This window comes from Palaemon carinicauda, chromosome 8 (assembly GCF_036898095.1).
Source record: "Palaemon carinicauda isolate YSFRI2023 chromosome 8, ASM3689809v2, whole genome shotgun sequence".
NCBI lineage: Eukaryota > Metazoa > Arthropoda > Malacostraca > Decapoda > Palaemonidae > Palaemon > Palaemon carinicauda.
This window is the reverse complement of record NC_090732.1, coordinates 164,736,594-164,840,002: the sequence shown is the minus strand read 5'-3', so window position 1 is coordinate 164,840,002 and position 103,409 is coordinate 164,736,594. Positions and strand designations below refer to the sequence as shown.

Genomic DNA, 103,409 nt, shown 5'->3' with positions numbered 1-103,409 from the left:
CTCCCTCTCTCTCTTTTTCTCTGTTGTACATGCCAAAGACTCTCTCTCTCTCTCTCTCTCTCTCTCTCTCAGTTGTACATGCAAGACTCAATGGTGAAACACTCTCTCTTTCTCCCTCTCTCTCTTTCTCCCTCTCTCTCTCTCTCTCTCTCTGTTGTACATGCAAGACTCAGTTGTGAAACTCTCTCTCTCCCTCTCTCTCTGTTGTACATGCCAAAGTCTCTCTCTCTCTCTCTCTCTCTCTCTCTCTCTCTCTCAGTTGTATATGCAAAAGACTCTCTCTCTCTCTCTCTCTCTCTCTCTCTCTCTCTCTCTCAGTTGTACATGCAAGACTCAATGGTGAAACTCACTATCTCTCACAGTTGTACATGCAAAAGACTCAGTTGTGAAACTAACTCTCTCTCTCTCTCTCTCTCTCTCTCTGTTGTACATGCAAAACACTCTCTCTCTCTCTCTCTCTCTCTCTCTCTCTCTCTCTCAGTTGTACATGCAAGACTCAATGGTGAAACTCACTCTCTCTCACAGTTGTACATGCAAAAGACTCAGTTGTGAAACTCTCTCTCTCTCTGTTGTACATGCAAAAGACTCTCTCTCTCTCTCTCTCTCTCTCTCTCTCTCTCTCTCTCATAAGAATTTATTATTCCAATCCTAATCCATGGAGATATTTAATAGATAAATTAATAATAAAAGTCTTGTCTCAAAAGTATCAGCATAGGTGTGATTAAATGAATTTTTAAATCTTTGAAATATTGGAAAATTCCAATTTAGCAATGAGGTAAATTAATTGGATCTTAAAATGTAGCCTTCAGCTCATAGAAATAAATGGAGGACCTTCGTGGAAGGTCTCAAGATTAATGAGCCTAACAGTTTTGATGAATATGAAGGCAAGATTATTCCAAATACTGTACTACTGAAGTGGGCCGTGGTAAATTAAATTAAACAGTGAGACAACCCCTTATTCAGTAATAACTGCCATAATAAAGATATTTGATATGGCCGGGGAAAACAAAGAAAACATGGAAATTTTTAAATGAAATAAGAATGACATCATAAATCTGATGACGTCATCAGACAAGTGACGTCAAAGTTATTATTACGTCATTAGTTTGTCCAGTCAAAATTCTGATGACGTCATCATTAAACTTGCTGTTGTGACGTCATTCGAATAATGACTACATACGTCACCATATTTGACGTCATTACTAACTAGTTTCCTCAAATGACGTCATGGGCGTAATATGACTACCTTAAGTCCGAGTAATGTGACATTATTATCCAAGTTTTGTTGCAATTGTATTGTATTATTGGTGATGTCGGTGACGTCATCGTTAGGTTAAGAATAAATAAAAATGTAATTGAACCGGACACCCTTTTATTTAAAAATCCTAAATTCATTTTTCAAGGACAGATTAGTTACCTATTAAACTTTCAAAGAAAATGGTGAATGAAAATATATATATTTTTTTCTTTCCCTTGAAGCCAGCATTGCAATGACCCAAGGCAGTGTTCTCGGCAGGGAGTAAACCAGCCAGTTACTTCGAAGCAGATTCAATTGCCTGTTACTAAGCTGACAGCCGATTGCCGAGATGGTAAAATACCTAACCTCCCTTGTGCTCTACCAGGTGCACACCCGTTTTCTATGCCAATGTTGAAAACTCATAGTACCTTTCTAATGTAAGGGAAAACTGCTTTACACAGAAGTTCAAGTGAGGTAGTAGGGGGACCCCTGAGTAGAGCCAGAGCTTACGTTCTCTCTCATGGCTGTGATTTTGTACACAGGCAAACTCTAGAGTCTACACTGACATGTAATGTTCAATGGAAATTAGTGTGGAAATCCGTAGAGTTTTGCAATCAGAATTTCGTACCAATGCCGAAGAGGAATACAACCAAAAAATCCCAAGCACAATTCTTCAATGAATACCTCATAAGGAAATCTACGGGGTGTAAACATATCCTTCGACATCCTACTTTCAAGTTTTCCTTGAGAAATACACAGGAATTTACCCGTTTTATTATAGAAAATGGGCGTTCCTATAGTAAACCCTCATAGAAAATTAGGACGCTAACGCAAACATAAATAAATCTAGACTGAATACATTAACGAGTATGATATCGACTTACTAACCAATAGAATTCAAGACTTAGCAGCAAATAATGATTTAATCGTAAATATTTACTTTCATTTCTCGATATAAACGACTCACTGATATCACTTAGCAGGTTTAGAGGACTTCACACAAGCCATTTTCCAGCAATATACCGTCAAACTTGACATCAAGATGCAAATGAAAATGACGAAACAAAATAGTTTCCATGATCATGCGTTATAACCACGAAAGACTTTAATTTTGCCACCGCCATTTACTACTTGATGTTGAATCTAACGGCAAAAGGACAAATTATATCAGGAAATGTTCCTGCACGACTTTCTCGTACAGAAATTATTCTATTCAAGTGGCTGGAAATTATTTTAGTTAACGACAAATTACCAGTTTACTTTACCATTACAGATCTCGTTCTTTCACATTTTCGCGAAACTTTCAGTGGATTTGATTATCTACTTTTATTAATTACTTGAAAAACACAAAGTTTAATCATTCGAAAGTTTTTCTAACGAATTTTATCAAGTAGATCAGAAGATATAAGCAAGTATCGACTTGACATCTTACTGTACTTTTTATTGATCAGAATAATTGTACTAAAGTTATCGCTTGCTTGATGTATCTAATGTTACTTTACTTTTATTTATATAAAACTACTTCAGCCGCATCTTTAATAAATCTAGTTGAATTTTTCTTAGATTTTAACTAGTATTTAGTTGATTTTTCATACTTGCGATGAATCTTTAATTAATCCAATTGGAATCTTAATTTTACCAATTTTAGTTTACTTTAATAACTATAGCATCTTTAATTTAATCTTTTTACAATTTAACGGATTTAACTTTAATAACTTAAAATTTACTTTATCCGGGTAATATAATGCTAATAATCGGCAATCTTGCTAGAATTTAACGTGAAAAATTAACATTTATCTAGGCACTTGGGTTTTTCAAGCTGAGAATGCCCTACTTAAATGCATATTCAGTACTGATTTTTTTTTAGTGTTTATTGTATTACAGATAGCACCTTGTTATTTTCTTCACTTAGGGTTTAAGTTTTAGTCAATTTGGATCTTAATTTTGAACTAAATTTGAAGACTTGGAAATCTTAGATTTCACCCAGAAGTCATATGGAACTTATTTTAAATTGGGTCAATTTCAACACTTTTCGGCAATAAATTACACGAAAAAACGTTTTGGGTATGAACTGTATCGTAAAGCCTTTACAAATTCTGGGGAAGAATAAACTACTTTACTTGCTTCAATTTTTTAAAGGATAAATCAAGTTATTTCATTAAATTGCACAAAGGCTTAGCCATTTACAGTAGTACCGTAGGCATACTTGGACCTTTTCCCCATTTAACTTTAACGACTTAATATTTTTAATAGTTATACAATTTACTTAATCAAAAGGCTGATTATTCTGGGGGACAGTTTCACACTCATTTTCAGATTATGAATTTCAGTGATTAGCCAACAAGATATTTTTCAATTTCATTAACTTATAAAATTCTTTAGATTGATGCTATGTCATTGCATATTCACTTATACCATGAAGATTAATTGTATACTTTAATTTGGTGCTATCTTCATAAAGCTTACATGACTGTCTACAAACATTGCTAAGTATGGAATACATTTTTACATATTCCTTTTGGGAATTTCACAAGTAAACCAAACTTCAATCAACTATCTTTTTATTACAAATTACAAGTCATCCTTCAGTTTACAATAAAACAATACAATTAGTTAGACACATACTGGTTCAACAGCAGACAAGTGACCTAAATAGCTAAGTTATCTCGTGGCAATGCAACTTAGTGATCGGAGACTCAATAGCCCTTCACCTACACGTGAACCACAAGGCCATTCTAAGGTCCATGGGATAGGCCTTTCAAATATTTTTCCGATATTCCTTTTACAGTAATACCCTTATTTTTACAAGGCTAAGATGCCATTTCAGATTGATCACTGGAACTATAAATGCAGCGGTTATTTAGTTAATTGCGGGCAGGATTTGACCAGTTTCAATCACCCTGCTGGTAAATCTTAGTCTGACTAATCACAGCCAACCAACTTAGTATGGGTGTCTCAGACTAGTAGTTTTGCCGATCATGGCGATACACGTATCCCTTCACCAAGTTAAGGTCTCCGCGCTCAATAGTTAATACAAAACAGAACAGGAGTACTGTACACGTATTTATCTATAGGTGCATTATAGAGGACTATAAATATCAAGGTTCAATATTTCCTGACATTGGAAGATTACCAACACGTTTCGCCCTTATCAAAAGAACATGACAGCATCATGAACATTCTTTTTTTTTATATTGCTGATTAAGGTAGAGCTATTGCTGTTAGGATCACGACCAGCTAGCAAAGATTTGGAATTTTTCTTTGAAAATTTACCTATATTTACACATCTCAAGACCTTCCATTGAAATGTTACCAATCTACTGATAAAATTGAAGTTACAACAGTTATTTGATGTTGAACTGAATATTTCTAAAACCTTGAAAATAAGGACAATCTTAATACGTTACAAACAGTGTTGTAATGCATTGTTATTATAAGGCTCATTTAATCAATTCTTGTTTATTACTCAAACTAAACTCAGATTCTTATCTCTATTATTAATCTAATTTGCCTTGGTTATCGAGCCACATCTTGACAAAACAGCCACCTTTTGTATACGAAATGTCCAAACCACTGTTATGAGACTAAATGAACTTTCTTAGACTGAAAGACTTTCAGTACGATTTAGAAAAGTCTCTCGAACCGACAGACTTCTAAGAAGAAGAAAAAATGTTACAGACCTCATGAACAAAAACAAACTGAAAAGCTTTCTCGGCAAAAAAATTCGCCTCAACCCGATATACTTTGAAAGCAAAATAGCAGAAAACGACTTGTCTTTGGAAAACAATAACTTTCAACTTTCTATGAACCAAATAACCTAACAGTAACATATTTCCACAATGGTTTTCCTGGCACAACACTGCAATTTCAGACTTATGAAAGCCTTAATGAAATAGACCTGATTATCATTTTTTTTTTTTTTTTTTTTTTTTTTTTAACAGGACAGACATTCCTGGGACAAAAAATAATACTTCTTGGCTAAATGCTCTCCAAAATTCACCCAAACAAAGTCTCCAAAAGCAAGAGAGTTTTTAAAGTAAACAATATTAAGTAATACAAATTTCCCAAAATAAAACAATGAAGGAAAAAAAAAGCCAACTTCTAGAACGAAAAAAAAAAAAAAAAAAACTACACAATCATATAGGAGAAAGTCAACTATTGGGCAAAATAATCAAATTCCAAAACACACTTTCTATGAACAAAGCTCTCACTTATCTAGTAGAAAATATCAGGTATCAGATAGAATTTTTTTTTTTCATATAAAAATTCTCTCTACTTTCTGGGAAACTCCCAATCACCTTGTTAAAGATCTCTTATTTCCTAGGCTAAATAACTCATTAGGAAAAATCTCTTAAACTTTCACACAACTAGTCTTTTTGGCAAAATCTTCTCAATTTTATTTATAAAAGAAACAACTTTGTTTTGTAAGCAGAAAAAAAAATCTTCCCTTTCTAGGTAGGACAATTCTCCACTTTTCAGCAAAAGCTTCTCCAAAATCAAAGTAACTTGGTGAAAAACAAACTTCCTTAAACAACAAACCATTTTTTTTTTTTACCATAAACAAATTTCTATGTAATGGAATAAAAATCTTGCAAATCGACAGTTTCTAGAGAGGGCCAATCTCAAATCCCCTTACAAGCTAGACAAGGAAAACCTAGAATAAAAATCTTAATATTTTCTGATAACTAATACATTTTAGCTACAACAATTCTCTATAAAAGAGTACCTTCGAAGTTAAAATATCATAAATACTACCATCTAACCTATCACAATTTATAAAAGAAAAGTAATTAATGAACATTCTCCGAAAACATTCCAACACCTTATGACATTTATTTAAAAACTGGCCTTTTAGGCAAATTTTTAGAGTAAGCTTAAAGAAAAAGTTATCAACTAACATACTTTCAAGGGGAAGACTTGAAGGGAATTATAGACTTCCAAGCTGGATACTGTCTCAGCAAAACAATGGAATCAAAGATGAAACTCACAAACCCAGACATTCTTCAGAAAAAATATTAAGCTTGCACTTTGAGATATATCTCTTGGGAAAAGTAGATACAAAGAGCCTTCCTATGTCAAGAATTGAACTAACTGTTTATGATTGTTAGCTAAAGAACAAAAAAATTCTACACAAAAGAGTTGTAAAAAAAAAACATGCTTTCCTAATGGAAGTGTGGCAAAGTTTCATGAATGTGTGTGGGGCAGAAAGTTCATGAATGTAAAAGGGGCAAAAAACTTAATGAATGCATGCAGCAAAATACTTCATGAACACAGATTTGCTAAATAGATTCATGAATGCTAAAGTGTGGCAAATAACTTCACGAATGGAAACTGTAAGGAAACAAACCATAAATCCAAGTGACAATAGACTTCATGAATGCCAAAGTTGCAAAATATTCATGAATACCAAGCATGACATTACCTGGAATGCATAGGTATCATAACAGACTGGCTACTTGACCAATTTCAAAACATAATTGATATCCAGAAATGTAGCATCTTTTGCAAACTAACAGAAGTTCTTAAATCCACCGACTACTAAAGTCTACCTCAGCTTTTGGAAGCCAAACCAAAAAGCTATACATAAAAACTTTCTGTATCAGCCTTAAAAACGTTAGAAGTATTTTGGGACTAACGTGAAGGAAAACAAAATCAAACTATGAATGTTTTCTGAGCCATATCTTCTTGCAGATACCAAGTAACAAAAGCTGACATCTAAAGTGAAGATGAGTATAAATTGTGAAATTTACCAATAATCCAATACTAGAGCCAAAATTAATTTCATCCAGTAGATCTATCTCAAACTCCATATCATAAGCTTAACTGTTAAAAACTAATATTAAATCACAGTCCACTTTTAGGTATTAGATTTTGTACACCAAAGTCCATTTCCACAAATCAATTTCTGATAAACCTCCAGTTGAATTCTAAATCTGCTGTCACCACCTATTTACTGAATATCAAATACTTTGTCATCAACCACCACCTGCGTGTAAACTATTGCAAAACAAAGATTTGACAAGGTTGTCTTGCATAAAGATTTCAATGCTCATGTTGAGAAAAAGCAGGCACAAGCAATATAAACACTAATGGCCTCTGATTATATGAGCTGAACACAATCTTCTCATACTAACAATATTCGAGCTCAAGGAAAAGCCCTAATACACAGGGATGTTTCCTGCATACAAGCACATACTAGACTACACCATCACCATACCAATTCTAACTAATAATGTAAGCATAACCAAGATCAACACAACAAACTTTGGTATACAAAATTTCAAAACCACTGTTTTGAGACTAAATGAACTTTCTTAAACTGAAAGACTTTCCATATGATTTAGAAAAAAGTAATGAACTGACTGACTTCCTATGTAAAAAATTCCAAACTGATAGGCTTTCTTTGCAAACCAAATGCAAAATTTTAATGAAAAAACTCCCACCAACCACTTTCTTAAGAGACATGAAATGACCCAAAATGAGACTTCAAATAAAAAACTTTCAAACTAACCATCTTAGCAAAACACTAGCTTTTGAGACTTCCTACAAAAACCTCTCAAAACTGACAGACCTCATGGGCAAAACACTTCAAATTCCTATTAAGAACCAAAAAAAACAATACTTGGGAAGCAAAATTGCAGGACCTGGCTTTTCTTTAGAAAACATTCCAACTTTCAATTTCCTTTGAAGAACCAAAAACCTAATAGTAGACTCTTGTCACATGACAGGTTTCCTGGAAAAATTCCTTTAAAATTTCACAATTTCATGAAAACCTTATTTAAATGGATTTCAAGTCCAATTTTTTCCAACAGACGTACATTCTAGTAAATGCCTATCTCGAACTTGAGTGGGTTTCTTAACAAAAAAATCTAACATTGATTCCAGAGATGAGAAAAAAAAATAAACATGACATGATACTACTTAGACAAAAGCTCTCCAAAATGTTTTCCAAGCAAAATTCACTAAAAAAGCAGAAGAGCTTTCTGAAGTAAACAATGTAAGTAGTACCAATCTCTCATACTAATACAAATACGGACAAATTTTAAAAATAAAAAGTTCACTTTCTAGAAAAGCACACCACTATAGGAGAAAGAAAAATAAAGTGCTGGGCAAAATTATCTACTTACAAGACAAAATCCTCTCCTAATTCTAGACAAAACCTTCCAACTTTCTATAAAAAATACTTTACACTTATCAAGTAGAAATAATCAGGTACTAGGCATATTTTGCAGGACAATTGTTCTCTTTCCAGCAAAAGCTTCTCCAAAATCAATCTAACTTTTGGGAAAAAAACCTAAACAAGACCTTTTTTTTTTTTTACCCAAAAACAAATATCCATGTAATAGAATAGAAATCATACAAAGCAATAGTTTCTATAAAGGGACAATCTCAAAGCACCTTATAAGCTAGTTAAGGAAAAAAATAAAATAAAAATGTCAAAATTTTCTGATAAATACATTTTAGCCACAACAGTAATCTGAAGCAGTGTACCTTCCATGTTAAAATCTCCCAAAATATCTTAAATACCATCCAATAAGAATATCTAAACTATCAAATCTAATAAAACACAATAAACATTCTCTTAGAACATTCCTACACCTTAAAGAAAAAGTGACAAACATACTTTCAGAGTAAAGACTAAGAGCATTATAGACTTCCAGGCTGGATACAAAGTCTTGGCAAAGCAATGGAAACAAGAAAAAACTCGAGAAATTCTTCAAAGAAAAAATAAAGCTTTCACTTTGAGACATATCTCTTGGGGAAAATAGATACAAAGACAGACTTCCTATGTCCAGGATCTGAACTGTATATGATTCTTGGCTAAAGAACAACAGATACCTTTTACACTTAAAAGCAAGTTGTACACAAAGTACGCTTTCTGAATATAAGTGTGGCAAAAAGTTTCACGAATGTAAATGTGGCAACAAGCTCATGAATGCAAAATGGACAAAAAACTTCATGAATGCATGTGTGGAATAATACTTCACGAACACAAAAGTGGTAAACTTCATGAAAACAAAAGTGTGGCAAATTACTTCATGAATGCAAATGTAAGAAAACAAAAGCATAAATGCAAAGGTGGCAAAAAACATCATGAATGCCAAGTATGACATGATCTAGAATGCCTAAGTATCACAACAGAAACTTGCTACTCGACAAAATAGACGTCCAGAAAAGTGGAATCTATTGCAAACTAATAGAAATTCTTAAATCCAAAGACTACTAAAGTCTACCTCAGCTTTCAGAGGCCAAACCCCAGAAAAAAATTTCTGTATCAGCCTCACAGACATGTTGAAGTATTATGGGACAAACCTGATGGAAAACAAAAATCTTAAACACTAAATATTTCCTGAGCCCTATCTTCTTGCAAATACCAACATAAGTCGACATCTGAAGAATATAAACAGACATTTACCAACATTTCAATACTAGAGCAAAAAATTAATTTGATCAAAAACAAATAGCGGTATATCGAGTCAAGCTGCGTATCAAACTTAACTATGATACAAACTAAAATACAATCCCAATTAATTTTAGGTATTACATTTTGTAAACTAAACTCCATTTTCACCAATCAATTTCTGATAACAGTTGAATTCTAAATTTGCTGTCACAACCTAACTTCTGAACATCAAATCCTTTAGTGTCTTCAAACACCACCTGCATATACTCTCACAAAACAAACAGATTTGACAAGGTTGTCTTGCATAGATTTCAATGCTCAGGTCCAGGAAAAGCAGGCACAGGTAAATAAACACTGGTGGCCTTCGATTACAGTCCGTAGAGCTGAGCACGATAGTCATGCTAAATATTCCAGATCGAGGAAAAGCTCTCAAACACAGGAATGCATCCGAGATCCACGCACTAGCACAGGCTAGACTACACCGTCGCCATGCAGAGCCACACTAATAATGTAAGCATAACTAGAAACAGGTGTGGGGTAGAATGTTGGACACCGAAATTTGTGAGCTTCAAACTAGATAAGAAAACATTACATCGAAAGCTGTTCTATAAAGAATGGCAAACAACGCTAGTTCTCAACGAACTTCGAGCGAAAAGGAAAGACCAGTGTACAACAAAGAGTGCTTTTAGTGTCATGATACTGTAAAAAAGATTAGGATTTTTATATTTTAATCATATTCGATCTTTTGTACTTAAAAATGTTGAGAAATATAAAGATGATGTAATGTTAACACATGCCAAAAAGTTATTTTTTCTAGGGGGATTTTATAAACACCCGACAGTTGATGTAAATAAAGCTGTGTATAACTTTTCAGATAGGCTCTTCAGTAGGAGGGAGAAAGAATTACTATCCTTAGGGTTAGAACAATTTTGTTTCTTACGTTAAGAGTTCCATTGGCAATTGTCTTTTGAATTGTTTGTTGATAAACTTCAAGTTAGACCACATAAACAAGGCGAGACGAAAGAAGTACTTTATAGTCAAATGAGATAATTACAGTATATGGTAATGTCAAACAAACAAAGATCTGAGAACAGAACGAGATTCTTTCATAAAAACGACATACAAATCTTAAAGTTGGGAAAAGATGAAAATTTGATCATATGTAAACCGAATAAAGGGAAAGGAGCAGTTATAATGATCAGACTATTTAAAAAAGGTAAAGGGGGTACTTGAAAAGGATAATACTTTTGAAAAGGTAAATGTAGATGACCCAAACACGATATTGCTCGAAGAGACTTAACAGAACTCTAAGAAAATTGCAATCAAAGGGAATTTTAACAGAAAAAGTCATTGACTAGTTATATCCAACTGCATGTTAAATGCTCAACGCAAAATCTGCAAGTTGGCTTTTGTCTAAATTATTGAATCATGATGCATTGAAGAAGGATGAGAGAGATCCTTTTCATATTCAATTTACAAAGGGCCTCTCTTCATTAACCGACATCTATGAGGAAGGCTCTGACACTGAGCGGCCTAATTTCTGCAAATTGATATATGCTGCGGAAGCAATTTGTCTTCACTAAGCTCTTTCATGCAGACTGGTGTGATGAAAAAAACTGACACTATAAACTAATTACAGTGCAATACTTGAACAATGGAGAACACATGTTTATTTTGCCCATATGCTGAGCAGAGGTTGGAGGCATAACGTCTAACACTTTGGATGCAATTCTGTTGGTGGGTAGAAAGTGCTAAAAAAACCTCAAAGCCTTTACCAACCAAAAATAACACGAAAGGCTTATATATGGCCGTCACGTACATTTGTGGGCCTCAGAAAAACACTCAAGCCCCCAATACCTGACGGCACGATTATATGAAAGAAATTCTAAACTACTGGGATGAGCTTTTCAATGCTACGCTGTACCCTCTTTAACACTTAATGAGTTTGTTATTGATGCTCTGCCTAACTTAGGACTCATCCATGACCTGAAGAAGTTTCCAGTATTGAATGAAGTTTTGACTGCAAACTTTAAATAATCATATTTGCTTCTTTGTTAAAGAAAATAAAATTTTTATACCCATAGGCTCACCCAAAAACCCATCTTTATCAAACAAGGATGACGAGGTTGCAAGGAACTACTGAGCTTGAGGAGGTCTCAAACATCAGCCAATATGCTAATCCATTATAAGAAAATTTCTGACAACCGAACTCTACATACCGAAAGTTGAATATTAAATATGCTGTCACCACCAAATCTTAGCATATGTCATTAAACAACACCTAAATACAAAACAACTGAACTGACAAGGTCATCTTACATGGAGATTCAAGAAATTGCGTTAGGGAAAAGCAGGCACAGGCAATATGATATCTAAAGGAAACAGAGTCAAGTTATTGAAGACCTGCATAACTTTTAACCCCTCCAGGACCTTGACAAATGCCCAGGATTGCAAAATGTTCTAAGCACAATCAAAAAGCATTAAAAGCAAAACATAGGGTGCTGACAGCCCTACAGGTGAAATTTCTAGATATATAATGAAGTATGTATTCCCACTCCTCTATTTCTTTCTATTCAAGCTACAATTGTAGTTAAAAAAGGAGCAGAAATACACCAGGAAGATGTCATTGTTGTCCAAAATCCTAATCTGATGTGTAAAACATTTGCCAGGGTTTACAAACCCAGGATTCATCTGGTGAGCCCTAGCAATGCACACTGACCAAGGAAGCAATAGTATTACATTTAAGGACTCATCATAGAACGATAGCATCAGTCAGTGGATAAATATTATATTAGATTAGACAAACAAATGCCACCTAAAGCCAATTCTTTCAGAATTCTTTACTCCACCGTTTTGACTAGAGAAAATCCTAATGGATACAGTACCACACAAAACATTATTTCTATCAAAATGTCCTCATAATTTACCTATTACAATCCTATCCATCATAATTTATTGATATGAAATAGAGAAAAATAACCACTATCTTGATCATTTCTTCATCCAAAAGACTAATTTATTCTATACAGACCCAAGTTTTAAAATATAAAAAGTCAAGACAATACTGTCACCTGATGTTCTTTTTTGTAAAAGGACACTTTCAATCCATTACCAAAAAAGATTTTTTCATATCCCTAAAACTAGAAAGGTAACCTGAATATGATGTCGGTTTCCATGTAACCATTCAAGGACAGGATAATCGATTATTCTAAAAATCAGTTTTGCATTCAGTGAACACAGCATCTGTCAGTCATTAAGCTTCCAACTAAAGACACTTTATAAGGTATTCAGTGATAGTAAGACTTTCAAGTTTATGAAAGAGAGATATACTTGTCTCACAGTTGGTTGTTTTACCATCAAATTACCTGCAAGTTTAGTAACCAAAACACTGTCTAATTTCTGACTTATGAATTTAGACGATTTCTTTCACAGACTTCTAAAAGTGGCCATTGTATTACTTATCGCTCCTTCATGTTAAGTACATTTAATGGATATAAAGACCAAGAAAAAATGGTACTTGAGCCTCAAGCTATTACCCCCTTTCAAAATGGCAGTATGTGTCAAAATGTTTATAGTATTGCATATTTTTAACCAAAGGATTAACTTGACTAATTAAATACCTCACTATAACTAATTTGTACCTTTTGAGACATCTGACAGGATATGAAAATATATCAATACTTACACAATTTTGTAAAATACAGTTCATGTAGCTTAAACTTCTGTAAAAATCAGTATGTGATCCAAGTCTATCGAATTCACACTATGCAAAATTACAAGATTTAATTTATGAAAATATGCTTTAAACAGAAAAAAAGGCTCGAATAAATTGTTTTTCGCTATAAATCGCCAAATTTCATGAAATGGCACGGGAATTCGTAGTTCTAAGATTTGAATTAAGATTCAGCAATAAAATTTTTCCAATATTTACCGACATGAAAAAGTCCCTAAAAAATCCTAGGTTTTCTATGAGGTTTTGCAATAGACAACAAATTTTCTATAACAACACGACCTGTAAAAAATCTCAAGAAAAACTCAAAAGTAGAATATCGAAGAGTACGCTTAAACCCAGTAGAGTTCCTCATGAGTTATTCATTGAGAAATTGTACAAAGGACACTCAGTGGTAATCACTCTTCGACATTACTAAAGAGAAATTTGATTGTTAAAACTCTACACATTTCTACATAACGTTTCAAAAAACATTTACATGTGAGACATAAGTATTTGCCTACATACTAAATCTCAGACATTGGTGAGAGAAAGTAAGCAGATGGCTCATCTCAGAGGTAACCTTACCACCTCCCTTGATTTTCTGTGCGTAGCAGTTTTCTCTTACATAGGAAAGGGACTAAACAGCCTCCCACACTGACAGAGAAAAAGGGTATGCAACTGGGAGAGCACAAGGTTAGTGAGGGACTTTACCACTTCAGCAATCAGCTGTCAGCTTAGAAAACAGGTCTTTGAATCTGCTTCGAAGCTGATAACTGGCTGGTTACTCCCTGCCGAGAACACTCCCTTGGGTCATTGCAATGCTGACTCCAAGGAGTTCTCTTTATTTTCAAGTCTTTACAATTTTTCTAACTACATTCTTTTGGATTTTGTCTAACTACACATTTCATATCTGTGAACTTCTGTACTTCAACTTACTCGTGGAATTAAGCCACAATAATCTGTAGCGTATTTTATAGTAGTGTTTATAGAAATTGCTAAAGTTTTAAGTTTGTCTTTAACTAAAAGAAAAACTGCTTTTGTTCTCTGTCCCTAACTCAAAAAGTTATTCCATATTAAAGCTTAGAACAAAACTGAATTTAACACAAAGCATTAACTGTTCCAAATACAATAAATTAGTTTATTAAAAACCTCTTAAATAAAAATAGCTTAAACACACTATCCAGCAAAGTTAAGATCAGAATGTAGAGAATAAGAAATCCGAAAGGAACAATATTCAACAGGATGACACGAGCCCAAGTGCCAAGAGTGCTGTGATATTTCAGAGCATGTGAAATGAACAAAGCAAACAACAGTGAGAAATGATGCTTTGCGCGCGTGCGCGCACACACACCGAGAGAGAGAGAGAGAGAGAGAGAGAGAGAGAGAGAGAGAGAGAGAGAGAGAGAGAGAGAGAGAGAGAGATCTCTAACAAAGAATGGCTAGAAGAGCCTCTTATCTGTTGTCTATAGCAAACACTACTGAAAAGATTAACAATAATTCAAATACCTAAAACCTAGATTATAGGGGGACACTGCATGGTATACATATGGAGACAGCTATAATTAATCACACTACATCTAGTGACTAGGTGAGAACTGAGCAGTTGAAATTCAGAAGTCCTTATACAATAAAATTATGATACAAATTGGTATTACAGAATATTCCCATTACAGTTCGTGAATGTGTAAATTTCAACTTTTCAACTTAATAAACAATTAACTTTTCAACTTAATAATCAATTAAAGTTTGATGGGAATTATGTGAAACATGAACATTGATAAAGAAATGATTTATACCTTAACCTAAAAAAATCCTCCATATGTCAAGACACTGTCACTTTAGAAACTAAAATCTTCAAGAACTATAAATCAGAAACACTGAAATAATCTTCCCAAGACCTTAAGTCTATACATTTTAAAAAATTTAGATTTTCTTGTTAAGTCTAACTCCAAATAATGCCTGATGACTTTATTCCCAAGATGAAATATAAATCTTCATACAAAATTTTACTTCTGTTATCTGCTTAAAAGGTCACTTTACATCTAATCGTGAAATTACCTACACTTCATTTGACCACTTAAATAGCTACTTTATAAGGTATTAATACAGGTACTTAAATAGAAATTACCTAAATAGCTTGACAATCTTGATGGAATGTTTTCTTTTTTCAGTAAAAATCTGTCAAATACTTCTCTGGTAAAAGATACTAAGCTCTTTTGATAATCTTCAAGAAACCAGACCTGCGAGTCATATTAACCAAAAACTATCATAACTGACGCTATTCACCAATATTTATGGTTAGGTCTTAATTTGATCTTGCTTACAAACAAATGCCCAAGACTATTGACAATAATGGAAAACTACCCAAGATTATGCAATTCTAAACCAAGTGTACTTATCAATTCATGTGTAATATTTTAATACGATATCAAACACCTAACTAATAGCACTTTTAATCAAATAAAGATTAACTCAAATTAGAAAACTATCAAACTACCCTCTACACAGTACTTTCATTTTGAATCTATAAAGTAATTCAAATACAAAATCTAAATTTGTTAAGAGAAACATCTAAAATTCACTTTTTCAAACATTTCAAAGCATTATCATCATACAAAACTCATGAAATCTGAGCTTGCTAATTTATACCTTGTATACCAAACACTACTTTGTTAAGTATTTTTAATTAGGGCTGCTTATAAATTCATAGACATTACACTTTAAGTACCATTACCAAACCCTAATTCCCTTGAAAATATAATTTTGTTTGCAACATCCACATGCCGACAGTGTCTTGAAATATGCAGAGGCGCCATGATAATAATGATCTTGATAAGGTAATAAACGGTATCTAAAACTTTAGTTTTTAATGAATTTGTCTAAGTTTATCAAGATGCATTATTTTCATGGTAAACTTAATACTAACCTATGAAACTATTGAATATTAAAAATTATGGCAATTCCTCTGTCAATATATTCTATACCTGTGTATTTCCTATTATAGATTGTACTAATACTTATGTAACTTGGAGGCTATTAAGAAAATCATTCTTAACTTTGCCATACTTGAATACCGTATGTACTCGTGTAACATGCGAGTTTTCAAGAGTAATTTTAAAGCTAAATTCTAGGGGGTTGCATCCTACTCGCTATTTAAATTAGCATGTGCACTCTTGGACTAAGCTAAATCGTTGCCCAAACCATATAACCATTTTTACATAGGTAAAATTACGGCAATATTCGACACGTACGCAAAAAAAAAAAATCATAATTTTGATTAAACTGGTTTCAATTAACTATACCCAATATTCACATTGTAGTGTATTTAATCTCTTCCATTGTTTACATTTATAAGTTGATCAACACTACAATCTATGCTTTCCAAATCAGCTGAAGAAGGCAAACTACCAAAGGTTATATAATTTTTCCTACAAGAAACAGTTATTACTTTATTTTCCAATAGCAAACTAATTTCAATAGTTTTATTTATTATTTTTTCTTTTATTTACCCTCGAGTTGAATCACATATAGAAGTTATCCAGAGATTTATTAATGTTGCCGATGAACGATAACGTAGTTTATAGCTGTGGTGCTCGATTATAAAGCTTAGGAAATTATTTATATCATTATATGACTAAACTATATTCTCAGTTTTCACACTTACATTATATTTGAAATGTAGCATTACTTTTAATTACGCGATTTACACATTCCTAGGTTCCCACTAATTTTTCTTTCATCATCGGACACGGCTTTCGCCCGATTCCAAACAGAATATTGGCAATGAATATGGTTTGCTTTCTCACCTTTATGTACAGCGTGCTATTTATATTTGGCAGTATATTTACTTGATCTTTTCTCCATAGCAAATACGGTTGTAAATTAAAAACAGTCTTATGCTACTTTGTTACAACTACTGTACAGGAACTGTCTACAATCATATGATAATTGTAATACAAGCAAAACAGCTGCCATCCGATTCGATTGTTGATAATAAAACAGCTGATTTGTGTTTACTCATGATTATAATGTTACTAAAAGTACTTTAATCATTCTCTTTTTTTTTTTAAACTGCTGAAATAGAATATGAGAAATAAATGGAGTAAAGGAAGTTAGTCTACTGTACTGTAATTTGGTTTCTCAAAAAAGTAACTCACATGATACAAGAGATATGATAAAGTCACATTTTATAGGTAAAAATTTGGGGGTCGCACAATACGCAAGAAAGGCTGTTACACAAGTATATACGGTAATTACAATAAATACCTTAACTACTAACACCTAACGAATGGAAGCTTGTTCAATTATATGAAACATTGTAAAACTACTTGCAACAATTCTTTGTTTTGCCAAAAATTACTCAGCTAGTTCAGATTTTGTCCAACAGGATATAGGTAACACAATAATTCCTAACTACCATACTGGGATCTTGATAAAACAAATTCTAATCTTCGTAACTAATTGCAATTAAACACCTTAACTTCAGGAATATTAGTGTGAATCACATTAAACACCTCACTGATCTAACAAATATGGATTAATTACTGAATTTGGGGTTGAAACTATATGCTGACCTCTGAGCTACCTAATTCCCTCAACATATTTTTAGTACTATCTTGGAATAGAAAATTGACCTGATATTTAATAAACTAATTATGGATAGATGTACTGTATTACTAATTAAGACTGATGCCTGATATTACGGTATTGAAGTACCATATAGTGAAGCCTAATGAACTTGCCCATGTTAAAGTAAGAGGTTTCTCCTTTGCAATGACAATAAGTAATTTGGAACTGGGCATATCACTGGTTAACTAATACATTAACAATTCGAAAATCTTAACCATAAATCAAGTCCTATTAGTGAAAAACAGAAAATTATACTGTAGGAACTAAATTGCTTATCAAGACTACAGTATTTCAAAAGCTAAATGGGCAATGGTTTTGCAAAGAAACAACACATTCTTTTCCACTGCCTCTAAAGAAGGAGTTAGGTGTCTTCTTATGTAGTAGAATCTTGAAGATTTCTTTTGAGGAAAGTTTTCTTGAATAAATTTGCTGGTTTTTGAAGGTGGTTATCTGCGAAGTAAAGAGACAATTTAATCATGTCATGTTACGCCAAGATAAAAAAGGCTTCTAAAATGTTTGAAATTTAAGCATGAAGTTATAACCAAGCCTGAAGCATAGTAATTCCAAGGCTCTTTTTACTCTAAGGGTTACAGAATGGTCATGGGCTTTTGATCTGTATCGACCGACATGAGTGAATTATCATTATAATCATGTTTACTTGTGTCAGGTTATACCTTCATAAGACCATATTTAATTTTGGCCCACATCTCTTTAACTTACAAATCAAGTTCCCTAAATTAACCCCATTATCTAACACCAAAATCTAAGCTTTTTTTAGTTCAAGTATTGAAAAAATATAACTGTTTGGGTTTCAAGTGCGTTTATTACATAAAGGCCATTGGATAAAACTGGTATCAACTCCCATTAAAAAAAAAAAAAAAAAAACAGGGATCTAACAAATCATGCTGAACATATACTTCAAATGTATATTTTGCAATCTTTTAAAACTAGTACATCATCTACTAATAGCGATATTGCAATTTTTCATCCTTAACTTCGATTTCTCTCAATGCATTTTTTTTTCAACAGATTTTCTATAAAAAAAAATTTCATTTACTATTTTATTATAAAAATAGTTCATACAATATCCCACAAACTTCATAAACAAAAACTCTGTCCCAATCTCTAAGGTGCATTACACTGCATCAATTACACAAGACATTTGCATAAGAAATCTCCTAAATATTTGCAAGAGACAAAACCACTCTACGGCATCTTTACATCAAGTACTGATAATGGCCAAAGTGTTAATTTTCATGATAAGCATGTTCAGAGATACTAAGATCCCTAAAAATGTTCCTCGCCAAAACACTTCAATCCATAAATCTTTACTACAAAATAATCATAAGGCCAACACTATATCCAGCTCCAGATATCTTCAAGGCCATTTAACTCTTTTAGCAATAAATAACAGTACTTCTGGCAGCACTATCTGTGTTTGATTTTTATTTGGCATTGTGGTAACTTTACTGTTAATACTGTTATTTCTTTTATTGCTTTATGAAGTATTTGCTTTCCTTTTGACTATTTCCCCTTATTCTGTTTCCTTTTGCAGCTAATGAGTACAACATTAAGAATTATTAACTTTAACCCAAGTAAATGGCTATTTTTAATATTGTTGCCTCTAATTTTGACCTTATGTTAAAAGACCTATTTCAAGGCATTTTACGTTTATGGTGAAGAATTGATAGAATATGGGGCAGAGATTTATTTGGAGAAAAACGCTAATTTATCATCAAGTGAACTAAATGATGAGTTCACTAATAAAGGAAAGCTTCAGATGCTAAACTGGATACTGACCACTGCATGTGGAGTTGTACAGCTGAGTAAACAGGGTTTTTAGTGTAATATACCGTATAGTTTTATATGCTTGTGTCATTTTGAATACATTAAATCTGGTGAAATGAGTGCACAGACCACCGTTAAGTATAGAGATGTCATTTGAGAAATGAGTCATATGTCAGTGTAATGAAGATTCTTAGAGAATGAAAGAGTCTGGTGCTGACATATGATATTGCTGTACTATGTTCTAGTGAATGTTGTCTCATTTACAAATCAAACTTATTATTAATATAGAGATTAAAGACTGGACTGAGGATTGAATAAAAGTAACTTATTAATTCAAGTTAAAATTAATTGTACAAGAAACTAATGTAAAAAACTGGGGATACTGTTTTATAGTTAATTCTAAAGATGAAATTACTATTGTACGGAAGTGAATTAATGGGATTTCAGTGTATAAATATACAAATAAAGCACATAAGAAATAAAAGTTTCATTCTGGTCCAGAGTGACCCCTGGGGTTTTTAGAAAACAAAAGAATTCAATGCCAAGCATGACCATTTTACGTTACTATCAATCAAAAGCAAACTCCTGTCTTATACTGCATAGCATTTACTTTTATTAGTCTCACCTCTACGAGTTACAAATCTCCATGACAAATAGGCCATATGACGAACAAGCAGCCTCAACAGACATTTACCGTAACTTCTTATATGACTATCTCAAAGTCAAAAGATGATCCACCTGAAAGAGAACCACACCATTAGATCTTGATGAACCATAGGTACGTAAAATGGCATAAAATTCTTGCATAATACATCCTAAATGAACCTCTCTACTTGGTGTTATCTTCATAAATGTCAAATTATGGAAACAAATTTCATTACTGTAAACATAACTTCCCTTCACAGAATCATCCTGGGTTATCCTTCAACTTCCGAATATTCTTGAACTGTCGGAAAGTATCGGGCAATGAAGATTAATATTGCAAAACCTATGTGACTAAAATCCTTATCACCTAAGATATATAACTTATAAAGTTCACAGTTGTTACATGAACTTCTTTATTCCTGTTTACAATGGTCATCTGTGCCATGTTGACTGTATATACCTGTATAGATCTTTTATATCTAGGCTCCAGGGAGTATAAAATGACAAATTTTCAAGATTTGTATTTTGCCTAACTATTCAAACCTGAATCCTTTGCTATAGGGGATGGATAAAAGGGATGGCTGGAATAAAGTAGTTGAAACTTTTAATGAGGTTTGAATAAGCACGTAATTACCCCGTCGGCAGCGGGGAGGCAACCACCCCTCCTGTAGCTCACTGTAATCTCACTTGGATTACAAATTATCTTAAAAATTTGTGATTTGTTCCAACACATGCAAACCATCGTCCATTACTATAAGAGACTTGTCCTTAGGCGGGAGGAAGTCCCCATTCCAACTGACTGGGAACCAGATTTAGCATTGAGCCAATGCCTATGCCTGGGCTCCTTCACTTCATGATCATGAGAAGCATCAGGAGTCACGGCCCGAGCAACGAAGGGTTGTGCTGAGCTAAGGCCAGAAACACTGTGGCGACTCAGACCTGAGATTGAGATGAAGTTATGGTCAATTAAAGTAAAATGAGTTCCCCTATCTTTAGATTAAGTACAGCTTGTGAGGTTTTCAAAGAGAGGGTTAAAAATTTTAAAAGAAAAGAAGGCCAGTCACTCGCACCTTTCATTCCAGACTTACTGGTAACCTTAGCCCTTGATCTACAGATACTGGTCCTGTTAAGGAATCAAAGCAGCTAAATCACCTGCTGAGCAGCAATCACAGGTCCCAGGGTGAAAGTACCCATGGGACTGCAAGTCACATTCGCACGTAATGGGTAGTGAACGTGGTCTTTCTTCCCCCAGCCCTGCCCTAAGAACCTGCACCACAAAAAGGTTCTTCTTGAAAGCTAGGGAGGCACCAATACCTCCATCATCATAAGCCTTCACGGAACATCTCCCTTTACCGGAGACTTTCACAGAACGGGAGATTACTTCGAGCCAAAAAGAATTGGGTCTTCTTGGGAGATTTTCTTTTTAGTTCTTGCTGTGGTGATGAGAAAGTTCTGCAAGTGAGGCCTAGATAGCCTAGATGCTTTAGGTAGCACCTCGAAGCCCTAACAAGACAGGAGTAGTTGATCCGGGTTCTCAGTTACCCCAAGAAAGCTTGAAATCTGAAATATAAAGTATGGATTCCATGTCAATGGGTTCCTAGTCTTAGCTACAAAATTGGGGAAGCCCAGAGAAACTTGCCTCCACCCCCTTGAATGGGCGACATCAAACAAGAGCCCATGAAGCTCGCTCACTTGCTTGGCAGAGGCCCCAGCTATTTGATACATTCTTTAGGTTCAGGTTCCTATTAGACGCATCAACTGTTTGAACAGAGCCTTCTTCGAGGAGGTTTGAACCTTGACCTCATTCCAAGCAGGAGGGCAAGACTGCTCAAAGTTTCATATGAGCAACCAAAGAAATGTCTACTACGTTACATTTAAAAACTTTGAAAAAAAAATTGGCTCAAAGCTGAGTGATAGCCTTTTAACCTCAAATTGAGTAGTGTTCCTCCTTATGGAGGTAATACAAGAAATTGGCTATCACTAGAGGAGATGCCCTACCATGACACTAAACACAGAACATAGCCTACTTGGACTGGTAGTCTGCTGTCAATGACTTTTGAGGGCATCCAGCCATCTCCTGCATAAACCATCTTAAAGAGGAGATGCTGGATAACCTTCACTCGTGAAGCAGTAAGGATGTCACCGAGCTGTGAAAGTTCCTAACGTGGGGCTGCTGCAGAAGACATGGAAGGTGTGGGAGTTCCCTTGGGATTTCTGAGAGAAGCTGTAAAAGGTCCGGGTATATACCCATTCGTGGTGTGGCCACAATAGAGCTATCAAGGTTTCTCATCCCGATTTACTATCCTTAGAGAGTAAAATGGAAGAAACGTTATGTATCGAGTTTGTTCCACGGTTGTTGAAACTTATCCTTAACGCAGCTCCCGATCTGGTATTGAAGCGCAAGAGACAGGTAACAAACAGGTCGATCATTGGAAAACCCTAAAAGGTTATCGCTTGTCGCTATCTGAGAACTCAAAGACCTTTCTCCAACAACTACTTGCGTTCTACTCAGTTGGTCTGCTAGGCCATTCCTCTAGCCCAGAATGAAGCGTGCTTAGAGAATGTGTCGTTTCCTATCGATTTCAGATGTGACTTTTGTCACCCCTCCTTTTGTAGATGTAGGACACCACAGTGGTGTTGTTACTCGTCAACACTAGCGATGGCAAAACTGTTGTAGGGAAAACATGGCTGCCTCAAATTTCAACAATTTCCAACCATCTGAAGATGACCACATGCCCAAGGCCATGTGCTACTCCAGATGAGCTCCCCACCCATTAGGCAACTTGTTTGTGAAGAGTGATCTAAGCAGAAGACGACGACAGAGGACAGACTTTCCCGAGATTGATAGGGTCGGTCCACCACAGGAGGCCATCCTTGGAGCCTGATCTCATGGGAACTAAGAACTGTGGATTGTCTCGATGCTGGAACCATGATAACGTTAGGTCCCAATAAGTTACTAATGCACATCCTTCCTTCAAGAACTAGTTGCTCTAAGGATGCCAGATGGCCTAGCAACCTTTGCCACCAAGCCAGGAGATGAGGTTTATGCAGGAACGGAAGGACCACTTGTAGAAGGTGAGAGATCCTGTTGTCTTAGAGAAAATCCTTTTCTGGAGTGTCAATCTTCATGCCCAGATAGACCAGACTCTGGATTGGGAAGAGTGCGAACTCTCCCAGTTTATCAGGACAAGTTCCTGACCAAACTTGAGAAGCACATCCCAGCGTGTAAGAATAACCTTCCAAGATTCCGCCAGAATAAGCCAGGAGAAAAGAGACGCAGGATTAGGAATGGCAGAAAGTGGTTTCTTTCAAGTAGCATCAGCCTTGCACTTTATCCAAACTCCTCCAGACACCTACAAGAAAGACTTAGAGTGAAGAAGCCAGGAGACATGTCCTCTACCTCCTGCAGAATGTCCTCGTCAATCATTCCCTTAACTTCTTGCAACAGGGCCTGATGCTTCTGGGGCCCCTGACGATAGGATGGCGACATCATCAGCTGAGAAATTATGGGTGGGGAGAGCTGGTGAACAGGTGGTGATTACCTAGATTGGGGGACATCAACAGTCTAGTACTCTGCCCTATGGAACCACCACCACCTCCAATACCTTGACAATCTGATGCTGTCGAGATGTGCCCAAGATGACACCAGTTTGGAGATCCTCATGAACATGCGAGGAGCTGTTGATGGCTGAAACAGAGGACCTTGAACTGGTACACCTTTCCATTTCCTATTACCAGAAGGTATTTTCTGGATACTGGATAAACTGGAACCTGAAAACAAGCTTCATTTAGGTCTAATGCGAGCATAAAATCCTCTGCTCTGATGACTTGAAAGGCTAAAGCCGTTGTCTTCATCTTCCATGTTTGCCCAACGTAGGTCCAGGGTTGAGAGGTCTATGATGGGTCTTCATCCTCCAGACGCCTTCTTTATATTAAGAGTCGACTGCAGAAGTCGTGAAACATGTTCTCTATATCCTGCAGGAGGCACTTGTCAATCATTCCCTTGACTTCCTGCAGCAGAGCCTGATGCTTCTGGACCCAATAATAAGATGGTGACATCATCAGCAGAGAAATTAGAAAAGGGGGGAAAGCTGGTGAAGGAGAGGTGGTTACCTAGATTAGGAGACGACGACAGTCTAGCATCTAACCCTGTTTAACCACCACCACCACCAATTTCTCTGTAGACATCTACCCATTGGTGGTCAGGCAGGAGGGATGCCTATCCTAGCGGAGAATTCTTCCTCTTCCTTTCCCTCTACCTCTGGCGCAACCTTGAATCTGGCAGGATGGAAAGGACAAAGAGGGTTTAAAGATGGACAGAGTCAGAGTTGGACCTCGCTGAACTGGTCTCCTTGACTGAAGTGCAAGGCTGGTGTTGCTTAACCCTGGATAGGTACGCTCCTCGGACACCCCTTTAAGGGTATACTCGGACGCGCACGACCCCGACGCCAAAAACAATTCTTGAAAAATCAGTTTTTGCAGTAACCTCCTTTATTCTTTTGCCAAAAAAACTTCAATGAATGCTTAAAACAACTGTAATGATAAATACTACTCATCTGCAGAAAAACTATTTATTATAAATATTTTGAAAAATTAAGTAGAAAAAAAAGACCTTACCTAAAAATTCATAAAAAAAAGTTTATACATATATACACAAATCCTTTTAGGAATTGACTCTTGAATGTTTAGGACACATCTTGATGTATTTTGGATGAAGTCAGACCCATGGAGGTGAAGATCTGAAATGAGAAAAAAAGGGTAACTTTTTTTGGCCAAAAAAATGTCCAAATTTCATGAATTTTTTTGGGTACCCAAATGAAATAGGAAGTGGCTAATTTTTTTAGGGAATGAACATATGTTATCCTAAAATAGAAATATGTAAAAAAATATTCATTATTTTGTAAATTACATTTATATCAGGGGCCATATCTAAAGGTAATTTTTTGAGTACTTGAAAATTTCGTAAAAAAATACATATATTTAATATATATGATATTTATGCAGGTAAAAATATACCAAAATATCACAAATTCTATAGGGAACAAGAATATATATAGATAGGGCAACTTACGCTTCGGATATGTTCACAAAATGGCCGCCAACCACACTGACTCAGACTCCCTAATCTGCCACTTGAAATGTAGGAAGGGTATGTCAATTTCAAGGTGTTATTTACTAATCTAATTATTCTTGGATATGCATAAAAATTGTATGGTGGGTTGCTGGATAATTGTCGATTATTTTACGACTATAAAATTAAAATTCTGACCCAAAAAAATTTTTTTGAAGGGAAATAAAATCGAAAAAAAAAAAAAAAAATGTAAAACAATATAATATTTTAGCTAAAAAAATTTGACATTCAATCAAAAAAGAAGTAAACAAAATTTTCCGACAAATAAACATCTAGAGGAATCATTACTCTGTGATAGTTCCTTAGTACGTAGTAATTTTGAAAGAAATGGGAAAAAACGAAAAAGTGGCAATCGCAGGAAAATCGAACACATACCCATATATACGCCATATCTGGCTAAAAAAAAGATAGGCATGGGTAGCCAGATCATCTAGAAACACTTTCCAACACTATAAAATTATAAGTTTTGCGACACTACTTGCCAATTCCTTACGGTAACATGACTAAGCAAAAAAATGAAAAACAAATAAAAAGGGGCACTCGCGGAAAAATGGCCAACATTTTATTATACGCATTTCAGAAAAAAAATTTCAGCCACGTGCTAGGCAAACCATCAAGGCACATTTTCCGACAAATAAACATCTAAATAAATCATTACTCTGTGATAGTTCCTTAGTACGTAGTAATTTTGAAAGAAATGGGAAAAAACGAAAAAATGGCAATCACAGGAAAATCGAACACATACCTATATATACGCTATATCTGGCTAAAAAAAAATAGGCATGGGTAGCCAGATCATCTAGAAACACTTTCCAACACTATAAAAATATAAGTTTTGCGACACTACTTGCCAATTCCTTACGGTAACATGACTAAGCAAAAAAATGCAAAACAAATAAAAAGGGGCACTCGCGGAAAAATGCCCAACATTCTAATATACGGCATCTCAGATAAAAAAAAAGACATGCACGTGTTAGCCCAACCATCAAGGCACACTTTCTAACACAAACATGAAAAAAAAATCAATAATATACGGCAATTCCTTACTACGTAGTAAATTTTTACAAATATTGAAAAAAAAAACAGAATTTGGCAACCGCAATTAAATACCCAATATACCAATAACTACGTCGTATCTCACAAAAACAAAGTCACGCATGGGTAGCCAGATCATCTAGACATACTTTCCAACACTAAAAAAGCAAAAGTTTTACGACACTATTTGGCAATATCTTACGGAAAAATGACTTGGCAAAAAAATGAAAAAAAATGAAAAAGGGGCACTCGCGGTAAAAGGCCCAACATTCTAATATACGGCATCTCAGATAAAAAAAAAGACATGCACGTGTTAGCCCAACCATCAAGGCACACTTTCTAACACATAAACATGAAAAAAAATCAATAATATACAGCAATTCCTTAATACATAGTAAATTTTTACCAATATTGAAAAAAAAAAACAGAAATTGGCAACCGCAGTTAAATACCCAATATACCAATAACTACGTCGTATCTCACAAAAACAAAGTCACGCATGGGTAGCCAGATCATCTAGACACACTTTCCAACACTAAAAAAGCAAAAGTTTTACGACACTATTTGGCAATATCTTACGGAAAAATTACTTGGCAAAAAAATGAAAAAGGGGCACTCGCGGTAAAATGGTCCTCGTGGTGATGAATGACATTTTAACTAAAAAAAAAAATCATGCATATGGTAGCCAAACAATCCACCAAGACTTTCCACAACTGATAACCTATACAAGTTGCACCATTCTACGACAATTTCATAATACGTAATAACTTTGATAATTATGCAAATTACCTTAGAAGGGTAAACTCGGTCGCGCTCGACCCCGATGCGTCTCAGAAATCGGGGAAGGAGTACAGCTACAGCTATGCACATCTGGACACTACTAGAGCGTGTAGGCGAGACACCTACTGCAGGTCGATCACCCACAAATTCAGTCACGGGGGTGAGTCACGTGAGAAAAACCTCTTTTTTTTTACATTCGGGGTCGCGGACGACCCACCGTACCGTTCCAGGGTTAAAAGGAAACTCACTTTGCAATACCGAATCCTGTCTCTCTCTTCCCCAGTTTTCCATGGCCATGGCAACAGCTTCTGAAGGGTAAAGAGAAGACTGATATACAGGGGCATTTCAAAGATCAATTCACGCCTGCTTGCCAATCCTCTTATGCAGCCTCGATGTAATGCCCGAACAACGCTTGAGGACCCAGTTAGTCCACTAGCCAGTCACCTGAAACACCAGGTATTCTGGTCCATGTCAAAACAATATTCTCAAGGGCTTTCCTCTTCTTTGGGTTGGGCAAATTTTCGGTATTAGCCAGATAGTCAACTGTGCCCGACCAGTTGCCTATCCAGGAGGCAGTCTGCATGGAGTTCATTGCAGTGGCCTCTATATTAGAGGCTTATGCCTGGGGAAAGGAGACAGGAAAGGACAAACTGTCTGAAGAACCTCCTGGAGAGAGTAAAGTGACTGCTGGATCCAGTACAAGAGATATGTGTGCTTGAATTTTATAGTATTTCCTGTTTTGGGAGAGGAATGGGAACCAGACTTCAGGGTCCTTTTCCCCAGAGACCGGATCCTCGATTACCTGAAATACGTCCTTGCCCATCAAGGTAAGGGAAGCTCCAACTTTTGCTTTGCCCTGGGAGGAGTGGCACAATTGGAGATAGCTTCTCCAATTATTATTATTAATTGCTAAGCTACAATCCTGGTTGGAAAAGCAGGATGCTGTAAGCCCAGGGGCTCCAACAGGGAAAATAGCCCAGTGAAGAAAGGAAACAAGGAAAAAAATTTAAGCACCTGTAACATCATTAAAATAAATATTTCCTTTATAAAGTATAAAAACTTTAACAAAAGATAAAGAAAAATAATATAGAAGTGTGCCCGAGTGTACTCTCAAGCAAGAGAACTAACCCAAGACAGTGGAAGAACATGGTACAGAGGCTATGGCACTATCCAAGACTCTTGAACAATGGTTTGATTTTGGAGTGTCCTCCTAGAAGAGCTGCTTACCAAAGCTAGTGTGTCTCTTCTACCCTTACCAAGAGGAATGTGGCCACTGAAAAATTACAGTGCAGTAGTTGACCCCTTGGGTGAGGAAGGATTGTTTGATAATCTCAGTGTTGTCAGGTATATGAGGACAGAGGACGATATGTAAAGAATAGGCCAGACTATTTGGTGTATGTGTAGGCAAAGTGAAAATGAACCGTAAACAGAGAGGATCCAATGTAGTATTATCTGGCCAGTCAAAGGGCCCCATAACTCTCTAGTGGCAGTATCTCAACCTTTCACATAATGAATTGTATTGATGAATCTTACAAACGTATGTTTAGAAATGCCTAATCATCTGCTTCCTCGAAGGTCTTGGAATTCCAGTCCGAGATGAGGATCGAGTTACCAAGACGGAAGACTTATCCTGTAGCATTTTGTGGGTCGATAAAGAACTTTTCCTGACTAAGTGTCTTTTTGTTCCTTCTTCTGGGCACCCGCCAAGAATAGCGACAGCGGAACAATACAGTAGATATGACGTGATGGTCCCTAATTTTTCTCCTGGGTGTTAGTTTGAAGTTTTCGTCTGAAAAGGTAAGTGGCACCAACTTCTAATTCTCCATGTATTATCTCTCTTGGAGATAAGGAGCCTCTATGATACCTAGGTCTTGTATCTCCTCAAGGAGGCATGACCTGTCTCTTGCTTCTATGGTGACTTCTGGCAGAAACGACCTTCCTAGAAACATTCGGGGATGTCCACAGCAACAATGGGTTGCTTGTGGCTGGGAAAAAGGGTCTTGCAACCTCTCTGACAGAGCGAGTACCTATGATGTTTGCGTCTTGCACGCGGATCGTTCTTTCGGGGTAGATGTACCAACTTCTGTGACCTCCTTGAAGCATAGGTCTGTTCACCTCCTGGAGAGGTTGGTCCTGAAAAAGCCCTATCTTCAGAAGTTTCTCCTCTTGTTGGAGAAGTGTTGGCTTACAACACATGGCAAACTCTCCTACCATTCCTTCCGGTCAAAGCATGAAACCAGTGCTCTGTCACTGTGAGGAGAAGGAGAATGTCTTCTCTTTTGCTGTTGATCTATCTTGGAAGCAATGGGATTCGGTGCACTGAGAAGCGTGTTTTGATGCAGAGGGTGCGGAAGATGCAAGACTAGAGGTTGAAGGTAAAACGCGATAACGCAGTTCTGGGGAAATACAATTGCAAATGGCACCCGGAGCACAAAAACGAGGTCTGATAAGAGCGTGAAAGCGATAAAAATTATAAAATGATGAAGGATAGCACAAAGCCCTCTAAGTGTGCCTGGGGCACACTTCAAGCATGCCCGAGATGCGAGCGGGGGGCCTCGTCCTGAAGTAGAAGATTGCCTGGAGCGCAATCGTGGGGAGTGTTCGGAGTGTGAAGGCAATTGATTGATTGATTTGAAGTTTTCTGGCATCCTGACATCTGTCATTGACATTTATTATAAACAAAGAATAAAAGAATATTCAATTAAAACTATATAAAAGCAAAGAAGTCGTAATCGTTGAATAGCTTTCATAAGACCTACTTCAGAAATAAATCTAAAAATACCGCTGGCATAGTACTACACATGTCCAAGAATCTTGGCAAGGATGAACCTGCCATCCTCACCTTGAGCCTCAAACGTATCAATTTCTTTCAGTACTATAAGGTGATGGATGTCTGTAACAACTACTGCGAGGAGTTGGGCGATCTCTTGAAGGCGGCGAGGAGTTGGGCGATCTCTTGAAGGCGGCGAGGAGTCTGGCAATGCCTCAAGCATGGCAAGGACCTCTCTGGGGGAAGACCGGAAGTATTTGCGTGGCGAGCGAGGCAAAAGTGCAGTGTACTTAGCCGACTATCTCCAAGGTGGCGATGACAAGGCAAGCTCACAAGAAGAGGATAATCCGACTCCGGAATGATCGTACCTCCTTTAAGGGAGAGTGCTTCTTGCACAAAGGCGAGAAGCATCAACCCGAAGGTGTTTTTTATCCGAAGAGACACCAGCAAGAGCAGAAGGTCTAGTAACGGTAGGTCTTGAAAGCAAAGGTTTAGCTGAAGAGTCTGCAACAGAGGGTCTAAACCAACTACTCGAGGAGTGGCCAGGCTCTACCTCTGAAGAAGAGAGATTATGAATGCAACGAGACACTGCCTGACGAGCAGGTTCCAGAGAGCTGCGAGGTTCCCTTACCGATGATCTCAATGGAGGATGAGCAGCAACTGAAGTAGTCTTCCAGCAAGGAAAAGATTGCAGAAGCACCTCGAGGATAAATCTGCGGAGGCATCAGCAGTAAAAGGAGAAGCATATCAAGAGAGACACCACCAAAGCATCAGCTTGAGGACAATGTTTCTCTCCCAGGAACTGCTGAAGCTTTCTTAAGACTTTTGAAGACCCCGAATGCAAAGAATGCCTTTTGGCCTTCGTATTCCTCCTGCCAAACAGCACCCACTGGGAGGATGGCCCCTCACTATACGGAGAGGGTTCATAGCATAGGTGTCCTCTTCATGTCTGATACAGCCTGTGAAGATACGACTTCCTTACGGCTCGAAAATGTTCTGCAAGTCTTAGGTGGCACACCTGGACATGTCCATATTAACAACATGCACACAAAGAGACAAAGCTGGAAAGAAAAAGAAAGTTAATTTAAGTTCTAGTAAAAAAAGAAACTGTCAAAAAAAATTTGAGTAACAAGTTCATTTACTGACAGCTGAAATTCAAGTGGGGTTACAGCAAGCTACAAGGGGAGAGGTTGCCTTCCCACTGGCAACAGGGTAATTTACCTCCAGTTGTTTACATTTCATTAAAAGTTTGAACTGCCGTATTTCAGCCTTCGCTATTATCTATCTATAGTAACGGATGATGGTTTGTATTAGTGTTGGAACAAGTAACCTTTAAGAAGTACCCATACCATAGTTACTTGAACTATATACAACAGCCATGTTTATTATTTCATACTGTAGTTCCCTTAATGTGAAATTTAGTGTATAAATTTTCCCTATCTGATTTGACACCAAAGTTCTCCCTATTTTATATATGTGTCATTTCGATAAAAATCAAACTTATTTCCTAATAATTCCAATATTCTGGATATTTGACCATCCACATGCGAGATAATTAAATCCAGGAACTCTGCTTAATCTAGAATGCAAAATTTACTCAACTCAGAATACCTAGATATTTCATCAATTACTATCAACTCATGTTGTAACCAATCATTTAGTGGTTAAAACTGTATACCTTACAGTACAGTACTGTATATCCAAAAACAGAATCCCTCAATAATCTTATATTGGTAAATTTATTTTTCTTGAAGACCATTAGTATCTACAATAAAATTTTTCAGAAACCCTTCATACTTTAAAATTTATTATACAATAAATGCTATATTGAATATACAGTACCGATTCCTTTCTTTTGAAGCATATTCAAGAGGTAAATGTTTGAGGATACAATATTTGGATTCAGTCATAAGATATTAAAACATGGCATTACTAAATATTTCAAACTCACCCATGAAGGAAGATTCCGATAGTCTACAAGCCTGGCTCCTTCAAGGCTCTTGGTAGTTCAGCTCTCAAGTGTGTCTCTAGTGGTCACAAGCTCTCTAGACATCAATTACTTGTGTGATTGGTCTCTGGGTTGTAGTAGTTCCCTCCAAACACACTTGCCTTTCTGATGATCAGGAGCAGAGTGCTTAGGATGTGGACGATGTATTCCAACAATTGGTTCTCTCTCTCGTCTCTTGATTTTCTCCTTTTCATCAATGACTCCTGCCCTGCTAACTTATAAAAATGTCCTTTACTGTATTGAAAGACACGTTCCGTTGACACCTCTCTCTAGTGATTTGTCAAGTTCCTTTTTAAAGCTCCTATCTTTGTCTTCCTTCCCAAGAGTTGACAAACGTCTATTTGTTGAATGATTTCACCGTTATTTCTCAACTTGTGAAGTGCTATCATTTCCGTTTCTCTTCATTTGTCCGATTCTTTGTTGATTACTCCTAAGAGCAAATTTGAGGACTTCATCACTTCACTAATAGATGAATAGCTTATTGGCCTATAATTATTGTACCGTAACTGCAAGTGACATTAATAATCATCGTGCATTTTACTTTTACCATTTTCTACTGTATACTAGTTACAATAATTGGCCCTGTAGACTCCTTTTCAGTTTCAAGCCCTGCCTTATGATAGCTGCTCTCTGCTAGGATTCTTTTCTGTCTGTATATTTCTGTTATTCCTTCTATGACCCTTCCTAATGAACCGCTCATTAGATTTTCTCAATTTACTTTGATAAGGTTCATATTGGTCTAACTCGGGGCATTGTTAGAGTACTATTTTTTAAAATTCAGTTATGTAAAATGTTCTTGATAAACTCGACAGCCAGTCTACCTTTGAATGACAACATTCTCCCCGGTATCTGTATAACTTTATCCATGTTTTTCTCTTACTGTTGCTTCCTCTATATATGTACTGATCTAGTCATAAAACTAGCCCTCAGTGACAGTACAATTGGGCCTTAGGTGACCCTGCAATAAGCCCTTATCTGGATTTGCAATCGGTCTCCGTTATGGCTGTACAATTGTTCCTCATCCGGCATACTAACGGCCGTCATTTAACTTCATAAGAGGTCCTCATCCACATCTAAAATTAGCCCTCCAATCATCCCTCATCTCACCAAATAACTGGTCTTCATCTACTTCTGCAATTCGCCTTCAACTGGCAATACGAACTTCATCTGGCACTACTATCAGCTTTCTTGTGACTAACCATTCAAATACTCTCTTCCAGTCAGATCTAGTTTGCAATTTTTTTGTAAACCTAGTTCTGCCATGTCATAATTTCAATTAGTAGTTTTCTTAATCTGGGAAAAACTACTACGACCAAGTCCAGGCATAAAACTTCTCAAAGATTCTTTTCAGGCTTGTTTCATCAATTCATATTCAACTATGCTGCTATGGCCAGATGTACTTATAATATACTCAAATACATTTTACTTCTGAATTTTTTTTTCAGGAATTAGCACTCCATAAAAATGATTACCATATATTTCCGTGTACAAGACGACTTTTCGACAAGGTGAGTTAGAGAAATAAGGCAAATTTTTATGAATTTAGGCTACATCTGGTGTATAAGACTGATGAATTACAAAACCAATAGTGTATAGGCTAGCTTTTGCTGTATCCTTAGAAATCCAAAATAAATAAAGGCAATTCTATATCATGCTATTCCTAAACGGTACCTAAATAAAAAAAAAAAATTAGTTTTGTTTACAGCTCATCACTAATCATACTAACGCATTTATCGGTTAGCTTTAGCAGCAACAGATATCTTAAGTATTGGTTATGTAATGATATTAATATTGTTCAACTTAGTTTGTCCTTAGAAATTCAAAATCAATGAAATAAGCAATTTTTTTTTTATCATGTTTTTCCTAGATATGCCCCTAAAACAGAAAACATTGTTTGTTTCTTAGTCGATCATAAACAAATTCATTTACACATACGAGTGATAACTAACGATGCCAAAAGCTTTTAATAGAGATATTAAAAATATTTTACTTGTCGTATCCCTAGAAATTCCTACACGTCGCATAACAGGAGAACCATTTTGTTTGCATTTATTCAACAAAAACAAATTACTGCTGATGACAGTATAACAACTTTATGGTCTTATGATTGTCCTAAATAGCTGCAAATGAGAATTTAACATGCCATTCCAGTTGTTCAGTTAATTTTTTGAAAACTTGTACCCACATCAATTATGTAACCACCAGTAAAACAAGAAAGTACAAGGATAGTTTTAAATTAACAGTCATCATTAATGCTACCACTACAGTTATCAAAAATTTGAAGGTGGCTGAGAACACAACCATAACTCGACATTTAAATTTTGATTTCTTTGTTGATATGGAATATTTCCTCAAATAGAATATTTATCATGAACTTATGCCAATAACATGTAAGGTAACCATTATTTGGTTACCTTTATTTCAAGTATCATAACAGGGCCTAGGCTAGCATACCAATAAGCATCACTTAAAATTCAAAGAGTGATTTTCATGTCAGTTGTATAAGAAAGCCGACAATTTTCAGAGGTGAATTTTTGGACTTAAGGGTCGTCTTATACGCGGAAATGTACGGCATCTTTCTTGATTATCCTTTCAACGTTTAGTTTGCTCTCGAGTTTAGCAAATTGTTGTTCTTACTGATTTCATGTTCAGAAAGCTTAAATCTAATTTACAGTTGTCCACATGATCATTTGTACAGTATGTCTATTTCTTTTTCATTTGATCTCAAGTGTCATATTTCCTCTTCAGTAAGTTGGGGTCTTTTCCCCCATTTTGGCCAAGGACGTTTTCTAGTAGATTAACTTTGCTTTGGTGTGTAATTCCATAATTTAAATAAAAGCAAATTCTCTCTTTTGTGGGTACAGTACATTCAGCGGTTTGTCCCCATGGTGTTCCGATGAAATGAAGCGATTACAATTTATCTGTGTAGCAGAGATTTTCTGTAATGTGATTGAGACTTTCTTGATTGGCAGATACTTTTTTCAGTAAGCGTACTTATGAACCTGTAAAAAATTGATATCCATTTAGAAATAAAAACATGAATACCAGAGCTTAAAGCCTAATGTTTCTTTTCAAATTTACTTTTTACCTGTTCTTACATAGTAATCATGAAAAATATATGAAAAATTTTTTTATACCAATAATTAAGGTAATGTACTAAAGATATATACTATAGGTACTCTCAGCTATCATATGCTGTAATAGTAAAGATATTACAGATAAATGTTTAATTCTTAAAGGCTCAAGAGGGGGCAGCAAATTGAAGAAATAATAAAGCGTAGGCCTATATCTTATTTCTGTACAGCATAAGACATTCTGAATGAGTTGTCAAACCTACAACACCTGTAATAGTTTTATGTAATAGTTTTAACCAATAATTACTCTATTCACAAATTAGTTTCTTGAATGTTAGTTGCTAATAATAAACTAGGACCCAGATTATTTACTGAAAAAAGTGGCTATTGCATATTTGTTCCGTAACCGAAATACAAACCACGCTATTTACATTGGGTTTACCTTTTAGCGCAGATGAAATGGCGAGCCATTAGAATTTAACGAGGGTGTATTACCCCGCGCTAGTTAGCGCGGGGAGGGGGGGGAGTGGTAGCTAGCTACCCCTCCCCCCCTCACACACAGGTGAATACTCACTTTCACTTTTGGCTCGGACTGGGACAGACGTCTCTGTCTTGGTCCTCTCTTGGCAGCCATTGTTTGTTTTGTCTTTACTTATTCGCTTACTTTTCTTTTACTCAATATATATGTAAACATGTTTTCATGTTTGTATATATATTTGAGTATAAAAATCAGTAAGTTTCCTTTTCAGAGTTGTGTGTGTAGTGTACGATATTTCCGTGGAGTCCTCGGCAGTTAGGCCACCACGGCGTAATTTTATGGGTTGCGATCGAGTTTGACTTCGGTCTTTCTCTCTCTCTCTCTCTCTCGAGATCGTTCACCATTTTACTACGTTTTACTACGCCCTTGTAGCTTCCTTCCCGTATGGGGGGGTTGCTATGCCGTACATTTTGTCTCAATTAGTTTATGAATCTAATTGTAGTTAATTTTTCAGCTTGAAGAACGATTCCTTTCGGGGTTTTCGTTCTTTCTTTAGTGTTCATTCATTTTTAAATTACATAATTACATAGTTTCATAATTATAATTGTTGTAATTCTGTTTTGGTTACAGCTCTCCTTCCGTGAGTGTAAGTGGTTGTGAGGGCACGTGCCTGTTGTGTAATTCTTTTCCTTTCCCTCGGGATTCCTCTTCGGAGCCTTCCCGGGGGAATGAATGTGTACTAATGATTTTTGTTTTATTTTTTTACAGTTACCGATCTAGTTCGTTTCTGTAATACGGCAACGGGGTGAGCTGTCTTGTTGAGGCCTGGGGATTCGGTTGTTGCTGCCTCCCCTTTGGATTTTCGTCAGGGGCGTGTCCCCTTCTACTGGAAGTACTCCCGTGACGATTGACAGCTCTCCAGTTCATTTTAGAACTCTCAGGAGGCTTGCCTCCTTGGGTGGGTAACTTTCCTTCCGAGGGAAGTTTTTCCTGTCCAGGCTTGAGTTTTTCCCCTTTCGGGGGTTCTTCTCTTGCCTTTTTTTCGTGCGACTATGCTCTTGGTGATGAGCGGTCACACCTGCAGTTTCGCTCAAGGGGCTGGGCAACTGCAGGAGCCCCTCTTCGGAGGATTGCTCCTTTTAGGTCACTGGCTGACCAGTCTCTTCTACGAAGTGTTTCTCTTTCGTTCGCGAGAGAGTACTCTCATAGAGACTCCTCTTCGGAGGATTCTTCTGCTGCTGTTGCTGTTGGCCCCCTTCGCCGTAAGGCTCACCGTCCGCCTCGTCGTATGGGCCTCTAATCTCCCTATAAGGGTGCTAAGAGGCGCCTTTTTTGAATCTCCGTTTGCAGCCTACAACTCCTTCTTGATCTTCCGCCCGGGTGCAGATGGACAGCAGTCTGACCTCGTCTTCCGACGGGCAACGGTCCCTTCGGGGCAAAGGGTGGCCTCCCACGGGGGTTCTTCCCTTGCGTGTCAGGGTTCCCCTGCGCGCCCTTCTGCTGTGTTCTCTCCTGCTCCTGCTCAGTGTTAGCGCACAGGTGCTCTCCTGTTCGCCAGCGCTCTCCTGTTCGCCAGCGCTCTCCTGTTCGCCAGCGCTCTCCTGTTCGCCAGCGCTCTCCTGTTCGCCAGCGCTCTCCTGTTCGCCAGCGCTCTCCTGTTTGCCAGCGCTCTCCTGTTCGCCAGCGCTCTCCTGTTCGTCAGCGCTCTCCTGTTCGTCAGCGCTTGCATGATGATCGTCTCTGCTGTTCCTGTTGGTTCCTGTTACGCGCCCTGTGCGCCCACGTTCGCCCTCGCGATCTAGAACTTCGGTTCAGGTCTGGGTCAAGGACTCTTCTTCTGCGCAGGCTTCCACGCGTTGCCTTCTGCTCATCAGCGATCATCAGCTCGCCAGCGACCTTAGACGCGTCAACGTTCCCCTGCTCGCCAGCGATCTCCTACGCGTCAACGATCGCCATCGATCTGCCACGCGTGTCAGTTCCCCTGACCACCATCAGTAGCGTTCTAGCGCTCGCCTGCTGTGGACCACGATCTCCGGTAGCTGAGTCTCGCCGTAGATCTTCCTCGTGCTCGCCAGCGCTCACCTTGCTTCTGTCCTTCTGTGCTCCAGCTTTCTTCATTTGCCAGCGCACATCTGCGCGCCCTTCTTTGTCACGCACCAATGGGCGCCAAAGGTTTTCTGACCGTCTAGGATCGCCTAATTAACAGCTGGCTTCGGCGCTCACCTTCCTGATGCACCTGCGCGCCTTCTGTTAGCGCGATGCACACTAACCATCACTAGTCTCTCTCGCGTTGGCAACCGCCTTGCACCCGCGCGATTCTTCATCTGCTCGCTAGCGTTTTGTTAACGCACCACCGCTCGCCAACGCGCTGTCGCGCCATCGCTTGCCAACTTTCCGTCACTCTCCTGCGGGCTATCGCCTTGCGGAACACACCATCACCTCGCGGAACGCGCCATCGCTCGTCAACGCGCCATCAGTCTCCCGACCGCCTGTGCTCACCCGCACGGCCACGTTCCTGCGCGACCGCACGCCCACGTTCCTGCGCGACAGCACGCCCACGTTCCTGCGCGACCGCACGCCCACGTTCCTGCGCGACCGCACGCCCACGTTCCTGCGCGACCGCACGCCCACGTTCCTGCGCGACCGCACGCCCACGCTCATGTGCGTCCGCGCACGTGCTCTCCAATGTTCGCCCGCGCGCGGTCCGGCGGGGTTCCGTCGCGCGCACCGGCGGGGTTCCGTCGCGCGAACCGGCGGGGTTCCGTCGCGCGAACCGGCGGGGTTCCGTCGCGCGAACGTCGGCTTAATTCTTGCAGTATCCATTGCTCGTCTATGGGTTATCGCTCGCCGACCACCAGCTCTCACCCTTCCTACCACACTCGCCGTCCTTCTGCGCTCCTTCGCTCACCTTCGTTTGCGTTCCTGCGTGACCGCGCATGGGCGCTTCCACGTTCGCCCACGCGCAAATCATTGATTTACCATCGCGCGAGCTACAGGGCAATTGCGACCACGATTCCCATTGGGGTTTTCGCAGCATGGCCAGCCTGGCGAGTTCTTCTGGAGCGTATTTCCAGAACACGGCCTCACCCCATAAACGCAGAGCATGACACATGCAAGAATAAGAGGAATCTTCAGGGAGGTCTGAGCAACACTCTTCTTTCCTGAACCTGGGTTAGCCCTTCCCCATCATTCCCTGGAGGGATTTTTGGCGGGGGGCTTTCCGTTCGAGATTTCTCCATCGGCCAAGGGGTGACTGCTTACCCCTTCCTCTTCTTCATCTCGTGTAAGGGGCTTACCAGGTCCTTTCCCTCCTCGGTCACGGCCCGAGGTTTGGTTCAAGGAAGCTACAGGAAGGTCATGGGTACTTTCCTCCTCTCGGGCTCAGGCACCTTGGCGTTTCGTCGTTAAGTATCTAACTTGCGGGCAAGCTCGATGTTGGACGATCTGGACGCACTGACCGAGGGTTTCCTTTCGGATGTGTCTCATCCGTGGATGTCGACAACCTCAGACACCCTTCCATCCTTGAGAAAAGTTTGTTTGTGCCCAAGGACAGAGACATAGACAGCGGCTGTGCGGAGGAAGTCTACTTCCGTTTTCACTCCTCCAAGGCGCTTTCTTCCAGACTCTGCAGGGCTCCAGCGCCTTTTTTCTTTCAACCATGTCGGCCTAAGTTATCGGCTACCACAACTGAGACAAGGTGTCCAATTGCAGTTTCCTCCTGTCAGGGAGGCTCCCCCCCCCCCGGGGGGGGGGCATGGTCCTAGGGGGAGCGACCGAGTTCACGAACACCAGGATTGGCACCCCCCCCCTTTGCAGGTTTCAAGCGAGAGGATGCCTAAGGTTATTCATCCGGATGACAGCTTCCCGATGACCATTCCCGCATGATCTCTGTGATCAGCCAAGGATATCACGCCTGCCGTCTCTGTCAGCGGATTCAGTGTCTCTGAACCTCTATGCCATAGGGTCGGCAAGAGTTTGCCCGTTTGGGCAGAATGATCCATACCTTAGAAGGTGGTCCTCCATAGGATCATCGACGGCTTCACCCCCGGCTTCTTCAGTCGATCCTTTCTTGTAAGGAAGTATCTGAGACGGGAGTTCCGTAGTCGACCTCTCAGCCCTGATCAAGTTTGTCGAACAAACTTCGTCCAGCGTGGAACAGCAGAATCGGTCAGACTGGTAACGAGGCAACAGGACTCCATAAACCCTGGATCGGAAGGACGAGTACTTTCTGTTTCCATTCCATCCACCTTCCAGGAAGCTCGTGGAATTCAGCCTAGACTGCAGGTATTCCTGCTTAAGATGCAGTGTGGCGATCCCGCCGTGGCATCGCATGATTTTTTCCCCAGAGAACTCTCCCTGCTTTCCTCATGGCCGCTAAGGGGCAGGCTTCCGCCTCCTTCGCTTTCGGAGGTCTGGTCAACTCCGGTAGGCTCAGGTTCAACCTTCTTCAGCGCCGGGACAAGCTTCCGGATGCTTACCATTAGTGGGGGTTCATGGTATTTTGCTAGGAGCCTTCTCTTCTTCTGCCTCAACACCTGGAGTATCTGGCCATGATATTGAGTCAACGGCCTTACCACGTTGGAATCCCCGCTTCTCGTCCGTCCAGCGAGGTTAAGCAACGTCGGTTCTGGTCGGTACTTAGATGGGTGACCACCTGGGGACGCCAGATTCTGTTGCCACCTCCTCCGAGCCTTCCCTTCAGTTGACTGTGGCAAGGCTGAGGAGAGTCGCAGTACCTGTTCTCAGTCAAGCAGAGCTTTCAACCCTACCTTGGAACGTTCCTAGTTCTCCTTTCCTCATTGACCCTTCTATAGTTCCGAACGGTCGCCTCAGGATAAGTTCCATGTGGGGCGGTCCAAGTTCCGGTGGTTTCAGGCAACGATTAACCGGACTTTCTGGCCCCTATGGGACCAGCGGAACTATTAGACCTGCAATGGGTGTTGACCTATGGAACCTCTTGATGGGAGTGGATATCCTCGTCCTTTTCCCACATTCTTGATGCTGTTCTCGGACTCGTCAAAGAAAAGGGGGGAGGGGGGCATGTTCCGGTTCAGGCCTATGGTCAGGATCTGAAGGATACTTCTCCATCATTCAGGCAGGCTTAGGGGCCGTAGTCTGGCCCCTCTACAGATCCTACAGTTCCTGTCGAGTCGCTCCGTGCACGTCGACTTCATGATTCTGGCGTGTTCTAACCAGCAGGGTACGCATTTTCACACCTTCACATCTTGCAGTAGAGATACCTAGATGGTTGAGATATTCTCAATACCACCATCGGCTCTCTCATTCCAGGCAGAGGAATGTTCTCTCCAACTATCCGAGCAGAGCCTCGTAGAGAGAGTGTACCTGGGGGTCTTTGGCCTTAAGTAACCAGCAAGTCCTGTTCTGGGGGACCTGATCGCGACAGCTTGGAACCTCAAGCTTCCGCTGTTCTTCCCCCCAGTCTCAGACCCCGAGACTCTGGCAAGATGCATTCTGGTGATGGTGGGACAACTTCGACGCCTGCGTCTTCCCTCTTTTTTGTCTTTGGAGAATGGGTCTCAACAAGACCAGGTTGTCTGTCAACCTTTCATGGGAGAACTCCACTAGGACTATGCGCAGAACGGTTTCTGGACCCTCTGCTTCCCCTGACGGAACTCCCGGGAGAGCTTCTCCCATGGCACAGACTACTCAAATAACCACACTGCAATATCTTTCACGAGCCGGGGCGTCGCTTCGGCTTCATGCCTGGAGACACTACGCCTCCTCCTCAAGAAGAGACAACCCTCTACAGTCGCGGGACGGAGGTCGCGTCATCTGCGATAGTCATCCGCAGGGGTCTTCCAGGTGAAGTGAAGAGTCTTCGGTGGTTGGTGCCGTGGGAGATATACCTCTTCCCTTGAGGCCTCTTCTCCAGCAATAACGATCTTATTGCCTTTCGGCGGGAGGAAACGCCTTTCCGCTCTCGGCAATGAAGCCTGTCGCTCAGCCTTTCCCTGACCTTCAGGCTTAAAGGAATAACTTTTTCCTTCCCGCTGGATCTTTCCTCACTCATGCGAAGCTACAAACGTTCCTGCCCTAGTCGGAGTGAGACCTCCAACTTGGAGCATGGCTCGGACTTTTTAGTCCCTTAAGAGTTCTTCTCAAGACCCTTTACGACAGGCTTCTGATTGTATTCCGTCTTGGGTCTCCTTCTCACTCTGGCCGCGGCCAGTGTGTAAGCAATCTTCTTGGTCTCGTACGACTCCGCCCCTTCTAAGGAAGGGGGGAAGGCAACATTCAGGTTCGCTCCTGTGTTGTTGGCTAGACTCAGAATCTTGGGGTCCCGGCCCTTCGGTCCAATTCCTTCATTTCGAGTCTCCATTCTGTATCTGATGTCCCAAAACCTTCTCCTTCTTGCCAGTAAAGGAATCGAGGGGTTAGCTTTGGGAACAGCTGCAGTTTGTCCTCAGTTGCAGCCGATTTGGGAGCACAAGGAGGACACGGGGGAGAGTCACCAGTATACCTCCTCAGCTCGGACTCTAGGACATTCATCTCGACCTGTCTCCAGACTCTCCCCCGTCACGTCGCCCTACAGTACAATGTTGGATACATCGCAACGTCCCTCGCCTTCAAGTAATACTACTCTGTGACGCAGGTGCTACAAGCTGGAGTCTGGAAGCGTCTAATGACCTTCGCAGCCCGCTTCCTGCAGGGCGTGACCCACAGGAGATTCGATACGTTTTCTATGGCTCTGTGGTGGCTACACAACAGCTGGTCTAACCTCAGGCTCCTTTTTGGACAGGTAGCAGAAGGTTGAGGGCATTGTTATCAGGTTTTAGTCTGCATGAACGAAAGAAGTATGTCTGGCCCTTACTTCTTTCTTCATCATCCCCTCTACGGGGAAGCAGCATCCTGGTCTCTGCATAGCTGACCTCGAACTTCTGCAGGTAAACCATGCTTCCTTGTGTTCCGAGTATTGAGTCAATACTGTCGCGTCCCCCATACCCTGACGAGGTGGTATGGGGAACGTCCTAAACCAGAGTTCCTTCTGGAACTCCAGGTCAACTGCCTAGGACGGGTCACACTTCTTCCTTCACACACAAGCTTATGTAGGCCACACGGTTCCTTGCGGAGCAAGGAACTTGTGAGGTGCAGGGACTCCTTTTCTCGAGTGCGACTCACTCGGATTCTGAGTCCCCGGGTAAAGCCAAAGCCAGTATGGCTGGGGACTTTCCACCCTACCTAAGGGGTAAGTCACCCAATGTAAATAGCGTGGTATTTCGGTTACGGAACAAATGACAAATTCGAAGATAATTTGTATTTTTCCTAACCATACAAACCTTAGCTATTTACACATAATTGCCCGCCAGCCCTGTCCCCCAAGACAAGTCCTACCTCTAAGTGAAAGTGAGTATTGACCTGTGTGTGAGGGGGGGGGAGGGGTAGCTAGCTACCACTCCCCTACCCCCCCGCTAACTAGCGCGGGGGTAATACACCCTCGCTAAATTCTCATGGCTCGCCATTTCAGCTGCGCTAAAAGGTAAACCCAATGTAAATAGCTAAGGTTTGTACGGTTAGGAAAAGTACAAATTATCTTCGAATGTCATATTTTATCAATAAATTAGAAATGAGAACCCAAAATCATGAGTAATACAAAGTTTTAAAGCTTAACCATATGACATTTGGCTGTAAGTAATTTTTGTTCAGTGAATTTTAAAGAAACACCTTCCCTAAATAATCGAGATCAAAATTTACTTGTACCAAACCCATGATATCTTCATCCTGTGTACAAGGTACCAGTTTTCCATTTGAATGTTAATTATATCTACAAACTAAATCTAATGGTATTAGTCCAAATCATCCTAAATGCTTCTCCACCCTTAAAAACGTCAAGAAAGTAAGTGATATTCCATTTCAAATTCCTTACCATTCACTCTGCAGCAACAGATTCTATTCTGAGAATGTGGCAGGAAAATAGATTTGTTAGATTTGAAGGTTCAAACAAGCCAGACCTGAGAAAGAGATTGTTACATTAGTTAGTTTAAACCCTAATATAGACTTATTTGGAAGCTAATATTCTCAACAAAAATAAACACTAGAGAGTGTTATTTCGAAGACATCTGGTAATTCAATTAAACTTAACTTAAGGTTAGAAGCTGTTTTGATCATTAATGATTTAGACCCAACACATTTATTGCCTCTTGTAAAAGGGACAAGTGTGTTGGGTTTACATTACTCATAATCATTATCATCATAAAGCGAGAGCATACCATTCAGTAAAAAGGAAAGATTATACCGCAACAAATACAACTATTGAAATGCAGAACTAAACCTTGCTAACAAAACGTGCATGTACAAAGGGATAGTTTGTTAGGTTGCAACAGTAGTAGTCCAGTTGAAAAAGGGGTACACTTCATCAAGAGTGTCTGTACTGTTTTAAGGATGTTCTGTGTATATACAAATAGTAAAACAGAAAATAGAGGCCCCTGAGAAACACACACTGCTCTTGGAGCACTTCAAGAAATGATAACTAAGCAAATGAGTAAAAAATTTCATGTGTAGTACAGTAGTTACATACAGCAGGCAATATCCGCCGAGTCACCTAAGGGATAAACTATAAAATTGTAGCCACAAATATCTGTCCTGTTTTGGCAATCTATAGGACGTAAACAAAACACCAGAACCCAGGTCTGCCCTGTTTGAAAGCGATACACTTTGTATGTGCCCTATTTTCTTATGCCTTGTGTAGGGTATATCATTACTGCAATTATTGAAGGAGTGCTTGTCCTCATTGGTTCTTGTGGCAATATTATTCATCCTTAAAATGGGTCCCTCATTCAGAAATGAAAGAACCAGGGTAGACTACATGATCTGGCTATAAGGAGATTCAATCATGCATGGGGGGGGGGAAATAAGAAATATATATGCTTATAAATAATCAATTCAATGAGACTGATGACCTAATAGATAGTTGAGATGTATAAACTACCATCTGTTATAAAATAGCACCAACTTGGAGCCAATTTAACCAAGCTTTCAGGCTAAGGTATTCCTACTCTATTAAAAGAATCTGACCACCTACAACTCGCATTGCTTCCATTTCTTTGGCATTTGGGAATTATTTTCTTATAAAAAGCCATTTCATTTTTGAAAGAAGCCTTCCTTCATTGCCTTTGCATAAAATCTCCAACCAAAGTGGTTTCCAATGTTGAATACATGACCTCTAATAAAAAGCATGCATGAACTAAAGGGGCTCTCAGAGCGCAAACCTTCACCGCGGCAGCTTATTTCTCGAGCTTATTTCTCAACCTTGACCTTGACCTAAACATGTATTAATTGGCGTGGATTTTCATACATTTAAATATGAACAAAGCTTGAAGTCTGTGACAACGATGTCTAAACTTATGGCCGATTACATGAATTGGACATTTTGCCTGACCGTGACCTTGACCTTTTAAAATTTTAATAATTTCCAGCTTCTTACATAACAGTTAATCCCTGCAAGTTTCATTACTCTGCAATTAAAATTGTGACTAGGAAGCTGTTCACAAACGAACAAGCAACCTCCTTCCAACTTCATTGGCGGAGGTAATGAATGTTTTCCCTTTCAACCAACATGTATCAAAATTAGCCATAAAATTATTGTACATAAAATAAACTTCATTTTATCTTTGTTGAGTCTTTACCTTGCTTGGAATAGTAATATCAACTAAGAGAGTCATCTGCCTTTAAGTATGAAAAAGTTTCAAAGAAAATAAAATGGTATTTTGTCATCAGTGCCTGACCTATAAAGTAAATTTATGAATGACACACTACCAACAAAAGCAGTTCATTTGCTTTAAATGGCACATTCTGGGGCTTAAAGACAAGAGTTAATACAAAATAACAGTAATGACATGAAAAAATTTCAGTGTCTTCACAGTAGGCTTCAGCTTTTTAAATTACTACCATACCATTGAATATTCGCTCCAAGAGACTTTCTTTCAAATTTTTAGAACAACAGTTTATATATGTTTGGGTAGTAAAGATATATGATTAAATTCATACTGGTGAAGATTGATTGGAATGTAGGTGCTTGTATTTGTTCTCGTCATACGCGGTAAATGATACTTAAAAAAATACTTTAAATTGTGAACTATAATAGAATTACTCAGATCTGTATTATAAGCAAACACCTTTGTACATATTTGCCATTTGGCTCAAATTTAATCATAAATAAAATATTTTAATACCTTCTTGAAATGAACAAAAATCAAGTGACTGAAAAACATTAAGTTAGAAATGGATCTTTTCAGTAGTTTAAATATTCTTCTAAAAATTCTAATGCTAAATTCAAAGTACAGCATTTTGTGCATTAACTAAATTTAGTTTGCTACTTAAAGGCCTTGAAGATACTTTGGTTCTGAAGGCTACATATAAATACATGTTTTGAGAAAGAGTTGGGGGGGGGGGAGTCCTCTCTTCATTTTGTTCTCCCATATGCTCAACCTGGAGCTACTTTTATTTCCCATTAACTGGAAACTATTACTTTCCAAATAACAAAAACAGCTCTCTCAATGCAGTGGGTCAAAGTCAAGATGGCACTTTACAGAAACTAAATGTAGCCTTGTCATCATAGCCTTGAAAGTGATAAGTTATTTGTTGTGAATATCTGCCGCTAAATAGTAATCAAGAGCCGATTTTGAATATAAATTCTTTTTCACTCCAAATGAAGTTATATTATATTTACCCGTAGTTTCAATAAAAAAATTATTGCCTCAACTGAGTATAGCATTAAAAGCTAGAGATTTTCTCATTGCAATATAATCTTGATTACGTAACACTGACATCTTAAATATAAAAAATAAAAGTTTAGTAAACCCCAATGCCATGCAACAGTTTATATACTGATTGCAGTCCTTATGTAACTAAAACAAAAAATTACCTTTATTCTTCTGTTACAAATAGAAATTTCTAATCATCATACGGCACTGATTACCATACTGCACTGGGATACTTCTTTCTATAGGAAAATTAAAGTTTTACAGCCTCTTTTCCATAAACTGCAACCACTATACCAATTTAGGAAAAAAATAAAGTTTCCTAAACATTTGGTACAGTACTGCCAAATACACCCATAAAATTACTTAACAGTATTTCCGACTTCCCTTATGTTTTGTGCGTTAAGAGGTCCAAATAAAGACTGTTTACACTAATGTAGTTGGGTCCAATTGTAGAGGGGATTCACATGTAGTGGGGTGGTTTCTAGGGTCTTGTAGAGATGTCTGTAAAAGTTCAATAGAGTTCTTAATTTTTTCCTGAAATTGGAAAATTTTTATTGTGTGCTTATTACACATAAAATTACTTATCAATTTTCTTTGAACAACTCAGTCAAAAGACAATCATTTACTTGCAATGAATCATCCAACTGGACTAGTTACTCAACACCAATACTTGATGCCTGAATATTGGCTAATATGATTACTGCTCTGCTAAAACATTAAAGTGCCTTCAACTGTCTTAAAATAAAAAAATTGGAAACTAGAAAAACCTGAATCCTTTAATAGAATAAGTATATTACTGCGTAGGTACTTCTTTGCACGTAGCAAGTATGGCACAACCCCACCTTCTGGCTCACTAATTAACCACTTTGACCTTCACCTAGGGCTTGCAAGTGGGATAAACCAGGAAATTTAAAGACACTCAGGTTTGTATACTTCGGAAAAATACAAATTACTTCAAAAATTGGATGCAAATCCTTATCCTTTCCAAGGAGACTTATTTTTAGGTGGGAGGAAGTTCCTGTAACCAAACTGGCTGGTTTTAAATCCCGGGGATATCATACTATCAACATCCTATGACCTAGAAATCAGGCGACAGCTAGGATTCTGTCATTATGAAGGACCCTATACACTAGGAATGTGTTGTTTCAACAAAGGACTAAATTAAGTCATGGGTTTACCTTATGTTCATCATTCCTTTTATCAAGAGGATTGGTGAAAGCACTTTCATCTTAATCTAATAATTGTAACTCGGTATGGTGCCTTACCTGCTTCAAGTTCCGATCCAATGACAACGGTTCGATCGCTGCACTCGAAGGAGAGGAAGAAAATGAAAAATGACCAAACACTTACTTCAGACATTGACATCGCAACCGTCGTCTTAGATGAGATGATTTTTGTCCAGTTAGGGAGCTAGGTACACAACACTGCCTGTTGAGCTGCTACCACAGTTCGTAAATAAAATTTACTGATTTCTGGGTGCATTCCTATAAATAGTGGGCTGTGAAGGTTGTCTTGGCCTTTAGGACATCTGCAACAGACTGGATTTTCCGAAAGGATAACATGGTACAATTAACTCCTAATCTGACCTCGTGAGGACAAGGCTGTATCAATTCCTCCGACTCGCTTTCTGCATGGGTTTGTGTTCTGTTAATTTCTTGAAGCCTGTGGTAGATGGTGTTTTTGAGAATTGCTATTTGATCCTGTAAGAACTGATGAAGTTCTGTAGTCGTCTGAAGGCTGCGTGCGCTTCAGGTAGTAGCTTTGTGGTATCTCAGTGCTAAAGATGTAAATTTTGATTGATGGTTACTTCCCAAAGTGAGATGGAAAAGATTAGAATCTCGTATCATTTACAGCTGTATTGAGGATTCGCCACAAACTCTAAGATGAATGAGGGCAACAACTTTCTCACCCCCCCCCCCCCCTTCAGAACAATTGAGTAGATATAATAAGTTGAGCAGCTCTCCCAATCTCTTCATAGAAGCTAATGGCAATAAAAAAAAAAAACCTTCTCCAACCTTCAAGGTTTATTGGGAGCCTTTTTCAGGGACCTCAGAAATCAAGCTGGGTGTACGAGTTCTCTTGAAAGGTAGGAATGCTAAGATCTTCAGGAGCATTGCTAACAAATGCAGGTCTATGCCTCTCAGTCTGAAGTATCACTCAAGTCTTAAGCCAAGCCTACAGTTCGTTCACTGGTGGTCGAGTGCCCAGAGAAGCTCCATGCACTCTACGAAGAATGAATGAACTGCAGATTTGGCTGACAGATAGGCTTTCCCTAGGGAATAACACAAGTCAGTCTGCATCAAGTGAATAGAGGCTCCAAGAGAAGTACACTTTCACGGCACCAATCACATTTTTATGCCTCTTAACCCATTCACTATAAGACATTGGATATGTCCTAAAGCTATATACAAGATTTGTTACCATCAGATATACATGCTCACTTACCCTATAACAAATTACGGTGCTATTATAGTATGCTATCTACCGTCGAGTTTCTACTATAGTATGGTATCTACCACAAAGTATGTTATCTACCGTCAATGTTAATCCTCCTGTTTGATGAGGATTATCAAACAGATTACTTACTGTCAGTAAGTTATCTTCATTGGACTTTAATGATAGTTTAATAACATTTATTGGCAGGACAACTTGGGTGCATAATTATAAGCAGTTCGTAGGGATACTTTTATTACAAATTATTCAAAGCTCATCATACAACAATGTTACAAGTTATTCAAATGGAAAATCAAATATTACAAAACTGAAAGAAAATAATCTATGAAAAAAAAAAATCAATCAAAAATTTATTCTACTACTGCTTGTAAACATATCTTACATCATTCAAGAAAGCAGGAAATACATCGTCGCCTTTTCTCAGAACTTTCCAACTTTCCAACAGTAATGATCTAAATGGGTAGTGATCCTCCTTATTAGAGGTGGATTAGCAAGTAGACCGTATCCTTAGGGACTGATGGTAGGTATCATACTATAGTCAGAAAGGGGTGGTAGATAGCCAAATCGGCGGTAGATAGCATACTATAATAGCACCCAAATTACATTACCATGTTTATTTCTTTTACTGCTGATTACAGAATGAATTACATTTCCATGTTCATTTCTTTTACTGCTGATTACAGAATAAATTTATCAAAAGTTTGCTTTATTTTCTATGGTATTTCACTCTAAACAAACAAAATTTTCTTTTCATTCATTGCAAAGTAATTATAGAATAACTTTTCAGAAATTTTTTTATTAAAGTATAATTTCATCTTAATAGTGGTAAAGCATTATGATAAATTTTATATTTATTGTATATTCATTGAAGTAACTTATTCTGTAAAAATTCCACAATAAATAGCCGTTAAAAGATATAAAGCTACTTTTCAGTAATAGTGGACTCTACATTATACAGAAATGTAATCAAAATAAAAATTTATTTCATTTGATACAAGAAGTATTCTAGAGAGAGCGAGCCTTACCTTATTGCATGTTTACCACCCCCTCTTACACAATTAGGAATAACGGCTAGACTTCATTGGTTAGCTGAAGTGTCATTGTGTGTAATACAGGGCCTATTTTGACGTCATCATAGCGAAGGAGTTAAGACTAACAGAGGCACTGCAAGATAGCCTCCACCAGTGAAGCAACAAGGATGTCACCAAGTTATAGTACCCCTGCAGATGGGGCTGGCACAGCAAGCTGAGAAAAATAGGAAATGCTCTCTGAAACTCATTTAGAAGCATCAGAAGGTCTTGGTACCATTCTGCTTGAGACCACTTAAGAGGCTAATAATGTTATCTTGATGTTTTGGGTAGATAGCATCTTGTTAACCTCCCTTTTAACTTGCAAAACCACAAAAAAGCACAGCCATCTAGGACGTCCCACAGACGTTGAAGTCCATCCTCTAAAGCCGCAACCTGATCGGGAAATGTTAAGCAGTAAATAGGGAGGTTCTCATATCTCATCGCAAACAGGTTGATCACTGGGTAGCCCCACAAAGTCAAGCAGCTCCTTATCATTTTAGGATGAAAGAACAGTGATCAGCCTAACTGTCTTGGTTGACTTTAGTTCGGTAATCACATTCCTTTTGCTGGGAATTAATTGCCAACAGCTCAACTGTAGTGTTCAGTGCCCACTTGTAAGCTTGCATTGCTAACTCGCAGGTGCTGTGAAACACTACCTCCTTGCTTGTTGCAAGCAATTGTCCAGCACAGCTGAGTGGCATATCAGCTCCTGCTGTAATGACTGCAGTGAAAAAAGACCTATAAAGAGCTCCTTTCAAATCCAGAAAGTTAATGTGCAGGCTCTTTTTATCCTGCATCTAGCAGCCTGTGATGAATTGGTTCCTTAGATGGGCCCTACAACCTATCTTGATGCATTTGTAAAGAGGAATACCTTGTCCATCAGTCACCAATCTAGATCAAACCTCACTCACTGTTCAAAAGAACTAGCTGATGGAGTGGGTTTCTGCTTTATGATCAGTGCCTCTGCTGTCAAAAGACATGCTGGTAGATGTTAAATCCATAGAAAAGGCTACACTACTCTTCTGGGCCTTGGGTGCGAAGGTCAACTTCTCCAGATTTACCATAATTCTTGGATCCTGGCATAAGGAGAGAAGTTTGTCCCAATGTTGAAAGAGTTGCCTTCCAGAGGATGAGAGAACCAGCCAATCGTCAAGATACCCGAATAGCTGAAGGGCACTGGCATGCGTCCAAGAAAAAACTAGCATAAAAATTGAGTGAATACTTGTAGGGCAGTGAACAATCAAATGCACAGAACTATGAAATTGAAGACTTTTCCACATAGGATAAATCTAAAGAATTGTCACGAGACTATTGGATCGGGATTTGGAAAAGTGTGTCTCTCAGTTCCAGAAATAGTATACAGTATAATGATTCTTCCAGATGGCTGGTCTTGGGGTACTTGCTCTCTCTATCTTGAATAGAATTTGTAGCACAAACTCGTTCAAGGCGGAAAGGTCCATTAGCTGTCCCCAGTCTCATGTTGACTTTTCCATTAGGATTAGTCTACTGTAGAAGACCTGGGGCACATCCAGGACCCCTTGTAGTGTGACCGTTTCAATCTTCTTTTGTACTTCTACCTGAAGAATCAAGGGAGGTGGCCTCAGATTCTAAGGGCTTCCACTGTTCAGCCCTCTACCAGGTGGTACTGTCACATTGCCTACTGGCTTGCTAAACATCAACAGCTCAGGGCAATTGCAGGAGGGGAGTTCCTTCCCTAATGGGTTCTAGCTCAGCTTATGGGCTAGCCAAAATGGGGACAAAAGGATTATGTCAAACCTGAAGCTCTTCTAACAGATGGACCTGTTGGTGTAGATACTCTAGCTTTATGAGCAGTAGCAAAGGATTGGAAGCCAGAGTACCAAAGGGAGAACCTAGAGGTCCTGTGGATTTCTTGCACAAAGGAAAACCTTGAAGGTGAAGAATCTTGCATGGTCGTCATTTTACCATTGGGAGGATCACTAAACCTTACATTCCTTACATGGGGAAGACTTAAATAATCACATACCCTGTGAATAGGACACAAAGAATTGGGATCAACAGCCTAATTCCTCATGAAGGCTCCGCACTGCCACCCGGAAACTACTAGGCAAAACCGCATGCCTACAGTTAGTTTCTCTACTCAACTTGTTCGCAGCGATCAGAAGTTAAAAAAGACAGATTCGGAGATATTTTGTATTTTTCCTAACTATATAAACCTTAACTATTTAAAGGGGTATTACTTTCGGCGTAGCTGAAAGGACGAGCCATTAAAATTTTAACGAGTGTTTACTACCCCACCGCTAGTTAGCGGGGGGTAAGGAGGGTAGTTAGCTACCCTCCCCCCTCACACACCTGTGTGGTAAGCTCACTTTGCTTAGAGGTAGGACTTCATGGGGGACAGGGCTGGCGGGTAAGTTTGATTAAATAGCTAAGGTTTGTATAGTTAGGAAAAATACAAATTATCTCCGAATTTGTCATTTGCTCCGTAACTGGAATACAAACCACGCTATTTAAAGTGGGTGACTTAACCCTTAGGAAGGGTGGAATAAGTCCCAGCCATACTGGCTTTTGGCTTTGCCCGGGGACTCATTATATGAGTGCGTCAGCACTCGACAATAAAGAGTCCCTGCACCTTGCTCGCACCTTGCTATGCAAGGGCTGCGGCCTACATAAGCTGTGTGTGAAGGATAGTGTGTGACTCGTCCTAGGAAGTTGACCTGAAGTTCTTTAGATGGAAAACTTTAGGCTAGGACTTTCCCAATACCACCTCGTCAGGGTATGGGGACGTGACGGTATTAACTTAATACTAGGAACACAAGGAAGCATGGTCTACCCGCAGTGGTTTGAGGTCAGCTGTGCAGAGAACCCAGGATGCTGCTTTTCCCAAGAGAAGGGAGGATGAAGAAAAAAATATGGGCCAGACATAACTCTTCTTTCATGCAGACTAAAACCGGGTAACAATGCCCTCAACCCTCTGCTACTTGTCCATTAAGGAGCCTGAGGTTTAAACCAGCTGTTGTGCAGCCACCACAGAGCCGATAGAGAACGTATCGAGCATCCTGTGGGTCACGTCTTGCAGGTAGTGGGCTGTGAAGGTCGTCTGACGCTTTCACACTCCTGCTTGTAGAACCTGCGTCACTGAGAAGTTCTTCTTGAAGGCCATCATGTGCTTTAAGGCGACATGACGGAGGAGGTTCAGGATTCAGGGACAGATGGATCGCCCTACGAATCCATGCCGAGATGGTATTCTTGGTGACCCTCCTCTTTTTTTCTCCCAGTGCTCACAAACAAAGCTTGCACTTGGGGACAAATGCAGCCGTTCTTTGAGATAACCTCGGACTCCTTACTGGACACAGTAGGGGAAGGTCTGGGTCATCTGTTACAGAACGAAGTCTCGAAGTCTGGAAAGAGTCGAATCGAAGATCCGGCACTCCCGGATTCTGTGTCTTAGCCACAAACTCAGAGATGAATATGAACGTTACCTCCCCTCAAACCCTTGCATGGGCGATGTCAACGAGAGACCATGAAGTTTACAGACTCGCTTGGCCAAGGCCAATGCTAGTAAGAACACCGCCTTCCAAGTTAGGTGGCGATCTGAAGCCTGGCGAAATGGTTCGTAAGGAGGTCTCTTAAGAGGCCTGAGAACTCGAACCATATTCCATGGAGGTGGTCTCACTTCCGACTGAGGGCAGGTAAGATCATATCTTCGTCTGAGTAGGGAAAGTTCCAGCGAGGGAAAAATATCCACTCCTTTGAGCCTGAAGCCTAGACTTAAGGCTGAGCGATAGCCTTTCATTGCAGAGACTGAAAGGCGCATTCTTCCCGCAAATATACGAAGAACTCTGCTATTGCTGGAATAGTGGTTTCGAGTGGAGATTGATTGATTGATTTAAAGTTTTCAGGCATCCTGACATCTGAGGTCATTGATGCCGGTAACATTTAATTTATGTATACAAAAATAAAAGATAAAATAAAATAAAAAATAAAAGAGTATTCAATTAAAATCATAAAAGTTGAATGTAATAAAAGTTAAATATTACCCCTCACGACTCCAACCACAGGAACTTGCCACTTTGCCTGGTAGACCCCTGCGGATGATCTACGCAGGTGTCCAGACATCCCGTTCGCAACTTGTTGCGACAATCCTCTCTTAGCGAGGAGATGCTGGATAGTCTGCAGGCGTGAAGTCGAAGCGAAGCTACGGCTTTGTGAAAGATGTTGGCATGTGGCTGTTTGAGTAGGTTGTACAGTAGAGGGAGTTCTCTCGGAACTTCCGTTAGGAATTGCGGAAGGTCCGGAAACCATTCCGCATGATGAGCCACAAAAGGGTCATCGAGAGATTGACCGATATTCTGGTCTTGTTGAGCATCCTCCTCATCAGACAGGACGAGGGAAAAGCTTACTCGTCGGTGCTGTCCCACCGTTGTTAGGAGGCATCTTGCCAGTGTGACTTGGGATCTGGGACTGGGGGGGCAATACAGCTTGAAGGTCAGTGCTGTAGCGAACCGAACCGATCCACAGTCTGGTAACCCCACAAAGTCAGGACTTTGTTGGCTACTGGATGATCCGAGGACCACCCAGTACTCATTATCTGAGAAGCTCTGCTTCGACCGTCGGCGAGTAAATTCCCTTTGTCTGGGATGAAGTGAGCCGATAGAGGAATCGAGTGGACTTGGGTCATCTCAGTATCTCTACTGAGAGATGGGATAGCTGCTTGAAAAGGTACCTCCTTGCTTGTTGATGTAAGCCACTACTGTGGTGAAGCAGCTCATCACACCACAGTCTAATCCGCCAGGTCCTTGTTGGAACTGTTGAAGGGCCAGGAAGACGGCCTTCATCTCTAGCAGATTTATATGGAGGCACTTTTCCGATTCTGACCACAGGCCAGAGGTCCTGTGGTACAGAACGTGGGGCGCCCCTGAAACTCCTCTTTTCCTCATCGGGTAAGTTGATGTAGCCAAGGATTTGTGGCTCAAATCGGAGAGAATGGCTTAAAAGCCTGTGCTACCGCTCTGATTAGAGTCCCAAACCAGGCTGCCGGCTGACCTGTCAGACACTCCCTCTGGAGGGGAAATTGCCTGTATAAAGATAAGGAAGGCATGTCCCTGGGCCTTTCTGGAACCTTCCCCCCCACCGGCAATCGCGCTGTTTGTGCTTGGGGGGGAATGTGGCGATTGCGCCCTTACCGCACGATGTCTGGCAGCCTCGCGCCGGGAAGGGTGTTAGTGATTGCGGTCGCGCGATGGGGAATACCCGGGGGTCACGCGCGAGAGACTGTCGAAGCGCTGATGCGGGCGTGCGGGAATACCCTGGGCACGCGTGCGGGTGACAGCTGAAAACGCGCGCGCGGGCGAGACTTCATAGAGTGCGCAGGAATCATATTGATGTGCAGGATCAGAATGAAGAGCCCGTGTGGACCAGAATGTTGGAGCATGCTGCATCGTGAAGGAGTTTGTTCGCGCGGGAGGAAGACCATTGGCGCGCGCGGGAAACCATCGGTACCCGCGTGCGAAGATCGTCGGCGCTTGCGCGCGCAAGAAGATCGTCGGCGCTTGCGCGCGCAAGATGATCGTCGGCGCTTGCGCGGGCAAGATGATCGTCGGCGCTTGCGCGGGCAAGATGATCGTCGGCACTTGCGCGCGTAAGATGATCGTCGGCACTTGCGCGCGTAAGATGATCGTCGGCACTTGCGCGCGTAAGATGATCGTCGGCACTTGCGCGCGTAAGATGATCGTCGGCACTTGCGCGCGTAAGATGATCGTCGGCACTTGCGCGCGTAAGATGATCGTCGACACTTGCGCGCGTAAGAAGGTCATTGGCGCTTGAAGATCGTCGGCGCTTGCGCGCTCAAGAAGATCGTCGGCGCTCGCTCGCGTAGAAGATGGTTGCCGCGCGCGGACGATCGTCGACGCTTGCGCGCGTACGAAGGCCGTCGGTGCTTACGCGCGTACGAAGGCCGTCGGTGCTTACGCGCGTACGAAGGCCGTCGGTGCTTACGCGCGTACGAAGGCCGTCGGTGCTTACGCGCGTACGAAGGCCGTCGGTGCTTACGCGCGTACGAAGGCCGTCGGTGCTTACGCGCGTACGAAGGCCGTCGGTGCTTACGCGCGTACGAAGGCCGTCGGTGCTTACGCGCGTACGAAGGCCGTCGGTGCTTACGCGCGTACGAAGGCCGTCGGTGCTTACGCGCGTACGAAGGCCGTCGGTGCTTACGCGCGTACGAAGGCCGTCGGTGCTTACGCGCGTACGAAGGCCGTCGGTGCTTACGCGCGTACGAAGGCCGTCGGTGCTTACGCGCGTACGAAGGCCGTCGGTGCTTACGCGCGTACGAAGGCCGTCGGTGCTTACGCGCGTACGAAGGCCGTCGGTGCTTACGCGCGTACGAAGGCCGTCGGTGCTTACGCGCGTACGAAGGCCGTCGGTGCTTACGCGCGTACGAAGGCCGTCGGTGCTTACGCGCGTACGAAGGCCGTCGGTGCTTACGCGCGTACGAAGGCCGTCGGTGCTTACGCGCGTACGAAGGCCGTCGGTGCTTACGCGCGTACGAAGGCCGTCGGTGCTTACGCGCGTACGAAGGCCGTCGGTGCTTACGCGCGTACGAAGGCCGTCGGTGCTTACGCGCGTACGAAGGCCGTCGGTGCTTACGCGCGTACGAAGGCCGTCGGTGCTTACGCGCGTACGAAGACCGTCGGTGCTTACGCGCGTACGAAGACCGTCGGTGCTTACGCGCGTACGAAGACCGTCGGTGCTTACGCGCGTACGAAGACCGTCGGTGCTTACGCGCGTACGAAGATCGTTGGCGTAGTGCGCTAGGATGCAAGGTCAGCTGACAGGACGATCAGGAACTGGGACGTGTCCTTAAAAAGGGGCGGTCATCCTTTGATGAGGACCGTAGGCAGGACTGCTTCAGAGTCCAGAGCCGAAGTCCTTCGTTGCAGTGCAAGGTAGAGCTGGAAGAACGGTAGGTCAGCTGATTCAACACTGGAAGATCTGCTTGATACTCCGAGGAAGGGGCTATGAGAGACCTTTCATGAGAACGGGAGAGGTGCCCTTCGTAGAAGAAACTAGGAGACACTCGCAGGCCTAATCACTAGTGAGCGCCTGTGCGCTATCTCAGGAAACTCCAACGATGTGCACTGATGCGCAGGTGAACGTTAGCGTGCAGTCCCTGGAACAGGATGTCTTTGGATGGCAGTCTCAGGAACAGCAGGCAAGCGCTTGCTCGCACGCAATGCGCAGGAGAACATTGGCGCGCAGGGGATACCTGGCGCTTAAGGGACTTACTCACAACGTGAGAAAGCCCCTTTTCTCCCGAAGGGACTGGTGCCCGTTGAATAACGGGGTGCGAGGGCAGGAACGGAGATGGCTGGTCTAATCAGGAACAATCCTCCGAAGAAGGGTCTTAATGAGTGGCCCCTCTCGCGAACGATAGAGGTGAACACTTCGTAGAAGAGACTTGAAGACACTGGTGATGGCGCCCCTTGGGGCTGTTGGATCAGCAAGCTGACCTATAAGGAGCAATCCTCCGAAGAGGCCTCCCTCGCGAACGATAGAGATCACCAGACTGATCCTGCAGCTGCTCAGACCCTTGAGCAAAGCTGCAGGTGCGACTGCTCATCCCCAAGAGCATAGCCACCTGAAGGTTCATGCGCCCAGCCTTGCAACCGCTCATCTCCTTGAGCATGGTTACAAGTGCGGTCGCTCAGCACCAAGAGCATAACCGGCTGAGGACCAGGAAAACCCACCCAGGAAGATTAAGGTATGAGAAGTTCCCCCTATGCAGAGGGAAGCTCTCACACCCTGGAAGGGAAGTTACCTACCCCTGGAGGCGAACCTCCTTAGCATTCTAAGATGAACTAAAGAGCTGACAGATTTCACGGGAGGACTTCTAAGAAAAGGAATAACGCCCATGACGATGTCCTAGAGAGACGGCAGCAACAGCAGACTCCCCAGGCACAAACAGGACAGCTCTGCTTCGTTGGCACACTAGTCAAACGAAGAAAAAAAAACTGCATAATTAACTGGGAAAATAAAATTAAATAATTATTTAACAGAAATTCCCCCGGGAGGAAATCCAAAGAGTAACCCCGAGGGAAAAGCAAAACAATTATTAGAAATTAAGTATGCGCCCTCCTCCCCCAATGACAGGCACGGGAGAAGGAGGAGGGCGAAGAACTGTAACAAAAACAGAATTATAACAAAATATTAATTATGCAATTCATCCAAGAATGATCACAAAAAGTAAGAACCACTGACCCCCGAAGGGAAGTGTTCTCCACAGAGAAGCTGAAAAGTTGAAAAAACAAAAAATACAATTAGATTTCATTAAAAATAAGTGAGACAAACGGAATAGCAACTAAACCCGCAACGGGAAAGGAGCTGCCGTAATAGTACGTAGTAGTAGTAGCAAGGGGTGAACAACCTCGAGTAGAGAGAGAGACCGTAGGCAATAAAACTCCCAAATTCCCTTCGCTGAGAATCCAAGTTCCCCGTAGGAAAGGACGAACAGCGAAGATAATAGATGAATGAAGAAAGTCCAGCGATGACGATCCCCACGGCGGCCAAGTTGACGGAAAAGCCGAAGGAAAACCGAAGGACCAAGAGGGAGAGGCCGTACCCCACTACGAAACCGAGGTGGCCTAGCACTAAGCCGGTGACGTTGTCGTACACTACACACACAAACACTGAAACGAAAACTTACTACATTTCTATACACAAATATATACATAAACATAAAGAATGTTTATATATATATATATCACAAGTATAAGAATAAGTAAGAAAAAGACAAAAAGCATTAATGGCTGTCAAAGAGGCGAGGGTGAAAGTGGACACGTCCGATCACCACCCGAGCCAAAGTAAAAGTGAGCTTACCACACAGGTGTGTGAGGGGGGAGGGTAGCTAACTACCCTCCCTAACTAGCGGTGGGGTAGTAAACCCTCGTTAAAATTTTAATAGCTCATCCTTTTAGCTAAGCCGAAAGTAATACCCTTTTAAATAGCGTGGTTTGTATTCCAGTTACGGAACAAAAAGAAGCTTGGACTGCTCTGACAAGGAGGGGGGTCGTGGGGCTTCCCTGCTACCCAGCAGTAACTACCAACATCTTAATATAAAATTTTAACAACAGAGTTAAGGTCCATTGAAATCATTCTCCTATTCAAGATCGAGGGTTTGTATCTGTATAAGAACAAATTTTTCAAACTTGTCATAGGAAAAATCTTGTAAAGGTGTTATACAATACATAAATTGGCTCTATCACAGCATAAACTTATCACAATCTCGTCTTCTCTTTCAAAAGAGTATTGTCAAGAAGTCTTCAGTAGAATCATTGACCAAATTGGCCTTTGATATTAAAAGTGAAGGGGTGAAAATTAACTTTCTTTTAATAGGAAAAATAAAAAAGTTCAAACTTTATAAACATACCTCAACATCTGTTATTCCATTTTGATTGAAGTGGTTAATCAGGTCAGACTGACATTAAGTCGTGGTTTAAAAATTAAAGTCATTCCTATACAGGCTCCGTCCAAATAAAATTAACTGGATACAACCCAAGTTTATGATTATCAGTACTATTACTATCATTATTATCACTATAATCCATGCTGCAACTCTGCTTAGATAAGCAAACTAACAAAAAGTTAAAAAAGTGATCTGTGACTTCCTCTAATACTGAACAGTACCCACAATTACGCTATATTGACTGAAATTAATCAGAATTACATTCAAGCTTCAAGAAAACTAATATAAAATTTGCATAAGTCAGGTACTGTATTTACTTTAAGAAGAAAAAGATAAAAGTTACTGAACGGAGTGCTTTAACAATGATTTTAAGCGATTGATATAATGACTGACATTTATCAGTTACATTCAAGCTTCTTAAAACTAATGTGAAATTTACATAAGTCAGATACTGTTATCTAAATTATATTAAAAAAAAAATAAAAGGTAAAAGTTGCTGAGTACTTTAACAATGATTTTAGGGGGTTAACATGATCCAAATCTGGATACAAATATACCATCCTATCTATTATAACATTTGGGATTTTAAGTTTCTCACGAGGTCTTAATTGTATTGATTTCAAACGGCAATTTACGGTTTTACAAAAAAGTGTAATAAGACAATTAGTCAAGCCGTTTTTCTCAAGAGTATTAACATCGGACTCATTCTCCGATACAACTTGGATTGTATTCAGTATTTTATGGATCTATAGAAATGACTATACGTTCTGTAACAGCGTCTTGTCTGCAATGAGAATTAACATATATTAATTACTTACTGGATTAAGTTACAATAGAGATCTTCATATATTTTTGGTGGAAATCTTTTTTTACCATATACTTCTGCTATGGCTATGCAGCTATAAATCTGAAAAATATCTTATTTTCTAATATGGTGGAAATTTATTGGCTTTTGTTTCATTTTGTGTTTTAATTCCAAGTTCTAAATTTATTACTGTTGCCATGTACTAATGAAGCAAAATGCTTAGATACATATAAAAATCAATACAGTGACTCAATGACAGATGTCTATGAAGACATGGTAATGATGAAGGGGGGATGGAGAGGGCCGGGAAGGCTTCTTCACCAACCCATAGATATTCGATAATGACATAAGATTAAGGTTAACTATATTCAGGTGAGAACCATATGTGAGGGTTGAAATGTAAGGAGATTAGTGGAAGTAAAACCAATGGAAAGAAACACTGTCAGAATCTCCGTCTCGGTTTCCCTTTGCTCTACATGGCTACACTTTCCCTTACTACAAGTGGATAGTTCTTTCTTCTCTCTGCCTGAACTTTAAGTTACAGTTCCTCATTTACGCCCTAATACATTTATACACATGCATAAAAGATAACTTGGCTAGAAAAGCAGCAAAAATGAAAGCAGCATTTGGAATAGGCATACCTAGCACTTTAGAACTGATCACCTTTTTTATTTCTTGATTGAAATTTATAAATCAACATAGTAAATAACCAATTAAAGTTTCTGAAAAGCTACAAATTTTATAAAATTGTATTTTTCCCATTATTTATATGGGGTTACTTCTAGATTTGTTTTCTGCAGCCAGACATTCAAGAAGAAATAAGATGATTACGTCATGCTGCGTTGCTGGGCAACTGCTGTGCACGGCTCTTCTATCAAGCGCTTATTCTCAAAACTTCTAGTCAATGATTTCAGGGGCGGCTGAGGTGGGACCTTTGGTAAATGACTCGCATTTGTATAACTAGGATAAATACAAATATAAAAAAATTTGCACATGTAGTTTATTCCTACATGAATTAAAACTTTATATGGGGAGTCTTCCTTAGGTAGTAGGAAGTTTTAGTGAAGGTGGGTGGTCTGCCTTTCTCTTAAGATACAATAACTATAGTAATACCAAAGTTCACAGTGAATTACATATGTGAACAGTGCAGCGGGCTCATAAGAGGCAGGGCCCTCTATTCCATTCTAGAAGGATTTGCTACAGTGAAGTAATATGAACTTCAAATAACTCGTATTATCATATTCAACATATCATCAATATAGCAGCCAATACACAAACAAAAAACAAACAAGGCATTCTTACTTGCATTAGGGAGACTTCAAGAGAGGTCTTCAAGTTCGATAAAAATCACCTTGTTGTTTTTATACTCATATCCACACACAGGCAACTTGTATAATGTCATCTTGTTTAGATACAGCGGCATGTTCAGATTTGTTAATCACAAGTTCACCCTAACTATATTCTTCAAAGAAATTCTTAGTAGGGAATTAGTAGTTACACTCTACTTCCCAGCATTATTAGGCTTGGAAGGTGATGCCTGCTTTGAGCATGAAGGCACTGTTAACTCTTATGAGGGGGACGCAGTCGAAGCGGTATGACCGTATCTCTCGATTCATTCCAGATGCTCTTTTGAGTAGTTTTCTGCCAAGGACCCCTAGGGATACAAGGCAGGCCTCTCTCATAAACCAGTTGGAGACTGGTAATCAGGATCTTCCAATAAGGTTGCCTCGGTATGGGGGGAAACGATGGGCTCAATTCTAAGGTTCTTCCAGGAACAAAGATATGCCTTTACTGTTGTAATTGGATTAGTTTCTAAAGGGGGTGAATATCCTATACTCATAATCTGATGAATATAATTTTCCACTCAGCGTACTCATAGGAGTAAGGGAGATCTAGGCTTGACAGAATAAGGATAGAAGCACCTAACAGATCCTGCTCAGGAAGCACAGCAACCATAGCCAAGATATCCACAATAAGATCAGGATCAATCTCATCCTGCACACTATTAACATGATAAAATACGGCCATCATCCTACATGACATGAATCTCAAGAGGTCTTCTGACTCAAAGAACTGAGGGAGCAGATAACATTCATCACCGAACCTAACTTGGCCTTCTTCTCACTGGTAACGGAAGGTGAAGGAGGGGAACTATTTCTCTTGGCTTGTTTCTTACAGCAAAATCAATATCTATCCCATTGGAAGGATGACCACTCCCTACAGTACTCATTTGGAGATTACACCGAACATAATCTACCTCAACACGATGGACAAATCGGGTGAGGATCCACTTCTACCTGGCTCATAAATGTACCAAAATGGAAACCATTTTGGCCCAAGCAGAAACGCACCGAATTCGACAATGTCGAAAAGCTCGCACACATAACTCAAATAATGAAGTACTATACACAAGTGACAAAGAATGTCATACACACAAAAGACAAGTAAAAGCACTATAAGGGCAAGAGTAGGCAATACAGTCGTCTGAGAAGGAATGCATACCCAGCTTCCTTCATGGCCCGAAGAATTCTGACTAAGCGCTTGATAAAAGCATAGCACAATATGGCAAGCTCTTGATACAAGCGTAACGCGTCATGCGCAGCAGTTGCCCAGCAAAATAGCATTGTATAATACCATTTCCTTTTTAATTGTCTAGCCGTAGAATATGAAACTAGAATCGACCCCATATAAATGACTCAGAAAGTTTGTTTCTACATAGGAATAAATGCCAAATTCTTAAAATAATCTATATTTTTCCCTAACTACTGTAGCGTGTAAAAACAAGAGTACTTTATTATAGGGAATATATATACTGTACAGCAAATGCTGGAACATGGCAGTTAAAACAATATTAGAGGTGCAAGCATACCAGCATAGCATCGAATGCTAACAGTGTAATTTTTCATAGATTTATCATTCATCACAGAGCATAATGCACGTATAGAAGAACATGACAAATTCGTAGATAATTTGTATTTTTCCTAACTATACAAACCTTAGCTATTTAATAGGGTTATTACTTCCGGCGAAGCTGAAATGACGAGCCATTAGAATTTTAACTAGAGTTTACTACCCTACCGCTAGTTAGCTTGGGGTAGGGAGGCTACCCGCGGGCCCCCCCCCTCACACACACCTGTGCTTGAGCTCACTTTGCTTAGAGGTAGGACTTCAAGGGGGATAGGGCTGGCAGGCAAGTTTGATTAAATAGCTAAGGTTTGTATAGTTAGGAAAAATACAAATTATCTACGAATGTCATTTGTTCCATAACCGACATACAAACCACACTATTTAATAGGGGTGACTCACCCATTAGGAAGGCTGGAAAGTCCCGGCCAGTACTGGCTTTTGGCTTTGCCCAGAACTCAGTATCTGAGTGTGTCAGCACTCAACAATAAGGAATGAATTGAATATAGGATTTAGGCATCAAGCCAAGCACTGGGGCATCAAAGGCCATTCAGCATTATATAACGAAAATCATTCAATCATATCTGTACACTCACACCATTTAGTATCATTTTAACCTTTAATACAAATCGTAACACTTTCATACAATAAAATCTAGATGTGAAATAAATAGGGATTAAAAGCGTAAAATAAATAAATTAATAAAATCAATTACAGCTCGTAATATAACCCAATACTTTGTATACATTTTCTCAAGTTTAGGGTATTACAGTTTTCCCCCAGTAGCCTATATCTCTTAAAGGTTTGTCCTGGAGTAAATGTGTCCTCCTCTGAAGATTAAAAACAGGACCATCGACTAAAATATGTATAACATCCATTGTCACTTGACAGGTACTACAAAGAGGGGCCTGTCTCCCTTCCCCACTCTAATTAAATAATTGTGCGTTGCATGTGTATGGCCAATACGCAGCCTAGTTAAAATAATGGTATCCCTTCTACTTGTAGAATTACAAGATGACCATTTATCAACCAATGGGTGGATTTGTTTCATTTTTGTATTGGTGGTCAATTCAGACCATCGAGCTTGCCACTTATTTTTACAGTAAAGATGAATCTCACTTTTAAGATCTTTGTAAGGAATACTCAAGGGATGGATTACTTAGCCCTGAAGCTTCCTTTTCTGCCTTATCTACTTGTTCATTTCCATCCACCCCAACATGGGCAGGGACCCAACAGAAGTGAACACTGATACTCTTTCTAGATTGCAGAAGTACTAACCAGTCCTGCACCTCTTGTACTAGATGATGGCCAGGCATAATTTGTTTTAATGAGAGTAAAACACTATTCGAATCCATAAAAATTGTATAACAACTATTTTGGTTGCCATTTTTAAAAATATGTTGGACTGCGAGAATTATTGCGTACAGCTCAGCAGTAAAAATTGAACAAGAGGATGGGAGTTTCCTTCTAGTAACAATATCCCCCACCACAGCTGCACTTCCAACTCCTGCAGCCGATTTGGAGCCATCTGTAAAAACATGTTTCCCATGATGTTGAGCAGCATGATTTAAAAACTCGCTTTTCATTACCCTACTAGGCAAGGTATTTTTCCCTTCTGTCGTAAAACGTACTTTAACAGGTGGATTACACCAAGGAGGAGACTAGGGATACCCTACCTCTGCTATCTGTGCTGTTAACAAACCTACTTCTCTAGCATCATTTTTCAGCTGTACTTCCAAAGGCTTAGGCACTCTAGATCTGTTAGGAGCCCGATCTAAAGGCGCCCTAACATATTTACAGTTAGGATTGTTTCTCACAGCAAGGGACCTAGCTAAAAACCTCAAACTCAACTCCTCTCTGCGAATGGAAAGGGGAGCTATGCCAGAATCAACATAGAGACTGTCAATGGGAGATGTTCTGTAAGCACCTGTGCAGATGCGAAGCCCAGCATTGTGAACAATATCAAATTTTCCAAGTAAAGTCTTTGTAGCTGACCCATATATTTGGCATGCATAGTCTAACTTGCTCAGACACAAAGATGTATAAATTCTAAGCAAAGTTGTTCTATCAGCACCCCAATCAAAATGTGATACCACTTTCAGAATGTTCAGTGACTTCTTAACCCTGATAGATAGGTCATTTATATGGGGACCAAATGTCATTTTCTTGTCGAAAATGACTCCAAGAAACTTGACACTATCCTCATATGGCAAAAGACAATCATTTAATTAAAGGGTGGGAATCTCTTCCCTTTTACGAGTACGAGTAAAGCGAATGGCTTTGGTCTTCTGAGGAGAAAACATGAATCCACGAGAATTTGCCCATGCGGAAGCAGCATTTATTGCAATTTGAAGATTTTAGCATGCTTGTAGTGCAGATGATCCACTACAATAAAATTGCAAAGTCATCGACAAATAGTGACCCTTGTATGCCAGGAGGTATGTGACTAATAAGACTATTAATAGCAACAGCAAACAAGGTCACACTCAACACGCTGCCTTGGGGGACACCTTGCATGTAGGATGAAGATAGTTCTGACCCTACTCTCACTTTAATTGAGCGGTTTGGTAAAAATTCTTCAATAAAAGAGAACATATGTCCTCCTATACCCCACAAGGCCAATTCCTTTAAAATACCACCCCTCCAGGTGGTGTCATATGCCTTTTCGAGGTAAAAAAAGACACTCACCACCTGGTTTTGGTTAGAAAAAGCATTTAAAATTTCCCTTGATAACATCAGCAAAGGGTCTAGAGTACTTCGGTTCTTCCTAAAACCAAACTGTCTGTTAGATAAAAGATTTTTTGATTCTAGATACAACACAAGTCTGTTGTTGATCATTCTCTCAAAGAGTTTGCATATGCAACTGGTCAAGGATATGGGCCTATAACTAGATGGCAGTTCTGGGTCTTTACCAGACTTGTGGCCTGGAATTACAATTGAAGTATGCCAGGAATCAGGAGATGTATGGGAAGCCCATAGACCATTAAAGGTTTCTAATAAAAATTCCTTGGTATCCACTGGAAGATGTGATATCATTTCATACCGGATGCCATCCTCACCTGGGGCAGTTAAAGAAGAGCTAGAGATAGCATTTTGCATCTCCTCCATACTAAAAGGCAGGTTAAAAGCTTCAGTATTTGAAGATGCAGGAGGAACAACAGATGTTGATGCTCTAATTTGTTGAAATGCTGGGGAATAGTTGTCAGCACTTGATACATGGGCAAAGTGCTTAGCAAGAACCTCTGCTACATCTTTGGGGTCAGATATATATCTATTATTTTCCCTTAATATTGGTAGAGGCTTAGGGATGAATTTACCTTGAAGTTTTCTAATCTTATTCCATATTTCCTTTGAAGGAGTTTTGGTATTAATATTAGATATATATTTCTTCCAAGATGCTCTCTTTGCTTTTTTAAAAGTTCTTTTTTGTTTGGCACAGGCTCTGAGGTACGCTATTCTATCTGCTACATAGTTTGTTCTCAAGTATCTTCTGAAGCAAGTTCGGGTCACTTTTCTTGCGTTGGCACATTCTTTACTCCACCAAGGAACTACAGAGCGATGAGGTAAACCACATGTTTTAGGTATAAACTTGCTAGCATTATCATCAATAATATTTTCAAGATGTTGATAGGCATGCACTGGAGATGTAAATTCATCATACTCTTTATCGGTGTGTGAACAGTTTTCATAAGCTGCCCAGTCTGCCTCGTCTATCTTCCATTTTGGTGGACACTGAGAAGGAAGATTATGGAAATAATTTAACATTATTGGCCAATGGTCACTGCCATGTAAGTGTTCATTTACTGACCAAAGGTAGTCCAATCGAATGGATGAGGAACAGATTGACAAATCAATGGCTGATGTAGAGTTGTGGAATACATCATACCTAGTTGGAGAACCATCATTCATTAGTATTACTGTACATCATTGTTGTCGATTAATTCTTCAACAAGATTACCCCATCTATCGCACACATTTCCACCCCATAAAGTATGCTTTGCATTAAAATCACCCATTAAAATAAAAGGGGCAAGAAGCTGATTGATCAGGTCTTGAAGGTCAGAAAGTCTAAGCCTTCTTGGATTACCAGCATGATCTAAGAGGAAAAGTTTTAAGGATGATTCAATATATAGCGAGCATAAAGTAATTTTTTTCCCGTTATGAGTTCTAACTGCACATGCCTGTAGTAGTGTATTGAGCAGGATTGTTTCAAATTTTACAGATTTGTGAATAATAAAACCTGTACCACCTTGAGCTCTTGCAGCTTACAAAGGAGGGGATCTACAAAAATGATAATCGAGTCCAGGATTAAATGGTTTGTCACTGATCTTGGTTTCCTGTAGACAAATTACCTTCGTGTCTGAGTCCCTGGTTAAAGTTTTTATTTGCTCAATGCTAGTACTTAGACCTCTGCAATTCCACTGGATGATAGACATTATCTTTTGTTATAATTTTTCTTTGTTTCATTTGTCTTTTGGGACTTTTCAGATGAAGCCATGTAAGGCTTGGAGATGGAAGGCTTTACTAGGCCACCACTCTTCTTTTCTTTCTTTCTAGGATCTTTATAAGAGTCAACCTTAGGATCATGAGCAGTAGGGCACTTACCTGACTTAGATGAAGGTGAGGATGATGGGGACCTTTTCCTCTTGGGAAGATCTTGTTTTCCAATCTCCATCAAATCAGGTAGAGATTTCTGCCTGAGACAATACATTTGAGGTGGTGGAAGCCACATTGGCTTCCTTGGAGGATTGTGCTAGAACTTCAAACAGTTCGAGCACTTAACCCAGAAGGCTGGGCTACTACCTCTAGGGGAGATGCTCCTATCGGTGACAATACTTTTGGTGTGTTGGAAACCATATTGACCTCTTTGGAGGTTTGTGCTCTGGCTTTTATAGGCTGAGCACTTGACCCAGATGGCTGGGCTACTACCACTAAGGGAGATGCACCTGACGGGCCAGGTGCTGCCACTGGTCCCCCTGTGGTAGTAAGAGGTAGTGGATTATAATCTTTTGGTGGCATCTTAACCGCGCGAGCAAAATTAAGTTGCCGATTGAGTAAATGCTTTGCATAACCTACACTTATATGTTCAGCATTTGCTTTCAATATTGCAGCTTCTTCTTTCTTGTATTTTCTACATCTTTTATCATTTGATTTATGATGATCTTAACAGTTTGCACAGGTTGTATCTCTGTTGCATTGGCCATGTTCTAACAAAGAACAGTTAATACAGATCTTCGTATTATTGCAGTACCGGGAAGGGTGACCGTACTTGAAACAATTAAAGCATTGTAAAGGCCTAGGTTTATATTCTCGAACACGTACTCTTTCATTCTCAATAATTATATGATCTGGTATAACAGGGGTTTCAAATGTTAAAACTACCATGCTTGTTTGAGGGATCTTATTTACTTTCCAAAGATTAGCAGGGCACATGTCCAGAATTTCTGGTTCTGAAAATTCATATAGATCTTTATCAAAAACTACTCCTTTACTAATATCCTTACTTTTAATTAAACCAACTTTTTTTTTGTATAAATTTACTAATCTTATAAGTTATATTATCTATCTTCCCAGATGCAATTATCCCTGTTGGGGGCTTAGGGGTTCTTACTTCTGGAAAGCTATGCTCTATTTCTTTTTCCATCCATTCTTCTGGTTTATATACCTCTAGGTGTCTTGGTGCTTTATCACATAGAGCCCCAGAAATCAAACAATTATCAATTTTTATGCTCTCAATTTTTATTTGCTTCTAAAGCAATCTCAAAACTTGAAAATGATACCCAAGCTTCCCAAAAGCCTTTACTACCATTAAGCTCCATTAAAATGTCTTTGATTGCCCCAAATCTACAGAAGGCTTCATGAATTATGTCATAGCTACAACCAATTGGTATGTTTTTAAGTGGAGAATTTTCAGATTTTTTGTTGGATCTGGTAATGAGCCAGAACCAGAGAGTAAAGTATTACTGTCATTACAAGAATCATTTTCCACCAGTGCCAATAAATTGTCTTTAACAACACTGGTCAGAGAAGTATTGTTGGAGGAATCCTTTTTATTGCCGAGGTTGTCAACAGAGCTTTCCCCATTTAAACAAGCAGAAGTCGTCAACAGTGTCTGGGCTTCGCCATTTGATCCAGGGGTACGGGGAATATTAAGTTTACTCATTAATTATTTTATTGGGGGAAGGGAAGGGGTCATAATAACAATGAAAAAAAAAACAATGGAAAAAAATAAAGTTTAAGGGAGAGAAAAAATTAAGACTGTCTGAAATTCCAAAGAAGACACCATTAGCCTTTCCTGGAATTAATTTCTCCACCAATGACACCTGTGAAAGCTGCTTACCAAATGTCCACTCCCTAACCTACCACAAAGGGATGGTACCACTATGATTAGAGTGACTCAAGTGTATGCCAAACCCGCTTGATGGGACAGAGCATTTCAAGAATACAATCATCCCCACTCTAATCATAGTGGCAGGCAAACCGGACAGAATGCCGAGAGTCCTATCTCTATGAAATCGCCAACCCCTGGAATCCGAAGGCCAAATTTCCTACGAGATAGTTCCGCGTGCCAGTATGGGAATACTGACACTCCTAGGTGTCCAAACATTTTCGGGCAGTTGGCAAGACCACCACAGCTCCCACAATTGATTTTGAAATAAAAACCGATCATGGATACAATGTCCCCTCTAAAAAAAAACCTGGACAGTGAAATGGGTAAGAGAGTTTTGACAGCAAGGTTGGGGACAGCTGATAATTATGAAGGAGGAATAAGCAATAAGAAGTAATAGAAAAAGAATGAGAGAAATTTAGAGTCAAACTGAGGAAAAGAAATTCCCCAGTTCGAGAGCCCTCTTGCCCGTCACAAGCCTTCAGCACGGGAATGATATGCCGTGCTGAAGCCCAATGACTTTATCAAGGCATTCTCTCATTAAGAGGGTTATCTCTTCTTGAGGAGGAGGCGTAGTGTCTCCAGGCATGAAGCCGAAGTGACGCCCCGGCTCGTGAAAGATGTTGCAGTGTGGTTGTTTGAGTAGCCTGTGCCGTGGGAGAAGCTCTCCCGGGAGTTCCGTCAGGGAAAGCAGAGGGTCCGGAAACCGTTCTGCGTATAGTCCCAGTGGAGCTCTCAGGGCCATTGAAAGGTTGACAGACAACCTGATCTTGTTGAGACCCATTCTCAACAGACAACAAAGGAGAGGGAAGACGCAGGCGTCGATGTTGTCCCAACATCACCGGAATGCATCTTGCCAAAGAGTCTCGGGGTCTGAGGGTGGGGGGAAGAACAGCGGAAGCTTGAGGTTCCAAGTTGTTGCGATCAGGTCCCCCAGGCCGGGACTTGCTGGTTACTCAAGGCCAAAGACCCCCAGGTACACTCTTTCTACGAGGCTCTGCTCAGATAGTCGGAGAGAACATTCCTCTGCCCGGAATGAGCGAGCCGATGGTGGTATTGAGAGGATCTCAAATCATCTCAGTATCTCTACTGCAAGATGCGAAGGTATGAAAATGCGTCCCTTGCTGGTTAGAACACGCCAGTACCATGAAGTCGTAGAGCACGGAGCGACTCGGCAGGAGCTGTAGGATCTGTAGAGGGGCCAGACTACGGCCCTTAAGCCTGCCTGAATGATGGAGAGGTATCCTCCAGGTCCAGCCCATAGGCCTGGACCGGAACATGCCCCACCCCCCCCCCTTTTCTTTGATGAGTCCGAGAACCGCATCAAAAATGTGGGGAAAGGACGAGGATATCCACTCTCATCAAGAGGTTCCATAGGTCAACACCCATTGCAGGTCTAATCGTTCCGCTGGTCCCATAGGTGCCAGAAAGTCCGGTTAATCGTTGCTTTGAAACCACCAGAACTTGGGTCGCCCCACAGGGAACTTATCCTGAGGCAACCATTCGGAACTTTAGACGGGTCAATGAGGAAAAGAGACCTAGGAAACGTTCCAAGGTAGGGCTGAAAGCTCTGCCTGACTGTAAACAGGGATTGCGACTCTCCTCAGCCTTGCCACAGTCAACTGAAGGGAAGGCTCGGAGGAGGCGGCAACAGAATCTGGCGTTCCCAGGCGGTCACCCATCCAAGTACCGACCAGAACTGACGTTGCTTAACCTCGCTGGATGGACGAGGGGCGGGGTTTCCAACGTGGTATGGCCGCTGACTCAAAATCATGGCTAGATACTCCAGATGTTGAGGCCGAAGAAAAGAAGGCTCCTAGCAAATTACCATGAAACCCCACTCATGGTAAGGATCCGGAAGATTGTCCCGGCGTTGAAGAAGGTCGAACCCCAGCTTACCGGAGTTGACCAGACCTCCAAAAGGCGAAGGAGGTGGAAGCCTGCTCCTGAGCGGCCATGAGAAAAGCAGGGAGAGTTCTCTGGGGAAAATCCTGCGATGCTACGGCAGGGTCGCCACACTGCATGGTAAGCAGTAATACCTGTAGTCTAGGCTGAATTCCAAGAGCTTCCTGGAAGATGGATGGAATGGAAACTGAAAATACCCATCCTTCCGATCCAGGGCCTAAGGAGTCCTTTCGCCTCGTTACCAGTTTGATCGATTCCGCTGTTCAACGCTGGACGAAGTTTGTTCGACAAACTTGATCAGAGCTGAGAGGTCGACTACGGAATTCCGGTCTCAGATACTTTCCTACGAGAAAGGATAGACTGAAGAAGCCGGGGGGTGAAGCCTTCGACGATCCTATGGAGGACCTTCTAAGGTATGGATCATTCTGCCCAAACGGGCAAACTCTTGCCGACCCTATGGCATAGAGGTTCAAAGACACTGAATTCGCTGCCAGACAGCAGGCGCGATATCCTTGGCTGATCACGGAGATCGTGCAGGAATCGGCATCGGGAAGCTGGTATCTGGATGAGTAACCTTAGGCATCCTCCCAGCATGAAACCTGCAAGGGGGGGGGGGGTAGCCAATCCTAGAGTTCGTGAACTCTGCCGCTCCCTCTAGGATTATGCCCCCCAGGGAGAGCCTCCCGTGCTACCTGTTCCTGACAGGAGGGGACTGCTATTGGACACCTTGTCTCAGTTGTCGTAGCCGGTCCAAAAACTTAGGCCGACGAGGCTGAAAGAAAGAGGCGCTGGAGCCCTGCAGGGTCTGGAAGAAAGCGTATTGGAGGAGTGAAAATGGAAGTCGACTTCCTCCGCACAATCGCTGTCTATGTCTCTGTCCTTGGGCACAAACAAGCTCTTCCCAAGGATGGAAGGGTGTCTGAGGTTGTCGACATCCACGGATGAGACACCCAAAATGAAGCCCTCGGTCATTGGGTCCAGATGTCCAACATCGAGCTTGCCCGCCAGTTCGAAACTTGGCGACAAAACGCCAAGGTGCTTGAGCCCGAGAATAGGAAAGTACCCATGACCTTCCTGTAGCTTCCTTGAACAAAACCTCAGGTCGCAACCGAGGAGGGAAAAGACCTGGTAAGCTCCTTTCACGAGATGGAGAAGAGGAAGGGGTAAACCAGTCACCCCTTGGCCGATGGAGAAATATCGAACGGAAAGCTCCCTGGCAAAACCCTTCCAGGGAATGACGGGGAAGGGCTAAGCCAGGTTCTGGAAAGAAGAATGTTGCTCAGACTTCCCTGAAGATTCTTCCTGCTCTTGCATGTACCATGCTCTGCGTTTACGGGGTGAGGCCATGTTCTGGAAATACGCTCCAAAAGACTCGCCAGGCTGGCCATGTTGTGAAACCCCGACGGGAATAGCGGTCGCAATCGCCGTGGCGCTCGCGCGATGGTAAATCAATGGTTTGCGCGTGGCCGAACGTGGAAGCGCCCATGCGCGGGCACGCAGGAGCGCAAACGAAAGTGCGCGAAGGAGCGCAGGAGGAGGGCGAGCGTGGTAGGAAGGACGAGAGCTGGTGGTCGGCGAGCAATGGATACTGCAGGAATCAAGCCGACGTTCGCGCGACGGAACACCGTCGGTCCGCGCGAAGGAAAACCGATGGTTCGCGTGCGGGCGAACATTGGGGAGCATGTGCGCGGGAACGTGGGAGTGCGGTCGCGCAGGTACGCAGGCGCGTGGGTGAGCGCAGGCGGTCGGTAGACCGAAGACTCGTAGGCGGGCGATGGCGCGTTGACGAGCGATGGTGCGTTCTGGCGAGCGATAGCCCGTAGGCGAGTGAAGGCACGTTGGCACGCGATGGCGCGTCGGCGAGCGGTGGTGCGTTAACAAAACGCTAGCGCGCAGGTGAAGAATCGCGCGGGCGCGTAGGCGATTGCCAACGAGAGAGAGACTAGTGATGGTTAGCATGCGCGCTAACAGAAGGCGCGCATGTGCATCAGGAAGGTGAGCGCTGAGGCAAGCTGTTACTCAGGCGATCCTAGACGGTCAGAAAAACCGTTGGCGCCCATTGATGCGTGGCAGAAAAAGGCGCGCAGATGTGCGCTGGCGAGAAGAAAGCTGGCGCACAGAAGGACAGAAGTAAAGGTGAGCGCTGGCGAGCAGGAGGAAGATCTACGGCAAGACTCAGCTACAGGAGATCGTGATCCACAGCAGGCGAGCACTAGATCGCTACTGATGGTGTCCAGGAAAACTGACATGCGGGGCAGATCGACGGTGATCGTTGATGCGTAGGAGATCGCTGACGAGCAGGTGAACGTTGATGTGTCTATGGTCGCTGGCGAGCAGAAGGCAACGCGTGGAAGCCTGTGCGTAGAAGAAGAGTCCTTGTCCAAGACCTGAACCGAAGTTCTAGATTGCGAGGGCAAACGTGGGCGCGTAACAGGAACCAACAGGAACAGCAGAGATGATCATCATGAGAGCGCTGATGAACAGGAGAGCGCTGACGAACAGGAGCGCGCTGGCGAACAGGAGAGCGCTGACGAACAGGAGAGCGCTAGCGATCAGGAAAGCGCTGATGAGCAGGAGAGCGCCTGTGCGCTAACACTGAGCAGGAGAGCGCCTGTGCGCTAACACTGAGCAGGAGAGAGAACAGCAGAAGGGCGCGCAGGGGAACCCTGACACGCAAGGGAAGAGCCCCCGTGGGAGGCAACCTTTTGCCCCGAAGGGAACATTGTCCGTCGGGAGACTGAAGTCCGTCGGAAGACCGTTGTCTGTCCGTCGGATGACCGTTGCCCGTCAGAAGACGAGGTCAAACTGCTGTCCATCTGCACCAGGGGCGAAGATCAAGGAGGAGGAGTTGTAGGCTGCATACGGAGATTCAAAAAGGCGCCTCTTAGCACCCTTATAGGGAGAAGGGAGGCCCTTACGACGTAGCGGACGGTGAGCCTTACGGCGAAGGAGGCCAACAGCAACAACAGCAGAGGAGTCTCTATGAGTGTACTCTCTCGCAAACGAAAGAGAAACACTTCGTAGAAGAGACGGGTCAGCCAATGACCTAAAAGGAGCAATCCTCCAAAGAGGGGCTCCTGCAGTTGCCCAGCCCCTTGAGCGTAACTGCAGGTGCGACCGCTCAGCACCAAGAGCATAGTCGCACGAAAAAAAGGGCAAGAGAAGAACCCCCCAAAGGGGGAAAAACTCAAGCCTGGACAGGAAAAGCTTCCCTCGGAAGGAAAGTTACCCACCCAAGGAGGCGAGCCTCCTGAGTGTTCTAAAATGAACTGGAGAGCTGTCAATCGTCACAGGAGTACTTCCAGAAGAAGAACACGCCCCTGACGAAGATCTATAGGGGAGGCAGCAACAGCCGAATCCCCAGGCCTCAACATGACAGCTCACTCCGTTGTCACATTACAGAAACGAACTAGATCGGTAACTGTAAAAAAATAAAACAAAATCATTAGTTAACATTCATTCCCCCGGGAAGGCTCCGAAGAGGAATCCCGAGGGAAAGGAACACAGGAATTACACAACAGGCACGTGCCCTCACAACCACTTACACTCACGGAAGGAGAGCTGTAACCAACACAGAATTATAACAATTATAATTATGTAACTATGTAATTATGTAATTCAAAAAATGAATGAACACTAAGAAAGAACGAAAACCCCAAAAGGAATCGTTCTACAAAGCTGAAGAATCAACAAATACAATTAGATTCATAAACTAATTGAGACAAAACGTACGGCGTAGCAACCCCCCACACGGGAAGGAGGCTACAAAGGCGTAGTAAGTAACGTAGTAAAAGGGTGAACAACCTCAATAGAGAGAGAGAGAAAGGCCGAAGTCAAACTCGATCACGACCCACGAAATTACACCATGGTGGCCTTACTGCCGAGGGCTCCACAGAGATATCGTACACCACACACACAAGCACAAACTCTGAAAAGGAAACTTACTGATTTCTATACTCAAATATATACAAACATGAGAAAATGTTTACATATATATTGAGTAAAAGAAAAGTAAGTGATTAAGTAAAGACAAAACAAACAATGGCTGCCAAGCGAGGACAAAGACAGAGACGTCTGTCCATGTCCGAGTCAAAAGTGAAAGTGAAGCATTCACCGGTGTGTGAGGGGGGAAGGGGTAGCTAGCTACCACTCCGGACCCCTACCCCCCCTGCTAACTAGCGCGGGGGTAATACACCCTCATTAAATTCTAATGGCTCGCCATTTCAGCTACGCTAAAAGGTAAACCAAATGTAAATAACGTGGTTTGTATTTCGGTTACGGAACAAATCTGTTTTCATCTTACTTGGCTCCTCCCCATTGCGTAATGTGACAATATTTGCTTGAATGCGCATTTCCTCCTCCCACTAATGTCGCTCCTCCAATCAAAATACTACTGGGATCTTTTCAAGAGTTATTATAGGACGATTCATTTTGTCTCTCATTCTTGTTTCAAGGATCTGTTTTTCGTGCAATATACCATTGTAACCGATAGTATTTTGGTTTTTCCTATTTCATTGTGGTAGAAACTCCTGATTGTCGTTTGTTTTCGATTTGGAAACCTGCCGATCTCTATACGTTCAGCACTCTCGTTACTTAACTATCATGGATCCTCCGGTGCAGTTGTGCAATATATGTCGCTATTCGTATTTTGAGGTGATCGGTCGATTTCATGGAAATTATAATGGTACAGTACTCCAGAGGTTGTGAATAGGTTTCTTAGAGAGCATTCAGTATTACCTATAAGTGTTAAGTGTGCTAAATGTGATTCACCTTTACTTTTCCGTGAGGATAGACATTTATGGTACTGTACAAAATCAGTAAAAATACCTAAAACGAGGAAAAGACGTTTGTGTAATTATAGTGTTAGTGACTATAAGGGAACTTTTCTTCACGGGTCCCACCTTCCCCCGTGGAAATTAATTTTATTTGTTAATCATTAGTTGCATAAGTGTTGGGACCACCAATTTGTTATTAAGGGCCTCAGTATATCTCCTTCTACTAGTGTAGACTGGAGAAGTTTTTGTTCAGAAGTGACTGAATTTAGTTTTGATAATCAAGAGGCTATTGGTGGTGATGGTGTACTCATTGAGATTGACGAATCTCATTTTGGAAAACGCAAGTATGACCGTGGAAGGCCTCTGAGTGACATATGGGTGTTCGGGGGTATTGAGAGGCAGTCCAAAAAAACATTTATTGTGCCTTTAATCGACCCATTACCACGGATGCATGATGCAGCTACCCTCATCCCTTTAATTCAGAAGTACATTAAACGGGACAGCATAGTTGTTAGTGACAAGTGGCGGGCTTATAACTCTCTGCAGTCTCTCGGATACGATCACCGTACTGTTAACCATACAGAAAATTTTGTGGATCCTTCAAACCCCGACACCCATACCCAAAATATTGAACGTCTTTGGCGGGAGCTGAAGGAATGGATACAACAGCCTGGTAACTGTTGTGAATACTTCAGGCAGTATTTGTCACGATTTATTTTTATACACAAATACCCTGAGGAGGAGCTGCTCCATCATTTTTTTATTACAGCCAACCAATTGTATCCTCCACAATCTGAGGCACAACGTGTTCCCATAACTATTGATAATTCAGAAGAGGGTCAACCACAACCTTCCACATCTTCATCGTCAGGTTCCATTTAAGGTAAGAAGTGACTTAGCAAAACATATATTTAAATTTAGCCCGGAGTAAAGGGGGGGTCGCAGGGTGGGCGGAGCCCGCCCCGGTAGGGGTACAGGGCCCCTAGGTTAGGTTAGGTGGGTTTATTAGGTTCGGTAGTGCCCTGAAAATCACTGTGGCCTTAAGGGGGGGTGGCAGGGGGGACAGAGGCCCCCCCGGTAGGGCTAGGTAGGGGTGGTGGAAGGATAAGTATTCATTTATTACAAATATCATTTGACGCCACCCCCCCCCCCCCACCCAAAACCCCAATTCCCACCTGGTGTCCCCCATAATTGTTGGGATGAAGTAGGGTCTTTCTGCATTACAACATATGAAACAAAAACAATAAAAACACTGTTACAAAAACTGATTTTTCTGGAAAAACTAGTTGTTTTAACTCCAATTACATAGTAAATCTCTAAATCGGATAGTTTGCGGTCAAAATAAACGTTAAATTCGTTGGAACTACACTATTTCTGATGCAACAAATATATTTTTATTCCAGTTTCCCCATAATGGTTGAAACTGTAATTTTACCCAAAATATATTTGAAGGCTTTGTGAAAACATCGCTATCTTAAATATGAAAAAATTACAGGTGCATTTGTTCGCTTTTTACACGAACGTCAACACGACACTGTACGGTCGAAAAAGAATAATTTATGAAAACTATCCATTATGACTTTCTCTTAAAGGGAGATGTGGGTAAGGAGCCCATGATAAGTGAACAGAATATTAATAAAAAAAACCCTGCCCAAGGACTCCAACAGGGAAAAATGTTATTTTCATTAGTAAAATAAATTTTTGAATATACTTACCCGATAATCATGTAGCTGTCAACTCCGTTGCCCGACAGAATTCTACGGAAGGGATACGCCAGCGATCGCTATACAAGAGGGGGGTGTACTCACAAGCGCCACCTGTGGCCAGGTACTGCAGTACTTCTTGTTGACACCACCTCAATTTTTCCTCGGTCCACTGGTTCTATGGGGAGGAAGGGTGGGTCGATTAAATCATGATTATCGGGTAAGTATATTCAAAAATTTATTTTACTAATGAAAATAACATTTTTCAATATTAAACTTACCCGATAATCATGTACAGTGATACCTCGGTAGTCGAACGACTCTATACTCGAACAATTCGGAGTTCGACCAAAATTTTCGAGAAATTTTTGCTGCGGTGCTCGACCAAAAATTCGGTACTCGACCAGCCGAACACGTGACGACCGCATGGGCTTTGTGATGATCGCGCCATCTCGGCCACTCTCGCTTGTTCGGGAAGCATCAGTTCTCTCGAGAGCGTCACTCAGACAACGCGCGATCAGCATTCGTTGTGATTTAGTGATTTTCAGTGCTTTTAATTGCTTTTTTAGCTTTCATAATGAGTCCCAAGAAAGTAATGAGTGTTAAGGGGAAGGAGAAGAGGAAAACAGTGCGAACAACGATCGAGTTGAAGAAGGAAATTATAGCGAAATATGAGAATGGTGTACGAGTGTCCGATTTAGCGGTAGAATACGGAATGGCGAAGTCGACCATTTCTACGTTTTTAAAGCATAAAGAAATGATTTAGAAGGCGAATGTTGCAACGGGAGTTACGGCGGTAACTAAGCAAAGGCCACAAGTGATTGAGGAGATGGAAAAGTTGCTTTTAATATTTATTAAAGAAAAACAGTTGGCCGGGGAAAGTGTTAGTGAAGCGTTCATTTGTGAAAAAGCGTTGCATATCTATGAAGAATTAGTGAAGAAAAGTCCGAGTACCAGTGAAAGTGATTCATTTACATTTAAAGCGAGCAGGGGTTGGTTTGAAAAGTTTCGTAATAGAACAGGTATTCGTAATAGAACAGGTATTCATCATTTTCGAAGAATACTGCAGAGGAGGAAGAAACAATTAACAATAGACCAGTTTTTCACAAAAGAAAAGAAAGCTGCTACATCAAAGCCTGTTTCTCCTCCAAAGAAGAGACAAAGAAGAGAAGAAACCCCTGAAATAGATCTGCCCACCCTTTCATTGGAGAGAGAAACAACTCCTGAAGGAGAACTACCCCGCCACATCATGGAAGGGGACTCTCCTTCCAAGCAGTAACCTCCCCCTTCCATCCTCTCCACATCCATCCCTGTATGCCATCGAACCGCTGCTCAAAGGTATGTTCACTACAGTACAGAAAATGGTTTAAAATTGTTTTATTTTAGTACAGTAAATGGTTTAAAATTGTTTTATAGGATTTTCTGACCAATTTCATACACATTTAGATAATTATTGTTGTTTAGGTACACGTTTTATTAATATTTTGGGCCTGTTCGAGTGCTTGGGAACGGAATAGAATATATACCATTATTTCTTATGGGGAAAAAAAATTCGGTACTCGAACAAATCGGAGGTCGAACACGGATCTCGAACGGATTATGGTCGAGTACCGAGGTATCACTGTAGCTGATTCACACCCAGGGAGGTGGGTGAAAACCAGTGTACATGTATATCAAGAAGCTAAGTATCCCGTATTTCATATTATCAGTTATTCAAAATAACAATGAAATTACAAGTACCTGGTAAGGAAGTCGACTTGAGCCATTACTCTGCCTTAAATAAGTTCGTCTTCCTTACTGAGCGCAGCGTTCCTCTTAGGGGGCTGAACAACTCTAAGGTGCTGAAGTATCAAGGGCTGCAACCCATACTAAAGGACCTCATCACAACCTTTAACCTCGGCGCTTCTCAAGAAAGAATTGACCACCCGCCAAATCAACAAGGATGTGGAAGGCTTCTTAGCCGACCATACAACCCATAAAAAGTATTCAAGAGAAAGGTTAAAAGGTTATGGGATTATGGGAATGTAGTGGCTGAGCCCCCGCCTACTACTGCATTCGTTGCTACGAATGGTCCCAGGGTGTAGCAGTACTTGTAAAGAGACTGGACATCTTTGAGATAGAATGATGCGAACACTGACTTGCTTCTCCAATAGGTTGCATCCATAACACTCTGCAGAGAATGGTTCTGTTTGAAGGCCACTGAAGTAGCCACAGCTCCCACTTCATGTGTCCTTACCTTCAGCAAAGCAAGGTCTTCTTCCTTCAGATGAGAATGTGCTTCCCTAATCAGAAGCCTGAATAGTAAGAAACTGAGTTCTTAGAACTTGGGAAAGAAGGTTTCTTGATAGCACACCATAAGGCTTCTGATTGTCCTCGTAAAGGTTAAGACCTTTCTAGATAGTACCTAAGAGCTCTAACTGGGCAAAGTACTCTCTCCAGTTCATTCCCCACCAAGTTGGACAGGCTTGGGATCTCGAACGACTTAGGCCAAGGACGTGAAGGAAGTTCGTTTAGCAAAAAACCGAGCTGTAAGGAACATGTAGCCGTTTCAGATGTGAAAACAATGATCCTGCTGAAGGCGTGGATCTCACTTACTCTTTTAGCTGTTGTCAAGCACACGAGGAAAAGAGTTTTTAATGTGAGGTCCTAAAAAGAGGCTGATTGGAGAGGTTCAAATCTTGATGACATAAGGAACCTTAGGACCACGTCTAGATTCCAGCCTGGAGTGGACAACCGACGTTCCTTTGAGGTCTCAAAAGACCTAGAGAGGTCCTGTAGATCTTTGATGGTGGAAAGATCCAAGCCTCTGTGGCGGAAAACCGCTGCCAACATACTTCTGTAACCCTTGATAGTAGGAGCTGAAAGGGATCTTACTTTCCTTAGATGTAACAGGAAGTCAGCAATCTGGGTTACAGTGGTACTGGTTGAGGAAACTGCATTGGTCTTGTACCAGCTACGGAAGACTTCCCCTTGAGACTGATAGATTCTGAGAGTGGATGTTCTCCTTGCTCTGGCAAACGCTCTGGCTGCCTCCTTCGAAAAGCCCCTAGCTCTTGAGTGTCTTTCGAAAGTCTGAAGGCAGTCAGACGAAGAGCGTGGAGGTTTGGGTGTACCTTCTTTACGTGAGGTTGACGTAGAAGGTTCACTCCTAGAGGAAGAGTCCTGGGAATGTCGACCAGCCATTGCAGTACCTCTATGAACCATTCTCTCGCGGGCCAGAGCGGAGCCAATCCACGTCAGCCGTGTCCCTTTGCGAGAGGAGAACTTCTGAAGTACCCTGTTGACAATCTTGAACGGCGGGAATGCATACAGGTCGAGATGGGACCAATCCAGCAGAAAAGCATCCACGTGAACTGCTGCTGGGTCTGGAATCGGAGAACAATACAACAGGAGTCTCTAGGTTATCGAGGTAGCGAACAGATCTATGGTTGGCTGACCCCACAGGGCCCAAAGTCTGCTGCAAACACTCTTGTGAAGGGTCCACTCTGTGGGGATGACCTGACCCTTCCGGCTGAGGCGATCTGCCATGACATTCATACCGCCCTGAATGAACCTCGTTACCAGCGTGAGCTTTCGATCTTTTGACCAGATGAGGAGGTCCCTTGCGATCTAGAACAACTTCCACGAAAGAGTCCCTCCCTGCTTGAAGATGTAAGCCAGGGCTGTGGTGTTGTCAGAGTCCACCTCCACCACCTTGTTAAGCTGGAGGGACTTGAAGTTTATCAAGGCCAGAAGAACCGCCAACAACTCCTTGCAATTGATGTGAAGTGTCCTTTGCTCCTGATTCCATGTTCCCGAGCATTCCTGTCCGTCCAAAGTCGCACCCCAGCCCATGTCTGATGCGTCCGAGAGGAGACGGCGGTCGGGTTTCTGAACAGCCAAATGTAGACTTCCTTGAGAAGAAAGCTGTTCTTACACCACGCGAGAGAAGACCTCCTCTCTTCGGAAACAGGAACTGAGACCGTCTCTAGCGTCATGTCCTTTATCCAGTGAGCAGCTAGAAGATACTGAAGGGGGGGGAGGTGGAGTCTCCCTAACACGATGAACAGGGCCAGCGATGAAAGTGTCCCTGTTAGACTCATCCACTACCTGACTGAGCATCGGTTCCTTCTCAGCATGCTCTGGATGCATTCTAGGGCTTGGAAGATCCTTGGGGCCGACGGAAAAGCCCGAAAAGCTCGACTCTGAAGATCCATACCCAGGTAGACAATGGTCTGGGATGGGACGAGCTGAGACTCCTCAAAATTGACCAGGAGGCCCAGTTCCTTGGTCAGATCCATAGTCCATCTGAGAATCTCCAGACAGCGACGACTTGTGGGAGCTCTTAAAAGCCAGTCGTCTGACGGAGCCGGACACAAGATCATTGTACTGCTGCACAGTCTGTGAACTGTCAACCATGGGGAAGCGAGGAAGTACAGTGACAACCCGAAGCTGTCTAGACTGTCTGGGTCGTATAGACAACTCCTTATCGGGTTGCTGAGGTTGCCGCACTGCGTCACAACAAGTCACTTCTGCTGGTTGTTGAACGTCTTCCCAGTGACACACTGACTCCGTAAACAAAAAACCTCTAACAAGGACTAAGCTTGGACTGCATGTCTTGCAACACAGCTCAAGGTCTATGGGAGCAGGTGTGGTAACAGACGGGGTTAGCGACTGAAGTGGAACCATTACCTTCCCTGGAAGCATGTTATGCTTAAATAAAAGTCCATAGGAGGCTACGCAGCTAAAGGCTCCTCTCCAAATGACAGAGTCCTCAAGGGAATATCAGAAGGAGGGAGAAAAGCCCTTTCTCATCTACAGGGACCATATCCGAGAAAAGCTAAGTTCTCTCAGTGAGGGTTTCACTGGTGCAAAAGCAGCAGACTAGAAGGCAACGTTATGAAACTGCTTGACAGTCTAGTGAGTTGGCAACAACCAAAGATGTGTGACTGAGAAGCATGCGGTAAGGTATGCAGAGCATGCTGTATGTAGAGCATGCTGTATGTAGAGCATGCTGTAAGAGAAGCAGAGCATGTTGCATGGCGTGTAACATTTCTCAGAAATTCCATGACCAGTGCTAGATTGAGTAATATCGCATTACTGTCCATTGAAAGTGCACGTGCCGAGGGAATTGATTTAGACTGTTTTGTTGATGAATTTGATAGCCGGCATGATAATCGTAGAATTAAGCTGCACTAAATATACGATCTATAATCTACTTCACCTCAGGACAGGGAAACTCGCCCTGTTGGCAAAACTGCATTACTTCATGCATGCTTGCATGGGGTTTTAATATCAACATAATATTTACATTACATTCATAACTCATGATTCATTTTGTTTTGAAGATATTTTGCCATATTTGCGATTTGTTAAAAATATATTGCAAGGAATACATATATATTTTTTTTTTTTTTTTTTTTTATTTAAGTAATACGAATAACCTCCATTATCATAATGTTTGTGTAGGCATACATGTATATGATTACAAATGCAAGTTATGAAAGTAATGAGGTGTTATTATTGTCATTTGTTATTTCAAAGTTGAATGGGAAGAGGCTCAAGTTGAGGAGAAAGTGGCAGATGCATGCGTTGAGGTGGCTGACTCATAGCATGAGGTTCCTGCCTCAAGAGTTGCGCTTGCCTCAAGGGTTGAGGTGGCTGCGCAGAGAGAGGCTCTTGACTCACGAGTTGAGGTTCTTGAGGTGTGAGCTGCGAGAGTTGAGGTAGCGGCTGCGCAGAACGCAGTTCCTGTCTCACGAGTTGAGGTTCCTGAGGAGCTAGCCTCAAGAGTTGAGGCTCTCGCCTTGAGGAAAGTTGAGGTAGCAGCTGCGAGAGCTGAGGTGGCTGCCTCAAGGATGTTAGAGGTTGTCGTACCTCAAAAGGTTGTAGCCTCAAAGATGGTCTAACTGCAAGAAAATCTTGCCTCAAGGCATAAGACTCCTGTTCCCATTGTTGAGGTTGCCTTAAGGAAGGTTAAGGTTGCTGCACAACGCTGGTAACTGGCAACTCCGAACGCGGTAAGGTAGCTTGAGGAACCTCAACTTCGTACGCCTGGCAGACTGGACTGCGGTGAGGCGGAGCGCTCGCAGGAGGAGGTGTAACCTTCTCAGCCTGAAACTCACGCATTAAGACCGCAAGCTGCGACTGCATGGACTGCAGCAAAGTCATCTTGGGATCAACAGACGATAAGGTCTGTTGAGGCAAAGCCTTAACAGAAGATGAGGTCTGTTGAGGCATCGCCTTACCTCTCTTAGGAGGTGTGCAGTCACCTGATGACTGCGGAGAGTCAGAGCTAACCCCATGACTGCATCCGGGTTGTTGAACTCTAGAGGTCTGGACTTTACGTTTAAGAGGTCTTGAGACCTGAGTCCAGCGTTTTCTCCCCGAAATTTCTTCTGCAGACGAGCAAAATAAGGGCTCAATCGTCTGCGGGTGGGAGTGACGGTCTCTGTAAGACACGCCCGCAACCACCGAGGATACTTCTGTGCGCCGATCAAGGCCTGCCGAACCCTTTTGCCCTTCGACATTGCTTCTCCCCTGGGCTTGGGAGCTTGCAAGAGGTCCCGGTCTGGGAGGACGACTGGCACGCACAGAAGTACCCTCACGCACAACACTGACACACTTTGCGCTAATCACTTATCACTTTTGATTTTCTGTTTGCACTTATTTCACTGAACTCGAAACTTTGGTTTGTACCTGAAACACGCAATTCTATCCTTCCTTAAAAGTTAGTAATTGCAAAAACAGAATTACAATGTAACAGAAAAATCTAATGAAAGATAAATAATTCAGTGGCTGGAAAGAGACTAAACACTAGATCAAATAAACTACTGTACGTTTAAAATCTCTCACCGCATAAAGCTTGAGAACAAGAATAAAACTCATGAAACGTTTACCTTCTTCCCCTAAAGAGACTAGGGAGAAGAGCAAAAACGATAACAACGTTACTCGCTTGAACGAAACGTTTATCCAGCTCTCTCTCCCTCCGTCTCTATCTCTCTCTCTCTCTCTCTCTTGACTTAGAACCTGAGAGAAGAGCCCAATCATATATATCGTTAAAACATATTATTGTTAAAGGAAAAAAACTGAAATATTTCCCAAATAAAAAGTTCCTTTATTAGAATTAAAACCATTAAGCAAAGAAAGAATGAACAAAACGCTAGAAACGGTTACTCTTACTGCAACGTGACACCGTGAAAATTCTCTCTCTATCGTAACGATAGAGCGCAAGTTGAACGTTCTGAACGTCAACAACTGCAGAGACAAAACAAAACGTTAGTTCAACTTTGAAAACAGTACGAGACTATCAAAGAAATTCTTTCAAAAACATTAAAATAGCATAATATGTTAACAGGTAAAACCGAAATGACGGGCTCGATGTAAATTAACTTCGGTACCAAGAAAAGACCGCCTACTATTAGGAAAGGTCGAATATAAACAAATATAAAAATTAATTTTAATAAGTTTATAATAAAAGGAAGTTAATCGAAGAGGCCTATAAAAGGCGGAGAGATAAAAAATAAATCTATAACTTTTGTTAAGCAAAATTAAGAAAGTGTCTATACTCTCTTAGACACCAACACTTCCGTCTAAGGGAAGGGTCGGCCATTAAAAGGTGAAAGAGAGTTCATACTCTCTTCGTCACCATAATTAATCAAATTAATTCCAAAAGCTAGCTAAGCTAATAATAAAACTTCCTGAATAGCGAAAGCTGAAATCTTAGAGCAATACTGTACTTCACCAAAAACCGTGAACAAGACTCCAAAATTATAAGCGTATCCATGAACGTCTTGCCGGAAGCACGACAGAGGAAAAATTGAGGTGGTGTCAACAAGAAGTACTGCAGTACCTGGCCACAGGTGGCGCTTGTGAGTACACCCCCCTCTTGTATAGCGATCGCTGGCGTATCCCTTCCGTAGAATTCTGTCGGGCAACGGAGTTGACAGCTACATGATTATCGGGTAAGTTTAATATTGAAAAATAGCCGAGTGAGGAAAGGATCTACAGAAATAACTAAGCTATACAAAAAGTTATGAACAATTGAAATATAGAGAAAAGTAACAATAAAATATTTCTTTTTATAATGGAAAAAAAAACAAAAACTATTCTTAATATTAAGGGGGTTAAAAATAAAGGAGTTAAGGGGCATGAGTCATCATACAAACACCCTGAATGCCTTAAATAGTGGACCTCATTACCTGCCCAATGGTACATCGAAGTAACGCTGCCCGGAACAAATGAGCATTAAAATGTTATTATGCAAGCGAAGCAAAGACCATTCTGAATTGGTGTATAGAAAACGGTCCTCAATAGAGCTACCTCAGAGGCAGTGACTCAGTAGGGGTTGATTCACCCTGTTATATTAGCACGAAATACAATTAGGTTAAGATTCCGGTTAATGTCAAGGAGAGGGCCGCATGAAGATATCAGTGATATTCAATGAATTTTTACTAGAATGTGTAGGAATGTATGTAAATAGTGGTATATGAGCGAAGTAATTTAGTGAAATTCAATAAGTCGAAATATCGACTATCAAACTCACTCTACTCTTGTCTTCCTCCCAGAATTTTTCTAAGTCTGTTGTTATTGTTGACTGTCTTGTTTTTAGCTCAAATGAGCCCTGTAACTACTATAATCCGCAGACAAACTAGTCCACTATGACGTCTTACACGTTTGGCCCCAAAAATCACTTTGGCCTTAAGATAGGGGGTGGCATGGGGGCGGAGGCCCCCCGGTAGGCCTAGGTAGGGGTACAGGGCCCTAGGTTAGGTTAAGTGGGTGTATCAGGTTCGGTAGTGCCCCGAAAATCACTTTTCTCCCCCTCCCCCCACCCAAAAAACCTGCTTCCCACTGGGGTCGCACTAATTGTAGTACTGTAGTAGGTTTATGCTTACCTTTTGTGTGTAAGAGTAAGTCTTAATTTCTTTTTATTCATCTCATGTTTCTATGCAATATGCAACACCATTCTGGTCGTTTTTTGCCGTTTTTCGTCGTTAATACTTGAAAAACGGGTGTGGCCTTCTCCTGGCCATTTACCAAATTTTCTTGTAGTTTCGTCGATTTCTGCCCCTTTCTTCATCTACAGTTCTACTCTATTTTTCATTTTCGCTGTCAACACCAATTCCCACCTAGGGACCCAATTGGGTTTCATTGTAGTGTATTACATGGCAATGTAAAATAGGAAAACAACTACTTTTTCTTATAGAAAAAATTACACTCTTCGAAAATGACACCCGTTCCTGTCGCAAATGAATAGTTTCAGAAATATATATACATCTATATCCTCCGATAATGGGGGACCTCCAGTGGGAACTTGGGGTTTTGGGTGGGGAAAACATACTGGGGAATCGATATATATATAAACGTAAAACAAGCCTTTTCTTCTCTATGCATTACCTTCTTGAAATTATAATAATCAGAGGAAAATACAAAACAGTATATCCAGATAAAATTCGGAGGCGCCGTTGCAAAGATTGTCATGAAAAAATACAGTAACCAGTGCTGCCAACGTTCGATGTAGATCAAATGTTAACATTCCATGCTAACATTAGCACCCGTACGATCATTCGTTTGTGCTTACCAGTTTTGCCCTGCGCAGAAGCTTTTTCCCATTTTATTATCCTATTCCCTTTTAAATCATCTCATTTTATATTCCCAATCCATATTATTTATCATTCATTCTATTTTATCTTCCTAAATTGGGTTTATTTCTTTTGTTATTTCCTTTTCACTACCCGGTTTCACATAAATTCTTCCTCTGGACTAGTTTCCCTATCCAGTTCATTCATAGTAAAACCATCTCATTTTATATTTCCTTTCAATATTATGTATCATTCATTCCATTTTACCTTCCTATATTGTTTTTATTTCCTTTTCACTCTGCAGTTTCACAAATACTTTCCCTGAACTAGTTTCCCTACCCAGTTTATTTATGTTTACCCTCTAGACTCCCTTATTTTTCTGTTAACCAATCAGGAACCGATACGTATTCAAAGTTTACACAAGGGGGTTGACAACTGATATTTCCCTACCCCCTTCCTTTGTCTCTTTAAGTGGTCTGTTCTTTCCTCTTCCACGAAGCCCTTTTCCTTTGTAACCTTTGAACTAGTCAGGTGTCCGCCATTTCGAGTGAGATTTATTTTTTTTGTATTTTACGATGGAGGAAATTATAGATACAGTACTTGTAACGGCTGCAGTATTCCGTATCTAAAATCATTTACTAAATTACATGGTGATTCTTATGATTCTTCTGCCAATGTTGATATTTTCCTGAAATCACACAATGTAATTCCTCAACTCTTGCAGTGCCCCAAGTGTTGTTTCCCCTATCTTACAGGAAAGATATTCATGTGTTTTATTACAATACCGAATCCACCATACCTAAAACCAAAAAGAAATGCCATTGTGGTTATACCGTTACTTCCTATGAAGGTACATTTTGGGGAAAAAGTCGTCTACCCCCATGGAAGACTCCAGTGACCTGCAAGTTTCGGCGTCTTCTTTGTAAAGGTAAGTGGAGAATTTTACCGTTTTCAGTAAATACCTGAGGTTTGTGACCTGTCATACTACTAGGATAGGTTAGGTGGGTTTGTTAATTTCTGTGCCCTTTTTGTACTTTTTATATATGGAGTAAAAATTATATGGAGATATTATTTAAAATACATATGGAAATATCTATCATTACTATCATTAGTAATGTCATTCATCGTGCCGTTGGTGACTCTGTGTACTATACGTCATCGTTGGTAACGTTGCTAATATTGTCGTTCACAATACATTCGTTTAAGAGAAGTGTTACCGTTGTATAAATGCTTATATTTAAATATTTTAACACAACATATGTCATCAATGATTATATTTAACCATTTTAACAGAAAATGGTAAATTAACAGTTTCATCCATTATGGGGAAACAGGAATAAAAATATATTTGTTGCATCAGAAATAGTGTAGTTCCAAAGAATTTAACGTTTATTTTGACCGCAAACCATCCGATTTAGAGACTTACTATGTAATTGGAGTTAAAACAACAAGTTGTTCTAGAATGCAGAAAGACCCTACTTCATCCCAACAATTATGGGGGACACCAGGTGGTAACCGGGATTTTGGGTGGGGGGGGGGGGGGGCGTCAAATGATATTTGCAATAAATGAATACTTATCCTTCCACCACCTCTCCCCTATACCCCTACCTAGCCCTACCGGGAGGGGGGGGGGGGGGGCTCTGCCGCCCCTCTGCGACCCCCCCTTAAGGCCACAGTGATTTTCAGGGCACTACTGAACCTAATAAACCCACCTAACCTAGCCTAGGGGCCCTATACCCCTACCTAGACCTACCAGGGGGGGGGCCTCTGCCCCCCCTGCGACCCCCCCCTTAAGGCCACAGTGAATTTCGGGACACTACCGAACCTAATACAACCACCTAACCTAGGGCCCTGTACCCCTACCTAGGCCTAGCCCCTGCGAGGCCCCCCCCCCTTACAGCCACTACCTAACATATCCATCAAACCAAATCCAAAGTGATGGTACTGCTGTATACATCGTTACACTATCACCATTAAAATATACTCTATAAATTAATGAAGCTTACCTTAAACTGTTGGTTCATCAAGATGTGCTGTTGCTTTGAGGAAAACATGAAGCCGTTGGGAAGGTTCCTTGACATGCAGGACAATTTTTATTTTGTAAAATTAATTTGTCTCTCTGGCACAAATCCACTAGGTTTTCAATATTCCCCGAATAACTTACAACAAATTCATTGTAAGTTAGGAAACAGTCAGGACAAGAAGATGGAATTTCAACTTCTTGTGCAACATGAGATGACGTGCTTACTATTGCCTCCATTTCTAAGAACGAAATGAAATGCATGGGAAAGATGATGTATTGTCGCGCTGTGATTGGCCAAGCATGTATGACGTCATAGTGGATAGGCGCTGTGATTGGCCAAACGTGTAAGACTTTATAGAGTCCTTTCAATGACGTCACTGGGAATCGCCGGCGGCCATGCTGGAGGACATACAAAGCGAAAACATGGCGGCTGCTACAGCGAATATGGACAATGAGAGCGATTTTGTCAAACAATTGTCGGGTGATGAGAAGCGTTTTTACAAGCAGAAACTCGATTTAATTGATGGCCTAGATCCATACCAGATGCAGAATTCATTCGGTCAAAATTGAGGATTTTCACAGTATTTCATACATTGATATGGTGAACTACTTGGTACTGTCGGCCAACCCAGAACATGAGTGGGCATACATTTCCATTGAATAATCTGCTTCCAGAATTCGTTGTTTTTCCCTTTAATGCTTTTAAGTCCAAAATTAGATAAACACTGGGCCAATGAAGAGAGTGTTTATAATTATAAAGCTAATATTGATAATTTAGCCTAACCTTGTGTATTATAATTTTTGATTGTCAAAATGTATGTAAAAGTTTTGCATTATAATGTCAAATCTTTCTCAGTTCATGCCTAAACATTGTGTTTGTGTTTGGTTACAAATGCTATAATTTCTTATATACATATAAACACATGATGGACAAACACTATTGTAATGCTCTTGGATGATCGTTTTGCCTCCTTGCAATTAAATGCGCAAGTTTAATTATTTTTTCAATGTTTCATATATAAGCTGAAGACCCCTTCGGGTTAAACCAGCTTTCAGATATTATTATTATTTATAATCAATGTTTATTCATCACATAGGCCTTTATGTCTGCACAATTTAATACACAAATTAAAATAAATATAAATATACACTTAATTATATATAGGCATGAGCACCTTGACGAAAAAGAGACCTAGGTAAGTAGCCTTTGTTAATATAGCCAAAATAAGCGCTTTTAATTTTTTTTTTGAAAACCTGAGATGCACCCTAAAAATTGAGATGCCCCATCCCCCACACACACACTACACACTGAACTGACGATGATACTTGTCAAGTCACCTATGCGATCGGATATAGCATGTTTACACAGGAATAATGATACTTTTAGGGCCTAGCCGAGACTGACCTGATATGAAATGATCAGAACAAATACGTGTGTAGGGTAGTGAGGATTCACGTAGATCAGCCCGTGATATTCTGGTCAACCACAAGTCACGTCTGCACTTGGATAATTCCTCTGTATCTTTGTCCTGATTCTGAATAACTGCCGGTATGTGGTAGAAACTCTTGTCATCTCTTCGTCCTCAATTCCCACAGCCAGCAATAGCGCAAAAACTGGTCATTGTGTGAATGTGAATGTGATGAAATGGCTAAATATTCAACAGTTCAACCATAGCTATTCACTGAACGCGTCTTTGTTTGCCCTCCAAGATGGCGGACCGGAAGTTTGATGACGTGTATTGAAAGGACTCTATAGTGGACTAGTTTGTCTGCGGATTATAGTGGTTACAGGGATCATTTAAGCAAATACAAGACACAGTCAACAATAACAACAGACTTAGAAAAAATCTGGGAGGAAGACATGAGTAGCGTGAGTTTGATCGTCGATATATAAAGAACTAGGCATTTGCGACAGATAATATTTTACAGAAAATACTACAAAAGACTTGCTTTACTCGGGAAAAATATTATAATAGATTTCCCAAAATGGATGAAACTGTAAAAATACCCAGAAAATATATGTTTTCCTGTAGGAAATAACCTGATCTAACCGGTTTTCACATTCACTTCATCCGTAATAACAGCAACCAATTCGGCAACTTAAAGTTAGCCAACATTGGTTGACCTGTTTGTTTCCGATTGAAATGAACATCAAATTCGTTTAAATCTCGCTACTTACTATAGGAAAACATATTTTCTGTTCGAAATCTCACCCTGTAATACAATACAAAATTACCATACTGGACATGAAAAAAATATACAACGGATGGTCCCTAAAAAAAAATGACCAACGCTTCAACTCCATATCCTGAAGCTACGGCCATGCGCGATTTTATCTTCAAGCAACTGTTCATATTTCCACATAGGTTGCACGACATAATAAACAGGTCAATTTCAGTGTGGCACTTTATTCATAACTATACCTCACCTTAGCACAAAATCTAAATCAATTTCCGTAAAATAAAAGAATTTTACACGACATAAAACTTCTGTGGTTTCAGAAGTTTTGACATGGTCACAGTTTTTGTAATAATCACTGCATAAAGAAAAAGCATTTAGCAGAAGGCACGTTATGTATATGATATAATAAAAATTGAGAAAATAACTCACATTTGATTGATCTTTGAAGGTTAGCAGAGGTTCCGGCAACAAACACCCGACCGCCATGTTGAAATTTCGTGACTTCGAGAGTTAGAGTTGCCACATGGCTTAGGCTAAAGAGCCCCCCCCCCAAAAAAAAAAAAAAAAAAAAAAAAAAACCAGCGCAGAAATCCCCAATTTCCACAGATATATTTTTTTCCGATCCTGTAGGCTTTATTATTATAGAAATTACTCTTTATACTTCATATAAGTGCAAGCAAATTGGTATAGAATATCCCCATCAGACGCCCAAAAATTCCCAAATCTAGGGATAAATAGACATGTCTGGCAACACTGACTTGGTGACAGAATCTCGGGAAAAATTATGAAATATTTTCGTACCTACGATTTGCTCCTGTAAATTATAAAATAAAGCTCTTTAAAATAGTAATATTTCTTTAAACACCATGAACAGTACAGTAAACGTGGAATTATATTTTATAACTTAATTATGAATAGTAACAAGAAAGTTGACTGAGAAGCGTTTCCTTATCCTTTACTTTAAGGACTGCTTTCCTGGTCCTATAAATGGAATACAATATCTTATAATAAATTATAATCAATAAATAATGAATATTCAACACTAATAAGTGAAATATTTAACCTAAAACATTAAACAAATCTAGATTTGTGCTGGCAGACGATTTTCAAGTAGGGAAAAAACTGAAGAGTTCATCCAATTGTTTTATATAACGTTAATTTTGAATATTTTGAAATACGAGCTGTTTATTGTATTTATTGATTTATAGATGTTTATTTTCTATTTAAGGCTTGCAATTTAAGAAGTTCATGGACACCGCGATGGTATAGACACCTACTGAGAGCAAACATAACTAATTATGCTAATAAAACATCTCAACTTAGTGAATTATGCAAAGGTATTTTGTGCAAGACGTGCTCAATATGATAAATGAAATTTACGACCTATATCATAGAAATTGTGTCTACTTTTATTCCTAACCCTAATATATTAAAATCTTAAGACAGAAACTGGTAAAAATCTAAAATTTTAAAAACTGGTAGCAACTTCTGCATTTTCTAGATTGGTCATGAATATATCTATTGTTTAATGATTAGATTAATTTCGTATTAAATATATATTCCATAAAAATCAGTAGATTAATAAAGTTTAAATGTAGTCCTTATACATTTTAATGCCATATTTTTCTTCAAAATAAGATACCTTAAAGGTATCTTGTTTTCTTATTTGGTAAAACAAGTGACAGACCAGTTTCCGTAACTGCCACGTGGCATAAAATTAAATTATAATGTACACAATAAATCAACCTTAAAGATGCAACTGAATAAAAATTTGGTTGAACAAAATAATATCTAAAGATCGTGTGTTTTTACGTGTCCATTGTTACATATGAACACAAAGCAAGAGACATAACTGAGAGACCTTCTTTATAAGCTTATATAACATTAACACATCGTTTTACAGACAATGTATTCTTTTGAAATTGAATAAAATTAACCAATAATGCATATACAACACTGGAAAGAACTATACTTGATCTGAAATATAATAGAATCTAGATTTTCTGTTGGCAGACGATTTTCTAACAGGGAAACCAAACTAAAGTATTAAAACACTACAAAAGAAATTATCTGACTGCCTATTGTAACATTAAAACTGAATTCTTAAGATATTGGCTGTCTATTCTATTCAATGACTTTTTAGTATTTATATATTCTATTAGGGTTGTAATCCCAAAAAATTCATGGGCACTGCAATGGTATGGACACCTACTGACAGTAAAAGTAACTATTTGAGATACCTTTAACAATTATGCAAAGGTATTTTTGTGCAAGATGTGCTCATTATAATTAATTAAATTTAAAACGTATATGATGAATATTATATTTTCTTTAATTCTCTACCTTAATATGTTGAGTTCTTGAAATAGAAACTGGTAAAAATCTAAAATTATAAAAACTTTTGGCAACTTTTATCTTTTCTAGATAGTCAAAAATATCTCTATTGTTTAATCTTAAAAATAATTTCGTATTAAATTTACATTATATAAAAAATCACTAGATAAATAAAGTTTAAATCCAATTTTTATACTTTTAATGCCACATTTTCCTTCAAAATCAGATGATTTAAAGGTATTTTGCTTTCTTGTTTGGTAAAACAAGTGGCAGACCAGTTTCCATAACTGCCACGTGGCATAAAATGAAAATATAATATACCAAATAAATAAATCTTAAATATGCAATGGGATAAAAATTTGGTTGAACAAACTACTACCTAAAGATCATATGCTTTTATGTGTTCATTATTACATATGAACACAAAGCAAGAGACATAACTGAAAAAAAAACTTCTTTAAAACTTATATAACATTAAAACGTCGTTTTAAAGACAATGTTTTCTTTTCAAATTGAAAATAATTAATCAACAATGAAGATTCAGTACTGGAAATATCTATATTTGACCTAAAAAGTAATATAATCTATAGTTCCTGCTGGCAGACGATTTTCCTATAGGGAAACAAAACTCAATTAATACAATAATATAGGATAAAAACCCATTGTACTATATATATATATATATATATATATATATATATATATATATATATATATATATATATATATATATATAGCCTTCCACTAAATTTATTTTCAATAGTGGCTGTTGATTCTATTCAGTGATTTCTCAATATTTATTTTATCATTTTTGGCTTGTAGGCCTACTCTTAAGAAATTTAATCCTACTGTTAAATTTGCAAATTATTTCATATAAAATATATCTTTTATAAAAGATTACTATAAGATGATTTCAAATATGATAATAATTGAGACTGTCTGTCATTATTGCTCAAAATGACTAAAATTAAAAATCTTAAAAAGGAATTTTGTTCATTTCGTTTGGGAAATAAAAAAAAAAAAAAAATAGACGAATTCCCAGCCTAAAAATCTAGACCTTGCTAACAAAACCAAGTTACCACTTAAGGAAATGGAAATATGCAATGGTTCGAACTTAGATTGCATCAGAATTAATGAAATCTTTATGATTATATACCTTTGAATAATGGGAATCTCCCAAAACCTTTGATTTTTAAGGTTTATGCTATTTTTGGGAGTTGGAATCGAATTATTAATATTACGTCAAATCAATGAAATTCAGTTGAACAGACCTGTTTAACTGAATTTCATTGATTTATCGTAATTATGTCTATTAATTTATGTTTTATGTTGATTTTTTAGCTCCGATGATGGGTAACGTTGTTCCCGAAAGCTTAGCAAATAAATGGTCCAAATGCTTAAGTACCTATACTTTCCTTCTCTATTTTATATATATATATATATATATATATATATATATATATATATATATATATATATATATATATATATATATATATATATATATATACACACACACACACACACACACACACACACATATATATATATATATATATATATATATATATATATATATATATATATATATATATATATATATATTTGTATATGTGGAATGTGATGAGGTTATATGGAGTTGGTGGAAGGTTGTTGCAAGCAGTGAAAAGTTTCTACAAAGGTAGTAAAGCATGTGTTAGAATAGGAAATGAAGTGAGTGATTGGTTTCCGGTGAGAGTGGGGCTGAGACAGGGATGTGTGATGTCGCCGTGGTTGTTTAACTTGTATGTTGATGGAGTGGTGAGAGAGGTGAATGCTCGAGTGCTTGGACGAGGATTAAAACTGGTAGGCGAGAATGACCATGAATGGGAGGTAAATCAGTTGTTGTTTGCGGATGATACTGTACTGGTAGCAGACACAGAAGAGAAGCTTGACCGACTAGTGACAGAATTTGGAAGGGTGTGTGAGAGAAGGAAGTTGAGAGTTAATGTGGGTAAGAGTAAGGTTATGAGATGTACGAGAAGGGAAGGTGGTGCAAGGTTGAATGTCATGTTGAATGGAGAGTTACTTGAGGAGGTGGATCAGTTTAAGTACTTGGGGTCTATTGTTGCAGCAAATGGTGGAGTGGAAGCAGATGTACGTCAGAGAGTCAATGAAGGTTGCAAAGTGTTGGGGGCAGTTAAGGGAGTAGTAAAAAATAGAGGGTTGGGCATGAATGTAAAGAGAGTTCTATATGAGAAAGTGATTGTACCAACTGTGATGTATGGATCGGAGCTGTGGGGAATGAAAGTGATGGAGAGACAGAAATTGAATGTGTTTGAGATGAAGTGTCTAAGGAGTATGGCTGGTGTATCTCGAGTAGATAGGGTTAGGAACGAAGTGGTCAGGGAGAGAACGGGTGTAAGAAATGAGTTAGCGGCTAGAGTGGATATGAATGTGTTGAGGTGGTTTGGCCATGTTGAGAGAATGGAAAATGGTTGTCTGCTAAGAAGGTGATGAATGCAAGAGTTGATGGGAGAAGTACAAGAGGAAGGCCAAGGTTTGGGTGGATGGATGGAGTGAAGGAAGCTCTGGGTGATAGGAGGATAGATGTGAGAGAGGCAAGAGAGCGTGCTAGAAATAGGAATGAATGGCGAGCGATTGTGACGCAGTTCCAGTAGTCCCTGCTGCTTCCTCCGGTGCCTTAGATGACCACGGAGGTAGCAGCAGTAGGGGACTCAGCATTATGAAGCTTCATCTGTGGTGGATAATGTGGGAGGTTGGGCTGTGGTACCCTAGCAGTACCAGCTGAACTCGGTTGAATCCCTGGTTAGGCTGAAGGAACGTAGAAAGTAGAGGTCCCCTTTTTGTTTTGTTTCATTGTTGGTGTCGGCTACCCCCCAAAATTGGGGGAAGTGCCTTGGTATATGTATGTATGTATGTATGTATGTGTGTATACACACATATATATATGTATATATATACACGCACACATACAGTATATATATATATATATATATATATATATATATATATATATATATATATATATACATATACATACATATGTATATATATATATATATATATATATATATATATATATATATATATATATATATATATATATATATATATATATATGTATACATATATATACACATATACATATATATACCTATATACATATATGCATATATATATATATATATATATATATATATATATATATATATATATATATATACATATATATAAATATATATATATATATATATATATATATATATATATATATATATATATATATATATATATATATATACATATATATATACATATATATATATATATATATATATATATATATATATATATATATATATATATATATATATATATATATATATATATATATATATATCGTGTGTAGGCTATTACTTTTAACAAGATTACTTAGTTCGTAAAAGTTAATTAATGGAAAATTCGAAAAAAAAAGGAAAATATTCTTAAGTAAAACAGTAACAACCGTTTAAAAATCTGAGTATCTGACATTATTATAACTAGCCAAGCTACAAAGAGAGATTTATGTCAACCTGTTCAATGGAAAACGAATTTACAAGTTTGAACTTTTGAAGTTCCACCGATTTAATCGCCAGATTAGAGGAACATCATTCCACAATCTGTGACAGCTGAAATAAAACTTTTAGATTGCTGGGTAGTAGAGAGAGAGAGAGAGAGAGAGAGAGAGAGAGAGAGAGAGAGAGAGAGAGAGAGAGAGAGAGAGAGAGAGAGAGAGAGTCTATTAACGAGTATCAGAAACGTTGAAGAAATATCATCAAATTCCTAATGCTTTCACACAATTTATTTCAAAATCTGAAGATCTACGTTCGAGAAAACTACTTTCAGATGTTAACGTTTAATTCGGGGCAATAGTATGTACATTGATTATTTGTTTATTTATTTATCTATAAAGGAAAATTGTGAATATTTACGTAGACGAAAGCTGCCCGCAACAGCTAGTGGCTATACTTTCCCCACTCGATAGCGCGGAGTTTAAAACATCTACATACAGGAAACATCCATAGAACAATATTAATCAATATGCTACACATTGAAATCAAATGTCGTACTTACATTTCACAATGATGTACCACTGCAACTTGAAATTATGTATCTCCGATGAACCGAAATAGAAAACGCGCCCAGACATCTCTACTCTACCACACTTACAGCAACACTGAATTAGTTTCAACTTGGTGATGAATCATATTATCATCAGATCACCTGAATGCTAGTTACCTAAATTTGGTAACTATAATTGGTTAGTCTTGAATGCTATATTTTCGGCCTTTTCTACTATTAGGTTGGCCTTTTAAAGCTGAATTTTTAAAGAATATAATTTATTATTTAAATGATATACAGTATACGAGTGAAATATATAAGCAAGTTACCCCTAGAAAAACGGGCTCAAGTAAAACGGTACGACTTTCCATTTAGAGAAAACCTAATTTAAGGCTAACTATATTATATTTAATCACCATGAATTTTTTTTTGTTTTGTTTTGTTATAGAGTCGCCTTAGCAAATTTATGAGTTAATGCCTCTAGGGATATTACCTTCCATAACTTGTATAATTGTAATATGTAAAATTAGTAATATTTGCTTAAGAATAGTAAAACTATCACCATAAACTGAAAGTAGATAGTATCTTAAAATCTAGGATTGATAGTTTTCGCTGTCTGATTGTGATGTTGGCAGATTCCAGAAAGATTTCAACTTTTTTGCAATAAATATTCAAATCTATTTCTACTTTATCATCAGGTAAAATTTCTAAGCCTGAAAATCTGTTTTGGCACTATAATTCTTTTACTACTTGTGTTATCTTAGTTTTTCAATGTCATATCTGAGAATTATAAATTAGGTTTTCATTACTTTTCCTGGTCTTCAACTTAGTGTCTCAAGTGTCTAGTAGTGACTTTTTACATTATTGATAAATGGTCAAGTTGGTTACGATATTTTCCGCAGGAAGATGTCCAAGTATGCTTTTGTATATCTGTGTTCGAGTAGTGTGTTCCCTATTATCAGTTCGTGAAAAAATAAGAAAAAAAAACCTACTTGCTGATATGGAGTGCCATGCTCTCTCCCAGAATGTAGAAACTACATTCCTCCATCTAAGTCCTTCTTTTTCAAATCCAGTCAAGTCTTCTTTCAGTGAATACACATATCCAGGCCATATATTACAAGAACTGACAAAGGCTGCTCTAATTTGCCATCCTAGTTCAATTTTGGACACTAAATTTCCATGATGTTAAGCCTTACTCTGGATTTTTTAACTTAGATCTTATTTACTTATTATCGTGAGATACTTCGCACCCTTCTCCTACTTGAAAGGGCTGCACTGAACCAAGGGACATTTCTACCATTTGAGAGTTCACTAAAGGCCACTGATCTCTCTCCCTCTACCTTGCTGAAAACCTCAAGAGTTATGCGCTTTTACGTGTAAGAAAGAATTAAGAGTTTGCATAGAAATATATGCACTCATACAAATAATTCATATGTATATGTTGTTACGCTACTGGTAACAATGCTGAACCTGTCTAAAAAGAGACTGTGCGATTTTAAGATTTATTATATGATAAAAGAGACAGAACATAAAGGAAAACTTAACCTAACTTATATTTGAATAAGACTTTTATATATAGAAATACTTTATTCAAATCTAGGTTTATCTTTAAATACTCAAATCACCACATAAAAACTTTAATGCACAACTAAAAGAATAAAGTAATGACACAAAAACCAATTCCTGCGGGAGTAAATTATGAAATACTTGAGATAATTTAATTAAACCTTTACAGTAACACAGACTCAGTGAATCTACTCTTAAAACAAATTCAAACTTAAAACTATTAAAGTATAGCAGCAAGAATAACCAAAAGCAAACAATAACAGTTCAATACAATTACATAAATCTCATCAAAGTACATATTGAACACAAAAAGAGACAAATATCATGATGTATCTTAACATGTCCCTCCCTTTAAGGGGAGACAACATGTACATCCAAATAACAAACTAATAGATTAGAATTTTTGTATACAGAAGCAAAAGTCAACATTTGGGAAGGATGTCGGCAATGAGGTTTAATCTTGCCTTTGATATGCAATACCCCAATGTTATACTGCTGCAGGACCAAGGCCCATAGAGTTAATTTTGAAGTTTTTTTTCATTTTACTTACAAAAGACAATGGATTACGGTCAGACAAAAAAAAATATACAAGAGATGGATTATCTATTAATTTTATATACAAGAAATAATTAGATGATTTATATACGAATCAATATTTTTCATGAGCATGAATGAGAGCCCAAGCTTCCTTTTCCACCGTACTCTAGGAACTGAGGCGGCTTCACTTTACTTGCATAAGAAATCTGGTGTAGTACATTATAATCACTGGTCTGCATCAAAACTGCTCCTACAGCCATATCACTAGCTTCTCCTTTGATAAACAGCTTGTCCGATTCATATTCCTTCAAAACGAAGACTTCAAGACAAAACTTTGATAGCTTCAAAGGCACGTTGATGATCTGTCCACTGGCATCAGTCTTAGGGCTGACGATATTAATCAGAGGTACAACAACTTCTGAAGAGTTCGGACAGAACCACGTAATAAGATCTGTACTGCCTTGTTTATAGGAGTAGGCAATAATGTGATGCATGCAACTACCATACTTGGGTGCAATCATTCCGCTCCCGACATCCATGACCCAAGTTACAAAACTTTTCCCAATAGTAGTTTTCTGCCGGGTTTATTCTAAGGCCAAGAAACAAGTCTCACAGTCTTTTAATGTTCTTCCCAAGTACTATCGTGGACCAATGTCATCAAACGTAGCATTTCTCATCTGAAACAGAACATTAAAGATGTTAAGGTTTCAACAGCATTTGTCATTTCAAAGGGGAAGAATAGTATTGAAATTAACTACAGACATGACCCAGGCAGAAGCTTTCTTAGCATTTTCTGTCAAGGGTACTTTATAGTATCATTTTGATAAGTTAAAAATTTAGAATTTGCAATACCAATAATGAAAACTCTTATCAAAGGATTAGTGGCGTTAATGGTGGCAGATTGCCGAAAGATTAAATTTTTTTTTTTCTAGGGTTAAATCTACCCGACCCCAACAAGTAATTATGAAATAGACTTGACTTTCTATCTTTATGCTAGTCATGGCAAGTAGTGGATTAATATTAACATGATATGCTGTAGTAATTTTTGACATACCTTTTATTCGAAGAGCTGCTATGTCTTTACAATAATCAAGTTTCTCTCTGAAATCAGAACAAAAATAAATTGTTATGCCATAAACACCCTTTTTAAAAAGTGTTTAAATGGATACAAAATTTATCACTAAAACTTGAATAACGTATTTCCTATAATTAAGCTTTCCTTATAGTTTAACAAGAAGTATTTCATATTAGAATTAATCATACAAATCAATTAAACAACCTTATAATTATTAGAAATAAGAATTTAATAACCCTGATATGTATTGTTATTTCACCACCTTGGATAGGTTTCGATGGGTCGACCTCGACCCGGGCAAAAAAAAATTCATTAAAAAATCAATTATGAAGCCAATTCATTACCTTCTAAAATAAATAAAAATTCAAAGAATGTTCTAATATTCAAAAAAGAAAAGATAAAAGCTAAGTCCAAAGTAAATATTTGTTAAAAATAAATTTAATAAAGAGTAACGTAGAGAGTAGAGGTCCCCTTTTTTGTTTTGTTTCTTGTTGATGTCAGCTACCCCCCAAAATTGGGGGAAGTGCCTTGGTATATGGATATGGATGGAAGTATAAATAAATGACTACAAAAACATTTACCTAAAATCTAAATATGGAAATAAACTTAAACTATTCTAAGCACATATTCTACGATAATTGAGCACCCTTTGGTCAGAGCCAGAGTGGGGACGGGGTGGGGGGTGGGTGGGTGGAGGAACAAGGTAACTTTTCTTAAAATGAGAAAAAAAGTAAATATTTTTTTGGCCCAAAAAAAATCAATCCTCTTTTCAACATTTATTTGCGGTAGGTAAATAACAGTTAGTCGCTGAAATTTTCCCATGATATTGTATTATTATCTTCCGACAAAAATGCGTAAAAGATTTTCAAAATGTCTGCCAACCACACCACCTTGTAAAGCCAAATCTGTTACCTGAAAGGGAGAAATATATGTCAATATCAGCGAGTTATTTACTTATATAATTGTTAGAAGATTAGCATAGAAGTATTATGGTAGCTAGTATGAAGTTTATAGATTGTTTAGCAATTAAAAAAATAAAATAATGATCATAATTAAGTTATCATAAAGGTCCAAACTTAAAAAAGCCTAAAAAATAATAAACTTTTTATAAAAACATACGGGGTAGAAGACATTCACAAACTCTTTAAAACAATCCCTTTTTTATAAGTACCTAAAAACTACTACACATTCGATAATTATATAAAAACTGATATTTCACAACTTACCTTAACCAGGATTTCAGAATTACCTTACAGAAATGTGCTATGAACCTGACCACTATACACCAATTTGTACCTTAAGATATACTTCTATGCAATCAAGTTTTTTACCCCCAAAATACCTGACAAAATAAGACCTACCTAAATACCATCAAGTCCAAAGTTCTATAAAGTGATTTGACTTAAAATTGCAAAATGTATTTCATCTAAAGATAACCAACAAAAAATGTACCACTTAATCTACTGTATCACTATTCCTGTATTATCCCCCTTTGCATTTTTTTTAGAGCTATTGATACTAATGTAATATGTTGAAACTATTTCAACCCTAGGAAATATTATCATTAAGTTCTGAAGGTGCTTTTCCCTTTCAGTACAAGCAGGAGACTTTAACCCAATGGTGTTATGGTAATAGTTAGCCATGCTTATAAAATTTTGAAGCATGTTGCCACTGTCTCACCACGATGAGGTCATGACCTTCGAGACGGGGGGACGTCCACTGTACAAGATCAGTACCATGCACCCACCTCCATGTGTTGCGAGCACATGTTGGGAGCACATGTCACCAACACTTGAGCGTCTCTGGAACTCCAAACCAGAGCGGATCAAAGTAGTAACAATCAAGAGGTTTGTGATCACCCCAACATTGAGACTACCCCGACATCCTGAAACCTTATTTTGAGGGGGGTTCTAAGTCCCTCGCCATAAGGTAACGGGACCGTTTACTAGCCGGTTTCCGACTTTTGCCAGAAACCGGATTTTCCAAAACACGTCTTTAACACTGTAACCAACCCGTGACAGAGTCACAGAAGTAAGCCAGGAATCAGCGTGAATCGCGCATGAGCGCTATGATGTGCCTTTACACCTCACTGAGCCCACACAGGCTCAGCCAGGAATCAGCACATTACATCACAGAGGTCAGCTAGGAATCGGCATACTTTTGCAAGTCTT

At 39.9% G+C, this 103,409-nt stretch overlaps 1 long non-coding RNA gene and 1 pseudogene across 2 annotated transcripts; one reads left to right on the top strand and one right to left on the bottom strand.

The window, feature by feature from the left end:
- Positions 1-6,338: 6,338 nt before the first annotated feature.
- On the bottom strand, positions 6,339-92,169 carry LOC137646101 (uncharacterized). Of its 2 annotated transcripts, XR_011045392.1 has the most exons (8): positions 92,052-92,169; positions 59,340-60,159; positions 49,892-50,111; positions 46,781-46,913; positions 43,577-43,661; positions 32,083-35,141; positions 20,396-20,508; positions 6,339-18,432 (listed from the first exon to the last, which is right to left on the bottom strand). It is a non-coding gene; the product is annotated as an uncharacterized lncRNA (long non-coding RNA). The 2 variants fall into 2 exon arrangements; XR_011045391.1 differs by lacking the exon at positions 49,892-50,111.
- On the top strand, positions 40,252-40,370 carry LOC137646202 (5S ribosomal RNA; annotated as a pseudogene).
- Positions 92,170-103,409: the final 11,240 nt, after the last annotated feature.